The 141478-nt window shown below is 40.7% G+C and overlaps 10 protein-coding genes, 1 long non-coding RNA gene and 1 other non-coding gene across 22 annotated transcripts; 8 read left to right on the top strand and 4 right to left on the bottom strand.

Annotated features, from left to right (window-relative positions):
• Positions 1-5762: 5762 nt before the first annotated feature.
• On the top strand, positions 5763-28491 carry plin6 (perilipin 6). Its single transcript, XM_048260732.1, has 8 exons — positions 5763-5792; positions 6177-6375; positions 15598-15680; positions 16165-16402; positions 17591-17775; positions 25741-25812; positions 26376-26570; positions 27691-28491. Exons 1-8 carry the CDS (start codon positions 5763-5765, stop codon positions 28132-28134), a joined length of 1446 nt encoding a protein of 481 aa, XP_048116689.1. The 3' UTR covers positions 28135-28491.
• Positions 28492-29967: 1476 nt separating this feature from the next.
• Positions 29968-31518, bottom strand: zgc:171704 (Ras-related and estrogen-regulated growth inhibitor-like protein). Its single transcript, XM_048260327.1, has 4 exons — positions 31270-31518; positions 31106-31159; positions 30931-31007; positions 29968-30846 (listed from the first exon to the last, which is right to left on the bottom strand). Exons 1-4 carry the CDS (start codon positions 31376-31378, stop codon positions 30433-30435), a joined length of 654 nt encoding a protein of 217 aa, XP_048116284.1. The 5' UTR covers positions 31379-31518; the 3' UTR covers positions 29968-30432.
• Positions 31519-31926: 408 nt separating this feature from the next.
• On the bottom strand, positions 31927-47882 carry trim33l (tripartite motif containing 33, like). 2 transcript variants are annotated; one of them, XM_048260324.1, is made up of 18 exons: positions 47796-47882; positions 47183-47547; positions 46939-47036; positions 46632-46770; positions 46027-46144; positions 44681-44797; positions 44208-44322; positions 43702-43845; positions 43439-43550; positions 41481-43351; positions 39165-39467; positions 38986-39061; positions 38676-38809; positions 37037-37209; positions 36560-36665; positions 35746-35814; positions 35494-35628; positions 31927-32731 (listed from the first exon to the last, which is right to left on the bottom strand). In XM_048260324.1, exons 2-18 carry the CDS (start codon positions 47412-47414, stop codon positions 32510-32512), a joined length of 4164 nt encoding a protein of 1387 aa, XP_048116281.1. In that variant the 5' UTR covers positions 47415-47547; positions 47796-47882; the 3' UTR covers positions 31927-32509. The 2 variants fall into 2 exon arrangements, with proteins under 2 accessions (XP_048116281.1, XP_048116282.1); XM_048260325.1 differs by having other exon boundaries at positions 47183-47573; positions 47796-47878.
• A 105-nt stretch (positions 47883-47987) lies between these two features.
• Positions 47988-50646, top strand: nadsyn1 (NAD synthetase 1). The gene has a single exon (XM_048260326.1). It carries the CDS (start codon positions 48266-48268, stop codon positions 50369-50371), a length of 2106 nt encoding a protein of 701 aa, XP_048116283.1. The 5' UTR covers positions 47988-48265; the 3' UTR covers positions 50372-50646.
• Positions 50647-61409: 10763 nt separating this feature from the next.
• On the bottom strand, positions 61410-69512 carry dcst2 (DC-STAMP domain containing 2). 5 transcript variants are annotated; one of them, XM_048262103.1, is made up of 15 exons: positions 69465-69512; positions 68624-68794; positions 68111-68212; positions 67494-67688; positions 66005-66070; positions 65583-65796; positions 65059-65216; positions 64569-64733; positions 64094-64261; positions 63544-63644; positions 63035-63165; positions 62793-62920; positions 62570-62663; positions 62083-62304; positions 61410-61896 (listed from the first exon to the last, which is right to left on the bottom strand). In XM_048262103.1, the coding sequence occupies exons 2-15, from the start codon at positions 68754-68756 to the stop codon at positions 61686-61688; spliced, it is 2088 nt and encodes a 695-aa protein (XP_048118060.1). In that variant the 5' UTR covers positions 68757-68794; positions 69465-69512; the 3' UTR covers positions 61410-61685. The 5 variants fall into 5 exon arrangements, with proteins under 5 accessions (XP_048118060.1, XP_048118059.1, XP_048118056.1 ...); XM_048262102.1 differs by having other exon boundaries at positions 69426-69493; XM_048262099.1 differs by lacking the exon at positions 69465-69512 and adding an exon at positions 68915-69457.
• trnaa-cgc lies at positions 67124-67195 on the top strand. The gene has a single exon. It is a non-coding gene; the product is annotated as a tRNA-Ala (tRNA).
• Positions 69513-69544: 32 nt separating the features above from the next.
• Positions 69545-77331, top strand: dcst1 (DC-STAMP domain containing 1). The gene is made up of 16 exons (XM_048262105.1): positions 69545-69766; positions 69908-70033; positions 70146-70220; positions 70342-70470; positions 70689-70828; positions 70921-71092; positions 71210-71353; positions 71622-71743; positions 72162-72319; positions 72472-72571; positions 72752-72847; positions 73285-73411; positions 74008-74124; positions 74590-74732; positions 76223-76333; positions 76965-77331. The coding sequence occupies exons 1-16, from the start codon at positions 69709-69711 to the stop codon at positions 77202-77204; spliced, it is 2058 nt and encodes a 685-aa protein (XP_048118062.1). The 5' UTR covers positions 69545-69708; the 3' UTR covers positions 77205-77331.
• Positions 77332-77800: 469 nt separating this feature from the next.
• On the top strand, positions 77801-105659 carry adam15 (ADAM metallopeptidase domain 15). 6 transcript variants are annotated; one of them, XM_048261180.1, is made up of 25 exons: positions 77801-78566; positions 80649-80752; positions 87573-87649; positions 88603-88681; positions 88892-88968; positions 91094-91304; positions 91722-91787; positions 92143-92214; positions 92657-92826; positions 93011-93095; positions 93306-93454; positions 94087-94264; positions 94825-94917; positions 95343-95538; positions 96456-96564; positions 97269-97464; positions 97768-97845; positions 98050-98161; positions 98460-98622; positions 100059-100161; positions 101347-101412; positions 102132-102212; positions 102981-103037; positions 103264-103433; positions 104053-105659. In XM_048261180.1, exons 1-25 carry the CDS (start codon positions 78263-78265, stop codon positions 104117-104119), a joined length of 3063 nt encoding a protein of 1020 aa, XP_048117137.1. In that variant the 5' UTR covers positions 77801-78262; the 3' UTR covers positions 104120-105659. The 6 variants fall into 6 exon arrangements, 5 of the variants coding, with proteins under 5 accessions (XP_048117137.1, XP_048117139.1, XP_048117138.1 ...); XR_007195487.1 differs by lacking the exon at positions 104053-105659 and having other exon boundaries at positions 102132-102886; positions 103264-103298; XM_048261182.1 differs by lacking the exon at positions 101347-101412.
• A 396-nt stretch (positions 105660-106055) lies between these two features.
• LOC125306416 (semaphorin-4B) lies at positions 106056-115147 on the top strand. The gene is made up of 14 exons (XM_048261773.1): positions 106056-106597; positions 107833-107987; positions 109495-109560; positions 109661-109759; positions 109898-109991; positions 110114-110236; positions 110357-110487; positions 110908-111089; positions 111496-111631; positions 112526-112715; positions 112849-112964; positions 113368-113531; positions 113995-114065; positions 114421-115147. The coding sequence occupies exons 1-14, from the start codon at positions 106486-106488 to the stop codon at positions 115056-115058; spliced, it is 2277 nt and encodes a 758-aa protein (XP_048117730.1). The 5' UTR covers positions 106056-106485; the 3' UTR covers positions 115059-115147.
• LOC125306418 lies at positions 111948-114880 on the bottom strand. Its single transcript, XR_007195558.1, has 3 exons — positions 114795-114880; positions 114497-114585; positions 111948-112121 (listed from the first exon to the last, which is right to left on the bottom strand). It is a non-coding gene; the product is annotated as an uncharacterized LOC125306418 (long non-coding RNA).
• Positions 115148-117798: 2651 nt separating the features above from the next.
• Positions 117799-122374, top strand: si:dkey-7j14.6 (uncharacterized protein LOC556585 homolog). The gene is made up of 7 exons (XM_048261774.1): positions 117799-117909; positions 119765-119960; positions 120107-120208; positions 120502-120558; positions 121260-121430; positions 121684-121803; positions 122079-122374. The coding sequence occupies exons 2-7, from the start codon at positions 119778-119780 to the stop codon at positions 122160-122162; spliced, it is 717 nt and encodes a 238-aa protein (XP_048117731.1). The 5' UTR covers positions 117799-117909; positions 119765-119777; the 3' UTR covers positions 122163-122374.
• A 16299-nt stretch (positions 122375-138673) lies between these two features.
• On the top strand, positions 138674-141165 carry LOC125306076 (nuclear receptor coactivator 7-like). Its single transcript, XM_048261229.1, has 6 exons — positions 138674-138944; positions 139282-139407; positions 139682-139834; positions 140121-140216; positions 140352-140425; positions 140576-141165. The coding sequence occupies exons 1-6, from the start codon at positions 138831-138833 to the stop codon at positions 140709-140711; spliced, it is 699 nt and encodes a 232-aa protein (XP_048117186.1). The 5' UTR covers positions 138674-138830; the 3' UTR covers positions 140712-141165.
• The last annotated feature ends 313 nt before the right edge of the window (positions 141166-141478 follow it).

Here is a 141478-nt window from a genome sequence, read left to right as displayed (position 1 = left end):
AAGTTGAATCTAATCTAATCTAATCAGAAGTCTGGGCTCTGGCTGGGCCACTCTAAGACATTCACATTCACAGAGTTGTCCTGAAGCCACTCCTTTGATATCTTGACTGTGTACTTAGGGTCGTTGTCCTGTTGAAAGATGAACCGTCTCTACAGCATGATGCTGCCATGTGCCTTTTACTAAGGAGGGGCTTCCGTCTGGCCACTCTACCATACAGGCCTGATTGGTGGAGTGCTGCAGCAATGGTCATCCTTCTGGAAGGTTCTCTCTCCACAGAGGAACCCTGGAGATCTTTCAGAGTTACCACTGGGTTATTGGTCACCTCCCTAACTAAAGCCCTTCTTCTCCGATCACTCAGTTTAGAGGCACGGACAGCTCTAGGAAGAGTCCTGGTGGTTCCAAACTTCTTCCATTTATGGATGATGGGGGCCACTGTGCTCATTGGCACCTCTAAAGCAGCAGACATGTTTCTGTACCCTTCCCCAGATCTGTGCCTCGAGACAATCCTGTCTCAGAGGTCTACAGACAATTCCTTCGACTTCATGCTTGTTTTGTGGTCTGACATGCATTGTTAACTGTGGGACCTTATTATAGACAGGCTGTGAATACTTATACAAGTGATTTCTTTTATTTTTTTATTTTTGAATAAATTTGCAAAAATCTCAAACAAACTTTTTTAAGTTGTCATAATAGGGTATTATAGAATTGTGAGGAAAAAACTCAATTGAATCCATTTTGGAATAAGGCTGTAACATAACAAAATGTGGAAAAAGTGAAGCACTTTGAATACTTTCCGTATGCACTGTATCTATCCGACAAAAGGAAAATTAATTGACTAAGCAAATCCCCTTTGTTTTTGTGGTTGTACTAGTATGACCCGGACTTGCACAATAGCTGTGGACAGTCATTATGAATATCATCATCCATAATTAAAGTGTTTTCTGACCAGGTCCTCATCCAACTGGGTGTCTGATCTCATGAGAGGAACTACAGTCAAGTGACTGTACATATGCCAGAAGAGAAGGGGAATCATCCTCAATGAATGGGCTGTGAAATTTCTCCTGTATCCTGATTGGTCCTTACCCAATAACCCCCCCACCCCGTGTCACCAAAAGGATCATGGTGTTATAAAGGCAACCTCTGTGCACTCCCACTCTAACTCTAGAATCTAGATAGTAGCAGATTAATTATGAAGTAAATTACATTTCCTGTAGGCCTATTGTTTTAAATTTAATGCCTAACATTTAAGGCTAACACAGGCTCAAACATGTAAAACATGCAGCTAACAAAATGCAATCAAAATGCTTTTTCAATATGAGCAGGTTCAATCTTAATTTTCGCTATGTCTGTGTCTACCAGTCAAAAGTTTTGAAACACCTACTCTTTTAGGTGTTATGTAGTAAAGCAAAAAAGTTCCCGTACAGGATCTCTTTCAGGACTGTTCCCAGTGTTTAACGTTAAGGTGGTTGAGGGAATGCTAAGAGTAAGTGTTTCAAAACTTTTGACCGGTTGATGTTACTGTAAAAGCGTCAAACAAGCATTTCACACAAGCATATCACATAAGCATATCACACACATGTATTCTTTCCTCCTAAGATGTAACTGTCATTTACATGTAAGACCTACAGTAAGCACCTTGACAAGACGAGTTTGCACTTTCAAGTAACTTACTTACCTACAGTAAGGACCTAGACTAGTCAGCTTTTGTTATGCCTTCCTCGCCAAATAACCAATATATTACTTTCATCATTACTCTGTGTGCCTCTTTGATCCATGCTTGCAAATAGCAGCACAGAGGTGGTATCTTTAATGAATGAAGAGTTGGATTGCTCATTAACATGCTGTTTGACATGCTGAGTTCCACATTGACATTCTCTGAATAATATCTTTCACAGAAATCCTTGCTGTAAGTCACATGTCCATTTTTATTCATCTGCTACTGTCTGACGCCGCACTCTGACCCATTCAGAAGGAAATCCCCACACTGTCCCGTGAAATTCCACACCGCATTGAAAAATTCCCGTCACCCCTTCAATAGAATTTCTAGATAGGGTTGATGCGGATCTTTGATATGGCTGCCTAGAAAGTTCAAATATGTCTACATGAATTGATTATACAACTTATAATCTTATAAAACAACTTATAAGACACTGAAACTGGCGAAAATTGGTGACTAGTTGTGTCAGTCGTGTATATGAATGGAAAACTATTGACTATACAAATCTATGTATTATACTGTGATGATTTTCACCTATCAAGTCAAGTCAAGTCAAGTCAAGTCAAGTTGGCTTTATTGTCAATTTCTTTACATGCACTGGTCATACAAAGAATTGAAATTTTGTTTCTTACTTTCCCATGCAGACATAGACATACTTTAAATACAGACATAGACATACTTTAGACATAGACATAGCCATAGACAATAAAAAATAAAAATATACAGACATACCACATACAGACATTAAAGTGCAAGACTGAAATATAGAACATATATCAAAATATAGAAATATAGAACATATATCAAAAAAATAGAGGTAGTTGTGTTGTATATTTACATAGTCCTAGCGTAACCTTCTGAGTAGTAGCAGCAGCATTGTGGCAGAGTGATAAATAACATTGATAACATTTACATGAAGTTTAAACTTGTGCTTGTTTGTACTGTATATTTACATTGATATGCAGTCATTTCAAGTATATCAGGCTTGATATGAAGCAGCAACACGTTAGGCTGCGCAGTCACAGTGCAGTTCCACAAGGCGGTCCTGGGGGGGTGTTGGGGGGGGGGGTTAGGGTAGACAGGATCCTAGGGTCCCAGGTTCCTGGCTGGCTGGTGGGTGGGGGCTGTCAGTGATGGGAGAGTGGGTAGAGTGTTCAGCATCCTGATTGCTTGGTGGATGAAGCTACTTGCAAGTCTGGTGGTGCGGGAGCGGAGGCTCCTGTACCTCTTTCCAGAGGGCAGGAGGCTGAACAGTTTGTGTGCAGGGTGGGTTGTGTCCTTGACAATCATTAGTGCTTTTATGGGTGAGGCGGGTGGTGTAAATGTCCTGCAGGGAGGGGAGTGGTGCTCCAATGATCCTCTTAGCTGTGTTCAATGCGCTGGAGGGTCTTCCTGTTCTGATCTGTGCAGCTTCCGCCCCACACTGTGATGCAGCTGGACACGATGCTCTCGATGGTCCCTCTGTAGAATGTGGTCATGACGGGAGACGTGGCACTTGCCTTTTTCAATTTGCGCAAGAAGTAGAGGCACTGCTGGGCTTTCTTCGCCAGTGATGCTGTGTTGGTGGTCCAGGAGAGGTCGTTGCTGATGTGCACCCCCAGGAATTTTGTGCTGCTCACTCTCTCCACAGCATCTCCGTCGATGGACAGTGGTGGCAGTTTTTTGTGGCCTCTCTGAAAGTTGACAACAATCTCCTTGGTCTTGCTGACATTCAGCAGGAGGTTGTTGTCTTTGCACCATTTAGCCAGCAGGTCTACTTCTTCTCTGTAGTGAGCCTCATCGCCCTTAGTGATGAGGCCCACCAGTGTTGTGTCGTCCGCAAACTTCACCAGATGGTTGGAGCTGTGAGTGGTTGTACAGTCATGTGTTAGCAGTGTGAAGAGCAGGGGGCTGAGCACACACCCTTGCGGGGCCCCCGTGCTCAGGGTCAGAGTGCTTGAGGTGTTGTTCCCGACACGTACTGCTTGTGGTCTCTGCAACAGGAAGTCCAGCAGCCAGTTGCAGAGGGAGGTGCTGATCCTAGCTTGTCCAGTTTGCTGATGAGTTGTTGTGGGATTATGGTATTGAATGCTGAACTGAAGTCTATGAACAGCATTCTCACATATGAGTCTTTATTGTCCAAGTGGGTGAGGGCTGGATGGAGGGCAGAGCAGATTGCATCCTCCGTGGATCATTTGGCTCGGTATGCAAACTGGAAGGGGTCCAGGGTGGGGGGTAAGGTGGCTTTGATGTGTGACATGACTAGCCGTTTGAAGCACTTCATGATTATGGGCGTGAGTGCTACAGGACGGTAGTCATTGAAGCATGATGGTGATGATTTCTTTGGCACAGGTATGATGGTGGCAGCTTTGAAAAGTGATGGGATGACTGCTTGCTCCAGAGAGGTGAAAATGTCTGTAAAAACATCCTTCAGCTCTTCTGCACAGTCCTTCAACACTCGGCCTGGTATGTTGTCTGGGCCTGCTGCTTTGCGTGAGTTAATGGTGGCTAGTGTCCTCTTCACGCTGGCAGAGGACAGGTACAGGGGTTGGTCGTGGGGGGAGCTGGGGTTTTCTGTGGGTGAGTGTCATATCTATCACAACTATCATATCTGAACATGAATTTATACCATTCACTCAACTTCTATGTTGTGGGCCTAATTCAATAAGGTTGGTGTTGTTAAGTATGATGGTTATGGTGTACTGGTGTTCCGGTGTGTGTTGTTCAGGTAGTTTAGGTTAATTTGGTGTGTCATATTGAAAGTTTTGTCTGTTGGGTGCTTCCTATTTACTTGTATTTAACATTATGTCCTGTGCACAACTGATACAGTTGTAACGCATGGTCCCTCATGATTTTTCGTATTAGCTCAAGGGATATAGGTTTATACATTCGCTCAAAAGGTAGACTCCTCAATAACACCTTTACCAATACACTGTCAACAGTGAAAAGTTACACAGAGCACAAGGTTATCCAGGAGCAAACCAGATCGACCTTATTAATTGTGTTCATAAGAAGGTCATTGACACCTGAAGAAGCACAGAAGCACAGAAAACTATAAAATTTCCCTGTTGGGTTTGACATTATGTCATTACAGCGTTTGTATTTCTCAAAGAAATGAGGCAGACGCTTGTGGTAGGCCTGTATAAAAAGTAATGAAACAGAGCTCCTCTCTGTGCAATTAGCGCTGCTCCACCTTATGAATCAGACGTGTCCTCCGATTCACACATCACATGCGCTGGCACCATACAAATGAAGTGAGATTCACTGATGCCCCTGAAGACAACTTTTAATAAGAGGGAGAAAGACATCTGAGGCGGATAGCTCTTTCCAGCAATTGAATCTTTAAATCTGCTCATTTTAAATTGATCTCTCAGGTGAGTTAAGTGTATTCATCAAGTTATTTGGGTAAGGAAATATTACCAGCTTTCTTCTTAGCTATGAAAATGTTTTAACTATCCTGTGCATTCCAAGGGTTTATGACCACTTGTAGTGTGGTAATATTACAGGAGAGTTAATTGTATTGCTTTTTTTAAGTTATCAGATACTGTCTTAAGTTTGATGAGAAACATTTACATCATGCTTACATGTGATTCTGCATGATTTCATGTTTAATACATTTTCATGCACATGGCAACTCAAAGTGCAGTCTAAACCAGTTTCAGTTTTACAGGTTTGTATATTCACTATTTTGTATAGTTCCATGGATAGTTATAAATATCTGAATAAATAACTAGGGAAGAAATCAAGAATTTATATTTTGAAAGTGAGTTTTTTTATGCTGTGTATGTTTTTTATATGTGGATAAGCCTACACATACTTTATTATTTAGCAATGTGCGAGAGATGAACATTCTATATCGCTATCACCGCAGCGCAAATGGGAGGTCAGCAGACTTTGAGAGCTTAACTGGATTTTCATGCTGTCATGGTCCATCACAAATGGCCTTTGTGATGGCGTGGCAGCTGACTGCCTCATGAGGCATGCTGTTCACCACAGTGGTGTTTACGCACCAGGACACTTCCCACTGTCCTTACGCGCCTTTTTCCTCTTCCAGAGGCAAGGTGTAATGTCAGATACAAACGGGCAAAACAGCAGGGTGAGTGGATCAGCTGGGCAACACGCTGCACCCTCCAAACTAACATTCCTCCAATGCAGACCCCAGTCTAGACAAACAGGAACATTTTTTTAACAAAGTCAACTGATCATTTTACCTATCAGGATATCAGTTTTATAACATCAGCTCTAACATCAGTCAACTCAAGACATCAGTTTATAATGTCAGTTTTATAACATTTTGATATGCAAAAAATCCTTTTGAGCAAGCAAAGACCTATATGTTAGACATACATTTTTGGTGTATTATTTGCATGAGGCACCTATGCAAACCATACATATACCTATGTAATGTAATGTAATGACATAGTACAGTATGTTGAGATAAATTTTCCTCTGAAAAGTAGTTCCACTCTGTTCTTGGCAGAGCAATATAGTGCAGCGGGTGGCTGGCCTCCCCCTGGTCTGCTCCGCGCTCCAGAACGTGAGTTCCGTGTATGTGGTGGTGAAGGATCGCTACCCTCTACTGGGCTTCATGGCAGATCTCTCCAGTCTTGGGCTGCACGTCTTCACCCTGACGGCCAAGCAGCAGGCAGGACCACTACTAGAGAGCCTGAGACCACAGAGTGAGTCGACGCCTCCAGTTAGAACACAGGATCATTGCAAAGGGCTTTCAGTGTACTTATGGAATGAAAGCTTATTAGAGTGCATGAAAATGCAATCTACTGTTATCCGATTTCTTCTTCTTATTAGAGTGCATGAAAATGCACTCTACTGTTATCCGAATTATTCTTATTATTAAAATTATTACAGTGCATGAAAATGCACTGTACTGTTATTCCAAGGCTTTTTTTCTTCTTCTTCTTCTTCTTCTTCTTCTTCTTCTTCGAAGTTAATGCAGCTTAAACCGCGGTAACGTAGAAACTTCATTCAAACTATGTTCATGTAGGTCTTACTTAGGACATGTGGGCTTTGTATTTTTCAACTTTGTAACTTTTATACTTTTTAAACTATTAATTAAAAACTAGTCAAAATTTCCCCATAGACTTAACATGGGCTGATGACATCACAATAGAGCCGTTAAGCAATTAGAATCCTATGGCAGGTGTTCGGGCCACCTGGACCAACTGCCAGTCTCAGGCTTTAAGCATACAAACTGGCCCTATTAAGACTACACATCCTGTTCAACTGCTTCCTCTGCCAAAAACTGTTTCAAAATAAAAGTCCTCACTACAATATTTCACTGTTAAACAATTTAACGCTTTAAACTACTGAACTTTTTAACTGTTCAGCCATTGTAACTGTTACTTGTCATCAACTATGACTCCTACCCACTGGAGCTAGTTAGCTAAGTTAGCTAAGTAACATGGTTAAGATAGTTAAGATGCTAGCATGTTAAGATCGCTAGTTAGCATTTTTAGCAAAACTGCTAAAAATGATTAGTTAAGTTAGCTAAGTCACATGGTTAGCATAGTTAGCATGCTAGCATGTTAGCATGTTAGTTAGCATTTTTAGCAAAACTGCTAAAAATGATTAGCTAAGTTAGCTAAGTCACATGGTTAGCATAGTTAGCATGCTAGCATGTTAGCATGCTAGTTAGCATTTTTAGCAAAACTACTTATAATGATTAGCTAAGTTAGCTAAGTCACATGGTTAGTAAAGTTAGCATGCTAGCATGTTAAGATGCTAGATAAGATTTTTAAGCAAAACTGCTAAAAATGATTAGCTAAGTTAGCTAAGTCACATGGTTAGCATACTCAAGCATTTTAATATTGTTAGCATGCTAGTTAGCATACTTGGTTAACATTATTATCTTTGTTAACATAGTTAGCATAACTGCTAGCAAACATTAGAGCCATTCCAAGTGTCAGTTATCGTCAACTATCTACCTAAATAATTTAACCATTTAAACTATCCACTTATTTAACTGTTCAGTCATTCCAACTATATTAAACCTCATCTACCTAGCAACCAATATAGTTTGTTTTTACTCTGTATGATATTTTACATCATATTTTTGCATTTTCATGCACTGTATTTCCTTCAGGAAATGCTTTTCTAGTTACAGTGCATGAAAATGCACTGTACTGTTATTCCAAGGCTTTTTCTTCTTCTTCTTCTTCTTCTTCTTCTTCTTCTTCTAACGCAGTTAATGCAGCTTAAACCGTTTAACGTAGAAACTTCATTCAAACTATGTTAATGTAGGTCTTACTTAGGACATGTGGGCTTTGTATTTTTCAACTTTGTAACTTTTTATACTTTTTAAACTATTAATTAAAACTAGTCAAAATTTCCCCATAGACTTAACATGGGCTGATGACATCACAATAGAGCCGTTAAGCAATTAGAATCCTATGGCAGGTGTTCGGGCCACCTGGACCAACTGCCAGTCTCAGGCTTTAAGCATACAAACTGGCCCTATTAAGACTACACATCCTGTTCAACTGCTTCCTCTGCCAAAACTGTTTCAAAATAAAAGTCCTCACTACAATATTTCACTGTTAAACAATTTAACGCTTTAAACTACTGAACTTTTTAACTGTTCAGCCATTGTAACTGTTACTTGTCATCAACTATGACTCCTACCCACTGGAGCTAGTTAGCTGTTAGCTAAGTAACATGGTTAGCATAGTTAGATGCTAAGATGTTAAGATTTAGTTAGCATTTTTAAACAAAACTGCTAAAAATGATTAGTTAAGTTAGCTAAGTCACATGGTTAAGATAGTTAGCATGCAAGATGTTAAGATGCTGGTTAAGATTTTTAAGAAAACTGCTAAAATGATTAGCTAAGTTAGCTAAGTCACATGGTTAAGATAGTTAGCATGCTAGCATGTTAAGATGCTAGTTAGCATTTTAGCAAAACTACTTATAATGATTAGCTAAGTTAGCTAAGTCACATGGTTAGCAAAGTTAGCATGCTAAGATGTTAAGATGTTAAGATTTTTAAGAAACTGCTAAAAATGATTAGCTAAGTTAGCTAAGTCACATGGTTAAGATACTTAAGATTTTAACATTGTTAAGATGCTAGTTAGCATACTTGGTTAACATTATTATCTTTGTTAACATAGTTAGCATAACTGCTAGCAAACATTAGAGCCATTCCAAGTGTCAGTTATCGTCCAACTATCTACCTAAATAATTTAACCATTTAAACTATCCACTTATTTAACTGTTCAGTCATTCCAACTATATTAAACCTCATCTACCTAGCAACCAATATAGTTTGTTTTACTCTGTATGATATTTTACATCATATTTTTGCATTTTCATGCACTGTATTTCCTTCAGGAAATGCTTTTTTTCTAGTTACAGTGCATGAAAATGCACTGTACTGTTATTCCAAGGCTTTTTCTTCTTCTTCTTCTTCTTCTTATTCTTCTTCTTCTAACGCAGTTAATGCAGCTTAAACCGTTTAACGTTAGAAACTTCATTCAAACTATGTTAATGTAGGTCTTACTTAGGACATGTGGGCTTTGTATTTTTTCAACTTTGTAACTTTTATACTTTTTAAACTATTAATTAAAAACTAGTCAAAATTTCCCCATAGACTTAACATGGGCTGATGACATCACAATAGAGCCGTTAAGCAATTAGAATCCTATGGCAGGTGTTAGGGCCACCTGGACCAACTGCCAGTCTCAGGCTTTAAGCATACAAACTGGCCCTATTAAGACTACACATCCTGTTCAACTGCTTCCTCTGCCAAAAACTGTTTCAAAATAAAAGTCCTCACTACAATATTTCACTGTTAAACAATTTAACGCTTTAAACTACTGAACTTTTTAACTGTTCAGCCATTGTAACTGTTACTTGTCATCAACTATGACTCCTACCCACTGTAGCTAGTTAGCTAAGTTAGCTAAGTAACATGGTTAGCATAGTTAGATGCTAGCATGTTAAGACACGCTTAGTTAGCATTTTTAGCAAAACTGCTAAAAATGATTAGTTAAGTTAGCTAAGTCACATGGTTAGCATAGTTAGCATGCTAGCATGTTATCATGCTAGTTAGCATTTTTAGAAAACTGCTAAAATGATTAGCTAAGTTAGCTAAGTCACATGGTTAGCATAGTTAGCATGCTAGCATGTTAAGCATGTTAGTTAGCATTTTTAAAAAAACTACTTATAATGATTAGCTAAGTTAGCTAAGTCACATGGTTAAGTAAAGTTAGCATGCTAGCATGTTAAGATCTTAGTTAAGATTTTTAGCAAAACTGCTAAAATGATTAGCTAAGTTAGCTAAGTCACATGGTTAGCATACTTAGCATTTTAACATTGTTAAGATGCTAGTTAGCATACTTGGTTAACATTATTATCTTTGTTAACATAGTTAAGCATAACTGCTAGCAAACATTAGAGCCATTCCAAGTGTCAGTTATCGTCAACTATCTACCTAAATAATTTAACCATTTAAACTATCCACTTATTTAACTGTTCAGTCATTCCAACTATATTAAACCTCATCTACCTAGCAACCAATATAGTTTGTTTTACTCTGTATGATATTTTACATCATATTTTTGCATTTTCATGCACTGTATTTCCTTCAGGAAATGCTTTTTCTAGTTACAGTGCATGAAAATGCACTGTACTGTTATTCCAAGGCTTTTTCTTCTTCTTCTTCTTCTTCTTCTTCTTCTTCTTCTAGCTTACCCAGTTAATGCAGCTTAAACCGTTTTAACGTAGAAACTTCATTCAAACTATGTTACGTGGGGTCTTACTTAGGACATGTGGGCTTTGTATTTTTCAACTTTGTAACTTTTTATACTTTTTTAAACTATTAATTAAAAACTAGTCAAAATTTCCCCATAGACTTAACATGGGCTGATGACATCACAATAGAGCCGTTAAGCAATTAGAATCCTATGGCAGGTGTTGGGCCACCTGGACCAACTGCCAGTCTCAGGCTTTAAGCATACAAACTGGCCCTATTAAGACTACACATCCTGTTCAACTGCTTCCTCTGCCAAAAACTGTTTCAAAATAAAAGTCCTCACTACAATATTTCACTGTTAAACAATTTAACGCTTTAAACTACTGAACTTTTTAACTGTTCAGCCATTGTAACTGTTACTTGTCATCAACTATGACTCCTACCCACTGTAGCTAGTTAGCTAAGTTAGCTAAGTAACATGGTAAGATAGTTAAGATAGCAAAGATGTTAGCATGATTAATTAGCATTTTAAGCAAAACTGTTTAAAATGGTTAGCATAGTTAGCATGCTAGCATGTTACATGCTAGTTAGCATTTTTAGCAAAACTGCTAAAAAATGATTAGCTAGCATAAGTCACATGGTTAGCATAGTTAAGATGCAAGCATGTTAGCATGCTAGTTAGCATTTTTAACAAAACTGCTAAAAATGATTAGCTAAGTTAGCTAAGTCACATGGTTAACATAGTTAGCATGCTAGTTAGAATTTTTAGGAAAACTGCTAAAAATGATTAGCTAAGTCACATGGTTAGCATAGTTAGCATGCTAGCATGCTAGTTAGCATTTTTAGCAAAACTGCTTAAAATGATTAGCTAAGTATCATGGTTAAGATAGTTAGCATGTTAACATGTTAGATTTTTAGCAAAACTGCTTAAAATGATTAGCTAAGTCAGCTAAGTAACATGGTTAGCATAGTTAGCATAATTAAGATGTTAACATGTTAGTTAGCATAACTGCTAAAAATAATTAGCTAAGTTAGCTAAGTCACATGGTTAAGATACTTAGCATTTTAACATTGTTAGCATGCTAGTTAGCATAGTAACTTGGTTAACATTATTATCTTTGTTAATATAGTTAGCATAACTGCTAGCAAACATTAGAGCCATTCCAAGTGTCAGTTATCGTCAACTATCTACCTAAATAATTTAACCATTTAAACTATCCACTTATTTAACCGTTCAATCATTCCAACTATATTAAACCTTATCTACCAAGTAAATTATTTACCTATATAAACTATCCACCTATTTAACTGTTGAGTCATTCCAACTATATTAAACCTCATCTACCTAGCAACCAATATAGTTTGTTTTTACTCTGTATGATATTTGACATCATATTTTTTGCATTTTCATGCACTGTATTTCCTTCAGGAAATGCTTTTCTAGTTATTATTCTTCTTCTAACGCTTTTTGTGCGTTTAATACAGCTTCAACCGTTTAACTTAGAAACTTCATTCAAACTCGTTGCTATGTAGGTCTTACTTTATGTGACTTCAGCTATGTATTTTTCAACTTTGTAACTTTTATACTTTTTAAACTATTAATTAAAAACTACTAAAATTTCCCCATTGACTTAACATTAGATTATGACATCACAATAGCAATTAGAATCCTATGCCAGGTGTTCAGGCCACCTGGATCAGCATATATGGCTCTGGCCAGGCCACCTGGATCAACTCTGAGTTTCTCAGGCTTTATGACATCATAGCAATTAGAATATTGTGCCAGGTGGTCAGGCCACCTGCATCAACTGTCAGTTTCTCAGGCTTTTAAGCATACAGTCTCATTCTATGCTATAAGCCTGAGAAACTGTCAGTCATTCCAACTATATTAAATCATCTATCTAGCAACTATATTAAATTTAACTGTTCTCATTCTATCTACCTCAAATAGTTTAACTATATTAAACATCATTTAGCAAATAAAACCTTTTATCCACCTATTTAACTGTTCAGTCATTCCAACTATATTAAACCTCGTCTACCTAGTTCAGTCATTCCAACTATATTAAAACTCATCTACCTAGCAAATAATTTAACCAATTAAACTATCCACCTATTTAACTGTTCAGTCATTCCAACTATATTAAACCATCCACCTATTTAACTGTTCAGTCATTCCAACTATATTAAACCTCGTCTACCTAGTTCAGTCATTCCAACTATATTAAAACTCATCTACCTAGCAAATAATTTAACCAATTAAACTATCCACCTATTTAACTGTTCAGTCATTCCAACTATATTAAACCTCATCTACCTAGCAAATAATTTAACCTTTTAAACTATCCACCTATTTAACTGTTCAGTCATTCCAACTATATTAAACCTCATCTACCTAGTTATCATCTACCTAGCAAATAATTTAACCTTTTAAACCATCCACCTATTTAACTGTTCAGTCATTCCAACTACATTAAACCTCATCTACCTAGTAAATAATTTAACCTTTTAAACTATCCACCTATTTAACTGTTCAGTCATTCCAGCTATATTAAACCTCATCTACCTAGTTCAGTCATTCCAACTATATTAAACATCATCTACATAGCAAATAGTTTAACCTTTTAAACTATCCACCTATTTAACTGTTCAGTCATTCCAACTATATTAAACCTCATCTACCTAGTTCATTCATTCCAACTACATTAAACCTCATCTACCTAGCAAATAATTAAACCTTTTAAACCATCCACCTATTTAACTGTTCAGTCATTCCAACTATATTAAAACTCATCTACCTAGCAAATAATTTAACCATTTAAACTATCCACCTATTTAACTGTTCAGTCATTCCAACTATATTAAACCTATCTATCTAGCAAATAATTTAACCTTTTAAAACCTCATCTATCTAACCTTGAATGTTAACTGCTAAAATGATTATCTAACCGTGGGATAGTAGCTAAGTCACATGGTTAAGATAGTTAGCATGTTAGCACTTTTTTGAACTGCTAAAAAACTGCTAAGTCACATGGAAAACATGAGCATTTTTCCAAAACTGCTAGAAAACATGAAGTAACTTGGTCAAACATTAGAGCCATTCCAACTGTCAGTTATCGTCAACTATCTACCTATATAGAGCCTTTAAACTATTTGTCTATCAACACACATTAAACTATCAGTCTGTCAACAACTTTTAAACTATCTACATATAACTTTTAAACTTTCAACATTCATTAAACTATCTGTCTATTAAACTATCTGTCTATTAACAACTGTTAAACTATCTACATTCAACTTTTTAAACTGTCTACGCCTAAACTATCAACTTTTTATTAAGCTATGCTATGTCTGTCCTAGCTTCATTTTCATGCACTCGTAATTCCCTGGAATTACATTCTCTAGTTCTTCTTCTAACGCTTTTTCCGCCTTTAATGTGGCTTCAACCATTTAATGTAGAAACTTCATTCAAACTGCGTTACGTAGGTCTTACTTAGGACAGGTGTGGAATGTATTTTACATACTAACTTTTTTACTTTTTGAACTATTAATTAAAAACTACTGAAAATTTTCCCATAGACGTAACATTGCCAATTATGGCATCACAATAGGGTACTTGGAATCCTAAGCCAAGTGTTCCGGCCAGAGCCATATGGTTCCGGCCACCTCCAGCAACTGTCTGTCTCAGGCTTTAAGCATACAATCTGGCCCTCTTAAGACTACAGATCCTGTTCAACTGTTTCCTCTGCCCACAACTGTTTCAAAATAAAAGTCTCCACTACAATAATTCCCTATTAAATAATTTAACCATTTAAACTATCCAACTATTTAACTGTTCAACTATTCCAACTGTCAGTTATCATCAACTATGCCTCTAGCCTACTATATTAAACCACCACCTACCTAGCAACCAATTTAGCAACCATTGAAATTAAGCATCTATGTCAGTTTCCATAGGAACCAACATGATTATACTAGCAAACCACTGTAGTAACTCCTTTATTTCTGATAGTAGCCACCATGGACACCCTAGCAACAACCTAGCAACGACTTCAAGTACCCTAGCAACAGCCTAGCAACCACATTCACAGTTAAAACCTAGCAACCAGCATAGCAACCACCTTACTACTCTACTACTCTTGCAACAGTCAGTTGTCATCAGTTTCCTCTGCCCACAACTGTTTCAAAATAAAACTCCTCACTACAATAATTCCATTTTAAATAATTTAACCATTTTAACTATCCAACTATTTAACTGTTCAGCCTTTCAAACTGTCAGTTGTCATCAACTATGACTCCCGCCAACTGTTTCCTCTGCCCACAACTGTTTTAAAATAAAAGTACTCACTACAATAATTCCCTATTAAATAACCTAACCATTTTCACTATCCAACTATTTAACTGTTCAGCCATTCCAACTGTCAGTCGTCATCAACTACAACTCCTGCCAACTGTTTCCTCTGTCCTCAACTTCAACTTCAAAATAAGTCCTCAATACAATAATTCCCTATTAAATAATTTAACCATTTAAACTATCCAACTTTTTAAATGTTCAACTATTCCAACGGTCAATTGTCATCAACTACAACTCCCCACCAAACTTTTTTCTCTATCTTACCTCCATCTTTTTACTTGGATTAGATTTTAAACAATATTCAACAATATTTTATTCATTTCCCAGGAATTACATTCTCTAGTTATAGCAATGCATGTTTTAGTTTCCTAAAGGTAGCATAAAGCTAACAAAACAGGACACTTATACTTATAGTTTTATTTACTTTAAATATATTTTACAGATGCTTCATACTCCAATACATACAATTGTGCCATTCTAAATACATACATAAGGTGAACACACATTAATCCTACATCTATGCCCATGCCACACAAATCTTGTAGCGCTAATGATTTTATGGGTAAGTGTCATTTTGGGAAAAAATGGTCTAAAACCAAGGCACATTTGATTTGTAGATAGATAGATAGATAGATACTTTATTGATCCCCAAGGGAAATTCAAAAGATCCAAGTTATCACAAATATACTGATCTACATAATACAAATCTATTGTATATCCATTGCAATGCAAGTCTTGTAATGATTTGTCGATTAAACTGTGGTAAAATAAACATTATGCAGATGTGTGACACTTGGCCAGAAACGTGTTGTTTGAAAACATACTTTTGTATGTTTGCAACAGTTGATGCTGTCAACCACTATGCTAATGTGGGTTTGGACCAGATGGAGAGCAGCTTCCCAGTCCTGAACCAGTCCGCAGAGGAGGTGGGTGCCCTGAGCGTCTAATCTTGTAGGTGGTGTAATAGAACACCCTGACCTGCCATCTGTGATGACTCATTTCACATGATCTTCAATCAAATGTCACCCAACACTGTCATTGTGCAGGCAAACACTTAAAAGCCTTGCTGTCCTGTTTCATTTAAAGCAGCTTTTTTTTTCAAAAGACTATCTTGAGCTCAAACAACTAAAGAGAAGGACTAGATCAATGCATTTGCCAGTATACACAAACAATTGTGACCAAACTAAAATAGTTTTTATCATGCACTTAATTAGCAGTATGATTTAGTAAGTGTTTTAAAGAGTATGTTTATCAGTTTACTGACTTCTTTAAACAATGAACATAATTGTATGCAGAAACAATTCTTTGCCGGTACCCTCCAAATTATCAAGACTTTCCTGAAATTATCTTATTACCAGTCGGCAACATAAAGAACGGTGTCTTTCCCTGAATCTCTCTCACCTCTTACAGGTGCTGGGTCACCTGAAGGATGGCTTTTACCTGACTCTAGACGATGCTCAGATGCGCCTGATTGAAGGGCTGGATGTGGTGCTGAACAGGTGGGAGCAGCTGGTGGATGTCATCTGGGATCTGCTGATAGCCCTACAGAACTCCTCCATGGGCCAGGTGGTGACCTCAATCCTGGATGAGGTCCTCACACGTACCGAGGAAGCTGTCAACCACTACCTGCCTATGCCCCCAACAATGCGTGAGTCTCTGACTTCGAAGCTCAATGCCACTGAAATAACAGTTAATGTACTGTATACAGTGGATAAGCTGGTTCACTATATGTATTCACAGACTGCATAATAACACACCACCCCCAATCATTCTCTAAGACATAGAAATAACGCAGTAGTGACTTACAACCCCCGTAATTAAATCCCCAAAGGGACAAGTGGATTTTATTTCGATATCGATGTAAAATACAAAAAGCCCTAAAAGTCCACAGTTGCCAGAGAGGTTTGACCTGAGTGGGTTCTAGTATAGTATATAGTATAGTATATATACTTTTTTGATCCCGTGAGGGAAATTTGGTCTCTGCATTTAACCCAATCAGTGAATTAGTGAAACACAAACAGCACACAGTGTACACACAGTGAGGTGAAGCACACACTAATCCCAGCACAGTGAGCTGCCTGCTACAACAGCGGCGCTTGGGGAGCAGTGAGGGGTTAGGTGCCTTGCTCAAGGGCACTTCAGCCGCAGCCCACTGGTCGGGGCTCGAACCGGCAACCCTCCGGTTACAAGTCCAGAGTGCTAACCAGTGGGCCACGGTCTATGGTTGTAATGGTCAAGTCAAATTTTAGAATTACATTTAATGATTTGACAAAACTTGACTTCCAATTACTGATTATGTGTAGGCCTAAACAGTAGACCATAACATGTGAGTGACTCTTAAGATGACAAGATACAGAATCGTCTAAATTATAAAATAAAATGGAAAAAAAGCTTTGGGTACCTTTTCTCACTGGCTCACCAGAGGGCTTACTTGGTACTGTCTTGCAGTGTCTATAGGCTTGCAGTATCACTATGGTCATCAGCATGTTATCACGTTGTTGATATTGTGCCCATTCATTAGCATTATGATACAGTGTGCCCAAATATCCAGTATTTCTAATTAGAGAGAATGATTAATGAGTACAGCATTGCTCACAAACAGAGGGGACTCATATGTATTCATGAATAAGAAGAACCATGGCAGATGATGGTGACAGAAAGACGCTCAACAGAATCGCACTAATGCAGGACAGAGCTTAAACTATCATGGTTGAAATGAAAGGTATCATGACACAAATACCTTTACTCCTATCCACAGGTCATCAAAGCTCAGGTTTGAGCTGTCTTTGCTGAACACTGTTTAAGAAGCGTTACACTGTATCCTTGTGATTTTCAGGACAGGAATTTGAGTTAAGGGCTTCGCTGTATGAAGACGATGATGATGACAATGACGAACCTGGGCTGTGGACACGCGTGCGCTGGCTTTTGCTCAATCTGAGTCTCCAACTGTACCACCGAGCCCTGAAGCTGAGGGCGCAGCTGTACCGCGTCATCCAGACACTGGAGGGGGCTGCTAACACAGTGAGGAAACAGTAGTCTTCTTCATCTTGTTTCTCAAGTTGTTTTTCTTTGTCCCAGTCAAGCGCTCTATCTTACGTTTACATAGAGGGAAAGCTTTTGATAATGAAACAATCAAGGATAGAGTTGTTATCCATCTTAGTTCTAGCTTTCCGATCTTGCTTGAATGCAGTGGTAATAATATTTTGTCTGGCAAGTTATTCATACAGCAGGAAATTCCAGAGAAAGTCCATGGAGGCTGAAGTCTTATTACATAATAAATAGCATGAATCATTTTACTTTGGCCGATGAATTGACTTCTTTCAATTTTATGAGCATCTTGCATAACATTTGAACTTCAGTAATGATATCCCAAACTCCTTTGACTTAAGACCTGAGAGGCACATGTGTGTATAGGTTTAAATATTGTAGGCAGAATATTATTATTATTGAATAATGATAATTAGGTTGGCCAATCATTTTTTGATTAAACAAAATGGTAACATTTGCAGTACTATCACTGGCCATGCAGCTATGACGAATGCTATGGTGGCAAAATGGCATTTGGGGGGATGGGGGAATATGCCACTCAACTAGTGGTCTCTGTATGGACCTGAGATCATCCATGCATATACCAAAGCCTGTCCCAACTTATTCACACACAACTCGAGCACATGTTATAACACTGAAATAACCTAAATCAACCTAAGTCTAAGTCAAGATGTGCAAACACAGGATATTCTTGACAACACTTCAACTTCATTGTGAAATGTAACTGGATGGTGCTCTATGTATTCACTCTAGCAGGTTTCTGCTCTCTGTAAACACTGGCTGACACCAAGCAATATCAAAATAGTGATCTAATGATATGTTACCCTTATCAAAAAGAGGCAGAGAAAATTGCAACCAAATCACTCATGACAAATAGATGAACTGAAACAGAACAGTATTTTTAGGGAATGTACAATGACCTGTAAATATCTGAGACATATTCTGAACTCACACCATTAGACAAACACACAACATATCCTTCCCAAAAATTATAAAGATAAGTCAACCTGAATTTTACAAGTAAGGCTTGCTATGGTATTATTTGTCTTTTAAAAAAAAAAAAAAAAAAAAAAAAAACACAATTCGGCCTCTAAGGTGGAGGGTCATAATTCAATCAAAAAGGTGGGAAAGCTGACAAGGAACAAAACAAATCTACCAAACTACAGTCCTATAACGCAACATTCAACCATTTCAATAGAAGTTGGTATGCAAACACAACAGCAGAATTTTACCTTGATCATAGCCAAAGGGAGAAAAAAAATGCATTGGTCTAGTCCTTCTCTTTAGTTGTTTGAGCTCAAGATAGTCTTTTGAGAAGAAAAGCTGGTTTAAATGAAACAGGACAGAAAGGCTTGTATTGTGAGTGTAAGTGTTTTCAAAAACATCATAAGCGTTTTCAAAAACATCATTAAGACAAGCTCTCTAAGTGCCATATAAGCTACAGTGGTAGCTGAATGAGTTAGCCTATACACTTTTATTCATTCATGAAACAGGAAGGCATTAACCATCTAAAGCAGGGGTTTTCAACTGATTGTGAACCAGGGACCACCATTCTGACTAATTACGTAACCCCAGGACAACCACTGAATAAAAATACTGATTCCCACATTGCAAATACATTACTGAATCCATGGTCAGGGACCACCAGCAATGTCCTCACGGACCACAAGTGGGCCGCGGACCACTGGTTGAAAACCCCTGATCTAATTTAGATCACTTAGTGTCCTGCAAGTAATCCTACTCAAGCCTTTTAGCTTCTGTCTGCTAAAGGACAGTGTATGAATATAATCGTTACAAAGACTGTAATCATGCTGTTGTAACTTTGATATTGGCATGGCCACAGAAAGATGGAGAATACCGGACTGCTCAAACACTGGCAGTCATCTCTTCATAAAACAAAATTCTAAATTCAAAAATCACCTTTAAAAACACTACCGTAATTTCACAACTATTAGCCAAGGTTTATACATTGATCAGCTATAAGGTTAATACACGGGGGCAGGTAATATGGTATTAATATGGTTTTGTTTCTTTTAACTGTCATAAAACACTGTCCTGCAGTTTATAAACAATGTGGCGAATACACAGGAAATTACTGTATTTGATGGCAATCTGAATAATCTTCACTTCTTGCAAAAAGGAAAAATGCAATATTCTGCCATCCTTACACCCTGAACAAGCTAGCAGATACGCAACTCCTCGTTGAAGTTGGAGTTGGAGAGTATGCTTATAGTTTAACCATGTTTTAATGGTTTACTGGAAGAATAATGCATAAATAATGCGTTAACACTTACACAGTACAGCAATGAAAATTAATATGAAATGATTTTAGAGTTTTAAGCACATATTGCATTGCTATTTTAAGAATATTCTTTAATATTAATCAACTAAGATGTGTATTTTTTAGCTTAACTCCTGACAATGGATCTCATCCATCTGAGTACACTATAAACTAGTGCAGTGGCACATGTAATACAAACTCATTAGATTAAAGTATGATTAAAGAAATCTGCACCAGCTAATATATCTAAATGTCACTTAAGACTTCAAAGAACAGAAATAACATACCGACATTCAGTGGTTAAAGTGGGATTTGGCAGGTGGGGGAACACTCAAATCCAGTGTTGGTGCAACGGGGAAAAACGACTCACCGGTGAACAACATATTAAGTATCGCGGTGTAGCAATTCTTTTTGGGACAAGATTTGCTGGTACTTTGTTCACCTCTGTGGCATACTTCTGAGAGCATGGTCCCCCCCGTAAGACAATTTTGTGTATTTTTACATTTAAATGCATCAATCTGGTGCACTTTGTAAAGAAATTCAGCGGTTAGACTTGCTTATTTTTGTTTTTATCTATGGATGGAAATATTTGTGCTGTAGCCTAAACTATTTTGCACTTCAGAATTTTAACCATGCACACACAGGTGAAATAGTTTTAATACTGCAATAAGTTCACAACTACAAAGCATTGCTGAGTTTCACAGTTCAGAAATGGTCAAAAATAGTGTACATTTCAGCACTCCAAATTATGCAGAAGTGGTCATTTATATCTTCCTTTTTCATGACAGTCTGGGCTACCCATATCTGGGAAAGTATGATGTGATAATATTTGCATATGTCTTATGTTAGCCTATATATTTGCGTCTCATGATTTTTTCCTTTCGTATTTTTTGCATTAATGTCACTACAAAGTATGGCAGTAGAAATATATATTCATATATGTGTAGGTGGGATTGTCTGGAATCTGGCAATAAAAGAACCATGATGGTGGGATACTCTATAAGCAATTTACAAAAATGTATCTACTGACACACAGTAAATAGTTTACATTAAAATACATCAAAATTTCAGCCCGAACTTGGAGAACATTGTCGAAATGTGTTGCTATTTCAAAACCAGATTGCTCGGGAACCGCTTATTGCACAGAGGCATGCTTTATATCCTTATATTCGGTAAGGTCTGCTGTTTATTCTTGTAACGTATGGTTTGCCATGTGTTGAGTGAAGAGTTTGTGAGATATTTCACCGAGAATAATGGGTGTGCAGAGCTGTGTGCAGAATTGAAATATGATTGAATTATGATTTTGACTGCCGAGCACCACGCATTCGCGCCGGATTCAGCCAAAGTTATCCTCCCTGTGAAACTTCAGCTCTCCTTCAGTGAATTACAACTGGCAGACACAACCGTTTTGTTAGTGTAGAGGCTGAGGGTGTATAATGCAACATGCAGTCTGCCTCCAAGTCCCCATGAAAATCCTCATTATAGTATCAAATAGGACCATCACAGTATCAGATAGGACCACCATAACATCCTAGCACTTCTGGTCGTGCCTTATTGGGTGGGCAGTAAAAATACCCAGGTTACGTGCTCTGTCCCATGGTTGGGCGGCTCATAAGGCCCCTGGCACTCCCTTGGACTTCCTGCCTACATGAGCTGCAAGAAGGGAGGCACGGCTCTCTCATTAGCCGTTCTTTGAGCAAGGGCCCCCTGGGGCTTCTGCGGTTTCAGACAAATTGATAGAAAGGCAAGGGAGGGTGAGAGGAAAGAGAGAGAGACATACAGAGAGAGAGAGAGAGAGAGACAGAGAGAGAGAGAGAGAGAAAGAGAGAGAGAGAAACAAAGTGACTAAAAGAAAATAGAGGGGGGGGGAAGAAACATAGAGAGAGAGACAGAAAGAGAGAGAGAAAGAGAGAGAGAAAGAAAATAGAGGGGGAAATAAACATAGAGAGAGAGAGAGAGAGAGAGAGAGAGAGACAGAGAGACAGAGAGACAGAGACAGAAACAAACAAAGTGACTAAGAAAATTGAGGGAGAGAATGAGATGATTATTCAGGTGCATAATCTATATGGCTCTAGTTCATTCAAAATATTTTTTTTATAAACTGCAGGCAGGGCTAGTTGTATTAATAGATATTTGAAGAAAAGAAAAATACAAAAAATACAGAAAAATATTTTTTAGGACTGTTTTTCATATGAATAACTCATTAATAATAACAATAACTGTTTTTCATATGAATAAATATTATGTGCCATCTGAACTCTGACATTTGCAGCAGAAAGCTATGCATTTATTGACATAATGAAATTAAAAAACTGTAAATAAATGAAAATTTGACATTAATAAATTATTAATAACTATCACTACAGTAATTTCCTGTGTATTAGCCACATTGTGTATAAGCCGCAGGACAGTGTTTCATGCAAGTTAAAAGAAACAAAAACCAAATTAATACCATATTAACTGCCCCCGTGTATTAACCTAGTTGAAGAAATTTTGCAAAATCAATGTACTGTATAAGCCGCGACTAATAGTTGGGAAATTACGGTAAACAAATTTTTCTTAACTCTGACACTCAAACAATTCAACACATACAGTAACTACTGTCAGATTGGTTGCCAAGCATGTATGTCAGATAAGTTGTCATAAATGTAGACTTGCTCCTTTTGTTTTTGTCTTGTGTGTGGGCAAATGTCAGTCACCAAAGTACACAGCACACTCTGATCTCTTGCACACACTGTTCGAAAAGGGGAGAGGAATCCATGTTTGTTTGGGCAGAGATGTTTGGGTTGGTTTAGAGTAGGCCCAGGGGGCCGTGGTGCTACGTGAGGTTTGAAGCAGCTCACCGCTTATACTGTTAGAGAAGAACACACACAGCCAGATAAGAGAGGGATGGTGGTGTCCGGCCCAGATGGACAGATAGAATGGATTCAGTAGGCATTTGAGTTTTCAGTGGCAGAGGGTGTACCTAAGAGTTAGTGGTTGCTGGTTTGTGTGTTTAGGAGATCTGTTAAGTTGCAAACACTATACAGAATATAAGACATTATACAGTCTTTAGTGTTGTGTTTTTCAATCATTGTGTTTTTTTTATTTCTCTCTAGTTTAACAGACTTTATAGTTTGTATCTCCTCTAATTCAACAGCATTTAAGGCAAGACAGATATATGTTGTAGTTAGTTTGCAGAATGTGCAACATATTAGTGAATTTCTGACTCTCTGACTCATGTTGTGCAAGTGTGAGGAGGATTTGTTGCAAAAAGATGTAAAAATGCCGAAAGCTAAACTATTCAATGGGAGGTTTGCAAGTCCTCAACTAGTTTCTTTCCTCAACAGCAATGAGTCTAATCATATTCTTATTATAAACTAAGACTTTTGTATCACTTGACAGGACTATAGGCAAAACTAATGAAGCAATAGTGTCATGTGCCTCCCCTTCAAATTGGGAATAGAGAAGACACCTCAAGGCCACTCGGAGTATTCAATTCTGTTTGCAACACCAAAGAGATCTCTATTTAAAGCACCTCAAGGATGAACCATACGTTTTCACTAAATGGAAGTATAAAGCAGACATGTGTCGCTGCGAAAAACCCGTTGAGCTCGTCTTAAGAGCCCACAGAACCTAAAGAGAGCCATTTTCCTAACAGTTAGCCTGCGGGTAATTGGAAGATAAACGCGTGAGAGGGCGCGGTGGCGAGAGCAGTGTCTGGCGTCTGGTGAGGGAGCGGAGGGGTGGGGGAAGGGAGCGGGGCAAACAGTGAGACCCACAAGGGTCGGCTCACATCAAATAGCTCCTCATTAAAGGCCAGCAGACACCCCAGAGAGACTGGGCGAGTGAGCAGTAGAGAAACGTGAGCTGGCAACGTCTGCCACTGTGAGTGAGTCTGTTTCAGGTGGGGGAGTGTTCAACAGTGAGTGTGTGTGTATGTGTGTGTGTGTGTGCGTGTATGTGTGTAGGGGGGTAGTGTGTGTCTGCATCATTGTGGGTGATTGTGACTGTACGTAATGTGTAAGCATGTGTAACATGTCTGTAGACATATCAGAATGTGTTGTGTTCCTCCTTTCTTTGGGGCGGTTTGTGTGCCTCGTGTGATTGTTTCCATGGTGCCATGCTTGGCTCCTTGTTGCACTTTGGCAGGACTTGGCAGCTGTCGCCAAGGCACCGGGTCACGTTTTTTGCTTGGATACAGTTCCGCCTCTCCGAGCTCCTCTCCTTTGACCAGGAGCCCTCTTGTTTGGACAGGACAGGAATACAGAGGGCACTCCGGGCAGCCTGTCTCCCTTTGGCTGACCCACTTCTCTACCCCAACCTACAAAACAAAATTGAAGCCTACTGGGTGGGGTGGGGTGGGGAGGTGGGGGTAAAATATGCGTGCTGCGTTTGCCAATCTGTACTGAAATCCATCACACAGGAGCATGGTCTGACACTCACGTTGCCGTGGGCTCTGAAGATGCGCTTGCTCTACTTCAGACGTACATGTGAACATGTGGTCGAGCGCGCTGGTGTGGTATATGCTTAAAATTTACCGCTTGGTAGCTAGACCTGGCTTTCAGTTCTTTTTTTATTATTTTCTTTTATTCTTTATTTCAAGGATAGCCCCTTGAGATGTACCATCTCATTTTTCGAAGGGGTCCTTACAATAATGACAAACAGTACAAAGATAATAAAGAGTAAGTACTAAACATAAATCCAAACACATAAACACAAGGACACACACACATTCACACACACTCATGCTCCCCAAAACTACCGCCCCATCCCCACCCCCACCAGCCAGTATTACACAAACGGGGTACCATCAAAGAATCCCTCTGCGAAAAAGTTAGATTCTTAGATTTTTTTATTAACTACACAGCTTTGCTATGTTCAATGCACATTCCCAGGTAGTCACAGGTCTGGATATTCCTCCACGTAGTGCAGATAAATCATTTCTTAAGACTTTCCAGTTGCATTCAACATTTTCTATTTCATATTCCCCCCCACCCCCCTCCACCTCTCACCATCAAACAGCACAACAATGTGAACAAGCAGATTGAGAAAACACTTGCTGTTTTTTTAGGCTAATGACTAGTTGTGCCTTGGCTGTCAATTCCAGTTCATCTGCATGGGTCATTTGCTCGTGTTCCCGCTGAGATCTACAGGGCTAATAGGAACATGACAGCCAACCCTCTGCAAAGTAGCGATTTGTCTCTTTTTCTGTCTATGGGGAAACACAAGTTTCAGTGCCAGCATTCTAATGTTGATCGGAAGAGGAAGAGAAAGGGGAACTGGGGGATGGGGGATGGGGGACAGTTGTGGAAGGGGCCACTGGGTCTTTTGTGAAGAGACCGATGGGTTCACTCAGGACAGAAGCCACGTGGACCTAAAAACCCATCGCTTTTGTCTGTGTCATCGTGTCCCATTAACCCAACACTTGGATCTGACAATACCAAGCTAGGCCGTGATCTCATTTTCTCTTGTTTTGTTGGTACGTCACGTTTGGTAGGGATTTAATAAGAAACGGAAAAAGGATTAAAAAACAACAACATATTTTATCAAGGGTATTATTTGAGGGGAAATTACTCGTTGATTCACTGATGATTTACAAAATGTGTTCATTGTTGTAATAAGTTTGAAGCTGTCTGTAGCTTGCTGTCTCACCTTAATTTTTTTTTTTTTCTCAGCTGGGGCTCACTAAAATGATGGACGTGGTGGTTAAGATGCTACAGAACCTGATGGCTTTCTACATGTCTCAGGTGCAATGGTTTGGGAAGATTGGGGAAAATGTGCAATAGTATTAAAAGCAGATAACAAGAAAGATGACTGATTTGTAACCAACATCATTGCAAAGGAACATTTGAGACAGAAATTACCTTTTATTTCTTTACGATATTTCTAAACAGGGGAGATCAAGTGAAGAGGATATCTAAGAGACACATGCGATACGCAATAAATTTAATTAAGGATACATAGAAAACTGTAATTTATGTATAAGCTGTACAACCTTGTGGGAGACTGTGCCAAGATTCAAGATTCATTTATTGTCATCTCATTATTATATACTTTATATTTCCTAAATTATTGTGTTTTCAGTGCCTCTTGCAGCAATGAATAATGTGTGTTGCAATATCTGTTGTTATGTCATATGTGTGTGTGTGTGTGTGTGTGTGTGTGTGTGTGTGTGTGTGTGTGTGTGTGTGTGTGTGTGTGTGTGTGTGTGTGTGTGTATGTGTATGTGTACGTGTGTGTGTACATGAGTGAATGTGCACGTGTTATCACAGATAGACATATGAGAGGAGCTCATTGTCCATTGTTTCAGGTGAAGGAGATCAGGGGTCTACGGGACATGGCACTGGGGCAGCTCTCTGACCTCGTCCAGACCTTCCTGAAGTTGCCGCCTATGCCACAGATCCAGGCTTTGCCTGCCCAGGTGGGTGAGGTGGTCACCAGCTTGAGAGAGCTGAGCCTGGTACTCATCCAGCTCCTCATCAACACCACTCCTCTCTACAGCATGGTGAGAAGGACATGCAGCTCACAAAACACGACACTGCATCCTAGAATCAGCATTCCAGATACTGCTCCCAAATACTCAATGGTTTACCACCTGTTGTAATGTATTGGGGGCTGTTAGAAGAGGTGGTGAACCATTAAATCTTTCTGGCATGTGTTTTTTTAAATAGACTGTTGTTCTGTCCAGCACCTAGTTTACTTTGGATGGACATGCCCCCTTTTGACATCCAATAATTGACTAAATATTGACTAATGCGGTAGCTTTTCCTACCTAAGGTCTCTTCTGCACTGTAGTTTGAATGTTATTCATCATTCTGTAAGTCACTTTAGATAAAAATGTCTGCTAAATGAATAAATGTAAATGTAAATACGAATCAAGCCTTTATCAAAATATCTTTTCCTACGAAATATTCTTCGGTACGTATATTTCTGACTGAAATTCAAATGATACTATGAGTTGATTAAATGATAGGAAAGGACGGTTTACTCAAGGGCTTTTAAAGGATGGTCCAGCTTCTCTCCTCGCTAAAAAGATTAGAAATACTGCTCCCACTTCAACACTCCCACTGCAGTCAGTGTCCAATGGATAATGGTTCCATTGCCAAGAATGACATAGTGTTGTTGTTGGCATTGACATAAGAAGGTGTAAAAATAGGATATGTACCTGTTTGTACTTTGTCCTCTAAAGATAATTTGACTGAATTTAGCAATTAGTTGTGCCCAATAACAGCCAGTGATCAGCACAGAGGAGCTAAATCCCCCACATCTTTCACACCAGAGCTCAAGCTTTTCAACTGTTGTTGCTCCAATGTCCTGCTGTAACAATCTATGATTGCAGCTACTGAGCCTCATAATATGTTTCAGTGCATTGTAAAAGAAAAGCACATTATCCTATTATTACTCAGTAACAAATATTTGTGTCATTCAAAAGGAAAGAAACCATTCACCTTCCTAAAATCTGAACATTTTTTGGATCCCTCGCTAATATCCAGCAATACCTTTATATCATTATCATAATATTAGTATTTTACATATATTTTATTTTACATTTTATTTTCCCAAGTGTCCTTTTTTAACTACCTCACCACTGTCTTCTCATGCATCTTCTCTACTCTTCACCCCAGCTGGAGCAGCCAACAGAGCAGGAGCTCCTGGACTACCTTAATAAGGAGGAGCCATCTGGGGGGCCATTAACGACGCATAGCTCCTCCAACAGCCTCTTCCTGAAGGCCATGGATGGCCGTCCACGCCGCCGCCGGAGTTTTTACACACGACGCCGAGGCTCCACAGGCCATGCGTCTGACCCCTCCATCCCGAGCACTTCCGTGACCCCCCCAGCCCCCACTCCCGCCCCTCTACCGGCCAACGGCGGCAGGGGCAGCGTGAAGCGCGGCAGCCAGCCTGAACTAGACACCCTGGCCCCGTCCCCCACCAACATGATCCGCCGCAAGTCATCTGCTGCGGAGGTCCTCTTAGCACCTATCATTCAGCTGGTCTCTCAGAGCCAACGGGCCTTTGAGTATCTGAGCTCAACTCCAAACGAAGAAGAGCAGTCCAGTGAGGATTAGGCCCCTTGCGCAACCCCTCTGCCTTACGCAATTGTCAGAGTTATCAAGTTTCATGAGTATCCCAAATTTCATCCCAGAAGCAAAGAGGCCTTAGTGGTGGTAAAAAGTGGTGGAGACTACAGCAAATTCCAAATCAGGAACATAATTCAATTAAAAATGTATTACATTGTGAAAAGCTGCAATTTTTCCATGAAACAGAATCATAGGAATGCAGAAAGATCTAAAATGATAACTTCGCTCATAATCAATGTATTGTTCTTGTACCTACGTGAGATAGAAAACTGCCTCCATGCAATTTAGTATAGTTATTGACATTTCTTACATAGTATATATTCATGCATGTTTTATGGCAACAGTTTAAGGGCAATGGGTACTCTTTATCAATGACTTGTTTAATACTATCCTGCAAATGTATAATATATTGCCTAGCATTACAGCATCCCTTTAGCTACAACTGTCTGAGGCTGTTCATCGTTGCTCTCTGCTCTGGCACTTAAAACTATTATCTGCAGATTCAGTCACGATGCATCTGAAGCCCAAAGTGGCCTACACATTGTGTTGTGCACTGGAGGCACCATTTGGTTTAACACTTCCGTCCACTTATGTTGTCATTTAAGACTGTAAATGCGCTAAAAAAAGAGTCTGACATAGAGAAAAGAGATAATAGGTGGAGGTAGATTTCATGGAGTAAGTAATGAAAGGTGTACGAGACAGATGAGACCTCTAGGTAGTTAATTTGGATAATAAAAAGTGTAACTTACTGTGGGTTTCTATGGACATGCTGCGGATCATTTTTACCTTCTGTACACACAATTTAGAACATAAAATGGTTGCCTAAATGGTTGCCCAAGTCTTACATAAGTAGATCATGACTTTTTTATTTAGTTTCTTGAGTTTTTCTGTCTAAAGATAGTCTGTTTGTGTAAAGTGAAGGAGATACTTTAATTGTACTGCACTAGAAGAGAATATCTAATAAGGCATGTGGGTGATCAGCAATAGGAACCCTGTCACCAAGAGCAGAGGGAATTCTGCAGAGGAGGTTGGACTCACGTGGGCTCCTCAGTCTGGGGCTCTGTGAGGCGGAGAGTGGGATGTGTGCCTGTTAATCTCACCCAATTAGAAAAGCATTATTCAGACATGGAGGCCTACTCCCGTTCTGTTAATCACACAAATGTGCTTTTGGTTTGTAGTTCAAGTCATAACTATTTTGGCAGTGGTTTGGAGGAGGCCTACTTTCGCATATTAAAACCATAATTATGTATTATTGGAAGCAATGACTACCAACTTGCCATTTGCCTGCAGTTAACTCTACGATTTATTGTATTCTACTGTTTTTTCTATATTGTTCTTCTGCAGCTGTTTTCCTATTTGTACACTTCACTTTTGCCTGTCTCTAAAGTACAATTATTTCATTTAAATCCTCTGTGAAATTTGTTTTAAAATTAGCCTAAAAACAGCATTCTGTCTGAGGATTTTTGGCATGGACGAGAAATAAATAAAGTTTAGTAGTCTTTCACATGGAGAATTCTGTATTCGCTGCTTTTTTATGAAAAAAAAAAAACCCTTCCAAAGCACTGATCCATTATTTCATCAGAAATAAAGAAATAGTGTTTATTACATTGAAAACATTTGACACATAGCCTATGCCACACAAGAATGCGTAGGTCTAGGCTACTTATCCTACCTACATTTTGCTTTGTTGCAGGGTAGAGCACAATACTAAATTGACTATGAATATGAAGACGTAACAGGAAGACAGAAATTCACTGCCAAACCTATCAGACAGTCATATCCATTGTGTAGTACTCATAACAAATGACATCCATAAGAAAACTCCTTATACAATCTTTATTCACAAAATGCTGATGCATAGCACCAATAGAGAAATCTGCCTTAGATTGACAGTAACCCAAATCATGATTTTAACACTTTCAGAAGTCCACCAGTCTTCAGATTTTCGCACAATGAACATCAGATGAGAGGCAAGTCGGCACCACATGATAACATTTGGTGTGCTCAAAGCACAAGGCCTACCTTCCAGATAGGCTACTAATAATTCTCAGCAGGGTTCCTGTCCCACACTGTAAATCGAAGGCCTTTGCAGGTTCGTTTGTCACTTGACCATTTAACTTCCAACATACTTTTACCTTTTTGTAATCTTTCAGGGCTTGTCCCCCATCATCATGGCCAGCCCAAGCTTTCTTCGGCGACCGGCCTTTTTGCCGACCAACTGGGCCAATCTATTCTCTCTTTCTCTGTAGGCTACTAACGTTACTTATATAGGCCTAGGCTAGGGATCTATTCGACTCGTTTCTTCCCAAACACGGCGGACACGGTCCTCACAATCCCCTTAATGCCAATAACACCTTTTTTGAGTGCCCTGGACTCTTGGATCAGTTCCAGCAGTTCGTGAAATACAAGCATCACACCATGGTAGGCCTCGGCAGCAGATATCTCGAAGAAACTGCAGTCTGCCGATAAGGCAAAGAGTCGACCCTCCTCACTTGAGACTGCTCGCTGGTGCTGAAGATCGCGTTTGTTTCCGACTATAATCATCGGCGCGCTGGCTGACATCTTTCTCGACTGTCTGATGAGCTGTACCTGTTGCCGTACCACGTCGAAACTTGCGCGGTCACAGATGCTGTAGACCAGAATCACTCCGTCAGCCCACTGGAGTTGTTTATCGCTGATAGACTCAGGTGTGACACAGTTCTGAGGAAAATAAAAGACGAGAACCGGGTCAGCGCAACACAAAGGGAAATATGGGCTATAGGCTATAGCTTCACGTCATCTTACCTGTGGATACAACGAATCCCATATGTTGAAAGATATTTCTCGGCCATCGATTTTGTCGATGTGACTGTATATTGACTCTGGGGAAAAAAGGGTTGGCCTATTAATTTACATAATAGTTAGGCTACATACAGATCCATCGACCAAGGTCTGCTTTATGGATAAAGTGGTTACTTACCAATATCTCCGTATTCACCAATAAATCTTCTTGTTAGAAACCGCACAGTGAGAGCTGTGGAGCAAAAAATATAGTGTCAATACAATTAACACCGGACGTCAAAAAGATATTGTGTAACAAGAATAGCCTATATCTAGCCTGACTGTTAAGTCTGATATTCTCACCTGATTTTCCAACATTTTCTGCGCCAAGCAGCAGAACGTTGGCGCCATCCATGGCCTTGCTGCAGGGATTGGAGTTGCTTTTAACTTGGACAACCATTTGGCCGATCATAGAAAACCCTGCAGCTTCAGTGAATGTGCCGAGGATGGGTCACAGTTTATATAGTCAACAAGACGGACTTTCTGTGGGTGGAGCTCAACTTGGCTGTGCGCTGTAGCCTTTCATTGAATTGGCTACTTACAGTTCTGCAATTCATTGATGAGGCAGGCATGAAGGCTTGTTTGAGATTGAAATAAAAACTCAAGAAAATGTGTGTCTGTCAGTTTAGTATTCATTTGGCTGACTTGACTTTCATCATCATGCAGGTAATCTATACAATGTAGGCTAGGCCTACCTTTTTTAACCACATTCAAAACAATAAGGACATATTAAATTGTCACGTTAAGTTCGAAATCAGTATTGATCTTTGAACAATTCGGGAATCAACTTGCCTAAATTAATCTTCAAAAATATTGCTGATGATGGGGAAAAATGTAAACACATTTCTCAGTTCTTTCTCAAAGAAAATAAAATACAATGTTGCTATGCTGGGGTCCTTTAGCGGTCAATGAAAAAGTAAACAGATTGCCATTTTCGCCTGACCCAGAAAAGACACGCACTTAAGCTATTCCGAACATTTATTAACAGGAGGATAGCGGTTTGATATACCAGAAGACGTCATTAAATTTCTCTCCGAAATAAGTAGGCATATACAATTTGCCATTCCGGGAACATCAATAAAAAGAGAACACAATAGAGCTCACTGCTTGGAGAGCAAAGTAACTTGAAGTGACAAACCTTAGGGAAAGAAAACAAAATGCATGGAAGGCACCATGACCTATTGAGGTGGAAATTTAAGCAAACATGAAACCTGTTCTACTGTATATAAATGGAAAACTGTCTGTGGAAACGAAAAGCTTCAGCTATTCTTATAGTGCACCAACAGCAACATCAGCAACATTTTCAAAGGGCGGTGTGGTATCTTTGAGGCAAGTATGTGTCCATGTGTGTACCAGTCAGTGTATTTCTCTCCCTTTATCTTGTCCCTGTAAGGTCCATAATCAACATCACTGTGCTGAAAACTTGCAGACCTCTTCTTTTCAGACTTGCTCTTGCCATACTACGGTCATTGCCTTGGCACAGACTGTGACATGCGTGCAGGCTGAGAAAAACGATCAACAGTGATCTTGACTCAGTCTCTCTCTAGTCCAGGTGACGTTTTTTGATAACAGGTTCTGTGCAGTCCTCTGAAGAGTCATCTTCGGTTTCTGACGTCTCCTTTTTGATTGGTCCTCCTGTTTTTCCCAGATTCTGTTCCCTATTCACATTGGATCGTTTCAGAAGAGATGGATGGAGAGTGTTTCCAAAGACCTGGTTGACCCTCTTCTTAAAGGACTTCAGCATCCTCAGTGCATCCTCAGTCTCCTGTAAAATGGAAGGGATGAGATGGAATTTGATTCAAAGTGGAATAAAAAATTGTCTTTCTGGACTATTTGGATTTGCTAATCAGGACATACAGTAGGTGGAGTCAGACAAAATCTCTCCTCACCTAATTAGTCTTTCACCTCATAGTTGCAGACTCTAAAATTACCCTTACTCCACACTGTTTCCTTTTTAGCATGTATTAAATTGAGTACGGCACACTGAATAACCCACTGCCATGGCTTTTTCATGTTGTCAATTAACATACTTTTTAGCAGATGCTTTTCCCAAAGCAACTTACATACAGTGGGGGAAATAAGTATTGAATGTGTCAACATTTTTTTCAGTAAGTACACTTCCAGTGAAGCTATTCACATGGAATTTTCATCAGACATTAGTATTAAAGCAGGTAATCTACACATATATAAAAAAATCTAAACATCAAAGTCCATAAGTAGAGTTATGTGTAATAAAGTGGAATGACAAAAAAAAAAAAAAAAAAAAAACATATTCAACAAGCTAAGACAAACCAGTGCACTAAGGCAAGGAACAAGCTGGAATCTGTAAGTAGTTAGAGAATAATTATCCCTCCTATCTGTGCAAATTAATATAAGCTTGGTTAGTACATATATTGATGGGCTATAAAAAGGTTTTTCGTCAAGGTGTCACCCAAGAAACAGCTCATGATGGGTAAAAGCAAAGAGCTCTCCCAAGACCTTTGCAACCTTATTGTTGCAAAACATATCGATGGAAGTGGTTACAGATGCATTTCAAAACTTCAGAATCTTCCAGTAAGCAGCAAGGGGGCCATTATCTACAAGTGGAAGGAACATCACTGCATCATCAACTGCCATGCACAGGAGCTCCACGCAAGATTTCTGACAAGGGAGTCATAAGGATAGACAGAAGAGTAACTTAAAAGCCCAGGACCTCTCAGAGAAAGCTCCAGAAAGACTCAGAGGAAGCAGGTACAATTGTTACAGAGAAAATTGTAGGTAATGCACTCCACGGCCATGGCCTCTATGCATGCTCACCCCGCATGACTCCATTACTGAGGAAAAACATGTCGAAACTTGTTTAAAGTTTGTCACACAATATTTGGACAAGCCTATGAAATACTGAGAGAATGTAGTCTGGTCAGACAAGAGCAAAATGTAACTTTTTGAATGTCATACTACACCATCATGTTTGGAGGAGAAATGGCACTGTACATCACCCTAAAAATACCATACCAACAATGAGGTTTAGAAGCGGAGGCATCATGGTGTGGGGCTGTTTTTTCTCTCATGGCACTGGCAGACTTAAAGGGAAACTTGGCAGTATTAGCTATATTTCCCCCTCTGCTGGAGAAATTGTGCATTGTGCTATTTCAAACTGTGGAAAAACGTAACGATAGAGCACATGGATTTGTTTACAAGCTAGCGAAACGGTTAGCATAAGTTCGGCAGAACAATGTGGATGTTACAAGCTAAGAAACACGATTTAAAAACGAGTTTCTTGTTTCTCACTTCTCTTTTCTGGGACGGTAGTCTCAATGTTGCAAGGTTGGTTTTCTGCCTGGGGTCGCTAGGGGCAGCGGGGAAAGTCACCATTTTCACCGGAACAGGTCATTTAACCATCCAAATGATTTCTAAACGGGTTTATTACGTTTAAATAGTTGACAAGTTCCCCTTTAATACAGTTAAAAGAATGAAGAATGGAGACATTTTTTCTGGGAGAATCTGGCCATCCACCAGGATGATTAGTTTCGTCATACAGGAAATGTCTTGAAGTAGGCATGTTCAATACTTTTTCCTGTGTCATTCCACATTATCACATACATTTATTTATGGACTTTAATGTTTGGATTTTTTTATGTGTGGATTACCAGAGTTAATACTAATATCTGGTAAAAAAAATCATGCAAATAGCCTCACTGGAAGTATACTTACTGATTTTTCCCCCCCACATGTTCACTTATATCCCCCGCTTTATGTCATTTATATTATAAGGGCATTATGACATTGCAACTCTTTTCTGGCTACTGCACGCTAGCTTGACTCCTTAACCATTACACTGGCCCATCCATCTATTTATTTATTAATTCATTAATTAAAGACAGGTGCCGTATACTGTTTGGTGGTTACTTGAGCCTAATATCCCCAGGTCCTTTCAGTTGACAAATCTGGCTTCTCCTGAGGTTCAACCAGTACTAATGTAGACAAGTCAATCTTAAGTCAGAATTGTGATGGGAACTGGGAAAACCTAGTCTGGGTGTTCCCATGCTGCCTTGCGCGTGATTTGATTCACGCTGCTAAGGCAGCCTGGAGACCATGGAGCAAATTTTCGCCTGAGATAGGCGACCAATCACAGAACAAGGGGGAAAGCAAGACGATGATGAGCTATGCACAGACGCATTTGATAGACATCCGTGGCACCCAATAAACGGATCTGGGCATTTTTTTCAAATACGAGAAAATGAACGTTTGGTTCCCAGACCACGTCTCATTGAGAAGTGGTGGCGCTAGCCAGGCTAGGGAAAACCCATCACATGATGGAATCAAAAATCCTTGATTTCTGCTCCGCTTCAACCCTCTCTGGTGAAATTTCACTAACTTAATGATTCTGATACCATCCTAGCAACATCCTGGATACCTTCCCCTAGCAATATCCTGGATACCATCCTAGCAACATCTTGGACACAATACATTCAATGTATATTTTATTGAGCGCCTAGTTTTGCCATCCTCAAAACACAGAACAAGAAATCTTAAGGGAACCCAAACCTCAGCGTTAGACAGAGTGGATTCCAGAAACACCCAGACATCTGAAACCAGCTCAGATGGCGTGCGGTACGGAGGAGTCCGTCTCCTCAGCAGCCGTTCATGAATGAACTCAAAGTCTATAGACGACGCTGGATCCTTCAGTTTGAACGAAAATAGCATACAAATAAGTGTTGTTTATTTCACAGAGTAAGCCAATATGCGTAGTGCTGAAGTGCATGTGTGAGCTTAGATGTGCTGTATACGGTTGCCTACCTTGCATGAGTTATAAAGGACGCTGTTGTTCTTCTTGCACATAAGGGCGAGTAAGAGGTGTTCACATCTCTGAAAGAAAAAAGAACACATGTATTGCAACAGCAATATAGTTCAATTACAATTAGATGCTGGCATTGTTATGGAATTCCAAAATAACTACAGTATACATGGATACATGGATAAAACATGTTCTATTTTTAATGTTACTATAAGCACAATCTAGTGAATGAGGCCTGCCGCCTCTTCTGCTGCTGTGGGAGAAAATGCTAAACTATTCCTTAAATTTTAATTATTATGTATATGATTTGCAAACAGTGTATTAAATTTGGGAAGAACTGGTACTGGTAATCAGTATTTGAGTCTGTGACTATTACAAGATACATTTCTGTACGTCCAACTTGCTCTCTCCATAAATGGTTCTCTAATAAAAGATGATGCGACAGCCATTAGAATAGTGAGGGAATTCTCTGAGGCAGACATGTGACTGTGATATGCATTGCCAATGGACCCTTTCAAGAGAGTTCCATTATCAGCATCATAGTTGGCCCCACAAGACTTCCTTTTTAACATCCCATATGTTATCTTAATGCAGAGGAAGTAGATTGGGGCCCAAATAGAACGTTCAAGCATTGTTTTTGTTTTTATTGATGAAAGGGCCTATACATCTGCAGAGAATAGTGCTGATAGGAACGAGATGGAACTTATTATGGTCTGAGCAGTGCGTTACGTTTACCGCTGCCGCTTCATTATTTCCAGTGTGATCCCCCACCTCACAGTAAAGACCAACTGATGAAAGCACATGTGTTCTTCCTACCCTCTGATCCACTGAGTTCAGCCAGAACTTCCTTTGTCTATCCTTCCTGAATGGGTCTGTTGAATCAGACAGGTCCTGGCATATGGAGCACTTCCATTTGTAATTGCTAGGGTGAGAAAAGATACTGATCACGATCAAGAGGGTCCATTGCATAGTAAAGTAAAATCATCTAGTAATAATAATAATAATAATAATAATAATAATAATTGAAATCAGACATGTACAAGGATGACAGTTCATCAAGATCAATCAATCAATTAATCCACCAAATCAATCACAGCAAAATATCTCACAAAAGCCATTATGAAATGAAGCTGTTTAGGTTCAACCTTAAATGAGGTGAAACTGAGAAACATGTCTGTCTGGCATCTAATTTAACTAGAATATTATGTGCTTAGCTGAAGTTATGAACTACTGTAGCCAAGTTGAGTTCTTCACAAAAAATGGCTACTAACGGCAGAGTGAGCTCCCACTCACCAGACCCGGGTGGTGATTGGAGGAACATGGCAGTCTCTGTGAAAGCTCCTTTCACATATCACACACTGGAGGGTGGCTCTGTTTGCGCTGCACACCTGGCATTGGATGATGCTTTCCGTAGAGTCAAGAGACAGAGGAGAGCTCTCCGAGCTCTCAGAGTCCATGAAGAGTTCCTGGATCACAGTTAGATGGCAGAACTGGCATGTATTAATGATGTTAGGGTATTGTGTAAACTAGGTGCTGTCAACATTTAAATAATGGACATTTAAATGTAGATCGCAGAATTAATGTAAAAGGAGTTACTGTGGATGGAAGGAAAAATATGAAAGGAGGAAGAAATGTTAAAAGTGTATATTTATATATTTAACACATAGTTTTTGTAAAAGGACTTATACTGTAAATGGAAAGAAGTATAAGCAAGGAAGCATATTAAATGCAGAACATGAAAAATTAACACCACAAAGCACTAAAAATGCTCTTGACCGAAGAAGACCTTTAGACCAAAGGTCAGTAGCCACAAATCCACTATTGAACCAGGCCAAGACAAGGCAATATTCAAGCTTACAGACAATAATGGCTGGGGCTTCATGCTGCCAGAATCATTAAACCATGCCTTCCCCATTTTCATAACCCCTCTGTTGTCCTAAATCCCGCCCACAAGGCCACCTGATGTTCACGTCATGGGGCATGTCCAAAAGCCTTGGTAGAGGGCATTTGCCCGATTTTACATCAGACAAAGCTATCCAAAAGCCAACCCTATATCTGTACTTCGTTTTTAGTGATTTTCTAGGATGCATCAGGTGCATCTTTTTCGCTCCAGATATCCCATAGTCCTTTGAGTATCGTCCCTTTGCGATTGGATCGAAAAAAAAAAAAAAAACCCCTTTGAGGCAACAAAGTCGTGTGAAGCTAGTCTGGCTGTCTAGTAAGCGTTGTTTGAACAAAAATAGCAAGTTTCATCATTCAAAACAGTGTGTAAATGACATCATGCTTTGAGTTGAGGGTTAAAAATGAGTCCAACACATATACTTGAGCATCTATAGAGCATCATAGAAAGTAGTTATTAAGAAAGCACAACCAACTCATAATGAATGTAAGAAAATATTTCTGTCGTGTCCCAATGTTTTCCTTAACTACAGCCTCTGCTCATGCACAGGTGTGAATGAGTGGATGTTATGGATGCAGTTGTGTCTAACCACCATTGAAATCTCTGTCTTTACACCCCTGCACATTTAAAATGAATAAATGTACATTTAAAACGATAGGATACTCAGTTAGCTGGTGTTCAGGTACACATATATCAGGTCAATCTTATCAAACTAATGTAATTAAAACATTGACAACCATAAATATCCATGAACGACACCTCAACGACTCCTCTGGAGCTGTTGTTCCAACCAACAAACTGATCATATTTGCAATTGATCGTTGGAACTACCCTTTCTAGAAACACCAAATCCATGAATGATGGTTACCACGATTGCGATGGAAGTTAGCCAACGACTCACTGAAACACTGATCACTTGCCATTATTAACAACCCAGACAAAACAGGTGAAAACATAATTTTGCAAACTGAAATGTATAAAAGTCTACAATATCTGCTTATTCAAATGAACTTATATTACTGAGAGACATACCTCCACTTCAATCTCTGGCAGTGGGATAATTTCAAGAGATCCATCAGTGCCAACTCTGAACCGAGGAAGTGAAAGTCCAGTAGACGGCAACTTTATATCCAGTCGAATCAAATCAACTTGGCATCTTAATATCTCTGTTGATGAAAATCAAAGTTATCATTGGAAAAAAAAATAGGTATTTATGCTTCTCAGTGACAAAAATAATTAAGATTTAAAACCTATAGACGAAAAGCAAGACACTAATGGTTAGATAAGGAAGTCTTCATATGAATGCACTTTATAACAAACAGGTTCGCTGATATTAACTTACTCTCAGGAAGTGTGGAGTTCTTTATTTCAACTGTGTTTTCAGCCTTGTCAGATGTCACAGAATCGGTGTCACCAACCTGTCAATAAGAATAACAATATTTCACTGTCAGACATCTACTATTCCTGTGGTCTAGACAAATTAATTGAAGCCAAGTGAAATGGACAATTTAAGTTCCTTACAGACACTGAATCTTCAGACTTTGGTCTTGACAAGGTCTGAGGATCTTCGGTCTTGACAATGTCTGTTTGAGGGGAATCCTGCCCCTCCTTCTCAAGAGGTGATACTCCTAATATTTCTCGAAAGCTTTGTGGAAGTCCATTAAGCCAGTTTGTATGTATGTTGTGATCGTCCTTGGTTAATTGAGGCGGGGTATCCCTCTGTTCTGATGGCTCCTCTAGGCACTGTGTCTTACTGGTGGTTTGCTGGATGGTCAAAGTTTGAGTGTCACTCTGAGGGTCTGGCAAACCAGTTGGGCTTGACACCTGAAAAAGATCACAATCCATTAAGTGTTTTCATGTCTGTTTTGCTGAAGTTGCTGTAAGTTAAACTGTGTCAATCACTCTACAAGCAGCCCCCTTCCAACACCACACAAGCTCTTACTCAGGCAGACTTGAGCTAAATAACTCTGGCGGGTGGCTACAATAGCAATACAAAAGACAATAGCAGATGAAGGCCCTCCAGCAATACGCTGCTTTCTTTTAACCATTATTTGTCATTGTTTCTTTATATGTAAAGCACATTGAATTGCCTTATGAAATGTGCTATATAGCTGAGTTGTTGTGAACTTTTAATCAAATATGACTTGAATGGAGGATCAGGATCTCTACAAAAAAGGATGGTAGAATAACCAAGAAAATGATACTTAAAAAGTAGCAGTAGCACAGCATTTCTGAAGGACATTAAGAGTTTTGATATTGCGGTCTGGCTTGCTTCCGATGCTATGTTAGCTTCTCGTTATCATAGTTTTATTTAAAAGTTACTGAGAATATCTTTATGAAGTGCCCAGTCAGTTGTATCAATTTGGTGTTTAATCCTAATGGATGCCTGTGCTTTCACAGCTAAATGTTCTCATAATTGGTTTACTGTTTATTTAACACTATTCACAACAGTTTCTGTTTCAGACAAACATCTAAGCACTGAAATAAAAGTGCAGTAGTTCCTGTGCAGATTCATTTTCATGTTGAAAACATTTGTTTATTTTACATGCAGCACAAACTCCGCTGCAGACAGAGGCTTTGGAGGCTGGGCTGGAGTGTAGTGGAGATCCGGGGTGAACCTGGAAATAGTGCCTGTTCAAATTTTGAATCTAGGTCCACTCTTTTCTCAATCGGATTCTGATTGATAGCCTCTTTAAACCTTCTGCGCATGAGGAATGCATGACATTTCTAAAGGGCATCAAGAGCCCATTTCCAAATCACCAAAAACCCAGGATCCAATCACAGTCACTTATCTGGCCTTGGGTGTACTTTAGACTTCTTCTTGAACAACAGTCTTTTGATAACATTAACAAAGTTTCACTAATAATTAATAACACACTGAAGCTATCCTACCAGAGTTATTCTCTATATTGCCCTTTATCCCGATGTCTCTTTGTGTCGCTCTGTGTCTCATGCTGACTGAGCAAGGCCCGTTTGAAAAAACAAACAAAACAAAGTTGGCCTTGCAGGTGCAAGATAAGGCGTGATCAAAGGCGGGCTCTACTCAAAAAAGCCAGTGAGAAAGAGCAAACGAGTAAAAAGTTCATACACTTGGCAGCAATTGCTGACTATCAAAGATAAGACTATCAATGATTCATAACGCCACCTGTGGGTTTGGGGTAGTGACACAAATCTTGTGTCGGCATCTAAGGAGGAGTAAAAATATTGGTTTTCGACTATTGTTCGAGAGTGCCTTCTCGAGATACACTCTGGGTTTATTGCTGTTGGTATTGGTGCTAGCATCCATAAAAAACATTTTTGCATTGAATTCTGCCTACTTGAAGACTCATCTTTACTTTAGCACAAGTTTTATCAGTGAATTTTTCTTGAAGTGGTGAGCTAAATTTTCTTTAAATTAAAAATTCTTAAAATGATCAACTATTTGACGATTTTCTATGACACTTCCACTAAATGTAAGGGAAGCAGGCAATGTTTAGATTTATAAATCTAGATTGAAACAAAGCAATCTGGTGAGAGTTGAACGCATCAATTTAAGTAACTAAGTCAATTAAGCCTTTTCAACCCCACTCTCAATCTCGGTCTGGTGTTAACCAGGCTAAACGATTTTCCTACTGAATCAAAAATTATGATTTCTGGATGTCTAGCATGGCAGACCACCTTCTATGTTTATGGGTTAGAGGCAAACCAGTAGAATCAACCATTAAATATATTCCCTTACACAATAAATTCCTAATAGACTAAACTTTTTTGCCTGTTGCCTGAAGTTCTCTTTTAGTGTAGAACTAGGCATATTCATATATGTAAAGGTAACCAACCCCTTAAGATTATTGCACTTACTGAAGCATTACTGCCACTGAGAGAGTGTTGGTTGGTCTCATCAGACCCAGAAGAAGAATGGCATTCATGGAATTTCCACACTTTTGGTGGACGCCGTTTGAAGTTGTTGGTAGACTTTTTCTTGAGCATTGCGATTCTCTTTGCAATCAATTTCATTGTTCTCGGATCCTGAAGGCTCAAGGATTTATTAAAAGCGGTTTTGGAAGATTGGGGATTCTGGGTATCAGCAGAGGGGACTTGAAGGATGTTGTACAAAATAGGGTTAGAGAGGGCCGCCTTGCTCTGAGAGGCTTGTTGTAGTGGCTTTTGGTGAGAAGACATGGTTCTGGGTTGATCTAATGGAGATGCTGTTGGAGGAGACTGGGAATGTTGGGCATCAACAGAAGAAACCTTGATTTGCTGGATCAATGCTGAGGGAGGTGGCTGAGATGTGTTGGACTGAATCTCAGAACGTCCTGACTGGGCTTTTCCTGAGTGTGTAGAAGCAGACAGGGGGGCTTGTGGTGGTGGTTTTGGGTGAGACGACAGAGGATTGTGTTGATCTAGTGAAGATACTGCTGGGCGAGACTGGGGATTGTGAGCATCAACAGAAACAACTTGTACTTGCTGGACCAATGCTGAAGGAGGAGGCTGAAATGTGTTGGGCTGAGACTGGGAATGACCTGACTGAGCTTTTCCTGTGTCTGCAGAAGTAGGCCGGATGGTTTGAGGATGCTTGGTGAGAGGTGGCCGCTGTAAAAGAGAAGACTGAGTACTGTGTTGATCTAATGGAGATACTGTTGGGTGAGCCAGTGAATGCTGGGGGTCTACAGAAGAAACCTGTACTTGCTGGACCACTGCTGAGGGAGGAGGCTGAAATGTGCTGGCCTGAGTATCAGCATGTCCTGACTGGGCTTTTCCTGAGTCTGTAGAAGCAGACAGGGCATTAAGGCTGGACTGAGTTTGGGCAGGAGCAGGCCGGATGAGTTGAACGTACCTGGCGGGAGAGGGCTGCTGTGCTGATTTTGGGTGAGACGACAGAGGACTGTGTGATGCTGTCAGTTCAGGCTTACTCGTGTGAGATGGCCTAGTACTGTTTGCTGAGGAGTTAGCTGAGCCAGAGTGGACCTGCACTTGTGGTGCAGACTGTGGTTTTACTGATTTTTCTGTCACGTTGGCGATACTGAAGGGACCGCACAGGACCTGGGGAGGATTCGAGATTACAGGTGTAGAAAGAACAAGAAACGCAGTCTGACTCTGATGACTCTGTTGCTGGAAAGATGTAGAGGGCACATATAATGGTAATACAGCATTATGGTGCTGCAGGGCAGGCCTGTTAACGTCGGGTTGAGCATGAGGCAAAGAGGACCGAGGGAGCTGAAGGCTATTTGACGAAGCAGACTGAGACTGAGGAGCATTAGATGGGGCAGACGTAGTCTGAAGCGTAGACTGAGCCGAATGACCAAGTGGGGCGCTCTTCGGCTGACTGTGATGAGAGTGGGGAACTGTAGGGGATTGACCGTGTAGAGCTGTCTGGGCAGAGGTGTCAGGAGACGTGGTGGATGTTGCGGTGTTAACAATGCAGACCTTGGGCCCAGTCTGGCCATGAGAGGAAGTAGACGACTGGGGAGAGTTAGATGAGCAAGCCGCAGACTGCGGGATTCCAAGTGGGGCGTTGTGAGACTGACTGTGATGAGAGGGAGAAGCCACTGGGGATCGACCGAGTAGAGTAGCCTCCTGAGTAGAGGAGTCAGGGGATGAGGAGGTGGACGTCACTGTGTTGATGATACAGTCCTTGGGGACATTCTGGAGATTTGGTACGGTCTGAAGAAGGGACTCGGACTGGTTGGACTGGTACCGTTCAAAGGGGACAAGTCTGAGTGAGATTCCTCCTGAGGGGGGCAAACCAGCACATTATAACTCACTGACCATTTCATGAAAACCTTATCAAAATGCGATTTAAATGAATTCAGCCTCACCAAAATTTTCCACTGAGGTCATGATTGACTGATTGACCTGGACATTCAGTTCAAGCATAGAACTAGGTGGATTTACACTCTGGAGCAGTAAATCCTTTATTTGACTTTCAATCTGTAGAGAGAAGAAGAAATGTTGACAATTTATATTAGAACTTATAATATATATATATATATATATATACCAAAGATTCTAGAGCGGAGCGCTTTAGAATCTTTGATACATACAACACAAAAGTCCAAAGCTGGTAGAAAATTACACTCACTCTGTTTTTAAGGAGTATTCCAGCATGGCCTTCTATGCTGAGAGTTTTTTCAATGAAAGATATAATGTAGTCCTGTCTCTTCTCTATTCTCCTCAGAGAGGTCTTTCGTTGGAACAGTTGTTTCTCCTCTCTCCCATACACTGCCTTCACACAAGCACAATCAACCACAACAAACAATCAGAAATATTGGGACTCAACAGACCTATTAGAGATTCTTATTAGACATATATATTGATAATTATATAGCCTGAAGTGTTGCGTTTGTGGGCCTATAGCAGTAACAGGGAGGCCACACCGGGTCCGCAACTCAAGCGTGCCGTTCACGTAGCACAAAAATAGTCAAATGAGTAATTTTTATACACCACTATCACGTCTGGTGTAGCCAGTTCTGTTGATTATAGTGGAAGTGAATTGCCGGAACAGACACTACGCGGTCAGAGCTCTTCAGTTGCGGACCTGGTGTAGCCTCCCTGTAAGAACTTTTATTTGTATCAGCGCGTAATTACCGAAGCAGACTGAAAGAGGTCGAGCCCCTTTATTAACAAGGCTCGATGCATCTTTGACACCACCAGGGAAAGTTTTCTCTTGAGGCTAGTCTTCAGGTCAGCAATATTCCGTAGTCTAGGGGACAAATGTAGCCTTTAGAACATGAATGTACACTATGTTGTCATTATGCCTGCAAACTCATAACCATCAAGGATGTATCTTGAGATGAATTGGCTCTGACTCTCTTGTGAGTCAAGCTATGCTCATGCCAACAGCTACATCACCAAAGTATCAAGGAGTAATGGCACGAAACAAGCAATAAATAAATCGATGGATGGATGGATGGATGGATGGATGGATGGATTGATCGATAGAAAGACAGATAGATAGATACTTTATTAATCCTATTCATCAACTATGGTTGGTATAGTACAAGGTGTCCATGACAGACTTATATGAGCCATATTTTGTTTAAAATGAAACAATACAATACCTCTGATCCAAATCCAATTCACTCTGTTTGACTTGCTCCTTGTGTTTGGTCACTTGTCCCTGTAGTGACTGAAGCTTTTCACGTAAAGCAGATACTGCCTCAGTGATCATCTGATAGCTGTGAATGTGACAACTTTTCAATATAGTACTGATGGAGGAAACATTTTTACATTGGGTCAACACGCTATTGCTATATTAAACATTACAAAACCCTACAACAATATGTTGTAAAATATGTCTGATTTTAATCCCCAAGAAGAAAATGGTGTAGAATATTGGTGTTTTTCTTTTAAATATATTCTCTTGTCTCTGTCTAAGACACAGAAACGACTGAGACAGAATGGTTATTGTAAGCAGACAGAACACCAAATGGTATACCTAAGATGTCCCAAAAGAGACATCTAAATCAAATCTGCCCAGGAACGCCATATATACATTTTGATTAACATAAGATTGGATCATACGGCTACATTGGATCAACTCGGTCAACTCGGTGTCTCCATCTGGAATTAAGGAGATGGTTTTTAATAGTGTTCTTCAACGGCAACCATGTAAACAATTGAACAGTCCTCCTAGTGCTGACAAGTGAGAGAATAACTGGTATTCTTGCCCTCAATTATGTGAAAAGACAGATGCGTCCACCGAGTCAACATCTTTGCTAATAATAACATCTCACAGATGCTTCAAGGCATAAAAACCATCTTCACCAAACACAAACAAACCTGATTTTAGACCTCTAAAGATACATAATATGCATATTGCCTAGAAGCCAGCTTTAATTTACACACCCCACAAAATTTGAGTTTGGGAAATTTGGTCTGGAGTCACTCCATTGAGAAGTCTCTGTGCCCTAACCAGAGGCCAATCAAATAGTCTAGACAGGCTTTATACAATAAACGACAGAGGAGCGATAATATCCACGTCACCTGAGCACGCTTAAAAGACGAACAAAAAACAGTGAGGAAGGATGCATTTCTGCATACATATTTTGTTGCTCTGATTGGTTAGGTCTGTCCAATTGGGTGCAGACACATATTTCCCCTTATCGGTTGAAACACGCCCCATATTCAAATTCAAAAGACACGATAGCACACTAATATTTTGATAAGAATTAGAGTCTGGCTACACCAGACTAATATGCACATAAAACAGTGAACTACTAGTGTGGTTGATGTTGTGGTGGAAATGTGGCGATTACTACAGGATTCATATACCTGAGATTCAGGACTATGCATACATTTAAATATCTTTAATCCCTTGAAACACTAATTTTCAGCGGTGTACGGGGTTCACATACTCTAACACTTTATAAGGTTTAATGCAACTGCATAAATCATTTCTCCATACCTGTGATTTCTGTGGTCGACCAGCTGGCAGTTCCGACAAGTGAGCTGACTGCAGGTCATACAAAAGAATTTCAGAGGTTCTTCTCTATGAGCTGGACAGTACTGGGTAGGATGTGAACCTGTGGCAGACAAAAATGGAAAGACTTTACATGCACCTCTTAGGGCTGGTTGCCATATGGAGTAACCCTAGCCCAGGGGTGGCCAATTAGTCCAACATGAAGAAAACTCACATCACTCTAAAGAACCGCATATCAAAAAAGATGCCCACACTACAACAGCAACACTAACGTATAGGCCTACTTTTTCAATGCATCTCTTAGGTTTTACAGATTTCAGGTTTTCATTCCAGGGGGGTGATGATGTTATGAGCTAAAATCGTTAGTTTTTTCAGCTGTTTACAGTTGATTCCATTGTTGCAAAGCCTGCCTCCAGGCTCAACCGTCGTCCTACTATCGGTGTTATGGTTACCATTCATAAGCATTGATATGGAACTATATTTAGCGATTAAACTTTTTTTACCAGATCTACTTCATAGGTGTAGTATATCACTTTTTAAACGACACCCTTTTCAACCTAGACGTAGATGGTATAAGTTATGATATTCACCTTCAGATAGCTCCTGTGCTACAATGGTGTGACTCCGGGTGAGTTTTACTCGGCTATGGGCTGACACACATTCAGAGCATAGGAATTCCCCACAGTCCTTACACCAGCCACTGATTCCAAGCTCCTCACATCCTCCACACTATGAAGAACCACCACAAAAGGAGGGGGCAAGAAAGATGGATTAGATTATCAAAGAGAGAGATGTGCAGGGCATGGGCAAAGCAGGTGATTGTTACATGCGCAGGGGGTTATAAACAGTCATTATAGGTGACTGGAAGACAATAAATAGAAGGGGAACATCACTCACCTTAAAGACATCACTCTCTGACGAAGGGAGAGACTGCATAAAGAGAATATTTTCCGTGATTTCCGTGATGCCAAATAACTTCTTGCAGGAGGGACATTCTTCAGAGAAAGACATAAGACTGCGTCAGGTCAAGTTATCCTAAATGTTAACCCTGTGCGGCAATCACTCTTGTTCTCATCTAACATGCCATCTTAATGTTGAATAGTTATAGCATGCCTATTCGTTTACTCAGTGTACTACCCACCTATGGATTTTCTGTTGTTCTCCTCCACATGCTGTTTTGACAGACATGTCCTGCAAGCAGAGTGTAAGCATGGAAAGAGTTGTGGTAACCGACTTTGGTGTAGTGGCGTATCGCAAACGCAACAGTTTTCCAACGAAGATGACGCTTTTCCCTCTGCCGCTGACGAAACGTCTTGTTCCACCGGACCCACATCAATGTTGTCCAACTTCTTTTGAATATTGGCGACAGACATGATTTTGTTGCAGATTCAACGGCGTTTTCAGAGCCTGTCTTTTCTAATGCTGGAAGTCGCTGCGCGTGTCTCGCCTCTGGTTTGGATTTTCGATGTTCGAAGCATTACATGGATTTGTTGGCTGTCTGCGCATCTTGAGGAAATCATAACAGACAGGAACTGAGTTCCAATAAGACCAACGTCGTCAAATGTATTTAATATAAACCTTTACCTTTGCATTTCCTATGTTATTTAGAACTAGTCCAGATCTCTTGGCATTGTCTTGGTGCTACAGCTAGCTAACGTTAGTGCTACTTATCGGTTGCTTACCCCTCAGTTAGCATTAGAAAATAGTCACTTGTATCAATTGTTTAACTATTACATATATAGGTGCGTAAATACCTTGTTATAGTATTGTTAAAAGAAAAACAGTTTGAGATTAGTACACTAAAGGAGATAGTCCCTTCCTTCCTCAAAAATGTTGGACGAAAAACGGTACCATAGACATAAGAAACGCCCATTTCGACCGGAAATATCCCTTTGATTGATATGAATATTGAGCAACCTCACGCGGTTACGTCTATGTTGTATTCTAGGGTGGCCTATGGGGACCACTAGTCTTAAAAGAGGAGGTCGCAAACGTGCTACAAAAGTATGCTACAATAAAAACAGTCCTACATGAAACCAAGTAGTATGTGGAAAGAGTGCCACAGCTTAAATCAGTGCGACTTCAAAAAGTTGTGTTTCCTCACGGATGGATAGGAACCAACGCACCTTCTGTGGTCGGAAGTGATGTGTCTGGACGGATGTTGAAAGAGTTGCGAGAGCGTAAAGTTCAAAGACAAGTTCAAGTGAAGTAGCGAGGAAACGAAATGGGTCGCAAAGTTACATTAGCAACGTGCTCACTGAATCAATGGGCCTTAGATTTTGAAGGGAACTTGTCAAGAATATTGAAAAGTATCGAAATAGCCAAGTCTAATGGAGCGAAATATAGACTGGGCTCAGAACTGGAGATTTGTGGGTATGGTTGTGCAGACCACTTTTATGAGTCGGACACGGTACTCCACTGTTTTGAGGTGCTTAGGGAACTTCTTGAATCACCAGTGACCCAAGATATAATTTGTGATGTAGGCATGCCCGTTATGCATCGCAATGTTCGTTACAATTGCAGAGTAATTTTTCTAAACAAGAAGATCCTTCTTATCCGTCCAAAAATTAACCTGGCAAATTATGGCAACCACCGTGAGTTACGCTGGTTTTCTCCTTGGACTCAGCCCAGGCATGTTGACGAGTATTATCTACCAAGGATGATCCGGGATGTCACTGATCAAGCATCTGTTCCATTTGGAGATTGTGTGCTCTCGACTGTTGACACATGTCTTGGCACTGAAATGTGTGCGGAAATGTGGGATCCGAAAAGCCCTCACATAGATATGGGTTTAGATGGTGTTGAAATCTTCACTAACGCCTCAGCCAGTAATCATGAGTTACGAAAGGCAAACCAGAGGGTGGATTTAGTCAAGTCCGCCACAAGTAAGAGTGGGGGTATTTACCTGTATGCCAATCAGAAGGGGTGTGATGGGGACCGGCTTTATTATGATGGATGTTGTTTGATTGCCATCAATGGAGACATTGTTGCCCAGGGACGTCAGTTTTCTTTGGATGATGTGGAGGTTTTGTGTGCCACTCTCGATCTGGAGGATGTCCGAAGCTATCGTGGAGAACATTGTCATCCACACATAGTTTACGATCACAAATCATACCATAGGGTAAATGTAGACTTTTCCCTTTCAGACTGTAAGGATATCTCCCTTCTCACACACCAGCCTGCTGAATGGCAGTTCCACAGCCCAGAGGAAGAGATCAGTCTTGGCCCTGCATGTTGGTTGTGGGACTATTTAAGGAGAAGTGGCCAGGCTGGTTTCCTCCTTCCTCTAAGTGGCGGAGTGGATAGTTCCTCTACTGCCTGTATTGTCTACTCAATGTGTGTGCTTGTGTGCAATGCTGTGAGGGACAACAATATCCAAGTGCTGCAGGATGTCCAGCGAGTGGTGGGTGATTTCACTTACAAACCAGAAGACCCTCGAGAGCTGTGCAAGCATCTCTTCACAACCTGTTATATGGCTAGTGAGAACTCCTCTGAAGATACCCGTGGTCGAGCTAGAGAGCTCGCAATGCAAATCGGCAGCAACCACGTGAATATCAACATTGACATGGCAGTGAAAGGCTTGCTGGGCATATTCTCCATTGTGACTGGAAGAATGCCACAGTTCCGCGCCAATGGGGGAAGTACTCGAGAGAACTTGGCGTTGCAGAATGTCCAGGCTCGCGTCAGAATGGTCCTTGCCTACCTTTTTGCCCAACTCAGTCTATGGGCCCATGGTAAACCTGGTGGTCTACTGGTTTTAGGCTCTGCCAACGTGGATGAAAGTTTGTCAGGCTACTTCACTAAGTATGATTGCTCCAGCGCTGATATCAATCCCATCGGAGGTATTAGTAAAATGGATCTGAAGAATTTCTTGCAGTATTGCACCGAACACTTCCAACTTTCTGCACTAAGGAGGATTCTGGCTGCGCCGCCTACAGCCGAGCTGGAGCCGCTGATGAATGGCCAGGTATCACAGACCGATGAGGCCGACATGGGCATGACCTACACAGAGCTGTCCGTTATAGGGAGGCTCAGAAAGATATCAAGATGTGGACCTTACAGCATGTTTTGCAAGCTGATTGAATTGTGGAGAGAGACTTGTTCCCCCTCTCAGGTGGCTATTAAAGTGAAGCATTTTTTCAGAATGTACTCTGTAAATAGACACAAAATGACCACAGTCACACCATCATATCATGCTGAGAGCTACAGCCCTGATGATAACCGCTTTGACCTGCGACCCTTTTTGTACAACATACAATGGTTGTGGCAATTCCGCAGAATCGACAACAAGGTATCTGATGTGGAGTTAGGATATGGATCAAACTTCTGATTTCAGTCTGTTTTCAACATAGACCTTTGACGCAGAGTGGATTGTATGGCCATATAATGAATATTCTCTATGAAATGTCCAGACCTGTCGTTACGTTTTCACTAATCTCAAACATTGTTTTTAAAACAAGAATAGTCCTGGTTATAGGTTTGTTGTTTCAGTGTAAACCTACTAAGTACATTATCTGATACATAGCCTACTTTATGAGACTGTAATGTGAAACATGTGCATGTGTTTGTGACAGACTTTCTAGTAAAATTAAATAATTATTGAAATATTTTTTTGAAGTTCTATCAAAGATTCTACCGCAGCTTATTTTAAATCTTTGGTTTTGTCATGGTGGGGAACCAGAGACTTCAAAGATCTTAAGATGTTTATTGCAGCACTAGATAAATGACTAATCAATCCCAAGGCCCAGTAAATAAGATAATCTGAGTGATTTCTATCGTGCAGCTATTTTGACAATAAATCGGGTGTAATCACATGTGAAAACATGATTGTTCTTTATACAGTTGCCAATAAAAGCAGTTTGAGGTACTTTAAGGGTTAATTGAAATGTCTATCTTTTAATGTTTAATGCAAATGTGTAATGCATCTCTGCTTGACAAAGTGAAGAACAATACCGGTCTAGCAAAATGAGATACTGTATGTGAATGTGATTGCTCAGAATTTGTTAAATACAATTCTTTAAAACTTATAGTCTAAGTCTATAATTCAATATAGTTTACTAAGAATGACATTAAACATCACTAATGTACACATTTTCAAAAGCAATTACAAAGTGTGTTTAAATAAAAATAGTTTAGTTTTATAAAAGCATGCACACATCCAAAACTTGTTAGGTGCCAGGCAGACTAGTTTTACAGAAAGTCTGCACAATGACTCCGCAAAATATTTCATTTATTTTCCCGAAAAGGGCAATGATTCCCCAGGCAGGCTATTTTTCTTCTCAAATATCAAAAAGTTGGTGGTCAGCAGTGCTTCGTCACTGATATGTGTAAATGTGATATGTGAAAGCAGGTGCTCTTTGGTATCAAGGGGATACTTCACGTCTTAAAATAGTTCCAAAGGAACACTGCTTTTTGTAGTTAAAAAGGCTTTTTAACTATAAAAAGCAGTGTGCCTTTGGAATTCTTTGGTTAGACGTAGCCTACACTCCTTAATGAAGCTTTACAAGTCAAACCAACTCTTTTAAGGCTACTTTTATTTTTGCCTAGAGAAGAAAAGTGGAGAAAATGTCAAGGGATTGGTGCAATGGAGTGAAGATTGATGGAATTGGTGGCTTCTTAGATCAGGTGTGCTCAACTAACAATATCTCATATAGTTGGGCAGGTTAAAATCGTTTAAAAAAATAAGTTATAAGTTATATTTTGGGCTTTTCAGCCTTTAATGGACAGTACAGAGAAGAGTGGGAATGAAATGGAAAATGGGTTCAGTTAATGACCTCAGGCTAAATTGGAACATGGGTCCCTGTGGGCATCAGGCCTATGTAGTGCTAGACACCAGGGTTACTACTGCGCAATGGCATTCACAGTTAAGGGGAAGTGTTGGCCCTTGATGATTAATCGCAAATATGAGTCTCAGTCTATAGCCACACATAACTCAGGAAGAGCAGACCATCAAAGTCAAAAATCACTGACAGTGGTCAAAACTAGTGGAAGTGCTCTCTGGGGTGGTAGACACTTAAACACTTGTAGAAGTGTCATCTGGATGGTAAACACTTGTGACAGTGTCCTTTAGAGCAGTGTTTCTCAAAGTGTGGTCCGGGGACCACTGGTGGTCCGCAAGATATCCCAAGTGGTCCGCGTGCAGACGTGGTAAAATATAATATAGATGAGTTGTTTGCAATATTGAACCAACTTGTATGTAGGCTAAATCCAAACAGTTCTGCAACACTGTCTATGTAAGATATGCCAGTTTAAATATGACTCCTCTGACACAATAAGCAAAGTGCAAAGACAAAAAGCAAGGTGGTTCAGTGAGTAGGCCTATTGTGTAGACTAATATACTATTGAAGTAGGTCTGATCTTTTTTTTTTTAGCTAGGTGGTCCGTGCGCTTCTTTTTTATTGGTTAAGTGGTCCTTCGTCTGAAAAAGTTTGAGAAACACTGCTTTAGAGAGGTCAAAATTACTGGAAGCCCCCTACTGACCACTAGGAAGAGTTACATTAAATGCCCACAAGGTCCCCTGTCCCCTGAATTAATTACAGTTTTTCCTGATTGCTTTGACCTGCTTCATGATCCACTTGGTCTTCATGAACACTTTGCACAGCAGAAGTTCACACCTTTTCATTGGGTTCACACATTTCTCACAACCTTTTGCAAAACAATTGTAAGGACCAGCCTTTTAGCTAAACCTTTTGCTTTTCTTAAGAATGCCTTTTGCAGTCAATTTACATCTGTGTGGGTACTTGTTGCATACCGTGCATCTGCATAGTTGTAGACTAAGAACTACACTGTAGCATAAAGTTATGATAACCACATGGGCCACACCCATCCCCCTCAGATAACAAGGATACAAGGAAGTTTATCGTCACATGCATATAGTTACTGGAAGTAAGAAATGCAGTGAAATTAAGTCTGGTGTCAGCCTATTTGTGCATTTATGGGGGGGGGGAGTAAAAAGTGCAGTAGAAGGGGTTTAGTAGATTAAGTGGCAAGGGCTGCATAAGAAAGGTGGGGGAGGATTGGGATTGGGCGGGGGGCACCAACAAGGAGCACCCAAGAGCAACCGGGGCAAGGAAAAACTCCCTAGGAAGAAACCTTGGGCAGATCCACGGCTCAAGGGGCTAACCCAACTGCCAGGGGTCTTGGTGTGTGTGTTGGGGGGATGACAGGGGAGATGAGAGAGTGTGCTGTGTATGTGGGGAGAGGGCAGTGTGCAATATGTGTGTTGGAGAAGCTTCCTCATGAGACAATGTGCTGTGTATTGGGGGGGGGGGGGTCAGTGTGCTGTAAGTATGTTGGGGATGTGTGTTGGAGAAGCTTCCTGATGAAATAATGTGCTGTGTATGTAGGGGAGAGGGGGGGGGGCTTACTATTGCAAGCAGAGTACTGTATGTATGATGTATGTGAGTGATGACAGTGAAGATGTGTGTGTGGGCGGGAGGGGAGTGGAGCAGTGACTGACTGTGTGTGTGTGTGTGTAGTGTGTGTGTGGGTAGGTGAGGGCAGTGTGCTGTAAGTATGTAGAGGATGTGTGTTGGAGAAGATCCTGAAGACAATGTGCTGTGTATGTAGGGGGGGGCAGTGTGCAGCAAGTATGTAGAGGAGGCTTACTGTAGCAAGCAGTGTGCTGTATGTATGTGAGGTGATGACAGTGATGATGTAAGTATGTGTGTTTTTTGTGTGTGTGTGTTGGGGATGGGGGTGGGGTGGGGGGTGGGGGAAGAAAGGCTAGGCAATCAAGGACATGGGTAGATAGATGGAGGAGAAATCAAAAATAATAAATAAAAAGTTCTATGGAGATGTGCAAAAGTTGGAGAAAGTCAGATATGTGTGTGTGTGTGTGTGTGTGTTTTGACGTGTGATGAAATAAGAAAATAAATAAAAGGTCTGTAGCATAGGGAGAGGGATGTAAAAGTGCTAAAAGTCATGTAGGTGTGTGTGTGTGTGTGTGTGTGTGTGTGTGTGGGGGTCATGAGTGCTGAGGAGTGAATGAGTGCAAAGTCAGTATAGTGTGAGTTCAGAGTTGGGAAATGTTTGAGAGTGCTGAGGAGTGAATGTGTGCAAAGTCAGTATAGTGTGAGTTCAGAATTGGATGGCCTGGGGATAAAACTTCTCCTGAGTCTCTCAGTTCTGGCTTTGTGACTACATAGGCGTCTTCTTGATTTCAGCGGTAGGAATAATCCATTGTTAGGATGAGAAGAGTCCTTCAGAATCTTTTGGGCTCTTAGAAGTACTCTTCTGGAATAGATATCGTGTAGAGCAGGGAGTTCAGTTCTTATAGATGCGTTCAGCTGGCGCACTACTCTCTGCAGAGTACTACAATCTCTAACTGTGGAGTTCCCATACCAGGTGATGATGCTACCAGTTAGAACACTCTCAACCGCTGAAGTGTAGAAGGCCTTCATGATGGATGTAGAAACTTTGAATTTCCTTAGCTGACGAAGGAAGTAGAGTCGTTTCTGGACTTCTTCAGAACATATTGAGTGTTAACAGTCCATGTTAAGTCTTCAGTAATGTGGACACCAAGGTATTTAAAACTTGTGACTCTCTCTACAGGTTGCCCGCTGATCATTAGTGGGGTGTAACTGTAGTTCTGCTGCTGCCTTCTGTAATCCACTACCATTTCCTTGGTTTTAGTGATATTCAGTGTCAAGCTGTTAGATTGACACCACTGTGCCACCTCATCAACCTGATCCAAGTAGAGCTGTTCATTGTTGTTACTAATCAGGCCCAAGATCACTGTGTCATCTGCAAACTTGATGATGGAGGTATGACTACTGTTGGCTTTGGCTGGTGTGTAGATGTTGTACAGCAGTGGACTCAAAACACAGCCTTGGGGAGCACCAGTGCTGATGGTTAATGAGTCAGATGTCAGACCCCCCACTCTAACCACTTGTGAACGGTTGGTGAGGAAGTCAAATATCCAGTGACACAGGGTGGTGTTCAGTCCTAAGGCCTTCATCTTTGTGACCAAGGTGAGAGGTACTATCGTGTTGAATGCTGAACTAAAGTCAATGAACAGCATCCTCACATAATTCCCATTCCCCTCCTCCAGGTGAGTTAAGGTGGTGTGCATGAGGTTTGAGATGGCATCCTCTGTAGACCTGTTGGCTCTGTAAGCAAATTGGAGGGGTCGAAAAGAGGCAGGGAGGGATGAGCAGATAATGTTTTTCACAAGCTTCTCAAAACACTTCATCACTGTAGACGTCAGGGCTACTGGGCGGTAGTCATTCAGACATGATGGACATTTGTTTTTCGGTACTGGAACAATAACAGACTGCTTGAGGCAAGTAGGAACTGTCTCTTGAGCCAATTATGTGTTAAAGATATAAGTGAACACAGGAGCTAACTGAGCAGCGCAGGATTTCAAAACCCTGTTAGAAATTCCATCCGGTCCAGCAGCTTTTTTACAATTAACCCTCCTAAAGGCATTGCTCACATCGACCTCAGAGACACAGAAAGGTGCATCCTCATTTGCTTCACATGCTGCAGCTAGTGCAAGATAGTCTATGTTTTTCATGTCAAAGCGAGCATAAAAAGCATTAAGTTCATCAGGATACAAGATACAAGGATACAAGGAAGTTTACTGTCACATGCATATAGTTACTGGAAGTAAGAAATGCAGTGAAATTATGTCTGGTGTCAGCCTATTTGTGCAAAGTGTGTGGGGGTAAAAAGTGCAGTATAAGAGGGGTTTAGTAGATTAAGTGGCAAGGGCTGCATAAGAAAGGTGAGGGAGGATAGGAATTGGGGGGGGGGGGGGGGGCACCAACAAGGAGCACCCAAGAGCAAGAGGGAGGGCTTTACTCACATTCATCATAGGAGGGGACTTTCTTTCAAAGCCAGTGATGGTTCGGAGTCCTTTCCACACTCGTGCTGGATCACCCTCCAAGAAATCAGCTTCAACTTTGTCTCTATAGTGCCATTTAGCATCTTTAATAGCTCTGCGTAAACTACAGTATAAGATGCTGCTTTGTAATCCGTCATATCCCCTGAAATAAGCCCAGCATTATAAGTCATGGTGCGTGTCTTTAATGCCGTTCTCACTTCTCTATCCACCCATGGCTTCTGGTTAGGGAAGCTTCGGATCTTTACAGTTGGGATGATGGAATCAGTTAGCATAACAAAGACTGATGAGTCGGGGGTGGCCCAAGTGAATGATAAAAGTAGAGGCTCTTGTCTTTGGTGCTCTCTCTTTTCTCTTGCCCTGGGGTTCTGACCTCTCAGCCCCCCTCTCTCTCTCCTTTCCTCCTCTATCTCTCTACCTCTTTCTTTATTTCTGGGATTGTACTGTTTTATCTGGTGTAGGCTATCTGTTATCTCTAACTTGTTAACTAAGTTTACCTCTGTGAGTTGGTTAAGTTCCCTTTGTTACTGTTTGCTACTTTGTTACTTTACTTTGTTACAGTAGACTATGTGAGTTTACTTTTACATTCAGCTGAGGTGATATTGATTACATTTACCTTTAAGGCTTAGTGCCAAATAAATAGTTCATTTACCTACCAATCGTATACTTCAATTCTCGTAGTATGCCATGCCATGCTCTTCCATAGCTGATAAACTAGTTACTTGGTAATTGAATGGTGATACAAATTAGTAATTAAACAGAGTCAGATTAATCGAGTTTGTAATAATAACAGTTACCAATTAACTCTTCACTGGTCTGTTCATTGTTCATACACGTGAAAAGGTGAGCGGCCAACGCAAACTCTCCCTTTGTGGGAAGCAAGCTTTGTTTGGGCTGATTTCCCTTGCCTTGCAAAGTTACAGTTTTTCTCGATTGCTTTGACGTGCTTAAGGAAACTGGGATCCACTTGGTCTTCATGAACACTATCTTTGCACAGCAGAAGTCATCTCTTGCGAATGTGTCCACACATTTTCACTGGGTTCACACATTTCTCAAACTCAAAAACCCCGAACTCTATTGGTTTTCCCGTGCTAAACAAAAGGAAAACATCTTTTCACATGTGGTAGATTCCTTGCACAAGTCTGAATCTCTGATACACCTGTGTGAAACTCCTTTGCACAATTCTTCATTCAGCAATCATTCATTATCCATAAGAGATGCCATGCCTGTTCTGTGTTGTTATTTGCAAGTAGGCTATGGATCTATGGCACATTTAAAGAAATTATTGTATAGCCTATTTGGCTAAGAAAACAGTACAAAAGGTGTTTACTGTAGGTCTATTTTGATGAAAGATGACAAGTAGTAGTCAATGAAATTTGTCTTGTCTAGATGCTTACTGTAAGTCTTACATGTCAATGACAGTTACATCTTGGGAGGAATGAATACAAAAGAAAAGGAAAGAAATAGAACAAACATAGCAAAAATGCTAATTTTGAGAACTATTGCATTTTGTTGTCCAGTGTGTAATGATTGATTGAAGTCACACAGTGATTTGACGACAGGATGTGTTGTTTGAAGGCAAGATTTGCTTTTGCTGCCTGTTTTATGTGTTTTGAGAGAGTAACAGCCTTTTGCAAGTCATTTTGGCCAGAGTGCTTTTGTTCAGACACGGGTGTTTTGAGAAGGTGACACAAGCTGAAAAACTGTTTCAGTGCCCATTAAGGTGCCATCACAATGGTCTAAACTTGACTCAACTCTGGATGCCCTACAGAAAATGGTTCAGTTATGTGGTGCCCTCTATGCGTCCCCTCCAAAGGATGCTTTTTCCAGAGGAGGGGATGGGATGTGATGCTGTGTGGGGTACTCATACAAGTGAGAAAGCATTATGTGCTCACTGCTCAGTCAGATGAAGTGCCAAATTAGGAGCTTCTCTCAGGGCCATTCGAATATACAGACTGCTCTGCCACTTCTGATGTAAGAGTCCCCCAGTGGATAAAATGTGAACTGTACGGTAAAGTGTGTCCCTGCATGTGGGAATGTGGGGAAGGTTCATAGTGTATTAGGTCCCTCTAGTGGAGAAAATCTGAAATGGCGCCACCTACAGTATGTGTCCTTGCAATGGGATAAACTTGATGTTTTTTACATGTCCCTTTCTGATGGGAAACAAAGGTGCCATCTTAAATAGTTAAATAGAGGGATGGTTTCTCTCCCGATGCTTTAAGACTGTTCAACACTCAGTACACACATTAAAAAGCACTTCTCATTGCTATTTATCGGCATGTTATAGGTTTTTATTGCACAAAATATTCAATTTATTGTAATTGCACTTATAATGAAATCATTGTGTCTGAAGAAAAAACATTCAAGAATGCCATTGTATTTGGTACATTGTACCATTGTTATTTTTGAATGTGTTTATACATTTATACATGGGCATTGTAAGGCCCATGGTATCTGGGCTTCTGGGACTGCAGCCCTAGATCTTAATTCTCAAAAACAAATATAATAATAGCTTGGATCTATTCATCTGTGATTTTGATAATGCATTAAAGCCCTTAAAATAATATGAGGGCTTTATTTTAAAATGGACCATGCATGGGCGACATCACTTCCACTAGCAGTACAGTATCATTCTTGATGATGCATTAGCATGTACTCTACAAAAGATAAGTGGTCAGGTCAAATGCATCCCAGGCCACCTCATCAAGTGGCTTGAGTGTTCAGTCATTGCATCTTAGTGGTATTTCACACTTGTAGTCATAGATCATAAACCATTCCAAATTGTAATTAAATAAAATTAATGGTTTTATTAAAATGACAAAATCACACAGATGGCTATATCCTACACACTCATATACATGTTGTACACAATTATTATCATCATAGTAATGTTGTTAATACATCCTCTTCAAAAATGTCAGAGTAAAAACACAAATATGTTAACTGTAGCACCAGATATAAAAGGATGACATAACCTGTGCAAACTCATTAAAGTGTTCTGTCAGGCCATCAAGGGATGTCGGAAAACAAGATGCAGAGTCCCTTTTTATGAGAATAGTGATGAAAAATGTCAAAGGTTTCATGAAACTGAGTAAAGAATGGCAGTGTGGAATCGATAGGAGGGAAATTAGTGGCCAGGTCTAGTGTGTCAAAGTAAAAACACCTCACCTGGCCTAGCAGGTTAAACAAAACACAGGGCTGATCGGTTTTCAGCGATTCTTACAAATGACTTCCAGGCTCAGAGCAGCACACACTTCATACATTTGGTCGTTTTCTCTTGGCTAAGGAGGCCGAGCTGACTGGTTGCCACCTTGTCAATCAGTTTCCAAAAGTCTGAAAACTTGACTCCGCCTCCGTCCTCCACACCCATCTCTTGTAGAATCGTGCTCATGCCCTCGCCCTCACCTGTGGTCTGGGATGATGAAATTATACACTCATGTTCACCATGGCTGACAGAGAAGAATTCCCGCTAAGTGTTTACTACATATCTCAAGAATGCTATTATTTTCTGAATGGACGGTGTTACGTTTTGGACGTTTATAGTTGGATTCTTCTAGGTAGATATTCATTGCTTTTTCACAATCTCAATCTTTTACAATTTACCAATTTTATTAGTTTCTGCCTGGTAAATGAATGTACACAACCATTCTTACTGAAGTAGCTAGTTGTTTACCATTCTTATGAAAAAATAGATACCAAGACCAATATAGACCAATGTAAGGCCAGATGTTGGATATTGCAATATTTGCATTGTTCTAAACCAAAATACACATCATTGTACAAATCAAAATCAAAATCAACTGTACAAATTACAAAAAAACAAAAATAAATCCAGGTTTGAGACGGTGCTTACCTTGACCACGTTTGGCAACTGGTTGCTCAAAAGGCCCTGAAACTCTTCCACTTTTAGGGTGGGGCTGTTATCAGCTGAGGCATCATGAAACTTGCTGACCAGTGTGTAGAGGGCCTGTTCCAAGTCTGAGTACTAACAAGGAAGATCATTTTGATTTTTAGTAAATCATCAGAATGGTAAAGCTTTTATAAAGCACTTAGAACCTACTCATACTGAAAATGATCTTAAGCATACTAATACTACTTCAGTAAGGTAAAAACAACAGGGACTTATTTGAAGTCGCCACACCTGTGTCATGCACTGTTTACACACTGCTGTGCAGTATTTACTTTTAAGGTGTTGCTGAGAAAACAGTTTGGCCTGTAATTTTCTTCCCTTATTCAAACCAGGCAAGGGAGGATTATCATTTATTTTTATTTGGCTTTTATTTACATTGATATTTACCATCAATTAGGCTACATTATCGGCGTGAATGGTGTATGTAGGCTACGACTGGGTCGAAATGTATCTTATTTTAGTCTATTCAGACACTATCTCTCTCTATAGTCACCGTATATATTTTCATGAGAAGCCACCAGTAGCTAAGGTTCCCACTTTAAGCTCTTGCCTGCAGGGATTTGATTGATTCCCCGTGCTTTCCATTTATGCGCACTGACGGCCACAGACATTGCAAAATGCTTGGGTTATGCACATCAAGATGTTGAACAATTAGACAATAGAAATAACTTTCACGAGTTGTCATATTCAACAATGGCGACATTAACAACTTTCTCTCAGTCATCTTATACGAAATATTGCGCATAGCCTATTCCAGATTTTAAGTTCAGCTACATGACACTGCAGTGGGAGCAACTACAGCCAGGATAATTGCCGAACATGTAGAGTTGGGTAGTCTAGTTTACGTAGCCTACACCAGAACGTTAAGTACAATGATTCCTGAAATCACTCTTAAATCAACTGCTGACAACACTTATTAAGGCCTCATAGGCTATTTGAAACAGATTGTTTTTCTCAAAAATAAATCACACAAAAATACGCACTCGCCAAAAACTGACCCACCTTAGTCGCCATTTCAATCCGTTTTGGCAAGTCGAAAAGCAACCACCACCTTGTTCAAAGTTCTGAGGAAGTATATTTTATAGCCTCTTTCCCTTTGGCGTTCAACAGCCCTTCCGACGCTGATCTCGAATCCTCCCACTGAAAGAATTGGATCCATCCCACCTTCCACGTCAGTCAATGAAATGCGAGAAACTATGCAATGTAAATGCGCTACAGAATCGAGTGATTGCTACAACTGACAATTGCGCAACCGCCAGAGTTTGGATTTGCACGGAAATGTTTATCTTATTTTTTGTATTATTATTTAAGTTTGGATATTAAATTGAGAAGAGTATGATGGGCTACGTGTGTCACTGATAAACGCAGGGTTAACTATAAATCTCTTTTTGCCGTATTCTTCTTTTGTACTTCATGAAAAAACACCCATTCACTTTTAGTATGGTGTGTGTGAAACCACGACATATTTCAATCCAGCACATTTACCTCAGATAGAAACCCACAGAAGTTCAAAACCACTTGTCCTGAACGTGAAGGAATGACGCTTACGACGCCGTGGGCTCATACCACGCATTCCTGAAGCAGTAAGATGCAGGAAAATGAAGCAAAACCAAACTCGCTCACCCACATTCTGTTTAATATGATATGGGGACATTCTTAGACATGTCATTTGTGTCAGCAAACTGTCTTGCCTATAAAAATAACTCGATTAAACTACAACTCTGAAAACTAAAGGTACAAGTCCAACTCTTCAAATGGGGTGAACAATAAGTATGCAATAGGCGTTAAAAAAATAGGCTTTATTTGCAAACAAACAAATACTTCCTACTGGATTTGATGCTGACTGGTGCTTTAGAGGGAAGGTCACTTTCTTGATACACTTAACCAAGCTTATAAGTGCTTCTGTAAAGAAGAAGAGCTTTGTACTACAACAGTGTCCAGGACCATTTCTTTAGAAAGACTTCTGTTCATGGACTGTGTGTTAGGAGGAAGACCATCGCCGTCTCTCTGAATTTCCAGGGTTTTTACAGATAACATGTCGAGGAAAGACTTGGTATTCAGTTTGATGGATTCTGGGTACTGATATAACATGTCTGGCTCACTGAAGACATGCACACACATGTACACATGCACACACATTCCACACACATACAGTGAGAGAGAGAGAGAAGGGGGGGCGGGGCAGGCAGCATTAATATTGTTCATAGGTTTACAATATCAAATACATAGAGTTGAGGACATAACCGCATGGAGCATCTACTATAAGTAACCAATTCTTCTGTAGTACCTGGTATCAGAATCAGAATAATGATCACTGATGACAGGACTGCTGTCACTGTTGTCAGCTGTGTCCTCCAGCCCTTTACTCTTGTGCTGTTCAGTTGACCGTCGTCTTGTTGCCACGGAAATGCGCCTCTTCATCAGCCTCCTCCGGTCCCTGCTCTGAGTGATGTGGGGAGACATGAGAGCACTGGTCCAGAGGCTGACCTGCTGATCATCACTGGAGTCTCTGAGAGGGACACACACATATAGCCACACACACACACACACACACACACACACACACACACACACACACACACACACACACACTTTCAATTCCAATGGACTACAATATACATGGGTTAAGGTTAAAAAAATGACCTTTTTTGTAGATCCAGATGGTAATGATTGGATTGTCTGCACAGACTTAATGGCTACATACTAATAATGGTTATGATGGAGATATATGCTCCACAGTGTTAGTTAATCTTGCCTGTCCTAACATAACTTACAGCTCTTCCTCACTGTCTTCCTGGAATGTCAGGGGCCCCATGCACAAAGCACAGATGTTGTCCATATTCTTAAAGCACTGGAGGCAGTAAAAGCCTACAAGGGAAATAGACCTCTCAGTATGGTCTCCTTTTGCATTAAGCAAGTCTGTCTTATGTATGGTGTATGAATTACAACCCATCCTTGATGGGATGGACACATGTCCCTCAAGGTGTCTCAAAGTACCTTTGCACTGTGAGGTAGAACAGGTGTGGGCGTTAGGATCATCCTCGCTCTCCAAGACATTCCCACAAGCCATGCAGGACTGGTCAAAGGCCCCCAGGTATCGGGCCACCCTTGATATACCTGGGAGACTTGGAGCAGACCAAAGCCATACATTAGGTACCACATCCACTATTTACATAGCAATCTATTTACATGACAGTAGATGAGGACTAAAGAAGAACTATGTGTTACCTGATACTTACATCAATGCCAGTGCTCTCAGGAAAGTACCAGACTGTCCATCCCCCTTGCTTTTGGCCACAAACCTCAGCAAGTTTTTCTGGAGGGACAATCGTTGGGTAAGGATTAGCTGATGCAAAGCGTGGATCCTCTCCTAGAAAACACACACACACACACACACACACAGAAACACACAAAAAACAGCCTCTTGAGAGTCAAAACGGAATTACGCTGTCATTGTGTTTTCAGACAGACACCTCTGTGTCACAGTCATTGGCGATTGCACCATTGCCCTGCATTGCATGAATTCCCAGCATAACTAAAATGACCTGTTGTAGGCTATAAATGACTTTATCATGAATGTTATAGAGCGTAGTCATGTTACACACAACCCTTCTGTTCAACATAAATCCAAGCTAAAGCATACACAATTTCAATGACACACAAGATTGATAATACAATCAAATACTAAAAATAATGTTTCGATGATGTGTTGAATATTGTTGATAAGAGCATATGAGAGGTAACTTACCTTTTCCCTTTTGGGGTGGTAGCTGGCACAAATAAGCCTTCGTAAACGTTTGACATAGCTGCCAGCAATAACTGTGAAAAGGGCGAGGCCATAAAAAGATCCTGTAACAGAAGACCAGGAAGATAATACACCATGCCGTGTATTCAGGATTATCTCTCTGCCGCTAATGCTGCTTCTAAACAAGTGAACACCCTACTTATCGGATATGTAAACCAAAGTCTTTAACTTTAGTTTACGTATCTAAAAAAACTTTGAGCAAATTGAACAGCTACACTGACTTTCATTTTAATATTCAATGTCTGTTTCTTTTTGTCTTGTGGATTTCTGACCTGTCACCCTCATTCCTGTCACCCTCATCTGTGAGAGTTTTTTGCTTTGCTTTGTAAACTGCATATGTTAAGTCTTCAATCAATATGAAACTCTGACAAGTTTAAAAGCCTGGTACCCATTTTTACCACTAGGTGTCACTGCTGAACAGTCATTCCATAGCCAATGTGCACATACAATATGTGTATGGCTGGTGGCTGGACCTCTATCCATGTGGACATACCAATAAAGACATATCCTGTATAGTCAGGCTCTCTGGGCTCAACGAGGCACTTTTTGCTCAGTATGGTGACATTGCCTCTCTGCAGAATGTCAAAGGAAGCCACAATATCCTTCAAGATGTCTGATGTGTAGCCTGAGCCATTCACTTCAACTGCAACCATTATAGGGGCTGGGGGTCATTATATGAGAAAAAAAAAACATAAATAAAAAATGTTAAATTATGCATATTAATAAAGTATACTGTTTTTCATAATGCGTTTGAATCATGTATACAAGCAGATGAAGAAAACAGAGGCAAAGTGAAAGCACATAGAAGCAAGTAACATATAGATACGCTAAACAGTACTTTTTAAAATGGTGATTAATTTGACCGTCTTCACTTTAACATCACCTTTAAAAGGTTAACAAAGACCTCACCAGTCCTCTACATAGACAATAAATCTGGGCCTTTTATAAAGTCCATTCAACCTGATCACCTTTGGCAACTATCTCTCCCATGGTAAGGTGATGGACTGTGTCGAACACCCAGAACACCATGAGGTCCAGAGCCATGATGGCAGAGCCCACTGTGATGTGCCGCAGGACGGATAAGGTGCTCGTGATCAAGGCTCTTCTCTCTCTGCCAGTTAGATACAGAGACACTGCCAGAGAGAGATAATTCATGTGTTATTGGGTAGACCAATTCAAAACAGTTATCACCACACACTTTTTCCCTTACCGGTGTAGAGTTTACTCTCCGACCCAGTGAGTTTGGTAGTGAGCTTTATCAGCTCCACCCAGAAGTCCTTCCTCACTTGTCACTTCCCCCCTTTAAGCGAAGTTTCTGTGCACATTTCCCATCTTCACTGACCTGTTTCCCTTCTGCCCCCCGCCCCTGTAACTTTCATTCTCCTCCCATCCTTCCCCTCTCTCCTTCCCCTATTGTGTCAGTTGGAGTGGCTGGCCCGACACCCTGTGTGCACTCACGTGGCTGGATGTAAGTGAGAGCCTCTCTCTGGCTTAGGGGCAGCACGGTGGGCCTGCCCTCGCACAAGCGTCGCTGGTCCAGCTGGACAAACCGTTCTGTGACATAGTTGTTGTCGAAGTCGTCACGCTTCAGGTAGCTGTTTTTGTACATGGCCGCCCTTTTTAAAAAAAAAAAAAAAAAAAAAAAATAGTTGAGTTATGAGTAAACACAACATAGCTGGCATTTCATAGGTAGCCAGCAGTGTTTTCCAACAGCAGGGGCCGTGATATCCTGCTGCATTGTAGCCACTAATTTCACGCTAATTTCAGTTTACTCTTCAGGCACTGAATGTTAGAGCCAGGTGTGATTGTCAGGGCAAATATGAGCTACGCCTAATCTATGGACCCTGTTTGGATCATTCACTCATTCACTACAGAATATACCGAATAAATGTATGATGGTTATTCACTAAACAGTACACTATGTACTAAATGAATGGATGTTTAGAGCACAGGGTTAGGCTTACATTAAACCAGCCACTCACTGGATGTAAATGTACACAAGAAGGAAGAGGCCCGCGTAGGACAGCAGGCCTGAGAGCTTTTGGAAGAGGCCTATCTCCTCTGAGATTTCCTCCATGATTCTCTGTGACATCTCCTGCAGTGTTTGGCTGCTGTTGAGTTGCATGTCAAAGTGCATAGAGGCCGATATGTTGAATTCAAATTGCTTTCTCAGTTTCTCAAATGCCTCCACAGTTGCTGGAGAATAAACAAAGGCGACAAGATAAAACCAAAAAAAAAACCCAAAAAACAAAAATGACAAAAAATTGACGAATATACAGAAAATCTGATCTGAATGCCTTTACATTCTGTTATTAAATTGACCACCACATACAATATTGAACATCAAAGCGTTTTGTTTCAGAAATATTTTCATATAACCTGAAAGCACAACTACTCTACTTACCGTCAGCAATCTTTGTTTTTATGTGATCTGCAATATATGAAGGGATGATGCAGAAGAACTGACCAACTGTATGAAATGGCACATATTTGAGTACAAGAAACAACAACCATCACCAACACACATTTCACTTCTCACAAAACATTTACTTACATTTAAATTCACTCACCTAAGTAAGTGATGGAAATTTTATTTATATTTACAGTTTATATTCTCAGTCGCTTTGGTGCTTTTCTCACATCACTATTAACATTTGCACAGCAGTTAGTGAATTTCTCAAAACAATTAGTGCAAACTGCAAAACCTAGTGGATAACCTGCAAAAGCATGTCACTTGCTCAAAATGGATAGTCTGGAAAATGGATAGAAAGCTAAGATATCGACAACCTTTTGCAAACAAAATCCGAATCACAGACTACATATTGAAGTTTCCCAATTTTGGCCAAGTCAGTATTAGACTAACCTAGAGCTCTTGCGAAACATAACAGGAACCCACTGGCGATTTCAAATATCTTTCTCTTTGGTTCAGTGCTGTTATTTGTAAGTTGATACCAAATTGATACCAAAAGATTAGCATAAATATACTATTATATAGTATGTGCACTATTAAAGGTGCACAATAATACTTCCAGTAACATGGTTCAAGCTTTCAGTTAAATCACTTCTCACATGCCATGTCTGGCCCCTGTCTCCAGTCTGAGGTCATGTTTGGACTAAGAAGCCAGAAAAAGTGCTGGCCAGGCTGACCAGAGAGCACGGGCGGATATCAAACAATAATTCATTTGAAAAGAAAACACAGGACGAAAGAAGGAAGTGAGCGAGTCATAGGCACCCAGCACAGGAATGCAAAACGCTCAGAAAGTGCTGCCCACACACTTTCTGTGGACTGACCATTGCCTGGCCTAAAATGTGATTTAACTGCTTTCAGAAAACAGAGGACATCTTGACCCTCTACAATGATAAAAATGTCAGGAACATTAATTAGGAGGTCAGCTTGCTGCTAGTTGCAAGGAGTGTTTTGATCATTAAAAGGTTTTTGAATGGAAGTAAATTTCAACAGTGGAATGAAAAGATAGACAAAGGGTTGGACTATACAAACAGGACAAAAGCCTATTGTGAGAAAGGGGATGTAGCTCAGTGGTAGAGCGCATGCTTCGCATGTATGAGGTCCCGGGTTCAATCCCTGGCATCTCCACTCTGTAAATGTTACGGATGTTTTAAATTAAGCACCTGGTCCAAAACATACCCTTACAGTTATTCCTAGAAATATAGTTTCGCTTTATCCTCAGCTGAACACCACTCTCCAACCAACTTTCTCTATGAGATGCTGAGTTCAGGTGTTCTTGCTGAGCAGAGAATATTTGATTTGAGATACTAACAAGCATTATGCTGATTTCCATTGGGTGGGTTAGACCAACAGCAGTCCTAAAGCAAGCAGATTTTGGTTCTCTAGAGGCAGGACACCTGAGAGACACTATGATATACAAATAGACCTTTAGCAATATGACAAAGAGGCCTGAATCCATCCACGATGTAGCAGAGGAAGGAGAACACAGACAGCTGCTCTCTGCAGTCATCGTTAGCTTCATCAAACAGCTGGTTGCACCTCTTGTACGGTGTGCCAAGCTTGTCGTTGCAAATGTCTCCGATTCCAGCTAGGAAATGCAACACATTCCTCAGACTTCGAGCTGAAACACCAGATCATTCAGTCATTACAATAGTTTCTGACAGCATTTGCAGGTTACAGAAATATAGTATGCTATAAGAGTGCATATAGAAAAAGATATAGAAAATGCATATAGCATTAAAGAAACCAATAGGCTGATAAAATGTATAAGTATTATATATAAAAGCTAACTTGGGCAAAAGAAACATGTTAATTTGTGGAAAACTGTGTTAATTTGTGTTAACATTTATTTAACTACATTATTTATTTATGTATAGATTTATCTATCCATTTATCTATTTATACATTTATTTTCAAATCAAACTAAACTACCACCGGTATTGCAGGCCCATGAGTAGATTTTAGCACTTTAGGACTTGAAATGCTATAAAAAAAAAAAGTCCCTCGGTGTGAATACCAATCTGCCCACTCTTTGTGACTCACCGATGTGCTGAACTGACTCAGTAAGAGACATAATAAGGTTTTTCACTCTTCCTGCCAGGGAATATGCATTCCTTGTCACCTCCTTAACCTTTGTCAACACAGCTAAAGAAAAAAAAATGCCACAAGGTGGACTTGTAATGAGGGAAATGTCTAGAAAATGCTCCCCATACCCAACAAATACACAGAATAACCCCCTGCCCTAATGATCTTTTCCTGCTTATCTGAACACATAGGCGACAATGCTGAAAACAGACAATGAGGCAAAGTGATTTAGTTTGCTTGGTAAATCCATTAGCCTACTAGCCTATCAACCGAGTGATGATCACAATGTCTCTGGGCCCTACACCTTTGGTGTTCACACTGTTTGCAGTCAATCTATGCAGCTCATTTCAGCGTCGTTTCCCCCACATTCTGATAAAATTACAAAGTTAACAGCCTGTCCACCCTCCCACTCACAGGCAGGTGATCTCATGTGAAAGTAGGCCTGCATTATAGACGGTACGGTAAACTCACGGAGCAGAGGTGTGGCTGCGCGCTCAATCAGTTCCTGAGTTTGGTTCATGGCCAACTCGGCCCCGCACACCACACTGCCTGCCGCACGGTCGAAGTTCTCCATCGCGTTGCTCATGGGGCCTTGAACGACCATCGAGAAGGCGAGAAACAGCAGGATAGATTTCCCATTTTCTAAGAAAAGAAAAGTGAAGAGTTTGAAAATAGAGTTCAGTTGGTTAGGTGGTCGTAATCCACACTGTAATTCGAATTACCAGCAAACAATAATTACAAGACGCCGGATTGTGAACTTACGTGAACACAGAGTCGGCAGCATCAGCATGACATTGACCCGTATGCCCTCAGATAGGCTCATGCCAAAGGCGGTGAGAGCAGCTATGACCACTGTACTGATAACGCCGTACCACAGACCGTGATTTTGCACAAACAACGCAATTATGCCATAAACGGAGGCAAGGATCAAGCCGAGCAAAAAAATACGAATACGGCGCTTCACTTTTTTAAATGGCGATTCTTTAGATACATATCTCAGCCTGTGCGATTTTAGTTTGTGCTCGAGAAGCATGGTGCCTTGATGTCAATAACTTTGACGTAAATGTGTTCAACTTAAGGCCTTGTATATGGCTAATAGCTATGCCAATCAACAGATCAGCCAGAAGTTAACTTATTTCTTTTCATATTGGAGTGTTGTCTGCGTGGATCAGCCTAGAACAAAAATAGTTTGCCTAAAATGTAATGAGTATCAAAGCCATGACGTAGCGTTGTCAAGGCAGCGATATCACTGGATCTAAACAAATCAATCTACCATTAGAAATCGCCATATCGGCAAAGAGTAGTAACACACGTTTAAATGGATGTCTACCAAAGATGTCTACATTCAATGCGAAGCCACTTCGAAAGTTTGTTTAGATCCAGTTATTCTGCCGTCATGGAAACGCTACCTCATGAACACCTGTACAGAGTTTGTGACGCCAGCATGCATTCTACAGATTCAATCATCAAATCTATCAATTCCACAGGAAATAGATTTAACACACATCAAGCACTTCATCTGGTATTCCTTCATGTAATCCTGGTACTGAGATGAAATGGGATCCACACTGATTGACCTCCAACGAACCAAACGACGTAAACCATGTCACTCAAGTAAGAATGCGAGCACCTTTAATAGACCAATGCCATTTAGTGTGCAGCCCTTAGGCCAATACAATTTTAGACACCAGTAGGGCTACGTGACATTTCATCATGCTACTGGCCCCATTATCTCATGGATTTTTTTTCTGACAGCCATCGAAAAAATTTGCGAGAGGATCCTTCCGGATGTCGCTCTCAAATTCTTGTTCAGTCCACCTCACGAGTTTCCACGGGTTCGTCTCCTGTGTGGTGTTCTCTTTGGAACAGTTAGTGGTGCAGGTAAGAAGAATTCTTATGTCTTAATTCTCACGTAAGTGAGATTTAAAAAAGAAAAGAAACCTTGATGTTTAAACCTTGATGATTAAACGTGCAATTTCTTTCATTAATTTAGCATTATACCTAGGCCTGATGCACAATATTGTGATGACCACCATCCAAAGGTTAATTGTTGGATATGTGTTTGTTGGTGAGTAGTTTTATTAATATAGTGACAAGACCTTCAGACTCATATTGTCTGCTCAGTAAACTTCAGACTCATATTGTTGTTCAGGCTAGTTAGTTAGGCTAACTTTATTGTGAATTTCCAGGTGTGTGCATTATGGGTGGAATGTTTTCCACACTCTTCCGCTGTTCGGTCCTGCTGATGTTTCCCAGCATCCTTGGTTCTCAGGGAAGGGCCTATCTCATGCTATTTGTCTTCTTTGGTCTTTACCAGGGTAAATTATGAATTGATCATGTGACCTAAAGTGTACTGGTGTTGTATAAAAGGCACCCTTGTTGTATTATTTGGTCCACTTGGATTTATTTCACACAAAAGGCCTTGTGCCACATTTAGGCCTTGCGCCAGAAGATAAAGGCTTTTAGTGAAGTTTGTATTGAACAATTTTCAGTGTTGTTATTTAAGGTAGCGGACTTATTGACAACTTTCTGACAGGCCCGGTCACCAACATCCCCTACAACATTCAGAATGTGGCCTACTCCATGGGTTGTAACTTGGACTTGCAGATTCAACACAGCAAAGTTATGTGGAGAGTGGTGATAGACCCATTTGTTCAAGTTGTCCAGGAGATTGTGGTATGTGTACTGTAGGAAAAAAATACAGTATCCCACATTGTTCATGTCCAGTTGGTCACTGATCTACTGCTAAGGCATTATGTTTATTTTAGGATGATACTGCGGAACTTCAGAGTGAAACCAAGAACATCAGTAGAAACTTTCAGAGCATCAGAGATGAGGTTCTGGGACGGTATGGATACAACAGTGTTGTAGGGGATTCTATCACCATGGGCAACAGCACACAGGAAGTATTTGCTGCCAAAACGATGATGCGGTGTGACTGTAAGTGTCAGACTCCAGCTCTGTAATAATTACATGGAAATGTAACCGATCATTTGCCATCGTAAGTACAGGATGTTGTGACAACTCAAAGAACTGCAATTATGGTGGTTGTGGTAGATGTGGTGGAAGAGGGAATAGAGCGCTGCCGGGGCTGGTTTGACGTCAAATGGCAAGAGTGCATGGACACCATCAGTGTCCCTCTCATCAACCACCTGCTCTGTGTGCCAATGAAATTTGACTTTCTGTGTGATGTCATGAAAGGTCAGTGCTCAGAAGTAGATTTCTTTTAATTGTACTGTGTGTCTAATGTATCAGGGTATACTGTAGACTCTCACAATTGTGCAGTAGTATAGTCATTCATTTGTATGAAATTCTTTTTGTACTTCTATGAATAAGTTATATCAATTCAACGTATTTGTCATTACATGCATATTGTCTGTAGCTGTAGAAAGCATGATATTGTTTTTCTTTGGTGTTTGTTTAGTGCAGCACATTACAATTGACATTACGTTTGTTGTTTTATACTTAGTAATGGCACCTTGGTGCAGAGAAGAGATCCCGGTGGAGGGAAACTTTGGGCAGACCTTTGACAAGCTCAATTTGTCCATAGGCAAACTCGGGGAAGAGTTTACCACTAATGTCATCCTTCAGGTCCAATCCATTTCCTCTCTCACACCTACTGTGAACACAGTTTATCTGCTTACCTGTCTCTAATTGTTTATACTGGGTCTTATCTTGTATAATCCCCTGTATGTAATCTATAAACATCTGTTGGCCAGAGCCTATTGTACTTAGGCCTACATCAGCAAATTACTGTGGGACAAACAAACAGCTACTAAATACATTTCCCAATACTGTATACGTTACTGAATACATTCCTGGGATTTGAGATTGTGAGATATTTAACTGTAACATAGTCATAATATTTACACTGAGCAAAACAATAAAGGCTATTCAAATGCCTGTGATTTTGAATAGATATATCAATACTTTGTTTTGTTCTTTTTCAAAATCAAATAAAATAACAGAAGGATACTTACCACCATTTTTCTGTATTGTTTGGGCGCAGAAAGTTGAGCAGCAATCAGTTTTTGGCCTGTCCATGCTTCAGGAAGATTTCTCTACAGAACTCAGCAAGACATTTGAGGAGAAGAAGGCTATTGTTGACCAGCTCTTGGAATTGGTTCATGTCCTTCTGTCTTTTGCCTTCATTGCTGTGTTTGTTTCGTAAGTTTAACATGTTGTATTGTATGACTGAATCAAATTCCCATATTATGGACAGACAGCTGTAGCATAAATGTTTGTATGAAATGATAGATTATGTTTACACCACCACATTGCATTAAGTTAATGTGTCCTGTTTTTTGATATCTAAAAAGCGCTTTTGGATATGCAAGACAGTACTGCCAGGATATTCGCTTTGACAATATTTACATTACAACATACTTCAGGCAGATTGATGCACGCAGGAGAAAAGCCGTAAGAATGCTGGTTGTTTGTTCCATATTTAGGCCAGTGTTATTATATTCTTTTGAGCTGTGAAGGTATACCTTGTTTTTGTTAGTAACTGCCACAGAAATGTAGCGGCAAAGTAGTGCATTGTGTGCAATATGTCTGTGTTGGTCATATTTTTTTTGAGAAATGTAACTGCCATTTTAGGGTAAGAGGTATCTTTTACCTCTGAAGAAGGCTGAGCACAAACACTTCATCAACCCCTGGAGCTTTTCCATCCATCCTAGCGAACTCAAGCTTGTGGTATGTCATATTTTGGTAATTTCTTTGAATGACAGCACCTGCATATCACTGCTGCCTAACCTTTCAAATGATGAATAATTTAGAAGATATGAGGTTCTAGAAGGGCTCTCGGAGAGTACAGATCTCAGCAAAGGCCAAATGCCCTATCTCACAATATTAAAGAGGGTGATAAAACATCTTGATCCACTGCTTAATCTGGATTGACTCCAAATTGTCCCTTGGCCCATGTAATAAATTCTGTTAAAATCAGGATGGCAGTTTCCCTGTCCTAATCTTACTGATAGACAGACAAACAAACAGCAAAACAAACAACAATAAAGAACAAATCCTTCTTGGCAGAGCTAAATATAGTTTCAGGCCTATCAGGGTTTTCCAGTAAAAAATACAAATGACACAAAGTAATGAATGGTAAATGATAACTATAACTCTCTCTACAGGTGGCTGGCCTGTTGCAGGTGCTTTCTCTCATGCTCTTCACTTGTGTCCTACTGGCTGTGGATTGGATCCTTTTTCATGTCTTTGACATCATCCATAGACACTCATTCACACAGTATTCTTTCTCGAGTGAGTAAGGTGTGCCAATGGATAATTCATCATTAAAAATATCATGTGGAATAGAAATTGACATTGTTACCATATACTGTATTGAATAGACTAACAGGTTTATATGTTTATGAGTACATGTACAGTTTGTTATTGAAAGGCCTCACTTTCCCAACACCAGTAGGCTCTAAAGCATGACAGAAGGAGATAGATCTCCCTTTATTGAAATGATCTGACAAATGTAGCAATAACTGTCGGATGTAGTTGTAAAATAAGAGGTGGGTAAACTATCAATTCTGTGATCTCGGTGAGGTGGACTGCACCATGCGGTATCGAATTTTTAAAAAAGGCATTCAGAACATGGTGGAGGTTATTGTCCAATGTTTTTTAACAATATCAGTGATATTAAATGGTTCCTAGAGTGTTGAAGATTACATATTGTGAATGTGGATAATACAGTGTGATTTTTGACTCTAATAAGAGGTGGATAAACTCTATTTCTAAAATTTCAGAGGTGGATAAACTGTGTTTACTTGTGTTTAGCCTCCACTACATCCCTGTTAACTGCTATATAGATTTATAAAAGCTGACTGTTATCTAATGGGATATCCCCTCAGGTTATCACCACATTGATATTGATGTCGCTGGAGAATCCATACTGGCTAATCTCCTGCGGAAAACCATAGGTGCTTTCAACACCTCCTCCAGTGTGGACATGCAGTCCAGTAACAAGCGTAGGTGACCTTGTATTGTTGTTTTTTGTGGGATATATTAAAAATGGGAAACTTAATTTCATCAGCTGGGTCCAGCAGAGTTCTAATTCTGTACATCCTGTTATCTGCCTTTATAAATAAAACTGATGACACTGTTTTGACAGTGAGACTCAGCAGTCGAATTGGCAGGCGTGCTGTCACGGCATCTGCTGGTGTCAGAAACGCTGCATAAGTTAGGCAGCAATGATGGACTAATATATCCAGAAAATGCTCTCTAGTGAATTTATGACTGGATTAGACTTGAGCTCTACTGATACCATTTAATGAAAACTTTTTTTCCTGTCACAATAATATTAATCCAGTCACTTGCTGATTGACTTATAGGAATACTTCAGTTTTGTTTAATGTCAGTAGAGCGTTATCAATGTCATTTCATATTTTGTGTCCTATACAGGTTATGATGTGCTGTAATGTTTGTTCCTTTAGACTGTCTGCCCGACCCCCATGCCCTGACCTGGGAGGAATACCTGTGGAGTATCGTCCCCCTCCTCATGATGGCCCTGATGTGCTGCCTGCAGGTGTACACCAACCGACTGCGCCGAGTCATCGCAGCCTTCTATTTTCCCAAGGTGAGAGAGTTACATACACGTGAGTTACATAAGCATTTCACATTTACATTACATGGCTTTCATCCCAAATGAAAATAGATGAAACCCTGATCCAAAGTGATACATAATACCGTGTTTGTGTTTGCTTCTTGCTGGACACATGGGCACTTTTATCTGATAGGGGGTGTATTAATCGCATCTTAATCAACAACAAATTACCTTCAAAATGGCTGTCTGCTAGAGCAAATTAACATGACAGCAATGTTGTAGAATGCCATAACTTATAACTGTATGTTCTATATATATATTGTTCCTTTAGACATTATATTATATATATAAAGAACAGGACATAATAAGAATGAGCTCATATGTGGCAGCAAATTTATCTATAGATCACATATTTTTGAAACATGGTCTCTAAACAAGCATTTCATTCCACTTAGTAAATTACTTTCCTTCTTCAGGATGTGACGACCTTTTTCAATACATTACAATAGATGCTGCTGTGGTAATGTTTCCATATCTTTGATGTGCTGTTAGAGGTGGTTAAAAGCAACGGTGGCTGCATTTGCAGATGGATATGTTGGCATGCTTCCCAGCCCATGCATGTTTATCAAGCCCGCTTTTCAAACAGCAGAGTATTTATTATTGTGTAACCTTTTTAGTACTAGCACAGGAAAGTCTGAACAAATACAGAAAAGTCCTTTACATCCCTCTCGATGAAAACAAACAAAAACAGTCAAAAATGTTGTGTGATATAATTTCTTTTATGAAGTTATTCACTGTCGCTATGAGAAAACAAAGTGTGCAGTTTGATATTGTTCTCACAGATATTTTATTGAAATATATTTGGAAACTGCATGTATCAGAATGGCCTACTTTAGCATATAAAATAAAGTTGTTTTTTTTCTGAATAAATCCTCTTTGTGTTGAGAAATTGAGCACACTTAGTAGAGGGCACATAATCTTACTCACACAAAATGTTTCAGCCTCTCCACCTACTTCCATACAAGCTCTCAATCCATCTGTAACACTGCCAAGAACACCATGAAATAATATTTAAACTATTGCATAACAAGGAATGAGAAGATATTGCTCTATACCTCTGGGTTAAATGTATATATTCATGAGGTGAATGGTGGGCGATGGATTTCTCCAATCCTGTAAGAAATGCATTTTCCACTCTGCCACCAGCAAAGCAGTCCAGAGCTGAGAAGGACTTATTGTAATAGCATTAGCCCCAACTTGTAGCTCGTGCCGGTGTATGCCGGCATGAGTGTACGCACGTGTATTTGTGTGTGCTCTGAGCGGGGTGTGGGGTGGGGGGGGGGAGGGCTGGTGTGGATTACCATTGCCTCTGTCATGCCTTTAGCCTGAATTAGCGTGTGTCAATTAGCGAGTGTTCACGTAGAGCATATAGCTAACCACTATCATAATGTTTTGCATCTTAATAAATGTTTCTGAAATCTTTCTTTGTCTATGTGTGTGTGTGTTGACGGTCACATCCACAGAGAGAGAAGAGGCGAATTCTGTTCCTCTACAACCTACAGATACAGAAACGCATGATGTTTGTCGACATCCAACGCAGAAAGCTAATGACTGCACAAAAGCCACAGATGTCTGTAAGTGTCCAGAATTATTGCTCTGAAACCCTTGTACAGGACACGCTGTCAATCATAAGGATGGTACTACGTTGCAGTAGCTTATTGATGTGTGGCTTGTTTCAGAAACTATGTAACTGTACAAAGAAACAGACAGTATTAAAAGGCGTTCGGTTCATCCCGCAGCGCCAGTTCTGCTTACCAAAAGTGGCCCATTGGGCACTCGCATTCCACGCCCTGCTCCAAGCCAGCGAGCATATCAGGCTTGATCCTGTCCCAAGGTTGTTTGATTGTTCGGTTCATCCCGCAGCATCCCAAAAAAGGCCCACTGGGCACTCGCATTCCATGCCCTGCTCCAAGTCAGCGAGCATATCAGGCTTGATCCTGTCCCAAGGTTGTTCGGTTCATCCCGCAGCGCCAGTTCTGCTTACCAAAAGTGGCCCTCTGGGCACTCGCATTCCACGCCCTGCTCCAAGCCAAATAGTCATATCAGGCTTGATCCTGTCCCAATGTTGTTGGTTCTCACTGTGTAAATTAGACTTTGGATGTGTATAGATGATATAGAGTCCTCTTAGGAGAGGTGTTGTAGGGAGCGCAGCACAGTTTGATTTCCATGTCTCTTCAAGCTTTTCCCTCTTTTCCTACTTCTCAGGTACTCTCAGCACTGGTTGTCCAGATGGGGTGCCCGGGCCTGAAGCTGCAGCGGTGCTGTGTGTGTGGGGAACGCCAGAGAAGAGGACAGGGTCTTGAGTGCACTGGGTCAGGTTGCGGGGTGGTCTACTGTCCTACGTGCTGGAGAGACCTGGATCAGTTCTGTTGTGTCTGTGCTCCGCACAAACAACATGATCCTGTGGACAGTGGCAACGATATAGATGTTTATTATGTTGACTAGAGAGCGGCCAAACAATTGTAACTTTTTATGCTTTTCAGTTTACAGTTGAATGTAACTTAATTTAAAATGTTTTATGCATGTATGGATAAATGTAATGGGTAAACACTGTTCTGTGAAAAGTGCTTTTTCTGACAATATATCAAATCTAAATTGATAAATAATTATTGTTTTTAAAAAACAATGGATGATTTCCGGCACTTCAGCCTGGTCTAGTATGAGCCAACTCCACTCCACTCCACTCCACATTAGCCATTAGTCATAACTTCTGCACATCCGGATGTCTTCAAGCATCCAAGCATCTCTCAAAATTTCTTTAGCTGATGCTGTTTTGCTGGAAGACTGCCAATTTTCCAGAGGATCTATACACATTAGACAATAACAACATAATAGACCTACAAAGCATTTATGATGTATTAGTATTTTTCTATTTTCATTATCGTATAATACGTGCTGTGATATTCTTCTTGAGTAGATTCAAATTCTATTCTAAAAGTAACATCTACAAAAACATGACGCCACCTAAAGGAAGGTAAAGGGTTAAAAGCCAAGAGGAAATCCCGCCTAGTTGGTTTCTACGCAGCAAAATACGATTACACCATCCGAGTAAACAGTGTTCACTGAGTCCTCACATCACCGGCAGAGCGAATGTTGCTGGAATGTAAATTAATTTTGAACTTACTTGGGCAACCTGAGAAACTGGACGCGGGATCGGACACAAAGTAACTTCACCGTCGCTTGGACCAGCAAATGGATTGTGGTATGCGTCAGCTGCGTAACCGTGCTCAGGCGAAACGCGGTTTTAATGTCAAATTGCAAAATGTGACATTTCGCGTGATCAAAGCCGGTAGGTACAGTTGTATGCTGCCTCGTGGACGTTGTTTTGTGCAGACAGATTATTTTGCACATCGCCTCTAACACAGGACACAGGCGCGTTGGCTCAAGGAGTCCATGGAAGTCCCACCTGTGTTTTACACGTAGAATAAGGAGTCCGGACGAACACACGCAGTGGGGTCTAGACTGGACATAGAGTTGGACTAGAAGATTGACCTTTGATTTCGATGACACTGGTTTTGAACACTAAAACGTCAAATATGATCCTTAGTGCCTGTGCAGTAGTGCTGCCACTTCGTGTCTTATTAACTGTGTTATTACTTCAGGGTACCCCTTGCGGTTTTCTGAAAGGTGCCCTGTCCATGACAGTGCTATTACCTTTGCAGAGCCGGTTAGAACTTTTCAATGACACTGAAGCGCCACAGCCTTTACAGGTGGAAACTACAGACATCTCCCCTAGTATATTTACAGAGTCACAAGAGGAGACCTATCCACAGCAAAATTCAAGACCGAGTCAGTCATTACATTCAGGTATGACAATTTTGTTACTCATGACTTTTATTGTTATTGCGCTTGTGTCTAGAAAAATATTAAGATATTTGTTCGACGTGCCTTGTTAATACTGCCAACAACAGTGTGATGAGTTATTTTGTAACAGTTTTAGACAGTTTAGCGTAACTTTACGCCACTGTCAGGAGAAGAAATCTAACTATAACTTACAGGCAGCCCAGTGCTTGCTGCTGGCCACATTTGATTAACTGCTGGAGGTATTACTTGCCTCAGGTGGCCTAATCCTAGCAAGTGCTCTACACACAAGGTCACCACATGGTGTGTTCATTCACTCAAAAGTGGCCTGTTTTAGATCATTGCTCCATATGTTACTTGCATTTGATTGAGTTATTTTGAGGAGGCTTTTATCATAAATATCTCTGAAGTCATTCTGTACAAATGAATTCCCATGAATGAAAACTATGTTGTCATAGTGCATTTTAGGTAGGCCTACACAACGGCACTTACAAGGTAGTTGTACCATGCCTTTTTTCAGAAGACCCTTTTCACCAACACACAGCCATTCATAACCACAACAACAGCTGCCCTCTGCTCTGTACAATGACTGACAGTGATTCCCACTCTGTTGTGATTGAATGGGTGGCCTTAGTTCAGCTGTGACTAAGAACAGATGTGAGTGAGAGCGAGGCTTACTCAGACATAGGCACTGCACTGGTGCATGCATGTGTTATGCACACCGGCACCTGGCATATCTGTGCCACCAAGTAAAGCTGAGCTAGTGTGGCCATTTGCTAAAACTTCAAATGGCTTAATAAAACTAGTAATAAATTCTTACAGGTGGGATAGGTCTACTGGGCTCTTGGGAGTCGGTTAGCAACACATTAAAATTCACAGCTTGAGTTTTCGCCTTTTTTCGCCCACGGGAAAAGGTTCTATTTGGAGTTTTCTCCGTGGGAAAGGAAAGGGGAAAAAATCACTGTGTGGAGTTTCCTTCAGGTTCTCTCTCCACACACACCCTGTTATTCTTACCTTATGGGACCCGTGTGGTTTCACTCCAGGTTAGCAACAGTGGTGTTCAGTGTAGGCAGGCCCCTTTGGGTCCCTGTCAAGTCAAAGCTTGCGTCAGCTTCGGATAATGGGAGGCCATTAGCACTGCATTTGGCTCATTCTGACAATGACACGAGTGTGTTTCCATGGTTATTACCGACAAATCATGCCAAACACGTTTTCTGCTACTTTACCAAAATACCACACTTAATTTTGAGACAGGATGCACTGTCTTGCTGTAAAGGTTTTTTTGCTTCTCAAAATGTATTTCTGTACTGTATTAAGTGTACTATAATTAAGGATACTCAGGTCTTGTTTTTTCTTTGTACAACAGTAGAGGTAAAACGCAAAAATAAGAAATCCAACAGATTTTATTAACCTTGTCTGATGGCCAGCTGGACATACAGCAAACCAAGTGAATGCTGACATGCTTTAGACCCAAAGAGTCTGTCCAGTCTTTAGCCTAGTCTATTTGATGTCCTTGCACGCTTAAGCAACTTAATCATCCAATTGTTTCTTGGCTGATGTCCGGCTGTCTTTGTTAGTGACGTGCTCACGTGGGCCAAGTGTGCAGTGGGTCATTGCTGTACCTCTACCTTATCCTATGGTCTTTGTGCTGATGGTGCTGATGTCCACTTTTTAAAGTTGCTCTTCTGTAAATCAAATTAACCTGGTCATCTAAAAAATATATCTGAAATATTCAGAACAGCCCCATCATTTGTCAAAGACATCCGATCATATAATTAGCCAGGGTGTAGTTTTTATTTGAACCGAGCTGAACTTGACTGGGACAGCATGATTGAAGCCATGAGTGCAGCCATGATGATGTTATCCACTATGAAACTGCATCTGGATGGCTTCCATACCACTGGTCAGGGCTTTGCAGCTACATTCAACCAAATGCAAAGGGCAGTCAGCCATTTTCATGGAAATGTGTATGATTTTAATGTTTCCACCTATCACAGCATGGCATCTTTGATGATCGTTGATATGCAGTGCTTAAAAACAAATGGTTAAAATATTCTTAAAATAACCTTCCTTCCTGTGAAATCCCAGACAACGATGAGCATCACCATGGAAGAAAAGCCAAGCCGCTGGAGAGGACGAAACCCTTTGCCATTGTGAATGGACACAGGAAGAGTCTAACAGAGGCTTTGCAGGTAAGAGAGAAGAATCAAGACACTCATACTGATAATACAGGAGAAAGGTCTGTACAAAGAAGACTCTCCATCTCCTGGTTTGCACAGTCACTTCAATTATTTTCTAAACCAAAACCTCAGTTAGTTTGTGTGATACCCACAGTGTGCCAAATGTGAAGGAGAGAGAGAGAGAGAGAGATAGAGTTTATACTCTTGTTTAAAAACCTTCAACCAATTTTACTGTTGTTTAAATGGGACACTCCGAACCCTTATAAATGGGCTAAGATGTCTGTGTCCGTTGCCATAGTTTGACTCTTAATGATTCAAAGCCAAGTGTGACTTCAGTCTTATTTCAAGCCCCAGTTAATCCACGATGAGTCCAGTCAGTGGCTGGTGTCTTGCTAGGTGGAGAGAGGCAGAAAGGGGGGAATTCTTCAGGATGTGATTTCAGGGCTGCTGTCAGCTGTGAAGGAAGTGGCCTAGTACCTCCAGAGTGGCCAGATTGTCCCTCTTCTCAGATCATACTTCTGCAGGAAGAAATGTCAACAGGCCCTGTTTCCTTCCTGCGTTACGTGAGAGCAGAGAAGGAAGCCAGACGGCACATTTTCCTCACCTCCATTCACACACACACACACACACACACACACACACACACACACACACACACACACACACACAGGAAGGCAGAAAATAAATGATGACTGTGTCTGATTTAGTCAGATCTTGTTGGATTCAAGGGATGTGTGTGAGGATCAAACATTTTTTTTTTCTTCAGAAAGGGAAGTTAAGCCGCAATGCAAGCGGAACTAGTAAGTAGGTCCAAATGCAAGGTCTGTCTCACAGCTGACTGTGCCTCAGTGGAGATTGGATTGCTATGTAGGCTGACTCACTTGTGTTAATGCATTTAGAGGGATGCGAGGGGACGCGGTTCCCACAGATTCTCCCTGGCTTCTTACTCATGCGTAGTCATTTTCTGGACAGTGGGTTGTGGAGGATATTGTGACTGTGCGTCTCGTCCACATATGCATTTAATCAGTGCAAATGAGCTCAGCAACACAGAGCTGTTTTTAGCTTTATTTTGAAACAGAAAACGGGAGCGAGGGAGAAAGGAAAGGTGGGTGGGGGGTTTGGCATGGGTGTGTGCAGCAAATATGCAGCCTACACCCTCATCAACACCCATCGGTTAAATAAAGCCTGCGGCTCGCTCTATCCAAGGTATTCAAATGATAAAGATCACGCTGGTTATAGCCAAGACCTGACCTCACCTCACTCTTGAATACACAAACATTCACTCCCAGTTAAACATTAACATGTTCATACAAATATTACCACAATAAGGACAATGCACCACCATGATTAATGGAAATGGTTTAGGCTTGTCCCTGTTATGTAGGTTACTTGAACAGAAATGTGAGTTTGTGATGTTGTTGGCCACAGAGGTGTATTGTGCCATTCGTGAATGCAGCCTTGTTTCGTTTTGATTTAGCATAGCAGATAACCTCAGTGATCAAAAAACGCCCAGTTCGCCCACAGAGCGTCCTAATCAAAGCCCTCTGTGCCTGCTGCTATAGCACAAGGGCTGTTCCTACTCTCAAGGAATGGAGTGTAACTTTCCAATCTCACAGTCTGTGGGTTTCTTCTTTCTACAACTGTACCACTACCATGAATCTCCATGTGATGTGTAGAGCTGTTTAACATTGCGGTCATGGAACCGCTAAACATACTGTGAGACATGGGGAGTGCACTTGCGCATACTTAAGCAACGATAGGCCATCTTGGGCAGTCCATTTTGTCTATTTCTTCCTCTCACTCTCTCTCTCTCTCGCACACACACATACACAGACATACACACAGACATACACACACACACTTACAGGTGGTGGTGGTGTGAGAGGTGCCCCAGGGCACGCTACGTTAAGACGGATTATGGAGCCGAGCTCTAATCTAATTCAGGGGGATGGTTCCCTCCGTACTTAATCAGTATGTTCACCCACCACCCCACCCCATCCCACCCTCCATCCCCTCAGGGCGACACAACCCAGGGAAGAGAGAGGAGCAGAGGGAGTGGCGTGAGGACCGCTCAGCCTGATCCCCTTAAAACACCCAGAGAAAGTGACGGTGAAGTGACACGACAGAAAGTAAAGAGTCGGGCGCATGAGGTTAAGTTGGAACCACAGGGGGGCCTCTTTCTCTAACCAGATAACGCCGTGATTTTAATTACACAGAACAACAAATGTCACCCTAGCTTAGGCATTTTTAGCTTCGGAGAGGAAGCGGTTCCCCAGAAACTAGTTAAAATGTCATAAGTGAGACTTACATTTTATTACTGAAGTCATTAGTAGTGGATTGGCATTGGGGTTTTTTTTTTGCATTGAGGATGGTCAGTTAGCAGAAGATAAACAAGGATGTACAGTATTTGAAAAAAGACAGGATAACCGAACCCTTAGATGAATAAACAAGACGATTAACAGGGCAGTGTCTGTTCCTCGGGAGGTATTTCCTATTCAGGAAGGGAACGCCACTGCACTGAGACGCAAGGTGCTGTGTGGATGAAACACCCTCCACCCCCACCCGGCTTCCCACCTTCCCCCCTTCCCCACCTCTGTTCTGTTATTCCCCTGCCCCTCCCATTCCGGGCCTTTTTTCTCTTTCCTTGTCCACCCCACGGCAGCATTGAGTGAATGGACCCCACCCAGCAGCCCTTTGGCAGTGAGCTCATCTCGCTGGAAAAAGCACATGTCCAGGGACATGACCTCATTGAGTAAGTGAGGTGGAGAGAGGGGTGGAAAGGGAGAGTGAGAGACACAGGCACAGAATGAGAGAGAGAGAGAGAGAGAAAGGGGTGAAGTGAACGTGAGATGTAAGGAAGGGGGGATAGAGGTTGGAGACAGGATGGATTGATGGATGGAGGGAGTGATGTAGAGGAGGGAGGTGGGAAATAAAGACCAGCTAAGAAAGGATGCAGTGAGACTCAGCTGAGGGGAATTTGTGGACGTTGATGATTCAAACGAAAGGGGTGTGGAAGAGGATTTAACTGCCCAGGGCAGTTAAAGAGAAAGCTATGAGACTCTAAGTGGGCTTGGAGAAGGAGAGATTGGGAAGGAGTAGTTCCATGGAAAGCACAGGAGCGAGGATGGGGAGAGGGTGGCCTCTGGCCAGATGTTTGGGTGTGATAATGTGCTAGTGCTAAATCCAGGCGCTGTGCAGGATGAGCCATTCTTCAGTGATGTCCAGCCACACCCACCTCATTTTCTTCCCCATCTTCTGCCTCACTGTTGCCTCTCTGTGCTAATTCCACCTGCTTTGGCCAAATGCAAAATTTAGATTCGCTTCATTACAAATGGCAACTTACAATGACATCAATAAACATTGCTTTAACATTAAACAGTTTTAGGTAAAGCTTTATAGCCTAAATTAAAAAGAGTGATCACATTAGTTTACCTTCTATAGCTGTCGTCAGGCAGGAAGATGGTGTTTTCTCTCTGTGTTTTCTCTCACCCTGAATAGTTTCGGTGGCCTTGGTGGTAAAAAAAAATGGTGGCTTTGGGTATTAGAGAGCGATTAGAATCCCTCATGTGGAGCTTCAACTCAGGAAACAGCACCATGGGCTCTGTTCTTGTTTGGGGCACAGCCTGCCCTTTGGACTTTCTGTTTAATACCAGATGAATGTCAAGTTTGCTCTGAGGTTTTGTTCTTCTAGTATTCAATTATCAGTGTTTGCTCTTTTTCTTTGGGTCGGATTTTGGAAGTGGTAATTTTCTGTGGTGGTTATGTGGAAAAAAGGTGGTTTGTTTTTTGACGTCAGTTGGTTACAATGCCCTCAACCTCAAGATAAGTCAGTTGAGGGACCCCCCCCCCCCTTCTTTTATGCCTCACATTTCTCATTTCTCCTGCCTTGGTTCCATAACTACTCATGCTGAATTGCCAAGACTGTAGCCAGATGTCCACCCATTTACTTGATGTGTTTCGTGGTCATGGAAACACGCTCGAAAGTGGGGACCCACCCAGTTCAAGTCAGTTACGTTCCCAGAAGATCTTTACTGAGGCCATCTGATAACAATAAAGTAAGAAAAAGCCAAGGGCTGCAAATAGTCATCTGCGGGCCTACCATCAATCAAAGGCCCTATTCTCTGAGAGCACCGTCTCTACTTACACAAGTTACCACTTTCATGGTTTCCTTAGATGTGGTTTGGATCTGTTTCTCCCAAACCACTGTGAACAATCCTATGGGATCTTGCTTGATAGATTTGTGTTGTCGCCTACCACTAAGTGACATTGTGAGCTCCAGCAAGGCCAGATAATGTAAAGCATGGCAGTCCTGACTCTTTGCTGACATTCTCCTTGAAGGGTTCGCGTCTGTAGCGGCTACTCTCAGGCAGCTGTTTGCCGTTCATGTGGATTTATTTTTCTCTGGGGGCTTTGGGGAGGACAAACGGAATGCTCTCACTCTCTCTCTCTCGCAGCCATAACGCATTTGTGTTGCTCTGTTTGCGTTTGCTTCCCTGCGCTCAAAGACAATGCGCCGTCTCAGCAGAGGCCATCCCTTTCCTCACTGTCTGCCGGTCCACCTGCTCACGTGTCTGTTTGTCTGTCTGCGTGAAAGAGATTTTTGTCCGGGCATGCCAGACAGTTCCCAGAAGCCTGCCCCCGGCAGGGAAAAGCAGGAAGCCATCAACCGTTTCGGCAGCGGGGCTGCAGGAAGCCTCTGCGTTTCACTTTTGTCATCCCCCAACGGTGGCCAGGCTGCACAGAATAGCAGGAAGAGGTGTTGAGAGCAGATCCAGCCCGCAGCTTGGCTGGAGACCCAGGGACCCTGAGAGCCGTAACTGTGGGGGTGGAGGGCCTTAAGTGGGGGTGTGGGGACCAGAAGACTAACTTTACCAGTTTCCTGTTTTAGCCTACTGAAGCGAAAGACCAGGAAAGAGGCATGTGTGGATGTGGGACAGCATGGCTTGTCATCGGGGGGCTGGTTTGTGGTTTAGAGGAGAGAATGTGTCTGTTTGTCTGTGTGTGTGTGTGTGTGTGTGTGTAAAGAGAGAAGAGTGTGTGTATGTCTAAAGAAAGAAGAGACAAATAGGGATGTGTGTTTATTGCCATGCTGCCCGAAGTTAAAGAGGTCAACAGATTCTCAGTCAGCAGCCAGTTCAGCAGATCTGAACCTCCAGTGGTGCTTAACGTGCTTATGCTTGGCAGTGGAGATTTCGAGGGCAGCAAGTTTAGGAACCACCTAGGCGTCAACTATTCTTGCAAGCCTGACAACTCCAATTTAGGCTTGAGGTATTGTGCAAGGCAATGGTATCCTGCAATGCACTATGTCTGGTAGACGATTGTTTGGCAGTCTCAGGATCATCCAGGTGGATTGGTCGCAAATCCAATTAGGAGTTACCTAAGAATGGATACACTGTCAGGTACAGTTTTACCACAAGGTAAATATTGTAGCACAGAGGTGTGGCCTCTGTAAGGGTTTGTTTGTCTAAATGTAACCACTACCCAGTGATGACCTGCTTAGAATATAGTTGGTATGGTTCAAGTGAGCTATAATTTACTAAGCTAATCATCTTGTTGTGAAATCATGAAAGCACCATGTTGAAAACCTGTAATCAATTAAAAATCAACATCAAAGTATAGGAGTTATCTAGAAGTGTAACAGGCTAAATATTAAAATTAGACCGTACCCTCAAAGCTGTTCAGATTACAGGCATTAATGAAACAGACAGTGTTTGTTGTGTGATTATATGGGGTTTTTGTTTGTTTGTCTAATCACTGCATTCGCTGACCTCAAGAGATCAAATAGTGTTGCTGAATCAAGTGACCACCCCAACAGTGCCAAGAGTGGAAAGCATGAGCTCTGTCTCACACATGGCATATGAACTGGAACTATAGCCTTAAAGGAATTATCCGGAGTAAAATGCACTTTAGATCAATTTACGGATGATTGGGAGTACATACGTTGAGTTGACATCAAAATCATGTCATTCGGATGTGTTTTGAGAGTTCGATTTTACCGTTTTTAGTCAAAACCGTTAGCGTGGAAGTGAGAAGCGCCGTTTAAAAAAAAAAAAAAAAAAAACATAGTCCAGTCCATACAACTTCATTTCAATTAAAAAAAGAAATACTGGACTATGTTATTTATTTTATTTTTTGTTTTAAACGGCGATTTAAATTGTGAATTTCCAGAGTGTGTTACTCCCATACTTGGCAATCGACTCACGGACTTTCCCCTAAAGCTGGCAGCAAAGATGGCAACATTTCCAGAAAGGTACTGGCTTGATGAAATTCATTCTGGACTCTCTATCCGACCACATAAAGACCTCGGGATACGTTGGTTTGGCTTTAGGGACCCTCTATTCACTACCACGTAAGTGTAATGTTGTTTGGAACTGTAGAAGAGGTATAAAAATAGCGCTTTGTAGCGGCTTAAATAATATGCCCTTCTCACTTCCACGCTTAACGAAAAAAACGGTAAAATCGAACTTTCTCAAAACACATCCGAATGACATGATTTTGATGTCAACTCAACGTGTGTACTCCCAATCATCCGTAAATTGATCTAAAGTGCATTTTACTCCAGATAATTCCTTTAAGACCTGGTGTGTGTGTGTGGCTGCAACCGACCTGAAGGTGTGTGTGTGTCTGTTACTGAACTGAAGGCGTGTGTTTCTGTACATGACCTAAAGGTATGTGTGTGTGTGTGTGTGTGTGTGTGTGTGTGTGTGTGTGTGTGTGTGTGTGTGTGTGTGTGTGTGTGTGTGTGTGAGTGTTTGTGTATGTGTCTGTGATTGACCTTAAGGTGTGTGTTTCTGTAACTGACCCCAATGTGTGTATGTGTTTGTCCATGCAGAATGGCCACCCAGAGAAGCTCCAGTGTGGCCTTAAGGTTGGGAGCAGGGTCTACCTGCTGGACCTGGAGAAAAATCAGTAAGTACACCCACCTGGGTTACATAATAATAATAATAATAATAATAATAATAATAATAATAATAATAATAAGCTTTATTTGTATAGCACCTTTCATAGAATGCAGGTCAAAGTGATTTACATTTGGAGCATTTTGGAGCATTTAACACCAAAACATTAGAGATTTAGAATTAAAATAAAAATGAGACTTCACAATTCATAAGATGGTAAGGAGATAGATACAACAACACATACAATACAATTAGTGCAATGAAAATAGGAAGACCCTGTAAATAGCAGCAGTAGAATATAAAATAATGTGAAGAAATAGGCTACAAGATAAAAGTGAGTTAACTAAAAGCTCTCATATACAGGTATGTTTTCAGGTCTTTGCCTGTTTGATGTACAGAGGCAGGGTGTTCCATAGCTTTGGTGCATGTGGATAAAAGCAACTTCTTCGCTTAGCTTGTGGAGCACTTTGGGCACAATTAAAAGATTAGCATTGGGAGATCTAAGGTTCCTTTGTGGTTGATAAGATGTTAAAAGCTCAGATATATAAGCAGAGCTTAGAGCTTTTAGAGCTTTGTAAGTAACTAACAGAACCTTAAAATCAATTCTATGGTATTTGGTCTGACTTTGATTGGCTTTACTGTATACTCTCACTTCATAATAACTTTGGACCGATAGTAAAGCACCATGCTCCGGAATCAATTGAGGGCATTAGATGTGAAGCCTTGAGCCTTTAAGGTAAAATACAGCACAGCGAAGCTGTTCATTTTGACACCACATCATATAGTCTGTGGGGATTGGACCCAGACCTCAGCTTTCACTGCCCTGCCCTGACTCTTAACATGTGTCACAACTACCTTATGTTCTGACCATATGTTTTTCCCAAAGTCTTTAAATACTGATTCTCATGTATTTATTGTACATTAAATTGTCCAATAAACATCCTCTAATCTCTGTTCTCTCAGAGATCTCCTGCCCAAACCACCAAATGTATTCTACTACCTCCCAAATGGAACAGGGGTTGCTATGGACCAGAGCCCTGTGGTAAGTCTACGAGCCAGAACCATATTTATATGGGAAAGAAAGACTCTGATTCTCAAATATTCAATTATCTCTGTTAAACAGGAGTAAGCATAATATAACTGCTGCTTGAATATGAGAGTCAGGACAGTCTAGAGGGGATTGCAGTGATATCTTAGACGTTTGTAGTGAATGTCAGAAACGTGTTCATGTTGAGCGTCACTCTGATCCTAGATTCACTGTTACTACCACGGCTCTGTGCGAGGCTTTCCTCAGTCCCGAGTGGCTCTCAGCACCTGTGCTGGACTCAGGTAAGAAGATCTTAGTGTCCATTTAACTGTTATAGTGAGGGTTGTAACAATGTCATTTTGTGAATTACAATGAATGAAAAGATTGAGCTACCTCACCAGATTTGGTAGGGCCTATGCAAAGACGTGGCGTTCTTTTTTTTTTTTTTTGCATTACTGACTTCTCCCTTGCCCTTCTATGGGTAATGTGATTACTATGAATACTCGAGTGTCTCCCTTTTTAGGCTCCAGTCCACTTTAATATAAAGTCATTGTGAATTCATTCAAGTTCATGTCAGGTTCAAACAGTTCACGTGCATTTTACTAATTCTGCACCTACTACCACAGATTCACTTGAGGCCCCTTTTATTAGTCTTAGTGTTGCATAGGGAAGGTAATGTGTGAGTTTGAATAAAAGGATTCAGGCAATATCCCTGTCATATGTACCGAATACAGTGTTATGTAGTTGGTGCAGCTGGCCTTTAGCAAAGGTACTGTATGTGTCTATCCTTTAACCTTAACCTAGGGTCATCTCAGCCCTAAGGCTTACAAACACAGCAGTGAATGTCAGTGAATGGGGCCAGCTTGGTTGAGGAAACGTGAGTCGCAAGAGCGTGTGCAGGCTGTGGGTCATAGTACTTTCAACTTCCATAATGTAATCCGGATTAAAACAAGAACATTAGAGCTGACTACTAATCTCACTTTTTAAAACAACACAGGCTACCTCTGGCCATTTCAATTAAAGCATTGAATGTACCCACCTGGAAGAAGTCCATCGAATATTCTTAGCTTGGCAGAGACAAAAAATAACAGCAAACTTCCCACACTACCCTAGAAACACTCACTCACGTGCATGTGTCTCGTGCAGCATTCAGTCATCATGACATATCAATTTACCTTTCTGTTAAAAAAAACATGGCAGCATGGCTAGAGTCTAGTGAATGTTCTCAGAGAAGGCCGTGGACAGACAGCAGAATACTGAAACATTAAATCCCTTTTTGTCCCCTCAGTGTGACATTACCCCCTAATATATAATTTAACATCTCACTCACATGAACATGCATGTGTTGGTGATTTTTTTTTACCTTTTCGTTCTAAAGTATATAAAAAAGTAGCCTACTATTTGAAATATTTTGTATCTGACCATCAGAATGTTAAAAGTAAGTTAGAGAAGAAAAACTGCAGTGATCAGGAAGGCGTTTTAGCAAGGATTAATGCAATATAGGTGTGATATATAAGGCATGATGGTCACCAGAATCTTTCACAAAATACACACAGTGTCTTCTTGACTGTTAGCAATGCAGCCAGTAGTTGCACATGTTGTTTGTGCAGAATTCTTCAGGCCTTTGGCCTCCAGCGCTCTATTTTCCTAAACAGGAAGTGTACTCTTTCTCTCTCTCTCTCTCTCTCTCTCTCTCTCTCTCTCTCTCTCTCTCTTCTAACTCTCTCTGCTCCCTACAATGATGTCATTCTACTGAGTCAGCTTTCAGGATCTCTCTTCTCTTCTGTTAGTTGTTGATATATTCAGCTGTGAACTTCAAATACCCTCTAGATGTTGAAATGCTGATTGCCCCTGGCAGAGAAATAGAGGTAGAAGTGGAACAGGGACCAAATTTAGTCAGCTTCAGGGACTGAGACCATAAGTACTTTCTAAGCTCACTCTATTCAGCTTGTTCAACAGAGAGCCTCACTCACCGGATTGTTTTTTTCTCCCTTAGCATAGCAGATAAACATACTTGGAATATGACTGGACAAAAATCCCCATGACCCTGATGTTTTTTTTGTTCTGTTATTGTTGTTATTTGTATTTGTTATGTGTGTATGTAAAAAAATCTATTCAAATGCAAATGTAGATGTCCAGCTGGCAATATTAGACGAAGGGGATTTTGTTTTTCAACCAATATTTAAGTATATTTCAACAAATAAGTATATTTCAACAAATTACTTATCCACAGTATGTACGTCCCTTTGGAAAGAAGAAGAAACAATGATAACATTCTTTGATAATTAATTTTTCAGAAAACATTCTCTTTTATTTTGATCATACACTTCCTCTGAAATGCCTCCTCCATTAACATCAGCTCAAACATGAAACATTTCCACGCAGCACATGAACTCAGTTTATTTATTATTTTTTCTTTCACCAAAGAGGGGTGATTGTCATCAACTCCACCCTGAGCTTTGAGCTGCAGCCAGAGGAGGATGGTGAGTGGGATGAAAGCGGCGAGCAGAGTGGAGGCTTCGAGGAGGAGGGGATGCACCTGCTGTACCCCACCCACCAGCGGAGCCCCTCAGCAGGGGGATGCGGGGTCTCCCACACCCCTGTGCCCCCCCTCTACGCCCCACCACAAGTGCACCGGGTAAGCGGCTCATGTTCAGGGAGGTGTTGAGATATTGTGGTCGGACACTGTGTGTGCTTTCTTTCGGTGTGCTGAGCTTGTATCTGTGTAAATCCAGGCACCTCTTGGCATTTATCTATCTGTTTGTGTGTTTGTGTCCCCTCACTCTGTGGTAATTTGAGTGCGTTTTTGTGTACCCATGCATGCATGTCTGGTTTGTGCATGAGTTTCTGTGTTGTTGCATGATATGCGCACAAGCTGAACCGGCTGTGTGTGAATGTTTTGTTTGTGTGTTTTTGCGTACGCATGTGCATGTGTTTGTGTGTGCATGTTTGTGATTATATGTACAAACAGTATGTGTATTTATTAGCTTATGCAATATGTCACTCAGACACAAGCAGGGACTGCTCGGTTAACTCCTTGCCTCTCTTGCCACAGCACAAGAGGGACATCCTATCTGAGACCAAGTACATTGAGCTGGTGCTGGTGGCAGACCATAAAGAGGTGAGGGGAGACTCTCAGTGTGTGAACTGGGGTGTCAGGCTGGTGTGTCAGCTCACATGAACCCTAGCACTTCTTCACTCCCATCATCTCACTTCTCATGTCTGCCTGGGGCCATGTAACATTAATCAAAGCGCCTGCACAAGCTGTGGAGATTGTGCGAAGATAGAAAACGTGTAAAGTGGTTGCCTAGCAGGATGGTGTGTCTGTCAGTTATTAGTGATGTTCCTTGCTTAGATAGTCTTTTGTTGTGACGAGCGATCTGCAGAAGAGTTTTATCCTTGCTCATTTAGGAAATCGCACATGTGATAGATGGTGGGTTTGTAATCATCAGGTCATGCCATGTTTGTTTACACAGTTCCTGAACTACCAGAAGAGTAATAAGACCATGATCTATAGAATGCTGGATGTGGCCAACCAGGTGGATTGGGTAAGGCCTGTCCTGTTTTTTTATACATTCTGTATGATTATCCATGAGACATGTTCTTAAATGTTTTATTAAACAATCCAACACAAATTAGCCACAGAATATTCTGACAACTTTTCAGAAGGTGATGAGTTAAAGATGAATGTCATCTGTCACAGTCACGATTATTTTGGTCAATACTGAAATCACGATTATTTAATTACTCCATGATTTAAGAAACACCATCCACTGTCTAAATGTTCAAAAACATTATCTAATGGTCAGTTTTGAATAATTCATCTGAAACTCAAATCAAAAATAAATATAAAAAAACTATTTTACACAACATTTACCACTGTAAAGAAAATAACTTAAGACAAAAGAAAAGCACAGAGGCAACCTTCACAATATGATTCCCTCCTTATTTTGTCCTGTCATACTGACCTTTTTGGTTGTCCTCCTGCAGTTCTACAGACCCCTGAATGTGCGTGTAGCTCTCCTTGGTCTGGAGATCTGGAGCGACCAGGATAAGATCCAGGTGGACAAGAGCCCTACAGACACCCTCAACCGCTTTCTGGAGTGGAGGACACGTGAGCTGCTCCCAAGATTGCGCCATGACAACGCCCAGCTTATCATGTGAGTGAGATGTCTCTCCTTCGTCCCTAAGAGGGTCTGTTTCATTAATGTGTTCTAATTTAGAATGCTTTGTTTTCTGTTCTTGCATGGTATGTTGAGTGTGCCACTTTTAGACACAAACAGGAACTCATTCATGGTGTGTTATATGTATCAATGTGAGGTGTCTGGTACTGTGTCTTTCCAGGGGGGATTCATTTGATGGAACAACAGTGGGAATGGCATCCCAGTCGTCAATGTGCTCCAAAGACAGATCTGGAGGGGTCAATGTGGTGAGTGTGTGGAGTGATTGATTGAACTCACAAATGACTCCTGTCCATCTATTTGAATGGAGGAGCACTTGCTTTCTGTCTAAGCCATATCACTCTTTTTTGTTTTTACTTTATTGTTTATTCTCTTTCTCTCTCTCTGTTCCCTCTCTCTTCTTCTCTTTCCATCCTCTCTCTCTCTCTCTCCCTCCCTCCCTCCCTCTCTCCTTGCAGGACCACCTGGTCAGTGTGCTCGGCGTGGCCTCCACAGTGGCCCATGAGCTGGGCCACAACCTGGGCATGACCCACGACACAGCAGAACGACGCTGCCAGTGCCAGAACGAGCGCCGCATGGGCGGCTGCATCATGGAGCCCTCCACAGGGTAAGTGACCACTCAGGGAGACACCACTGGCCACTGGAGGCCTCTTCAGCTTAGGCCTACAAGCACTGTGAGGCTCTCTATTTAATGTGATCCATTTGATTCTGATTTTATTAACAATTCATAGACATTTCACAATTCCCTTTTATGCCTTTAATCAGATAGGATAGTGCAGATTGACAGGAAGTGAGTGGGAGAGAGAGTCGGGGTGGGATCCGGAAAGGACCACGGGGCGGGAATCGAACCCAGGTCGCCGGCGTACGGTGCAGGTGCCCCAGCCAGTCGCGCCACTGCTGGGGCCGGCCTCTTGTTTTTTGACACCTTTTTGATAAAGAAGTTTTCTGCTTATTGAAAGTGGAGTGGTCACTTTTGACGTGTGGTTGCCATGATACTGACACAATTTTATGTCCCAGACACCACCAACAATAAAAACTTCTACGGCGTTTCAGTGTGGACACAAAACCTTTAAAAAATGTTTTTAAAAAAAAAAAAGATATGAAAACTCTAATGTGGACAGAAATCGTTTTCATCCTAAATATGGGTATTTCGATGTACCGGGCTTAATGGGCCTTAGCCTCCACTTGATGAAGCCATGTTGCCCTCCTGGTGTAAGTCTGTCTGCTTCCCCCCTCCAGCCTAATGCCAGGTCAGCTGTTCAGCAGCTGCAGTGCCAGAGACCTGTCCCTCAGCCTGCTCCATGGCGGCGGGATGTGCCTCTTTAACGTGCCTCAGCCGGAGGAGCTCATGGGCGGCCCGCGATGTGGCAACCTGTACGTGGAGAAGGGCGAGGAGTGCGACTGTGGCCTTCTGGATGTAAGTCTGATTTTGTCCAATTCTCAGCTGATGTCAAAGCTCCCAGTTCATCCAAGATGTTCATTTATCACCCCCGGAAAGTGTGAAAGATGAGAAAGTATTTGCCTCAAACCAGTGCTTTAAATATGGCACAATTGCTTTGTGTAAAAAATATAGAGAATATATCACACCACTTGCTAATTTGCTTGTGGTTTGTACACTTAAGAAGTGGTTTATTGATATTATTATTTTCATACAGTAGACCAACATAATATCAATGGCTTATTTCATAAGTCTCAGTATTAGCCAAGTGCCAAAGATATATGGCACTACCTTAAAAATGTACTACATAGTAAGAAGTAAATCTAAGGAAGAAAAAAATCTCTTGATTGAATCTTGATGTTTAGCACCACCACTGCAGCTGAATGAGTGAACAAGCCCGTCAACAATTCTTTCTGTGGTACAGTATGTCTGTGACCAGTCTGCCAAAACCTTCAGTCAACAGAGTGAGAGGGTCTGAAGTCCAACGAGCTGTCTGACCTCCTTTGTGATTGTTATCCCACTACTTTATTTGTTTTCAGGAGTGTAATGACCCTTGCTGCAATGCCAGCACATGTAAGCTGATGCCTGGTGCCCAGTGCTCTTCTGATGGTATCTGCTGTGAGAACTGCAAGGTGAGTGTGCTTGGGACGGAAGTCCCTTCATGGATGTTCCATGGACGTTCCACCTTTTACATTTACATAGTCAAGAAGTAGCATACTTACTTTGCTCCTTGTTTTCTTTTTTTGCCATTTCACCTGCACTTTAATGCAACTAGCTGCCCTTTTGTTAAGCTCCTCATGTTCCTGGAATGATTCTAGAAGTTTCTCAAACATAATTGCTCTTAAGTCTCCTCTGGCCTACTACTGCTGTCTTCACCTGCTTTAAGCTTAAATACTAGTGTGTGTTTTCAATTAATTTATTGTGTGCAAGGAACCACCATGCAGTGAGAGTAAATAATGCTGAGGATTGGATTCTTCCAGGTCTCTATCGTCTATCGTCGCCCCCCCCCCACCACTCTCAAACCCGCTCACCTGTCTCCACTCTACTCCTTCTACAGCTGCGCATGGCGGGCTCGGTGTGTCGAGAGCCACTGGGTGAGTGTGACCTCCCGGAGTACTGTACTGGCACCACGCCCTTCTGCCCCCCCAACGTCTTCCTGCAGAACGGGGAGCCGTGCGAAGGCGGCGCCTCCTACTGCTACAGCGGCGTCTGCGCCAGCCTCAACGCCCAGTGTCAGATGCTGTGGGGTCACAGTGAGTATTGCAGGCATTTGTATCGAGGTGCTGAAAGTGGAGTTCTGTAGGTTTAGACATGTCTGAACACATGCACATGGCACCCTTCCATTGGCTTGCATTGTATTTCATACAACACTACACATGATACAGAGTGGTATTCACAAGAAAACCGGTCCAGCACTAGCTGGTTCACATGCTAATTTTACTGTATCTGACAGCACAAACATAGCACTGACAGACATACAGCACCTTTCAGTGGACGGAAAGATCAGTGTAGCACTGATCCACATATCCAAGAAAAGGCCAATTGTCTCTCTCTCTCTCTCTCTCTCTCTCTCTCTCTCTCTTCTCTTACACACAAACATACACACATGCAGCTGTCAGACACTTCAAAGAGAGTATAACTATGGAAGTGCACATACGCTGGGCTCTACATTCATTTATATACTAATGACACAATTACTGTGGTATGTGCATTGTGTGGAGTGAAAATCACGCCATTCCAGCTGCTGGGTTCTAGCTCTGTGAGAACCAAGCTGCATTGTATTAAAAAAAGCTCTGGGCTGTGTATCCTGAGGTAGAATAGCTGAACATATGAGCTCACTTGTGACTCAGAGGCATTCACATCCTATGACTAGGATCCTTGACTTGTTGACAGCAGTTTGAATAATTGATGCAAATTTGAGAGCAGGCTGTTTGGGTTGGATTGGGTACACCATATTGTAGCACAGTGATCATATAAACTATTAAGTAAATTAACTGAAATTGTTATTTATTTTACACAAAAAGAACAGTGAAGTAATTAAACAGTTTTGGGCTCACTAATTTAGGTACACAAAATACTTTTGGCCTGGATGCTGTTTGGAACATACTGTAACAGTACATTGATGAATCATCAGCAGTTATAAACAGTGTTGTTTTGCCCTTTTCCTTAGATGCCACACGTGCTCCACCTGTGTGTTTCTCCTCAGTCAACAAACAGGGCAGTAAATATGGCAACTGTGGTCAGATGGCTAACGGTTCCTACATCCCATGCCCCAGTGCGTAAGTATCAACAGGAACATCACTGTGTATGTGTACTACTGAATACTTGTGTAAGTGAACCTTTGCAAAGCTGTTGTGCAAAGTCTGATTCTTACAAATAATTAAAAACATGACAGTTATACCTTGTGTTATATAATTGAATATTGTAGTAGTAATGGGATATTATACCAGTATGCTACTGGTATGAGGCAGTAATTTGTCACCTTTTAAGGTACAGTATGCTTTTATTGGCCAGTTGCAACTACTTATGGTATCATTTTCAAATTAATTTTGATGGAATACGATCATGCGAAGGACAGTCAAATACAATGTTGTTCCTGCTAGCCATCCAGGCTATGCAGTACCGTATGTAGTTCTGTTGTCTGTGGACCATGGTGCAAATTAAATAAAAGCTTTCATATCTCAACATAGCCAACGAATATCATCAATAATCACCAGTGTGATTTGTGACCAGTTAACAAGCTATTATTAGTGCCAACTGGCTTTTTCTGTCCATTTGAACTCCATAAGGCAGATGTGATCTAAGTACTTTTTTCAGTGATATAATATTTCATGGTAAACATATAACTTATCTTACTGTTCACTGTTTACAGTTCTGTATAAATGGCATAATAGATGTATGATAAGTATTCTTTTTCCATGTTAAGTCATGTGTGAATAAAAACACCTCTTAATATATGTGAATGGCCTGAAATGGTTCACAGAGACGTGCTTTGTGGAAGGATCCAGTGTCAGGGTGGGAATGATCGCCCCCTGCTGGGCTCCAATGCAGAGATCCTCACCACCAAAGTGCGCCTGAACCACAGCGACTTCACCTGCCGCGGGACCTTCTTTGACCTTGGAGATGACGTCTCTGATCCTGCAATGGTAACCCAGGGGACCTCATGTGGCCAAGGCAAGGTAGGCATCTGACCCATCCTAATGTGGTATTCGGACACGGTCTCACCTAAAATCTCATCTTTTTCTGTGCCAGTTATTTTTTGTTGTTACTCTTTCTTAATCATGTTTTGTTCAAATTGATTTAAAGAGATATAGTAGTCATTTCTAAGTTGTTTTAGAGTTTAAAGTTCTATTGAATAAAATATATTTCCTGCTGAACACGCACATTTAAATATGTATCTGTTTAATTGTTTATAGTTTGACTTTTGAAGAAATCTGTGTCCAATCTGTGGTGTTGATGCTACGCCCTAACGTCTCTTTTAGGCGTGTATAGACCAGCGCTGTCGTGATGTGTCTGTGTTCAGGGTGGAGGAGTGCAAGAGGAACTGCAGTGGTCATGGGGTAAGAGTTATCTCTGCTTGTGCAGAAGTGCCATCTCCAGCGCACGGCACAATTTAAAAAAAATGATGGTGTTGAAAACCACAACATCTCTTCATCCTGTTCTCTCTATCTGTCTGTGTGTCTATATTTTCTTCTCACATCATGTCCTCATCCCCTTCTCTCACTCTTTCTCTTCTCTTCTTTTCCTGTTTTGTTTCTCACCAGGTTTGCAACAGCAATAATAACTGCCACTGCGAGCCAGGTTGGGCCCCTCCTGACTGTAAATACTCAGGCTCAGGGGGCAGTGTGGACAGTGGACCGGCCAGACAGCCCAAAGGTGCCCAACTACACCCACACATCTGTGTGCAGTCGCTGCTCATGTAGCCTATGTCCTGTGTCTACCCACCAATGCACCTATGCAGGGAACATTATGTTGATTGTTACCCAAAACAATGGTATTGGCTATTTCACTTTCATATCCAGGAGCTTACAGAAAAAAATAAACAACACATTTTTGGGTAACATTATCCAAACCAATCTTTTAATTTCTGATGGAAATATACATTGATCTGTAAGCGTAAGCCACTTTCTTCTGTAACTGCTAAAAGCATGTTAACCTTCCTGCGCTGTTTTAGACTCGGACCCAACACGCGTGGCCCTGCTGGTGTTCTTCCTGTTGGTGCTGCCGGCCTCGGTGGTGCTGTGGTGCGCTGCCCTGCGCATCCCGCGCTGCCGCCGCAAGCTGGCGTGCCTCGGAATCAGCCCGCTACAGAAAGGAGACCCCCAACAGCAGAGCCGGTGAGAGCACAAAGGACAGGCTGCGCTGGGCTAAGCTAGGTTTGGTGAACAACATACAAACAAGCTTGGCTTCATCAGTCAGGACAATGAAAGAAACTGTATGAATTTAGGTGATCTATTTCTGAAAGAAATTATAGAAACGTGAGGCTAAGCCTGAGTTTTTTTCGTGGTATCAAATGCGCTTATTCAGAGCGATTGTTGATCCTTTTATTCAAAGCAAATAATTGTTATGCTAAGTATTACTTGTTCTCCATGGAAACTGAATGAAAACCTTGACCTGGCTCCTGCTGTTGAATTTATGTCCTAGAGTCAGGCCTGTCTTCTGGAAGTATCTGTGCTGTGTAACAGTAATGTGCTTATAATCAAATTGACAGATTGGAAAGGCTTAATTGATTTAGGTATCACTGTATTTCCTCTTGGGAACTTGATACCATGGATGAAGCTTTTTGGTGCTGTTGTGTTCTGCCAACTGAATAACAGGGTGTGCAAATAAATTTGGAAACATTTTATTTCGTCCTGCCCTCAAAACAGTGTGTGCAGTGTGGCCCATATCAAGATTTATTTGGAAGATCCCTCATCCAAGTATAGGTAAAGCAGTGGGTAAATGAGCTGAATGACCCCTAAATGGACCCTTGATGAATCAAAGTTCATGTATTAGATCCAGACCTGTCTTTACCTTTACATCACCCAAATATTTACCTTGTGTCTAAGTCCTCCAGAAAATCCTGGTCATCACTGATTTTACTGATGAGTGTGTTGCAATGACTGTGTAGAGATATCAGTCATTTCCAAAGGTGATTCTGACTGTTTTGACCATTCTGAAGAGTTAACTTGGTGGTAAAAAAAACAAAAACTTTTCCATTGTTACATTTTTCTTTCTGATAATGTTTACATAATCATATCCTTGATTTGACATTCGCCATCGCTCCTCAGAATGTCGTCTGGTCATTATTTGTAGTGAGAGATAAAAACAAACATTCTTCCATTTGTCCTTGTACTTTACCTCATCAAATCATTGACCACCATTTGTAAGCATCTCACATTATAGCAAGCTGTCATTGTGTATGTGCTACTCATAACTTGACAGCAGACTTTATCATATCTATAAATTCTTTATCATATCTGTCATTCTTATGGCATTCCTGTGAGTGCAATGCCGCTGGCAGCAGTTTAAAGGCACTTCTCTAGCGAATATCCCTCTCTTGTAATAGTACTAGAGCCTTGATGTTACTACCTGCGTGATTTGTGTTGCATATGTTGCATGAAAATGCTATCAATGAGAAGACCTCATTCATGTATCTGTCATCTTGATACATGTTCTCTACTCCCTTGATCCATGTTATCCTATGACACTTGCCACTAGCTCCTTGATGACCACCATAGTGAGGTCCAGAAGTCTTTGATATAACCTATGACACTGGTTCGTTCCCCTCTAGGACTCAAGCCAATGAACACAATGAAGTTCACAAGGGAGAAGAGGTCCAGCCTCTAAGAAAGTGGAAGCAGCAGAACGACATCCCCCTGACCACCACCAGCAAGGTAGCCTACTCCCACTGCCCAGCACTCGGCCTGCGTGCTGCTGTCTCATGTCAGGGTCACAGAAGTAGGGGGTGAACCTTCATCTCCATCAGTTTTAGTTGCCAGTTCTCCTCAAGTTCCCATCCTGTCAGCTTAACTGATTCACAACTCAAGTTGGAATGTTTTATTGATATAAACATTCAGCTGAGGCTGAATTTGTGTGAGTTGAGCCTCTTGACACATCAAAAGTGTGAGAGAGTATGCCACACAGTGGTAGTATTACAAGATGATACAATGGCAGACTGACTTTGGTAAAGGTCTAACATGAAACTAAATTTCAATCAAGTGTAAAGAGGACATATATGTGTATGTTTGATTCGAAGAACATATGTGTCTGTTATTGAAATGAAATGTATGGTAAGTATGTCTGTAATTCTGTTATTATGATTATGATGATAAATTGAGAAGCTCAGTATGGAAATGCATACATGTGCAGGCCATTTCTGGTTGATTTTTCTGTTTTGTTTTGTTATGATCATTTCACTGTTAAGTATCTCTTACCACCTTATCAGGCACAGAAAGGATTCAGGGGTACTATCTATTTTTGAGTTTGTGTGGTCCTGTGGTCGGAAGCTGCATGGATGCCTCCATGTGTGCCCACTGTTCTTACAACTTTTTTTCTCTAGAAAGAGAAAGAGAAGTCTCTAGACTTTACAGCATTGTGAAGACTAAAGAACAATAAGTGACGTTTTGTACATTTCTAAACTTCTCTGTACCTTTGACCCTGTCCAGATAAAAAAAAAATATATATATGTCAATGTAATGTCTTGATGCATGTCTGTCCAGCTAGCGCTTAGTCTAGCATACCCTTCTCACTTTCAGTGTTGCATGTATTACCTTTAACTTTTTTTTACCTTTTATGCTTAGCTTGCTTAGCTTGTTGCATCAAGCCCAGAGCCCTTTGAGACACAGACTATAAATAACCCCCTAGTATACATCATAGGTTTCCATTCTCATTACCTTCATAAGAGGAATGAGGAAATGTGGGTTGCTGATCTAGTCTCTACTCACTTTAGACTATGAAACAAACATCACTCTCACACATACACTATGACTATATATATCATGTCAATAATATGTTCACTTTGCACGTGCCATAAAAGGCCTCCTGTTTTCTCTTCTGCTTCCTCTGTCACTGTAACTCAGGTTCAACACAGGCCTGCTCCCCCTAATAAGCCACTTCCCCCTGACCCGCTTTCAAAGACTAACAAGGTAAAGTTCGGCAGTCCGGTGGATGGAAACAGTGTTGGTGGTTGGTGGTTGGTGGTTTTGAGGTTCACAGACATAGGCTCACTAAATGAGTCTTGTTTCTTAGAATGTCAGTGTGGCTATCGCGTTTCCTAATTTTCATGGCTGTGATGTGAAGGAACAAGCTATTGACCGTAAAGTGGTGGGTGTTTGCGTGTGTGTGTGTGTGTTTGTGTGTGTCTGTTAGTAAGTATGCGTATGCTCTACAGCAGCCATAAAGCCTCTTCACAAAGTTTAGCTCACCAATGGTTTTGAGTTCTGAGTTTAGCTTGCCAGTTGGCTTTGAGTTGTGTAGTGGACCATCTGATCTAACGTGATGCTATGTTTCTTTGAGTTGTGTAGTGGACCGTCTGATCTAACGTGATGCTATGTTTCTAACGTGATGCTATGTTTCTTTGAGTTGTGTAGTGGACCGTCTGATCTAACGTGATGCTATGTTTCTTTGAGTTGTGTAGTGGACCGTCTGATCTAACGTGATGCTATGTTTCTTTGAGTTGTGTAGTGGACCGTCTGATCTAACGTGATGCTATGTTTCTTTGAGTTGTGTAGTGGACCGTCTGATCTAACGTGATGCTATGTTTCTAACGTGATGCTATGTTTCTTTGTGTTGTGTAGTGGACCGTCTGATCTAACGTGATGCTATGTTTCTTTGTGTATTCTCTCCCACTCTCCCCCTTGCCCAGCCGGCGGGGAAAAGACCTGCCCCTCCCACCAAACCTCTTCCCCCAGATCCTCCTCCCTCTGAGGGCAAGACTCAGCTCAAGGTACCCGGGGCCGAGTAGCTGTAGGCATCATCATCATCATCGTGCTGATCATTTCCCATCATGTGCCAATGACATGTTTTGATCCAATCCATCAAATCATTATTAGGATTTTGTTGTAGTTCTCTCAAGACCTAATTAAAGTCGTGGGTCTGCATGATTTATGCCCTGTGATGATCCACGTCTTTCTACGTTTCCATTTCTTTACCTCTCAGCTGTTCGGCTGGTGTGTGGTTCTGTGTTGGTGGTTGTGGTGATTGTGCATGGGGATGACCTCTTAGAGCTGAATGTGGAGATGGAGCAGGTTTTCACGGAGCAGCGGTGTGGTTCACTGCATTCATGCCAGTCAAGCAGGAGCTGGATCTAATGGAGACCCTCAGAGGATAGTGCTCCTCAACACAATTTACGTTCAAATCTCTGCAAATTGTAATGCTTAGTGCACAGCAGATATGCTGTCCTTCAACATGCTTCATCTCCACTTACAGCAGATATTAGGTATCCGTGAACACAGCTTGTGATTAAGCTGGGAAGAGTGATTGGTGCCCTTTGTTCTGTTCGGCGTGATCATGCGTTTGGGAAACTGTCCCTGACTTTCTATCCTCTGTGATTATAGTTTGGAGTTGATTCGGGCATGCTGGGACTGAAGTGTATATGTGCATGTGGTGTGTTGTTGTATGGTAAGATGTGGTGTGGCGTGGTCATTTTTTGCGTAATGAGGAAGCCCACTGGTCGCTCTCACCCACTTCTCCTTCTTTTTTTTTGCCCTCAAAGCGTCCGGCGCCTCCAAGCAAGCCTCTCCCCCCCAACCCCGTCCACACGAATAGCCAGGTATCACAGGACCAGTAGCCCAGCGTCAGGCTAATGCTAAATAGTCATATACTATTGCAGAACTATTAAAAACTATTAAAAACTCTCAACTGTGGTTCAGTGGTGTCTCTGATGCTGCATATAAACTATTGCGAGTGATGGTGTGAATTAACAGGTCTCACACCAGTCTTAACGCTGACATCAATACTAAACAAATTTGTCAAAAGTGTTTTGTGTGTTGTTTCAGAGTCAAGGCCCCTCCAAGCCTCCTGTGCCCAAGAAGCCTTTGCCAGTGGCTCCCTTGAACTCTGCCGACCCCCCCAGACTCTCCACAGTTGCCCCCGGGCATCGCACAGCTTTGGCGACCAGGGGAGCGCTGCCTGCACGGGGATCATCTGCTGGTGTAGTCCCGTCGAGGTTAGGAGTACTTAGTTTGAGAACCTGTATGTGTGTGTGTGTGTGTGTGTGTGTTTGACAGTGCATTTGATTTATTACAATGCGATACAGCGCGATGTGATACGATGCAATGCAGATAGGTTTTCTTTTCTTTTTCGTGCTTCAGGTATGCCACATCATGTACCTTTTCTGTTTAATTTTAATGTGTAAACTGGTGACGATTTATAGAGACTTTACACATGATACATCTTGAGTTCATCCAGATTTTTAACCGATGCACACTTTTGCATCTCTATGTAATTGCCTCGTAAATGTTCATACCGATGTACCGATACAATCGGTGAATCTTACCATCACTAGTGCGTGTGTGTGCGTGTATGCATGTCTATGTGTGCGTGTTTGCATACTGTATGTGTGTGCATGTGCATGTGTGTTTACATATGTGTGTGTGTGTGTGTGCTTGCATATGTGTTTGGATGTGCATGTGTGTTTTTATATGTGGGTGGTTGTGTTTTGTGTGGATTTGGTGGTCTTGTGTGTGTGTATATGTGTGTGTGTGTGGGTGGGTCTACTTGCATGTCTTCGTGCTATATTTCAATCCCATTTCACCCACCTTTCTCTCTCTCCCTCTCTACCACAGACATCCACCTCTTCCCCCAATAAGAGCACCCCATCCGAGGAATCCCCATTTGCCTCCTCCCGTTTAGCCAATGAGCCTTGTCTGGACTCTGCCTGCATGAGACTGGACGGAGCTCTCGCTGCACTGATTCTGCGAGAGTTCTGCAGAGCAAATGCCTTAAGACTGTGCTGAAACCAAATGCTGCACTCTCATTTCCTCCCTGTTTGCGATAGCTTCCTCTTGCAATCTGGCCAAATTGCTCCAAAATACACTTGGCCAGAGTATTTAAAAGCGCAACTGCTGCAGGAGGAGTCTGTCTACACAGCCCAAACACAACGAGGTTTTGAAGTGGATCCACAGTGAAAGCCTGGATGTTTTTTTAAGGGATTCACAGACATCCAAAAACTTAAACCGCCTTCAATATGACAGTATTGTGAAGACCAATTCAGATTTAGTTTTTTCTGTCTGTGTCTGATCGACAGTGGGCGTGAGAGTATGAGAGACTTAAAAAAATGTTTGAAAAAACATACAAGCTGCTCCAACATTATGTGACTTATAGCAATGCCCCGTTTTTTAGGGTAAGCTCAGGTCATTGTCATGTCTATCTTTGACTGGTGGTCATGTGAAGTTTCAATAGTACCACCACATCACTCCTTCAGACAGTGTGATGTTAGGCTTTAGATTTTCACACATGTGCTTTAGTGGTCTAGTCTATGCAGGTAGACCTTTGATTGCTCAGTGCACTGGGGTATTGAATTCACCATAAACAATTTTTCACAAAGACATTAATGCATAAAAGGTGTTATGACTGGCCTTGCATCAGGAACCAGGCACTGGAATGTCTGCTCTAAAATTAATGTTACCATGGAAATCTGTGGGAGATTTAGACCAAGTGGAGCATGTCATTGACTGTGTGTCACTGGCAGCCTTCGAGGGATTTGTCCATGGATTTGTGTTTATGAAGATCATCAGCATTTCACTGCACAATTATGCAAATGTTTGCCTTCTGTTCCACATGTTTATCCACATGTTCTATTAATTTTGCCTGAATTGACATTGCAAACAAGATGGTGACTTAAGTTGGGAGACAGTTTGGTTGGTGCATGTACAGTATGCATTCTTCTCAGAATGTGTGAAATGTTTGCCCATCATATGCATCCATTTAACATTGTTGTAAGAATCAATCTGTGATTGATTTTTCAATTGTGAGATTGAAGTATTTTGAAAAATCTAGGCAAATCTATTTGTTCCTGTTTTGTTTTGGCATAATCACACAAACTATCTTTTACATGTCACAGCTAAATTCAGGATGTAATGCCCATTTCAGAAAGAAGTATCAAGAACTCTGTTATGAAGGACAGAAAAAGTATTATACTGTACCTCTGCCTTTGGACCTCAACTTTCTTTTGTCCTCTATTGCCATCCATTTTAATTGAAGGTGCATGCAGCATTTATCAAACATGGTGGTGGTTCTGTGCAAGTGTTGGCATTCTTGTTTAGGAAGGGTGCATCACTAAGTCCTTTCCAAACACTTCATGAGGTTTCGTCTCATCAGATTTATCTTTGCCATTTTCCTTTATTCTCATGTTGAGATAAATGTAAGGAAATAAAGTCATAGTGTGGTAACTAAGCTGTGTCCACTCTTCCCCTCTGTACTTGGAAACTTACAGTAGACTCAAAGGCCAAAAATGAAGAAATGTGTTTTGGGTAAATTCGAAAAATGAAATGAACAGGTTAACTGTGAAGATTAGCAGACTTGTGAAAAGGCAATATAGTTTGCAAGAGATGGCTGTATTTTCAGAGAATCATTGGTTCAGCTCAGAGAATGTGGAAGTGAATATGACAAAGAATGTCAGGATATGATGTCATGTTTCACAAAAAGATGTATGAATAACCAACTAACCTTTACAAATTACTGTTACAGTCTAAAATCTCAACTCTCAAAGGAACAGATTAACTCAAAAACTGTACAAACCAAAAGCTATAATTACATTCATATATTCAGTTATTTCCCCTTAAAGTATCTAAATATTGTATTTCTACAAGATTCAACTTTGGATTAAAATGTCAGTCAAGTTGTTCACCTCATAAATGATGGGCTTCAGTAAAAAATATGTGGAAAAGTATGTGCCTTACAAAAAATAGCTTAAATGTTAATAGGTCTAGTCATTACTGAAACCTGTCACCACTCTCTGGTTGCCTGGCCTCCAGTGAATTACAACAAAAAAAAAAAAGGTGCTCAACCATCTTCCTTCCTCATCTGATGCTATCGCAGTACTGCTCTACACTGCAGAGCAGTCTATAGACCCTCTATATAAACTTACCAGGCTCAGGATTGTGATAAACTACTACAAGTACCATTCCTCAAATCGGTACAGTAACTTTGAGGTTTTTAAAACTTATCTCTAAAGTTTTTATCTGGAAGCTGATTACGAGACTGGGGTTTGGTTCAGCATGGCTCATGTGGCCAAATTCTGGATGGCTGTAGTCATCGTGGGGCTCGTGTGTATAACAGCATCCCATGGCAGACTTACTCCTCGTATCTCTTTCCCTATTGATGACAACGGTGAGTGAAGACCTTACCTTTTGACATTATATAACATTTCTTGTTAAATTTTTTAACTGAAAAGAGATGAGTAAAATGTGTCATAGCTCAAAATGCACAAGATAAAAGTACATAATACGGGCTGAAAGATGTGGAAATATTTGAAACTTCCCTTTAATGTGATTTTCTTGCAAAAGAGGTACTTTTACATAGAAAGTGGACATGGCAAAGGACCTAGAGTAGACTAGTTGTGGCTTCTTTCCCTCATCTGGAGTGGATGTGTCATTTGAAAGCTGTTCTCTCAAGAAAAAGATTTTTCTTTATCTGTGGGTGATGAAAGAATATGGCAGGATGCGTAGAACAGCAATGTAGATCAATGACCTTTCACTGTCAATGCTATTACCACCCCTTTAACATTGATAATAGTCCCTTTCTTACTTTGGACCTACCCAGAAAACCGTTACCCAAACAATTACGTGTTCATGTAATGCCACATTGCCCATACTTTAAAAAAAAGTTGAATGATGAATTATAACCTCTCAAGCCTACTGCTCAATAAAATGTACCCTGGACCATATGTGGACCAAAGGGAATATCCCCAACATAATGTCAGATGCTCACTATTGGTAAATAAGTTGTGTGCCAACTGCCAACATTACAAATTGCGGTCAGAGGTTTGTGCTTCGTTCTGTCACGACATGACTTAAAATGAGCTGAAACCACAAGGGCACTTGCACGATCCAGAAGAAGCAAAAGGATATACCCCATCTCCTGATGCCCAGAATATGCCAGTGGAACATGTCAAAAAGATGTCTCCACTGACCTGACTTTCTGTGTGTGTGTGTATGTTGGTGTTTTTCTGTGTGTCTGTCCTGTGATATTAGGTCAATGTCATTGTCAAAAACAAACAAATGACCTTCTTAACCACAGTTGCATCTGTAAGACACTTCCTACAAACATAGGTGTGGTTTGAATGTTCTATAAATATAGATAGGTAGGTTATGCTAGAGTTCTGAACACGTTGCATGCACCCAATTCGTTTGCATGAGAAAAGGTAGCTGAACTGAGTGTGACTGCTGCACAAAAATTACATTTGTATTTCGTACATGGAGATACTTCTGTCTTTCCATTTTCAGCCAAAACTTGCATTTGGAAAAAACCTGTGTTTTGACTGTCAAGAGCTACATATATTCATCATTTTTCACATGCCTCTCAAAAAGACTGAAAAACTTTGTGCTTTGTTTCCTCTGCTACAGGAAGTTCTGTCAGAGTTACAGCTCATTTCTCTGATGTTGAAAATGCAACCACCCTATTGCTAAGTGACGATGGTGCTACTCTGTATGTGGGTGCACGTGATGCTGTCCTCACACTGAATGCACATCAGTCCGGAGTTCTAACTCTGAAAAAAAAGGTGGGTATAAAATGGACAAACATCCTGTTTGAATGGAAAATGTCTGGCTCACTAAGATTTTCATCTGAATAAATAATGAAATGCTTGAATATAATGTTGTAATATCCCAAAAGAAGACTTGCTATTGACATACAACACATACACTTTTTTCCCACATTTTGATGTCCTGGCAAGGAGTGAGATTGGGACCCAAAAGCAGACACAAGAACACTAAGGCTATACATTTGAGTACCTCTAGTCAATTAAGCAAAAAAGACAGATATTAGTTCATAATCCAAATCAACCAATCCAAACAGGAATACAAGACTGGTAAAATCCAGAGAGCAAAAGTCAGATGGTAGTCAAAAACAGACAGGATTCAAACATTAGGCCAATTCCAAAACCAGACACATACTAGACTGACTGTCACAAGTGCTGGAAGCAGAACATCCTTTCCATGGGTTCTTATACTGCATCATTTTTTTAGCCTGGATGCCAGCTGAATTGAGCCCCGCCCACAACATTTGAGGTTGGGAAGTTCGGTCTGGACTTGTTCCGTTGTGGAGCAACTATGCACGAACCATAGCTGTTCGGAGTCACGGTTCGGACCAGAACTCGTGAACGGTTTTGTTCAGAGCTGAAAATGCAACTGTGTTTGACAGAGGACAGATGTAGGTTGCTAGTGACAAAATATTAGCTTTCAGTATGTCTTTGTAAGTGACATTTAAATACAAAGACTTTCAAAGTGTTTCATTCTTCCCGGTTCTTCCTAACAAAAACGCTGTTGCTAATAGGTAGACATTTAGATTTTGCCATCACGTCTGTTGTACAAGATATTGACAAGGCAATAACCAGAAAACAATTTTAAAGGTACTCTAAGCGATGCTGGGTAACATCACTTTTGTTGACTCTCACACAAAACAGAGAGCTAGCTCGCTACTTCGTCCCCCTACCTCCCGTGCTGCTCCAATGCAATTGAAACTCCTAAACGCGCATATCTTCTGTGATTTGCTTGAACAGTTTGTTATGTTTTTATGGGCTTATGGGTTTGCCCAGGTTGTTTTTGTTGCCGTTTTTGGAGCCTGGGCTGTCCACAGAGATCGCTTTTTTTTTTCCAGTGTATTCAGGACACAGACAGCTAGCGGTTGGTTAGGTGATGTTTGCAGTAAGTGACATAAAATATTTTAGCCTAAAAAACGCATGGCATCACTTAGAGCACCGTTAATGCATTTGTGGAGAAGAAGAACCCCTGTATCGCTGTAACACGCACCATAATCACATCCCAATGGAGCAGTAACCTATATCAGACTCAAATTCATGTCTAATGAGTATGACGACGTCATGATATCATTTGGTGGGAGTCCTGCTTGTGTCTAAACTAAACTGTTTAGTACTGACAGCAGGCCTACTAAATTTACATCACCTATTACATAACATAACATATCATAACATAGCCTATTAACAAACATGTTGTGTACTTGTCCTTATTGTTTGCATTATGATATCTTCTTATGTCTCTACGCCTCAGCTTGAATGGACACCACCTACAAAGGATGTTGCTAATTGCCAGAGGAGATTGGGTAGTAAAGACACGGTAATTTGCTCTTCTGTCAGCCAATATTATCACTTTTTTTTAACAAGGTTCTAAAATTTCATCTAGCCATAAAAATGACGAAAACTATGTGTTCTCCCAGCTGAACTGCCACAACTATATCCCTGTGCTGGGACTTCTCAATGCTACCCATCTGTATGTGTGTGGGACCCATGCCTTCCAGCCTCATGACACAATTATTGTGAGACTCTTTATTCAACCTTGCACAGTATCCAACTTATGGTTTTATCTCTGCATTTGACAAGTCTGATTTTCGCTTTTGTTTCTTTATCTCTTTCTCTCCTCCCTTCTTCTTCTCTCTATCCCTCCCACCACCTAGGATATTGAAATGTTGACGCATCTGAGAAAACCAGCAGTGGCCAAAGGTCACTGTCCATTCACCCCAGTGGAAAGAAATGCAGCCATTTCAGTTGGTGGGTAGAATAGGCAAAGCAAAATAATAGCCAGCTAGTTTTCAGCTATGAATCCTCCTTCTCTGTGTTCTGGCTGACAATCCTCAGATAAGAAACCATTTTTCAACTCTGACCCCCCACAGATGGTGAGATGTATGTTGCTACGATCTCAGATTTTATGAGAAAGACACCAAGTGTATCACGTTTCCTTAGCAGAAATGGTCGAGTGGACGTGAGTCTTGACAACCCTGTGAAAGTTCTACAAGGTTTGTTTGAAGACCACCTTATAAAATAGCAGACCACATCAGCTTTTCCACATGGTGATGCTTTTACCTTCCAAATTGCCTGTGCTGCGGTCTCTCTCTCTCTCTCGGTTTCTATCTCAGAACCAACTTTCATCAGTTCATCTGCCATACCTGGTGACAAGAAGGTCTACTTTTTCTTCACTGAAATCGGTAATGAATACAACTTCATGAGCAACAAGCTGACTGTCTCTCGAGTGGCGCAGGTCTGCAAGGTGGGTGCCTGTTGTCTGCACTCAGATGTAGAAACACCTTCTCCCAAACTAAGATACTTAAGATGTACAATAATATTATCATATTAACATAATATGTCAATTTACAATACAAATGAACAATAAAAGGAATAAAGTAATAGATTAAGAAATGTAAAACTAAAGACTAAAAATACCATAACATGATCATAGTATTTACCATATGGTATTATTTTCTAGTGCTTATCTTAAGAATCCGAGTGATCTAGAGAAGTTGGTCCTGGAATATGAATATATGTTACGAGTGCTTTTCAAAGATTTGCTGCTATTTTGGCCATGTATATTTTGAATTACATCTGTTCATATTTCATAGAGAACACATGTAATTAGTTGGAAATCATATTTAAAGCATAATTGAATCTTGACTTGATGTCCATGTGGTAGGATGATGTTGGAGGGGAATACACCCTGCAGAAACGCTGGACTACCTTTGCTAAGGCTCAGCTTGTCTGCCAGCGAGAAAATGAGTTACCGTTTAACATCCTCCATGACATTGTGCCACTGCCTGCTTTGGAGGGAGACTCCTCGGATGGCATCACCTTTTATGGCATCTTTAGATCTCAGTGGTCAGTTCCTCAGCTCAGATTAAAAGCATCATTATGTCATGCCAGTATAATTCTGTAGCCTTGTATTGTAAAACTGACATCTGCCATTGACATCCGACATTTTTGACATTTGACATTTTTCTGATGTCATACTACGGTGACATTCGAGTTGACGGTCATATTCAAATTTTAATTTTGACCGTCAACTCAGAAAAATCTGTGGTCTCCCAATTTTTTTCAGAGTTGTAATATATATATATATATATATATATATATATTATATATTTATATTTATATACTCTCATACAGTCTAGTTTCCTGTAATGAAAGCAACTTGTGGACTGTATATAAAATATACAGTCAATGGTGGACAGAGAATGATACAGATTCTCTACAATATAATGATCCCCTGGGTCTTTCTTGCCAGGTCCCTGACTTCAGGAGTGTCTGCAGTGTGTGCTTTTAAGCTGCAGGACATAAAGGCTGCCTTCGCAGGGAACTACAGGAAATGGAGCAGTGATAGATATACTCCTCAAACTGAAAAAAAAGTTCAGTTTGGAAAGGTGAGAGGACACAATCAATGCCATACATACAATGTTAAAAGATAAATAAAATCTAAAATAAAATGTAGCTTACATTATAGATGGCATTATAGTTGACATATATAGTGTATTTACTCTGTATTACAGGTGGTCTTTTTAGATCTTGCAAATGCCTTTTTGATCAGTGCCTTACAGTAAATAGGAGCTTACGAACCTGCCCACAGAGTGTAGCGCTGTAGCTGCCTGGCTGTGTTAGCTGCTGGCTGTAGCAACTCGAGTTAGGTTAAACCAATTGTTTTTGTCTTTTATCGTCCCGACAGTACTCGGTGACCTCAAGAAACGGAAGTGAAAAACTCACCGGATTTCTCCTTTAAAGTGTTCATGAAACAGAAAGGTCTTGAGCTGAGCTTTGAATGGAGGAAAGAAGGAGCAGTCACAGAGGGGTTGAGGGAGGGAATTCCAGCGCTTAGGGGCCATGGTGCTGAGGGACCTGCCACCCAGGCTAGAGAGTCTGGTGTGGGGGGCAGTAAGGAGATTCTGGTTAGAGGATCTGAGGGAGCAGGATGGAGTGTAAGGGATCAGAATGTCATAGATGTAAGGAGGAGCAAGGTCATGGAGGGCTTTGAAGGTGAGAAGTAGAATTTTGAACTTGAATCGGGACCAGTAGCCAGTATAGGTGGGAAAAGATATGGCCTTTTACGGCTACTGGGACATGCAATGCATTTGTCACTGCCACACGCCAATTGTGCATTGTTGTTGAATCTTACAGCATGTTGTGTAATGAGAAATAGGCTTGGTTATTGATCGGCCGCTGTGGGAAATCCCCTACCAATAGCTCATTTCCGTGTATGTCGGAAATTACATGCTTCCAAAGGATATTAATATTATGTTTTTTGTTTTGTTTTGTTTTGTTAGTGTGGCTTGGCAAAGAACAACACTCAGAACTTGGAATTGGTGAAAGATTCTTTTCTGACTGAGAAGAATGTGCAGACGATGGACAATAGAATGGTTCTTTTATCTCCAGACCAGACATACAGTCGTGTAGTGTGTCAACAGACTCGGGCAGCCAATGGTCAAGCCTATACTGTCCTTTTCTTACTCAGTGGTGTGTGCAAACAGAAGAATATAATTGAAATTATAATTCCCGAAGTTAAAAGTTTATATTTGTATTTATTATAGATGTTATGTTGCATATATTTTGTACTTTCTTTAAATCCTTCTCAATTTATTTTTGTCAGAATCTGGATACCTTCACAAAGTGGTGCTGTTGAAAAGTGGTCCCCACATCATAGAGGAGATTCAAGTCTTCAGATCTCCACAAACAGTGAAAAACATCATTCTGTCGGCCTCCACAGTACGTTTTTGCTGCTACTTTGAACTTAGCTCATCTCATGCTGAATATATTGCACAGACGATATGGAAATAGGTACAAAACTATTAAAGCAACACGATGTAGTTATTTTTCCTTACAATTAAAGCTTCAAACTAATTTTGAGGTAATCTCTCCAATGTGCGCCCAGAATGCACTATGTAACATTGTTGTCACAAGTAGGAGCATGACCCTTTTTGTTGGTTTTAGACAAATTTGGTACCCTTTTAGTGCTGAATGGGAACCCAATACATTACTACATTGTGTTATTTTACTGTAGCCTAAGTAAAGTCAGGTGTTCACCATTCTTTGGGTCCAATTTGAAAGAATGCCTCTTAATCCTTTACCCTCATTCTTTTGTGGGTGTGGGTGTTTTTCTCTTCCTCAGGGTATGGTGTTTGTGGGATCACCTGAGGGAATATCTCAGGTCCCAGTGTCTAACTGCTCCTTTCATCAGACTTGTGCTGAATGTGTGTTGGCCAGAGATCCCTTCTGTGGGTGGGATCCCACCAAAGGAGTCTGTGTCAGGGTGTCCGACATCTCACTTGATGTGTGAGTTTCACCTAAACAAATTTATCATCTATGCATAAGCCCAACTTTGTCTCAAAGCCTCAGATTCTACTTTTTAAAGTCATTCATTAAATCCATTATATCCATCTAAAAGGCAACAAAAGTTAGGTCTAACACACACTTACCATGCACCTTTCCTCTCTTTGCTAATCTACCTCCTTCTTCTACCACTTTCTCTCCTCCTACAACACTTGGACTAGTGTTTATAATATTGGCACTCTTATCCTTTGTAATGGTATTGACAGATGTAGAAGTCATTCCTAGCTAAGGTCTCCTCTGCACTGTAGCTAGAATATTATTCTCTTTCTGTAGCTGCTTTGAATAAAAGTGTCTCCTAAATTAAAAAATGTCTGCTAAATGAATAAATGTAAATGTAAGCTCTGCCTGGACAATGTACTTTTCTGTTGTAGTGATATCTTTAAATGTCTACCTGTAATTTTTTTAGGCAACAAGATGTGGAACACGGAAATGCAACAGAACAATGTAAAACTATTGTTTCTGAGAAAGGTCCCAAAGGTATGTTTGCAACATTGTTTTATTAGTGAAATTAGTAATTTCACATATAACCTGGAGAGGTGTGAAATTCTTAGTGCAATATGTAGGGGATTTCCTACAGTGGCCAATCAACAACCAAGCCTATTTACGATCACCAAATTTTTGCTCTAATTTACTCACAGATTTTCATATTCTAAAAATGGACAATATTGTCAATGGTGTTGTATCATATACTGTATATTGAATACATACATTGCATACATATATATATTGTAACTATATTGTTATTACTACTAGAACACCATCTCCTGGAAACCAAAGCCAAAGCAAGCACACTTGGCCAAATAAGTCTGATTCTGATTGTAACCTTTTCCAGAAATTGAACTCTACCAGGAACTCAACAGACTGACAGTGCTACGCTGCCCAACACTCTCCAGCCAGTCCCTTCTCACCTGGAGGTTCTCCAACAACACTCTCCTGCCTCCCGCCATCTTCCTCCAGCCAGGAGACAACAGTGTGGTCTTCGCTGGCAGTCTGCTCACTGTTGGGCGTTATGTTTGCATGTCAGTGGAGCGAGGCTTTGAGCAGACGGTGGCCATCGTCTCAGTGAAACTGCGAATCTCAGAAAACAACCCCACGACCGTACACACCACATCGCAGTCAGGTAAACACACTCCGACTACAACGGCTGGGAAGACATCACCAACATCCGAGCAGAGCCCGGGCCACACTACCAGGACACGTACTTACAGTACAACTGGCCACACCGTTGTGACTCAGGAACCGAAGGGATATATCATCACCACGCAGATGGAGAACGAGGCTCTGAACTCAGCTGGTGAAGCCGTTTCCCTCAAGAGCTACCACGGGGAGCTGGTGGCTGTCTCAATCCTGCTGGCCCTCTGTGTGCTGATGCTGGTTGGGCTCTTCTGGTGGCATCAGCGAAGTCTCCGCAGAGCCACTTTAGGCTTTGGGCAGGAGAAAGATCCATCTCTGGGGAAGGTGGACACTTGAGGATTAGGTGGGATGGGTGGTGAAAGGGTTAGTTTTATATAGACCCTTTCAAGAGAGTTCCATTATCAGCATCATAGTTGGCCCCACAAGACTTCCTTTTTAACATTCCATATGTTATCTTAATGTAGAGGAAGTAGATTGGGGACCAAATAGAACCTTCAAGCATTGTTTTTGTTTTTATTGATGAAAGGGTCTATATAGACCCTTTCAAGAGAGTTCCATTATCAGCATCATAGTTGGCCCCACAAGGCTTCCGTTTTAACATTCCATATGTTATCTTAATGCAGAGGAAGTAGATTGGGAACCAAATAGAATGTTCAAACACTGTTTTTGTTTTTATTGTTGAAAGGGTTAGTTTTATATACTGTATCAACAGAATTAATTGTACATTTCTGAATGCATAAGACAGGGAACACAGTGAAACCATTATTTTATCTTTTTCTATCTGCACTTTGATTGTGGGTTTTTTTGTGCTTTTTTGGGCAGAATGTTGTAGTTATGATTCATTTCAATGTGGTGATACTGTGAACACATCCTGTAATTAAAGTAATTGATAAATTAATAGTCAGTTAAGAGTTAATAAAAAAAATATGAGCATAATATTTATATATATTACAGTCACATTGTCTTCCATGGGGGTGTCACCAAGTTTTCAACATATTGTAGGTAATCAATCACATTGTGTATAGAGTCGGTAGGCGGGCTTAACATATTGTTGGCAGAGTTGCGACGGTTCGGTGTGAATTCCCTGCTACTTGAAAACAAAGAAGATGGATGTTTCTGTTGACAAACTGCGTGACACGAGTTAAGTTTTTTTTTAAGTTGGCAAAAGTTTGAACAACTACCCATCTAGCTCCGCTGGTGGGAAAATGTATGGGACTCATGAGTTGTAGCGCTATCCTATTGCGTGCAGAGGGAATTTAAAAGACAACCGTTTATCCCGCCCCTCGGACTGAGCACTGCGAATGGTGAGTCCCCAGACCCTACATCTTGATGTGGGTCTGGCTCGTCAGGCTAGGTATCAGTAATTGGTAAGATATATCTTTCATAGTAAGATATTAAAGGCACTCTAAGCAATCTTACGTGGTTTCGAAGTTAAAACATTTATTGTCACATACTGCAAACATTACCTCACCATCTGCTAGCTGCCTGTGCCCTGAATAAAAATATGCGGTCTCTGTGGACACCCCAGGCTCCAAAAACAGCTTAACTTGACTTAACAACTTGGTCCAGCCTGGACCATAAAACATGACAAACTGTTTCAGCCAATCACCAACAAGATGCACGTTTATGAGAGTTTCAATTGCACAGGAGGGAGGGGCAGGGCAGGCAGTCAGGCAGTACATTTAGGCCGGGAGCCAGGTCCACTCCTCGGGATGTTTTTTGCTACCTTTTTTCCACTATTATTTCCTATTATTTTAGGTATACCTTTGGCCATCACAAGTTAAAAAGGCCACCCAACTCGGCCCCGTTTGGTCTCAGGGTCCAAACCACACCCTTTTTGGGAAAAGCTTTTGGTGGAATGATGTAATTGTGAATACTAGGGTACTGCAGCTGCATAAATGGTCATATAACCCTACCATTTTGCATGGTGTATCCTGGAAACTAGCAGAAAAAGGTTCTAGGGATTGCTGTATTTTTGCTGTCAAATATCACCCTCAACATAACCCAAAATACAAAAAAAATTCTGTCTGCCTGACAAATTGTCATCAAAAGTGATCATTGCACGCATTTTATTAAACGTATCACTGCCTCAAATGTATATGAAAACCTCCCAAGTTCATAAGCTTCAATTTATGTCCAAGACCTTTCTACAGCTGATATACCCAAAGTTCTCCTCTGTACCTCAAATCGGAGAAAACAGAACTTTCAAGCATTCCATATTAAGCATATGTTTTTGCATATAAACAATATTTTCAAAAAGAGTTGAGACTTGACTTATGTACTGCTATACAATATGAAGGGAATTGCATGACAAGTGAGTAATGTTATGCCCCGAGGTGGACTGGGATCAGGGTGCAACATACTGTAGGGTACAATCACGAAGGGGTTTTCAACTGATTGTGAATCAGGGACCGTCATTCTGAAGGCGGTAACCCCAGGACCACTAGGCCTACTGAATACAAATTCCAACCTTGAAACTACGTTACTGAATCTATGGCAACTAGCAATGTCCTCACGGACCACTAGGGGGCCGCGGACCACTGGTTGAAAATCCCCGCTACTTCTTGAAAAAACAAACAAAAAACATGCAGTAGGCCTAGGCTATTGACTTCAGTAGCCTATTGATCACTGACTGTATTAAAAGTATTCTTACACACATGCATATATACATACACTAGTACTGTAGGCATACATACAACCAGTAAGGTGCATGGAAATATTTCTGTCCTACATCCACATTTACATGCATTTTTGTTAAACGTGTTTTGAATGTTCTGTAAAAAGTTGTAGGCCTAGTGAAACTATTAGGCTATTCAAAATAATAATAATAATAATAATAATAATAATAATAATAAGGATCCCCTGTTAGTAATGTAGGCTAAAATTTCACTCAAAATTCCTGTGCATTCAGGTGTTTTTTGCTAAATGTTTTCAAAGAGTCATTTAGTTAGCCTACATGATGGCTAAAAGCAAAACCTTTATACGGTCATTGTGCCATACATAAAGCAATGGGCACCTCATAGGGTTAATAAAACTAGGATGACGAATCCATTGCGTATGGATAAGGAAGGCCTAGCCTACATCCGTTTCAAATCGAAAGTAGGCTACTTCCAACAGCGAATCGGGAAGATTTCATTGGGATTCAGATACAGTACTTCCTCAATTTTCGTGGAACTGTTTACCAAAGGTGAATTTTTATATTTTTTTCTTAAACACCCCTAGACATGTAGCCTAACTCATAAGACTGAAGGTAAAATATCGAAGCTTTATTTATCAGAGTTAGCTTCAAAAAGCTCGGCTTGCCACACGTTTGTGTCTAAAAAGGATATGGCAATATAAAGTTCGTGGTTTTAGCTGTCTATAGCCTATGTAGCTGAGCCTTGCTAGAACTGGGGTGCATTTCCCTAAGCATCGTTAGCAACAATTGTTAACTAGTTGAAACTTTGTAGCCTAAGCACACAACTGTTTCACCTGTAGGCCTATCGGAACTTCCCCTATTACCGTCGGTCCCGTATTTCCACCGTCTTGCGTGTATGTGTCACTTAATATCAATTTCTATACAAACCAAGACAGCAGACTCCTAAAGAAACGCAATCACCCACACCATAGGTGTATCTAAATTAGCTATGTACCAAATGACATTTTACCGTGACTCAAAGAGCTGTAGACAGTGTTGTAAGGCTGCGTGTACACAACCGCTTGGAGCTCCAGTGGAATTTTAATTTCACGACGAGAATTCTCTGTCTAACCGTTCATGTGCCGTTGAAACGGTGTAAATAGGCGACCCATCAGGCCAGCACTATAACTCCGAGCGTGGTAAACAAAATCGGATATTTCAGGCAGTAAATGCTCCCGTTAACAAACAAACCAAATTTTGTTCAAATCTACACACCTATGGCTACTGAAAAATGTCAGGTTAATTTAGCAAATGTTATTTTGAAGTGTTAAAAAACATCGTTGTTATAGAATTTCTGAACAAAAGTGGTGATAATTGGGGGTGTTACGATACATTTAAATGACAAGTGTTAAACGTTAATTCAAAGCAGTCGTTAATTTACAATGTCAGCCGATATGAACCATGGATTAACTTGATGACCCTGAATACAGAAAAACTGAGACGATTTCACGGATTAAACTAGTCTCCATTATGTGCAGGTGGGCCGTTCACGTGCTACTAAACGTCATTAACTACCTTAGTCCTCCTGAAGTTTGGAAACTATCATGGTCCAAACTTACAAAACAATCGTAACTTACATGTTGGTTAGTTGAACGACCTGTCACGTTAGTAAAAAGATAACCTGCGTAGTTGTACGGGAAACGCACGCACCCCAGGTTGGTTCATCATCGGCCTACAGGAAATTCATATCCACATTGTTTATTGTGGAGTGCGCCAGGGCGGTGGTGTAGGCTAGCCTACGGATCTGGCACCCTATGCCTTTATTAACCCCACTTCAGTTTATTTCTGCCATCAAGAAAGTTAATGTCATTGATTGTAGCCTGCTAAAACATTAGTATTTCTGCTAAACAAACAAGTTGTCACCAGGTGGGGGCGCCAAGGACCCCACCTGCTACCCTGAGGATCAAACCACACCCCGAATATTCACAGGGACAGAGTTGGAAGGAGCTTAGCTTGGCAAGGCTGAGCAATCCTTACCCTCTGGCATTCAGTGGTGCTGCAACACACCCAAACAGTCTGGGAGTCATCTTCTGCCCCTCATTGTCTCCCCTCCAGCCCACCTCTCTGACTGAAAAACCCTGTCCTTAATCAGTCTGCAAATCACATGAGTCAATTTCACACCTGCAAACAAGCACATGGTGACAGCAACAGTCCCGTTATAAACAGTCCCCTACAGTATGTCATAAGAATCCCTTAAGTTCAGTTCCATTCCCCCCTTCCTCTGGGTCACCCTGTGACCGTTGCATGCGTGTTGTTGTTCACTTATGTGGCACAAGGATGTGGTGGTGTGATACTGTTTACTGTGTACTGTAGGCCTGCATTAAATCCATGTGTATTCCAACCTTTTTGTTTTTCTAATTTTCAGAACTTTTGTGACAATGTCATCAGCAATGTCCACTGCCAATGGGCTTATGGTTGTCACAAAAATTGTTCCATTGGAGGACCAATGTGACATTCCCATGAAAAATTTTATTTCAGAATCTAAAACGCTGGCCATGCAATATGAAAAAGTGCCTGAAATGACCAGGCTCTTTCAAAAAGGCTATCCCATGCAACTTGGAGTAAGTTTTCAAGACAGTTTTATCAGGTCTATTACAAGTAGCACGTAACTGTATGTTATCGTTTACACACTGTCACTGATATGTTGATTGTGCATTTTTTTCACTACAGTGTCCTGTAATGATGTTTGTTGTTTTTACCTGCGCAGATCGTGCAGATATTCCTTGGAATGATGGCCGTGGTAATTGGTGTGCTTGGTCTCCTTTCATCTGAATTCCTTGGGGAGGTCCCTCTGTGTCTAGGAATATTTGTAAGAAAATAAATGATGTTGTTGATTTATTTAAATTTGAAAACGAAATCCCCTGCTAGTGTAATAGTGAAATAGTCCTGCAGTTCTTTGTGCATACAAATGTATCAAGTAAAGCAAGATTATAGGCCTACTCAAAACTGTTTATAATTCCAGCACTGTTATTTATTTAACATAGTGATTTATGTGATGCAGCTGCTCTATCCTTGCCCTTCATGTCGGTTTCATGTTTATTTTGATGTTTATTCATGGTTGCCAATTTGGTTTTGCATGAAACTGCTCCTTTAAATTCACAGGTTATGATATCAGGATCAATATCTGCTGCAGCAAATAAAGGAAAGCATTTTTGTCTGGTAAGAATAATTTACAATACATTTTTATTCCCAAAAAATGTGTCACATTTAAATTAAAGACATACACTGGGGTTATTGACAAAATGATCATACATTTCAATATGAAAAAAAATTATCATGTACTTGAAGGAACATGCCAGATTTTTGGGAAATTATTATATTTGCCTTTTGCACCAGATAGGAAAGTGGGTTACAATAGGTAGTCTATAACTGGCTAAAAGGGAACTAGGCTGGTGTAACACACTTACAGTGAATGGTTATTAATGATGTCAGACGGCAGATTCAGACCTAGTTTCCTGTGGCCATTTGGACCCAGGTGTGACACTGCAGCCAAGTTCTGAACGGCTTACTAAATCACATGTCTCCAGACTTAGGCAGCGTATACAGTCATTTCTTGTGTATTAACTGCATTGTGTGTAAGCCGCAGGACAGTGTTTTATGCAAGTTAAAAAAGCAAAAACATATTAATACCATATTAACTGCCCCTGTGTATTAACCTTATAGCTGAATTGTTTTTTTCAAAATCAATGTACAGTATAAACCGCGGCTAATAGTTGGGAAATTTCTGTAATTACGGTAATTGACTGGATTTTGTTATTTCAATGTTTTTTTTACATCGGTAGTCCTCCCAGATACCCAAATGCATGTGTAAAAGCACTGAATAAGTGACATTTTCATGATATGGGAGCTTTCATTGTCAGATCAAAGGAACTTTGGCCATGAACATCATCAGTTCTCTGTTGGCGCTAGCTGCCATCGGATACTTTTGCTGGGAACTGGCCAAGCAGCTACAAGATGAATGCATAAAACCAGAAGAAAGTGGGTACAATTCTGAGTACTGGAATTGTAAGGCATCTGTCAATGGGTACAAGGTAGGTGAAATGGCCAAACACAAATTTGTTGCTGTTTAGGGTTAAAGAATAACTACACTTTTATGTTTTTGTTGTCGTTTGTTTGGTGGCGTCTTTGAGAAGAATATAGGTCACACATATACTTTAGTGTTAAATTTGGTTAACTTATGAGTTGATTTATTACCTACAGACATATTCAAATCAACATTTTCAGCACACAGCTGTGATTTTCCTAACATTTTTTGTTACCTCATCTACTCTTTCTCTCAATCAGAATGTGGTCAATGGAATGAAAGGATTATTATTGGTCATGGCCGTGTTCGAGTTCTGTGTTTCCACCACAATATCAGTCTTCTCTGTGAAAGCCATCAGACAGCATTCTTTTGATCAACTGGTTAGTTCTGTACTTGTACTGATCTGTAGATGCCAGCACTGTTTGAGGTTTCCTTTTTGTATGGAGTAAACATTGTGTGTAGTTTCACCCAAAAGTTCCCATTGTCTCAGGAATCCATTTAACTGGTGTTTTTGATATTGAAGAAAAATAATTGATGCTGTATCACTCATTCAAATGATATATCACTCCTCCATAAAGATTCATGCATATCACCCATTCAAACTGATATACAGTACAGCACAGATGGTCTGAAATGATTCCCCGCTGTATTGCAGGTTGGTGATGGATCTTTTGCTGGCCTTAATAGCACTGTTCCTCTGCTCACAGAAGAGGACCTCACTGCTCCTGCATCTCCTTAAAGGAAAGGAGGAGAATGGTTTGCACACCATTTCTAGACTCACGTCATGATTCATGTTAATTAATTGAATGTTAAACAACGTATAGCAGAGGCACATATTCTAAACTCTGCCTTTTTGTTAGTCTACCATTAAGGCATCTTGTATGTTGTTCTAAGCTGATGTACTTTGATGTTTTTTTCATCTTAGTAGTGTAATAAAGATGATTAATAGTTCTCAGTATACAGGTCCATGCATTCTGACAGGGTTGTCCATCATGAGGATTCACCTTACAAAACTGTCAGAATGAATAAGCTTAGGCCCTACTAGTTGTAGCAACTCCTTCTTTCTCAGTAGAGTGAATATCCAACTACTAATGCTTGTTTTTGTTAACTTAACCATCAGAAGTGAGGTGCCACAAGGTTGTGTTTTACCTCAGTGTCCTTAACACACACACAAAACTGATAATGTTGCAGTCCTTCCTTTTTTATTATATGAGTTTTTTTTTTTTTTTTTTTTTTTATTATACGGAAGACCAGGAGTAGTTGTTAGTTATAGTTGCTTCAGACTTGTATCTCACAGAATTTTGCACACAATATTGACTTACTGCAAAAGCCTTGCCTGTTCTCTACAATATACAATCAGTGACACGGTTACTCTTAAATCACAGAAAGCATCTTTTGCAAGCCACAATCTTCTCTCGTACTTCATATTTGTGTTATCAGTACTGTTTAGCAGCACAGTGTACAGTATATCCATTTGAATACAAGGGCAGATTTATTATGCATTGTGCATCAGGGCTCTACACTAACATTTTTTTCCAGGAGCACTTGTGCGCCCAAGTTAAAAAAAATTAGGAGCACACACAAAAATTTGGGCGCACAGTGAGTTCTGTACTTAACTTACATATAATCTAACATTATACTGCAGCTAACAGTTAAACATGCAAGTGCACCAATTGCGAATATTAAGAATGACTGACAACATTTAGGCTACAGGAAACAGGATTTTAAAGATCAGTGCCTACTTTATTTTCAGTCTGTTCTATTTTCCTACATTTTGTTAATGTAAAATAATATAATACATTGCCATATTTGCATTTAGCCTGTATATCAAGTATCCTGCCAAATGTAGGCTAATTTATTTATTTGTGAATCCATCTGTAGCTAATCCAAATATGCCCATGGTGACCTATCTGACTGCATACTGCCTAATACTACTACTAAAATAGTCCATTTTCTCTTCCACAAAACCCAACATAGGCTAATCAAGGATATATGTTTTATACTTTCAGTTGTTATTTGAAATATCTGCATCAATGGGGGCAGTAGGCAAACGTTAGGCCTACTTTCGTTTTGCATTTACACACTCGGTGTAAACAAACAAGCATGCGTGGAAGCCTGGAGTTGTCAGTAGCGTTCTACCTTTGAATAAAATTGGATTATTACGGGAGGCTACTTTTGTGCCGGTTCGCTACAGCTATATTTTGCATATTGCAGCCAATACGTCAACTGGGCTTACCTTTCCTTCTCTCACTGTATTCTCAGAATCTCATCCTGTTCCTCCTATATCCAATGAATTCGGTGGATAGAAGAACTAATTTCTTCAATCTTTGCATCTTGGCTGGCTAGTCTGACTTTCCGCTTTTTCTGCGCACTCTTGGATTTGATAGAAGCGACTACTAGCGAAGTCACAACGCAAAAACTGCTAACGTTGATGGGAGGTGTAGTTTTATGCTGCATTGGGCGACGTGATTCTATGGTCTGCACCAGTAATGTTTCTCGATGTTGCGGTGTATTTTGTAGACAAACGTTGACATGGTTAGAAGTCCTTCGCACCAGTGCGCCTAAATATTTTTTTGCACTCGCACGGCAAAATGGGCGCACTGTAGAGCCCTGTGCATGAGTGGGCAAAAACATCCTTAGTTAATCAATAAACACTTTGCTGCACACTTCCTGTACTCATGTCCCAGTTGGGAAACTATCTATGGTGAAGTAGCCTAAATGCAACATGGAAAACACCTAGGCCAACCTCACTAATGTGCCTGCGGATGTTAGCACAGACTGTTTCTAGGCATGTCTGAGGCTGCTGGATGCCTTGTCTTTATCCTGGAGGATGGTGTTTTGGCCAAGTGAGCCACGGAGTTGGCTCCCGCGCCTCAGTTTGGAGCCCATGTGATAAGGGCACAGAACTCATGACAGAGCTGATTTGTTAATGTTAAATGTCAATGTATAACTGTTAACCATCATTTTGTATTGTTATATACATGTATACTGTGAGTGTGCCTGTAATATATTCACTTTTAAGATTGATGTTGACGTGACAATCTAACCATATATTCACAAAGATTGAATTATCTCAAAATATACAGGATTCAATGAAAGAGACAAGAAAATAAAGCACCTCCTTTAAGAAATTTGCACTTCCTTGAAAGTATGCTATATAGGAGTGTTTCAACAACGACAATAAAAAACATAGAATATATAGTATTATTTTAACTATATTTGCAAAAACTCTACATTAGTTAGATATAGATTAGTTACAACAAGCTCCCTATAGTCACATCAGTGTCAAGGAACCCAACATAAATTTTAAAGTTTAAAAAATGTCTTTGAAAATATTCTTGTTGACAAAGTTTGAATTATCAATTCAAAAGACCTTAGCCTGCGACCCCAAAAGATATTATCATCTGTTTCAATGCATCAAGGACAGAGAGAGCATTCAGATTAAATACTATACTTTAACAGAACATATAGCCAGGGTTGGGTCAGATTACTTTTAAATGTAATCCATTACTGACTACAGATTATGGCAATTTTTGTAATCAGTAACGTAATCAATTGGATTAGCCTACCCTGAAGCATGTAACGTAATCTGAATACTTTTTACACAATTTGCACACGACATACACATTCTTTTTTTCCACTGTCTTTAATTCAAAGTTGGGCTGCTTGTCAAGTTAAACATTAGCTATAGACTATCACAAAAAAATGCATTCTTTACATGATAAAATGTAATCAAGTAATCCACTTTTTTTTGTAGGGCTGATTATAGTTTTTGTAGCCTAATCTAATTACGTAATCCAGATTATCCTACATATAATCCACTACTACCCAACCCTGCTAGTTGCTAGGGTAACATATATGAACAATCTTGAGGAAAAGATCAAATACTTTGTTAGTGATCAAGAAATTATTTTTGAGAGTCCAAAATCTTTTCCAATCAATGTTTTAAAATTATTGTTCATAAAACAATACAAGACACAAGAGGGCAAAACTTGATCAAAATGTATTATATATTATTATATTATATTGAAAACAAAAACACTAGGCTAGGGCCTACTAACAAAAACACAGTAAGGCTGAGTAGGAGGAGACAATAGACTATCCATGTATGACTTCATTGGGGTGTGTTCATCCCATCATCATCACCCTGCACTGACGAGATGCTTTGACAAGAGGTCTTCATGCAAGTTTGCCGCTGTCTTTTAGTGCATTGTTGCCGATTGATATTAGACTAGTTTGAGCCACCCAAATTGGGTCAATCAAACACTATTAGCGAACTTAATTGTGGACATCGTTGATGCAGCTATAACCACAGGTCCAATCTCAGGTGACGTTTTGAACAGTATTTTCATAGTTTACAGGTCGACAGACTGGAGTAATTACAAAGCATTTTTTTTGTTGGCTTGCAGGTTACATGATGGCAGGGAATTTCAATTTCGCAGTTATTGGGGTGAGAGAGCTGTCGGTTCCGAAAATATCTGTTCTGTCGATAGAAATTATTTTTAAACAATTTAACACGTCTCTTTGGGGTAGACTAAGTACTGTTGAGACATAGGTAGGACTACTACAGTTCAAATGCCTTATAGTCTATAGCGTGCGCAGCAAGCCCAAATTGTTATTTTTGCTCTGCACATGCGAATTATTGTCCTCTTTGGGAAATTGGAACGACCCAGGCGGTCCGAAGATATCGACAAAAGTCGTCCCCCACCCAAGGTAAGAAGTTTAATTAATGTCCCTTCCACAATGAATAGCTATCCTTATGTCACTGTTAAACTTGTATGATTACAAATGTTAATTTGTGCCATAATAACTGTCATATATCATGACATTGTGTCATGCAAGGTTATTGTAAAATATAGAAAATATGCTAGGTGGTCAGCGGGGTAGAGTAATTTACCCCGTTTCCACTGCCTTGCACGGCTCAGTTCGGTAGAGTACAGCACGCAATTATTTCTGTCCCCATTTAGTTGTCAAAATTTGAAAATGGTGCCAAAACAACCCAGCCCTGCTCCTTTTTGACATCAGAAGGATATAGGCCTATGTCACATGCTGTTTAGTTTTGCAGTGCTATGATAACAGCCAGGTTTAAAGTCACAATTATCCAATGTAAGACACAAATGATTTTTTATATAGTAATTAAACTGTCAATGGACGTATTTTCCAATATTATATATGAATAGGAATATTAACATAGCATGTTTTGAAATAGGCAAGGTGGTAGGCTAAAACGGGTACAGTTGATACACCCTGACAGTTTGTTAGAGTTCATTTAACCCTTGTAAGGTGTTCGGGTCTGTGGGACCCGTTCAATGTTTGCTAAAAGAAAAATGATGATATTTGTTATTTATTCTAGCTCAAACTCATTGACTTGGCTCATTTCCTGATTTATTAAAAAATAACTTATTTTCAATGCAACCCCTTTACTGGACCCTATAGGATGCACCTTAACTGTGTCTTCCTCCTAGCTGGGCCTGTTAAGTATTTTTACATACATTGTTATGGCTATATTGATTTAAAAGCCTAATAATGTGGTGGGTCCACCAGACCCGGGAACATTGGCTGAGCAGCAAAAATATGAACACCTAACAAGGATTAAAGACAAAAAGGGCATATGCAGAGGCTGTATGTGTGTGTTGTGTGTGTGTGTGTGTGTGTGTGTGTGTGTGTGTGTGTTAGTTATGTTGTGTAGCCTGTGTGTGGAATTTATGTTTGTGCTATGCCTGTTGCAGAATGCCCCGTAACAAAGTTAGGACCATAGGGGAGTGCCAGCACAGCTTTTAGAGAGAGACTCAAAAGTGGTAGGAGGGCAAATCAATTAGGAAGGTAGCTGAGGAGTTCAGCATTTCTGTTGCTACACTGGCCCGATATGTAAGAAAAAAGGCAAGAGTTTGCTGATCAAGGCTGACCCAAATGTGTGTGTGTATGTGTGTGTGTGTGTGTGTGTGTGTGTGTGTGTTTATGTTCACCAGGAGCATGTTCCAGAGTTAAGTCCTGAATTAATCAGGCCTTACCCAAAAGCTGGCCCCAGAAAGGCTAATGGTCAATGTTGGAGGAAAAGGACCAGTGATATTCTCACTGACACCCCAGTAAAGGAGGTTCTTAAAAAGGGGAAAAAAGTCCTCCGTAAAGGTAAAGAGGATGATCCTGGCAGAAAAAAAGGAAGGAGGAAAAAAGAAGAACGAAAAGCTCATTGCCTGGTGTGCGACAAGTGGTTTTCAAGGTCACGGCCGGGAGAGCAATGGGTGTCCTGCCTCAGGCGTGGCATGTGGTCATATGTGAAGTGTACCGCTGGCGGGCACCACTACACATGCCATTACTGTGAGTACCCCATATGGGTACAGTCGAAGCAAAAATGTACCGTTTATGGGCTAATTTGGGAAAATATTAATTACTTGTGGATATTATTGATTGATGATAGTCTACAAGCAAAGGAAATATGTGAAAAAATCACGTCTATTCAGTTTTTGTGCGGTATGGAAAACCAAAATATGTCTCAACTGTACTGAGTCTACCTACTGTTTGTCATGCTAAACAATGCTTTGTCATGTGATTTCTCGCAGGGTTTTGCAAGTTATTAAATAATTGTTAAATAATTTACTTTTTCTTAATTTCTCAGCTCATTGAACTTAGCATTGGGTCGTTGATACTCGCATTTGGTGTGATCTTGAAGGGCATAAATGTTGAGGTCCACAACCCCTTAAATCGAGAGAGACTTACGCTTCTCCCATATGCTGCCTTGGTAAGTGTAAATGTATGATAGGGTAAGAGACAGACAGAAGAGTTGTCCTTTTTACTTTATTAAGTGTTGTTATTAGCTTTGTATGGTGAGGTGCCCTGCCATTACATATTCTGTATTCAGCCTGTCTTGCTCTGTGGCCTGTGTATTAACTCAGATCCTGCTGTCAGGACTATGTCTTCTGCTTCCTGCGATAAAGCCATCACCTTCTTTGGTAGGCCCATCTCTCTCTCTCTCTCTTGCGCCTGCGCACACACATACACACACACACACACACACACACACACACAGACAGACAGAAAGACAGACACACACACACACACACACACACACACACACACACACATTCTTTTTTGTGCATGCACACACATGCACACACACACATACATACAGAATTACTCTAAGATATCTGGAACTTATATTCTCCTCCTCAGTTTATTGTATGTTGCAATGCTTTGTAACTTGCAGAGTTGATCCCCTGAAAGTAATATGGAGAAAAGCGGTCAAATAACATCATATGGTATAATATTGGAAAGTGATGTGAAAACAGTAATGCAGTTGTTTAAAATGATTATGATTGTATTTGGGTCCACAGATAAGATTTAATCTCTATACTCACCTAGTGGATGTTATATTCAGTCTTGTATGTTGTGGACTCGTGGCAAAGAATACACCATACCAATCAGAAACCTCAAGTACTGCTGGGGTAGGTTTCCTCCCTTCTTAAAAAAAGGTTCCCATACAATATCTTAATATCTGAATATCTTTTAATATCAAAATGTTTTTATTTCAATATATACTGTTACCATTGTGACCAAATCACACCCTTTCCTTCAAATATCCCATTAATATGTTTCTTCTTTGCTTTGCAGTACTCTGTTAACAACATTTTAGGTATACTGATTGGTATGTCGGTGTTGGAATTTCTCCTTGGACTTTACATAATATGTTATGGGTTCGTGCTACTACCTTTAGGTGATTCGGAAGTAAGTATATTCATAACAAGTGTCACTGTTTTATTTAGCTATGTTATATACTTTATAATGCTGTAAAACCATAATCCTTTTTAAATTTGGAAAACTGCTTCCATGGAAATACTCACTGAACACACGTTAAAATCAAGTCATGTGGTAACACATGCAAGTTGGATGACATTACAGCAAGTAGCTTTACAACAAATTGTATATTTAAACCAGTTGTATAATCTGAAATCACACACCAATGGATGTTTGAGTATAAGCACAGGTCAGATAGACTGTGTAGATGGAGCTTGTGGCCACAAACAAGGTACTTTTGCAATCTACCTGCAATATACCTATAGCCTTCTTTGGTGGTGGAAAAACATATGCATGAGTTGTTTGCTGTGTGTTTGGTTTTTCATATCTTGTCTCCATCTAGGGCAGCCCAGTGCCAAAGCCTGTCTCCAGCACCACCACCGACCCACTCTGCCCTACTGATACAGAACCAAATTATGGTCTAACTGAGGGGAGACACCTGATCAAAAATCTGAAATTAATTAAGATATATTTATGTATTTCCCTGACAGTATTTGCATGATTGACCTTTTAAAAAAGACTATATCTAACAGGAATGTACATGGCTCTCTGCATATCTCTCTGTGTCGTACATTGTGATCCCCATGTATATGCCTGTGATGCCTATGTTATTTATTCTCTTCTGCATAACCTACTGTACCTCTTTTTATTGTGATCTACAATTATGATTGTCAATGAGAGTGTTTATGTGGACCTGCGTATCCTGGTTAGGGTTTTTTGAAGGATTCCATTTTTGTGTTTGTACTTGTAAACATCATATTCCGATCCCATAAACCCAGAATATCCCTTATACTGGTTCTGAGAAACCCAATGATGCTAGCTTGCTAACATAAACTGTGGTGCTTCAGCATGTATACACCTTATCCTGGTTTGTGATTGTTACTGACTAGTACGCATTAATATGACACAGTAATGAGTAACTATAGTAGAAGTATTTATCATGTATACAGGGATCTTCATAACCAGGTTTCTCTGTGTTAATGTAAACTCCATATCCTGAATATATGATCAAATCAGCCTTCTCACCAAGAGACTGCATAGAGACAGTCAATAAGGTCAGGTAAGGTAAGGAAACTTTAATTTCCCCGAGGGGCAATTGGTTTTAACAGCCAGCAGTACCAACAAATATGCCATACAACATCCTACAAGACATACACATCAAAACATTTAAGACACATACAGAGACAAATAACATTTAAGACACATACAGAGACAAATAAATAAAAAAGTCAATGTGTAACTCATCATTGAAGACTGATTGTAAAGTCTTATGAACATTCGCCTTATTCACCCAGCGACCAGAACAAGGCTACAGGGTGCACTTGCCATCACACTTCAGTCCAGAAGATGGTGGTAATGCACTCCGTTTGCAAACTGGCAAAAAAAAAAGCTCACTGAAAAAGAAGGGTTCGCTGGCCTGCCCATAGGGTCTGCCAGAGTAACTTTCTTCTTCTTCAGTGAGTTTTTTTGCCGCTGCAAGAAAAGCATGTGTGCCCGAGGATGCTCCTGTACAAGAGCCAATGTGAAGGGTGGCATTGCATGTCTCTGTACCGGGGACCCCAACAGATGTTCAAGCATTGAACTTGCGCTTGAAGACAGGGAGACGTAAGCAGGTTGCGTTTGTATGTGTGTTAGAGAGAGGGGGGGGGGGGTGCATCTTATATTGCACTGCTGTATAACCCACCCTGCTGGTCTTGTTTGTGGCAGGGTCGTAACATTGTCTCCTCAGGTGATGAGGGTGAAGGTCTGAGTGATGTACAACAGCCATTATGTGCCAGAATGTTCACCACACGCTAGTTTCAGGTAGAGAGAGGAGTGAATGAACCAATTACACACTGGGAGAATGATTACAAGGCCAAATTGAATGAACCAGGTTGGGAATTTAGCCAGCAAATCAAGGAACCACCTACTCTTTGCGATAAGTGCCATGGGATCTTTAATCCCAGGACCTCAATTTAACATTCATGCAAAGGAAAACATCTCCTGCAGTACAGTGTCCCTGTCACTGAAATAGGGCATTGGGATTAATAGGCCACAGGGAAGAGTGCCACCTACTGGCCAGCCACCAACACCACTTCCAGCAGGAACCTACTCTTCGAAGGAGATCTCTTATCCAAGTACTAACTAAGCCTGCTTAGGTTCAGTAATTCTGCAAAGTCAGGGTCTGGCAGGGTCTCACTGCTGGTCTGGCTGCTGGCTAAAAACAAAAGGTGAAAGGCATATATGATTCTGTCTCACTGAATTGCATTATGCACACTCAATTCTCACTGGTATCTGCTAGACAACAAGTACCAAAACATGATTAGTTCATAGATTTCACATATAAAATACATTTTATACAACCCCACCCCCATCTTGCCTGTTCATAATTCTGAGAAATTCTTGAATTGTGTGCATGTGTGTGTGTACGTGTTTATGTTTATGTGTGTGTGTGTGTCTGTGTGTGTGCGTGCATTTGTGTGCGCCTGTGTGTGTGCATGTGCAACATGTGTACATACTGTATGTCTACTGTGTGTAAACCTATATGACCGCCGCTTCGCTGCGCGGTGGTCATAATAAAAGCGTAGAAGGGCAATAGCCAGAGAATAGTTTAAAAAGTAAAGAACAAAAAAGAAAACATAAAACACACAAGGTAATAGTATATGAAAGCATAAAAGGGCAATAGTTTAAATATGTTTAAAAAGTTGTGATTAAAAGACAGAAAACAACATGGAATGATTACTCAGTGATAGTGATCCTAGTCAAACACCCAGTGAACAGCATCACTTTATGGAGATTCTTGAATTAGTCCCAAACTGTGCACACGTTTCCTTTCAGGGCCAAAATGCACGCCCACAGGGCTTGACTTGGGATTGTATAAATAATACAACAGTATTATTACACAGTGCCTATAAGTATAAGTAGTATGTATATATACTCTTTTGATCCCGTGAGGGAAATTTGGTCTCTGCATTTATCCCAATCCGTGAATTAGTGAAACACACTCAGCACACAGTGAACACACAGTGAGGTGAAGCACACACTAATTCCGACGCAGTGAGCTGCCTGCTACAATAACGGTGCTCGGGGAGCAGTGAGGGGTTAGGTGCCTTGCTCAAGGGCACTTCGGCTGTGCCTACTGGTCAGGGTTCGAACCAGCAACCCTCTGGTTACAAGTCCGAAGCACTAACCAGTAGGCCACGGCTGCTCCATCAAATACATCCATCCAAATCCATATCCATGACAAATCCACTCCTTAGTCCATATCCTCCAAATCTGCCTGTTTTCTTATGTATGATGAAAACTAGGTTACACTCACAGATAACCAAGAAAGAGTAAAAATGACAATGGATTTAAAGAAATTACTCAATTAGTCTAAACTCAGCTTTTTGATACAACATCTTTGCAAACTGGAGATGAAAGAGTTAACAAGAGCAACACAGCTTGTAGAAGTCTTTATATGGTAGGCTTCCGCCCTCAGGATCTGCCAACAGACGGTTAAGCCCAACCCCAAACATTTTTCTTCAGAAACTGAGTCAAATAGTCTGCTCTACTCTGACTGGAAATGTGCGCATAGACAAAAAACAAGCATCTAGCCGTGTATATAAAGGAGCCACAGTGAGTCTTCAGACACAGTAGCTATCCACAAAGCTGCATACTAAGCAGCCTTTTTATTTAACATTTATCAAGATAGTTTTGCCATGGCACCAAAAGTAGACAATTGGTGTGTTATTTACTTTGCAAAGAGGCGTGGCATGTGGTCATATGTGAAGTGTACCGCTGGCGGGCACCACTACACATGCCATTACTGTGAGTACCCCATATGGGTACAGTCGAAGCAAAATTTGTACCGTGTATGGGCTAATTTGAGAAAATATAAATTACTTGTGGATATAATTGATTGATGATATCTTAGTCTACAAGCAAAGGAAATATGTGAAAAAATCACGTCTATTCAGTTTTTGTGCGGTAGTGGAAAACCAAAATATGTCTCAACTGTACTGAGTCTACCTACTGTGTGTGATGCTAAACAATGCTTTGTCATGTGATTTCTCGCAGGGTTTTGCAAGTTATTAAATAATTGTTAAATAATTTACTTTTTCTTAATTTCTCAGCTCATTGAACTTTGCATTGGGTCGTTGGTACTTGCACTTGCTGTGATCTTGAAGGGCATAAATGTTGAGGTCCACAACCCCTTAAATCGAGAGAGACTTAAGCTTCTCCCATATGCTGCCCTGGTAATTGTAAATGTATGATAGGGTAAGAGACAGACAGAAGAGTTGTCCTTTTTACTTTATTAAGTGTTGTTATTAGCTTTGTCAGGTGAGGTGCCCTGCCATTACATATTCTGTATTCAGCCTGTCTTCCTCTGTGGCCTGTGTATTAACTCAGATCCTGCTGTCAGGACTATGTCTTCTGCTTCCTGCGATAAAGCCATCACCTTCTTTGGTAGGCCCATCTCTCTCACACACCCACACCCACACACACGCCCATCTCTCTCTCACACACACACACACACACACACACACACACATTCTTTTTTGTGCATGGACACACATGCACACACACACATACATACAGAATTACTCTAAGATATCTGGAACTTATATTCTCCTCCTCAGTTTATTGTATGTTGCAATGCTTTGTAACTTGCAGAGTTGATCCCCTGAAAGTAATATGGAGAAAAGCGGTCAAATAACATCATATGGTGTAATATTGGAAAGTGAAGTGAAAACAGTAATGCAGTTGTTTAAAATGATTATGATTGTATTTGGGTCCACAGATAAGATTTAATCTCTATACTCACCTAGTGGATGTTCTATTCAGTCTTGTATGTTGTGGACTCGTGGCAAAGAATACACCATACCAATCAGAAACCTCAAGTACTGGTATGTTTCCTCCCTTCTTAAAAAAAGGTTCCCACACAATATCTTAATATCTGAATATATTTTAATATCAAAATGTTTTTATTTCAATATATACTGTTACCATTGTGACCAAATCACACCCTTCCCTTCAAATATCCCATTAATATGTTTCTTCTTTGCTTTGCAGTACTCTGTTAACAACATTTTAGGTATACTGATTGGTATGTCGGTGTTGGAATTTCTTCTTGGACTTTTCATAATATGTTATGGGTTCGTGCTACTACCTTTAGGTGATTCGGAAGTAAGTATATTCATAACAAGTGTCACTGTTTTATATAGCTATGTTATATACTTTATAATACTGTAAAACCATAATCCTGTTTAAATTTGGAAAACTGCTTCCTTGGAAATACTCACTGAACACACGTTAAAATCAAGTCATGTGGTAGCACATGCAAGTTGGATGACAAAAAAATTGTATATTTAAACCAGTTGTATAATCTGAAATCACACACCAATGGATGTTTGAGTATAAGCACAGGTCAGATAGACTCTGTGTAGATGGAGCTTGTGGCCACGAACAAGGTACTTTTGCAATCTACCTGCAATGTACCTATAGCCTTCTTTGGTGGTGGAAAAACATATGCATGAGTTGTTTGCTGTGTGTTTGGTTTTTCATATCTTGTCTCCATCTAGGGCAGCCCAGTGCCAAAGCCTGTCTCCAGCACCGCCACCGACCCACTCTGCCCTACTGATACAGAACCCAATTATGGTCTAACTGAGGGGGAGACACCTGATCAAAAATCTGAAATTAATTAAGATATATTTATGTATTTCCCTGACAGTATTTGCATGATTGACCTTTTAAAAAAGACTATATCTAACAGGAATGTACATGGCTCTCTGCATATCTCTCTGTGTTGTACATTGTGATCCACATGTATATGCCTGTGATGCCTATGTTATTTATTAACCTACTGTACCTCTTTTTATTGTGATCTACAATTATGATTGTCAATGAGAGTGTTTATGTGGACCTGCGTATCCTGGTTAGGGTTTTTTGAAGGATTCCATTTTTGTGTTTGAACTTGTAAACATCATATTCCGATTCCATAAACCCAGAATATCCCTTATACTGGTTTTGAGAAACCCAATGATGCTAGCTTGGGTACCCCAACATAAACTGTGGTGCTTCAGCATGTATACACCTTATCCTGGTTTGTGATTGTTACTGACTAGTACGCATTAATATGACGCAGCAATGAGTAACTATAGTAGAAGTATTTATCATGTATACAGGGATCTTCATAACCAGGTTTCTCTGTGTTAATGTAAACTCCATATCCTGAATATATGATCAAATCAGCCTTCTCACCAAGAGACTGTGCATAGAGACAGTCAATAAGGTCAGGTAAGGTAAGGAAACTTTAATGTCCCCGAGGGGCAATTGGTTTTAACAGCCAGCAGTACCAACAAATATGCCATACAACATCATACAAGACATACACATCAAAACATTTTAAGACAAATAACATTTAATACACAGAGACAAATAAATAAAAAAAGTCAATGTGTAACTCATCATTGAAGACTGATTGTAAAGTCTTATGAACATTCGCCTTATTCACCCAGCGACCAGAACAAGGCTACAGGGTGCACTTGCCATCACACTTCAGTCCAGAAGATGGTGGTAATGCACTCCGTTTGCAAACTGGCAAAAAAAAAAGCTCACCGAAAAAGAAGGGTTCACTGGCCTGCCCATAGGGTCTGCCAGAGTAACTTTCTTCTTCTTCAGTGAGTTTTTTTGCCGCTGCAAGAAAAGCATGTGTGCCCGAGGATGCTCCTGTACAAGAGCCAATGTGAAGGTTGGCATTGCATGTCTCTGTACCGGGGACCCCAACAGATGTTCAAGTATTGAACTTGGGCTTGAAGACAGGGAGACGTAAGCAGGTTGCGTTTGTATGTGTGTTAGAGAGAGGGGGGGGGGGTGCATCTTATATTGCACTGCTGTATAACCCACCCTGCTGGTCTTGTTTGTGGCAGGGTCTTAACACTGTCTCCTCAGGTGATGAGGGTGAAGGTCTGAGTGATGCAAAACAGCCATTATGAATGCCAGCTAGTTTCAGGTTGAATGAACCAATTACACACTGGGGAGAATGTTCAACCAAATTGAATCCAGCAGGAACCTACTCTTCGATAAGTGGGGATCTTTATCCCAGGACCTCAACTCACTAAGCCTGCAGTCCAGGTTCAGTAATTCTGCAGGGAAAGTCATGGTCAGCAGGGAAGGGGTCTAACTGCTGCTTAGGTCTGGTAATTCTGCTCAGGGCTAAAACTGCTGGTCTGGGTGAAAACAATATATGATTCATATAATTCTGTCTCACTGAATTGCATTATGCACACTCAATTCTCACTGGTATCTGCTAGACAACAAGTACCAAAACATGATTAGTTCATAGATTTCACATATAAAATACATTTTATACAACCCCACCCCCATCTTGCCTGTTCATAATTCTGAGAAATTCTTGAATTGTGTGCATGTGTGTGTGTACGTGTTTATGTTTATGTGTGTCTGTGTGTGTGTGTCTGTGTGTGTGCGTGCATTTGTGTGCGCTTGTGTGTGTGCATGTGCAACATGTGTACATATGTCTACTGTGTGTAAACCTATATGACCGCCGCTGGCCAAGCGCCGGGTGGTCATAATAAAAAGCGTAGAAGGGCAATAGCCAGAGAATAGTTTAAAAAGTAAAGAATAAAAAAGAAAACATAAAAACACAAGGTAATAGTATATGAAAGCATAAAAGGGCAATAGTTTAAATGTGTTTAAAAAGTTGTAATTAAAAGACAGAAAACAACATGGAATGATTACTCAGTGATAGTGATCCTAGTCAAACACCCAGTGAACAGCATCACTTTATGGAGATTCTTGAAGTAGTCCCAAACTGTGCACACGTTTCCTTTCAGGGCCAAAATGCACGCCCACAGGGCTTGACTTGGGATTGTATAAATAATACAACAGTATTATTACACAGTGCCTATAAGTATAAGTAGTATGTATATATACTCTTTTGATCCCGTGAGGGAAATTTGGTCTCTGCATTTATCCCAATCCGTGAATTAGTGAAACATACGCTCATGCACACGCCTTGTCCTGGAAGCACACAGCACGCTTTGCTCTCTTTTAATCGCACTACATGTTAGGTGACATACATAAACAAAAACTACAAAACAGGCTAGGGTAAGAGTGGAGTGCAGGTAGATGCCTCATCAGGTGTCTATCTGCATGCCTCACTTATTTTAATGCACACATTGAGGAGGCATACATCTTACACAGGGTAAGTGTGGTGTGCATGGGGAAATCCTGACAGATATTCACCATGCATGCCCACTTCTTTTAATGCTACACTCTAGATAGACCCCTCAACCTAGCCATTCACATGCTGTACATATTTAGGTCAAGAGTGGCGTGTTGGGTGAAGGTCTGGGGGCGAGGTGTGGTTGGTCGTGGTAGTGGGGGATGTGTGCATATGCTGGGGGCCTGGGGCGATGGGTGGCACGCAGGTCCTCCCCTCTGTCAGCTCATCACAGTATAACTGCAGGGGCTGGGTGGAACTGTGGCCATTAATGGGTGCCCAGGTTGGCAATCAGTCAGGCAATCAACCAGGCAATCAGTTATTCCTATTATTATACTTATCATTAATAGAATAATTACAACTCCTCTCCTCTGAAACCCCTCCCTCTCTATGTTCCAGCTCTCTCCTCCTGGCCCAACAGCAAGCCAGCCTTATACATATGCGCACACACACACACACACACATACATCCTCACATACTCACTACCCCTCACCCCCCATCCCCACCCCCATCCCAACACCACCTCATTCACACTCTTAGAGCTACCATCATCCCCATCCCCCTTCTTTTCATTTGGGTCATCAATTTCATCCCTGATAATCATATCTGTAATCATCCTGGACTTAAATCATCCTTAGCCTTTCTGTTATTAATGTTATGTTGTGTTATGTTTGTGGGTGCCAAGTCAATGTGATGTCTTGTTAAGTTACAGTATGTGTTTATGTAATGTACGTCTGTTTGTCGTATGTAGTATTCATGTGCATGTCGTAGTGTTGCATTTTCTGTAATGTCAATGATGTTTGCAAAAAAAAAAAAAAAAATTCCGACGCAGTGAGCTGCCTGTTACAATAACGGTTGCTGGGAACCAGCAACCCTCCGGTTACAAGTCCGAAGCGCTAACCAGTAGGCCACGGCTGCTCCATCAAATACATCCATCCAAATCCATATCCATGACCAATCCACTCCTTAATCCATATCCTCCAAATCTGCCTGTTTTCTTATGTATGATGAAAACTAGGTTACACTCACAGATAACCAAGAAAGAGTAAAAATGACAATGGATTTAAAGAAATTACTCAATTAGTCTAAGCTCAGCTTTTCGATACAACATCTTTGCAAACTGGAGATGAAAGAGTTAACAAGAGCAACACAGCTTGTAGGAAAGTCCTTACATGGTAGGCTTCCGCCCTCAGGATCTGCCAACAGACGGTTAAGCCCAACCCCAAACATTTTTCTTCAGAAACTGAGTCAAATAGTCTGCTCTACTCTGACTGGAAATGTGCGCATAGACAAAAAACAAGCATCTAGCCGTGTATATAAAGGAGCCACAGTGAGTCTTCAGACACAGTAGCTATCCACAAAGCTGCATACTAAGCAGCCTTTTTATTTAACATTTATCAAGATAGTTTTGCCATGGCACCAAAAGTAGACAATTGGTCTGTTATTTACTTTGCAAAGAATGGTGAAGAACCCTTTGTGACGGTGATTTTTTCTGAAGAAAAATTCTACCAGAAGAAGCATGAGCAGGTTAGTTTGATGTTTTACCATGAAGAGTGCATAGCAAATGCTTCAGTTTCCCTGACTGCTTGATTCAGCAATTACTAAGTCTGACAATGACAAAATATCCATGGAGAAAAGCTAAAACAGGTTTATGAATCTGGATGCACTTGAGAACTGGTGTCTGTGTGTATTACATTGTAGTTTAAGTTTCTCATTATCAACACATTTAGGCTTACAACATATAATTAAAAGCATGAGAATCGTATCTTCTGTTTAATACAGCACAAACACATTGAGAATTTCATAAATATGTCCAAAGGAACCGTACAATATGATAAACTAATATACCACATGTCTTCTATAGATCATCACTGCTGAAGACCAGAAGTGCAGGCAAAGCTTATGTAGCTTGGAGGATGAAGAGCCTGAAGATCTGCTGCCAGAGCTGAGAGACCCCAGCGAAATACTACTGGATCAACACCTTGAAAGGGTGAGTCATTGTGGTCTCCTTCTTAGGTTTTTGTCATCTTTGGGAGCAAATGTACTGTTTTCAGTAATATTCTGCACCAGACAATGGCTCAATAATGGGTCAAGCATCCTGAAGGCTTATTATAAATCAGTAATGTTATATTTTGTGTTACAGTTCTATGTAATTTATATACATTTATTGTTTGTTTGTTAATCTTGAATTTCCCCTTGGGGATCAATAAAGTATCTATCATCTATCTATCAATAAATTCATTGTGTATTTTGTTTTACTTTAGCTGGTTGCCCACCTACCTGCTCAAACTCAAGGCTATCCATGGCGACTGGTGTACAGTACAGTTGTGCATGGCATCAGCCTCAGAACTCTCTACAGCAACATGGCGAGCGTAGACAGGCCTGTGCTCTTGGTCATCAAGGACATGGAAAATCAGGTAACAATCTCCATACTATTTCAGCCTCATGCTTGCCTTTCTGAGAAAATACTTGATACAAATCAACACTGTCTCAGAACGTCTGATTCTCACCAGTCTTGTGTTTTACTCATCCACATGCACTGTATATATTTTCACTGCCACACACACACACAAAGACACACACACACACACACACATATACACACACACACACACACACACAATTCCTAGTTATCACGTGAACAACGGTTTGAGTATAGAAAGATTCAGTACTCATGTATGTATGGATGTCCCTTCTGCGCAGGTGTTTGGTGCTTTCTCCTCCCATCCGTTCCGAGTGAGTAACAGCTGCTATGGAACAGGAGAGACCTTCCTCTACACCTTCAGTCCAGAGTTTAAGGTAGTATAAATGCTAATGTAATATTCTTCATCATTAGGCTTCATTGCCATGGATATTATGGTATTTATGTCCATTTGTGTTTGTGGCATTTTGTCCATAGTGGACATTAACATGACTCTTTCATTGCCTACACAGATGTTCAGCTGGACTGGGGAAAACTCCTACTTTGTGAAGGGCTTCAGAGATTCTCTACAGTTAGGGGGAGGCGGGTGAGTATTCAGATGTGAACATGCAGTCATTCATACAACACAGTACAGTGCAGTACAGTCATTTGTTAATTTTTCTAGCTTTTTCTGGCAACCAGTTAGGCCCATGTCTGAATCATGTTTAATCCTGTTTTTTCTCCTGATTTGCTCTAGGGGTCCCTTTGGACTCTGGCTGGATGATGACCTGAATCATGGCTCCAGTTTTTCTTGCAGCACATTTAACAACCAGCCTCTCTCTGGCCACCATGACTTTGCTGTGCAGGAGCTTGAGGTATGGACGTTTGAGTGAGAACAGAGATGGCCATGGAATAATGTGATCTTAATCACATGCGATTTAAAATCATAAATACCAAGGAGCTGGTGCTGAATCTTGGGAAGAAGAGCTGGTGCTGAATCTGGGTAGCATCAAGGGAACACAGTCACCAGTGATGGCCAGTAGCCCAAATGGTTTGAATACACTGAGGATTTGTACTAGAAAGGTCAGAGCTGCCTGTTTTTCTTCTCAGGACACTCAGATCTGAAAGTGTCTGAAGAACTATGCAGATGTTCTATCTGTGGTGGACAGTGCCATGTTGTTGTGTACTGGAATGCTGGAATGTGGACAATGCTGCTCACTCTCTGTAATTAAATGTATTGCCATTAAAGCTGCAGTTGGCAAGTCTGACAGATTGAGGGGATTTGTAAAGTTTACAACTCTCATGCCCCTCCCCCACTACCACCGAGCACCCTCTCATCGAATTTGTGCTCGTCAGTGCACACCAGACTGTGATTGACAGTCAGATCTCACACAGCCCTGCTCTGATTGGACCAGAAGAACCAGGAGTTGTGGATTTTTGCAAAACAAATAACAGGCTCTAGGTGGAGATAGAAGTGCTGTTTTTTTTTTTTTCTAAAACCGGCTGCTTTATGTTGTTCTGTCGAAGCATAGTGTCGGTTTCAGTGAATATGATCAAAAAAATCTTGCCAACTGCAGCTTTAATAGTGGTCATCAAACTGTATAACTCCTTTTATTGCTGCAAGGGGGATAGATGTAACATTTTAAACAGACACATTGTG

This window comes from Alosa alosa, chromosome 13 (genome assembly GCF_017589495.1).
Source record: "Alosa alosa isolate M-15738 ecotype Scorff River chromosome 13, AALO_Geno_1.1, whole genome shotgun sequence".
Lineage (NCBI taxonomy): Eukaryota > Metazoa > Chordata > Actinopteri > Clupeiformes > Clupeidae > Alosa > Alosa alosa.
The sequence above is the reverse complement of the archived record's forward strand: the minus strand, read 5'-3'. Positions and strand labels throughout refer to the sequence as shown.

Coding starts and splice junctions, on each gene's coding strand:
- plin6 (XM_048260732.1), top strand. CDS start 5,763: ATGTCAGATACAAACGGGCAAAACAGCAGG. Junction 25,813..26,375: donor TGGCTTTCTACATGTCTCAG/GTGCAATGGTTT, acceptor CCATTGTTTCAG/GTGAAGGAGATCAGGGGTCT. Junction 26,571..27,690: donor CCACTCCTCTCTACAGCATG/GTGAGAAGGACA, acceptor TCTTCACCCCAG/CTGGAGCAGCCAACAGAGCA.
- nadsyn1 (XM_048260326.1), top strand. CDS start 48,266: ATGGGTCGCAAAGTTACATTAGCAACGTGCTCACTGAATCAATGGGCC.
- trim33l (XM_048260324.1), bottom strand. CDS start 47,414: ATGTCTGTCGCCAATATTCAAAAGAAGTTGGACAACATTGATGTGGGT. Junction 43,352..43,438: donor GACCTCAGTGGAAAATTTTG/GTGAGGCTGAAT, acceptor TGCCCCCCTCAG/GAGGAATCTCACTCAGACTT. Junction 36,666..37,036: donor CCAATCACCACCCGGGTCTG/GTGAGTGGGAGC, acceptor TTCTCACCCTAG/CAATTACAAATGGAAGTGCT.
- adam15 (XM_048261180.1), top strand. CDS start 78,263: ATGACACTGGTTTTGAACACTAAAACGTCAAATATGATCCTTAGTGCC. Junction 96,565..97,268: donor TACATCCCATGCCCCAGTGC/GTAAGTATCAAC, acceptor AATGGTTCACAG/AGACGTGCTTTGTGGAAGGA. Junction 101,413..102,131: donor CGCTTTCAAAGACTAACAAG/GTAAAGTTCGGC, acceptor CCCCTTGCCCAG/CCGGCGGGGAAAAGACCTGC.
- zgc:171704 (XM_048260327.1), bottom strand. CDS start 31,378: ATGATCGGCCAAATGGTTGTCCAAGTTAAAAGCAACTCCAATCCCTGC. Junction 31,008..31,105: donor TGGTGAATACGGAGATATTG/GTAAGTAACCAC, acceptor TTTTTTCCCCAG/AGTCAATATACAGTCACATC. Junction 30,847..30,930: donor GGGATTCGTTGTATCCACAG/GTAAGATGACGT, acceptor TATTTTCCTCAG/AACTGTGTCACACCTGAGTC.
- dcst2 (XM_048262099.1), bottom strand. CDS start 69,185: ATGCTTCTCGAGCACAAACTAAAATCGCACAGGCTGAGATATGTATCT. Junction 68,795..68,914: donor GCTGCCGACTCTGTGTTCAC/GTAAGTTCACAA, acceptor TTCTTTTCTTAG/AAAATGGGAAATCTATCCTG. Junction 65,217..65,582: donor CTTGTGTACATTTACATCCA/GTGAGTGGCTGG, acceptor TTTTTTAAAAAG/GGCGGCCATGTACAAAAACA.
- si:dkey-7j14.6 (XM_048261774.1), top strand. CDS start 119,778: ATGTCATCAGCAATGTCCACTGCCAATGGGCTTATGGTTGTCACAAAA. Junction 120,559..121,259: donor AAGGAAAGCATTTTTGTCTG/GTAAGAATAATT, acceptor TTTCATTGTCAG/ATCAAAGGAACTTTGGCCAT. Junction 121,804..122,078: donor AGCATTCTTTTGATCAACTG/GTTAGTTCTGTA, acceptor GCTGTATTGCAG/GTTGGTGATGGATCTTTTGC.
- LOC125306076 (XM_048261229.1), top strand. CDS start 138,831: ATGGCACCAAAAGTAGACAATTGGTCTGTTATTTACTTTGCAAAGAAT. Junction 139,408..139,681: donor TGGATCAACACCTTGAAAGG/GTGAGTCATTGT, acceptor GTTTTACTTTAG/CTGGTTGCCCACCTACCTGC. Junction 140,426..140,575: donor CTACAGTTAGGGGGAGGCGG/GTGAGTATTCAG, acceptor GATTTGCTCTAG/GGGTCCCTTTGGACTCTGGC.
- LOC125306416 (XM_048261773.1), top strand. CDS start 106,486: ATGGCTCATGTGGCCAAATTCTGGATGGCTGTAGTCATCGTGGGGCTC. Junction 106,598..107,832: donor TTTCCCTATTGATGACAACG/GTGAGTGAAGAC, acceptor CCTCTGCTACAG/GAAGTTCTGTCAGAGTTACA. Junction 107,988..109,494: donor TTCTAACTCTGAAAAAAAAG/GTGGGTATAAAA, acceptor TCTACGCCTCAG/CTTGAATGGACACCACCTAC.
- dcst1 (XM_048262105.1), top strand. CDS start 69,709: ATGGGATCCACACTGATTGACCTCCAACGAACCAAACGACGTAAACCA. Junction 70,471..70,688: donor CTTCTTTGGTCTTTACCAGG/GTAAATTATGAA, acceptor ACTTTCTGACAG/GCCCGGTCACCAACATCCCC. Junction 74,125..74,589: donor CATGCAGTCCAGTAACAAGC/GTAGGTGACCTT, acceptor TTGTTCCTTTAG/ACTGTCTGCCCGACCCCCAT.